At 41.4% G+C, this 119955-nt stretch overlaps 1 protein-coding gene across 1 annotated transcript; it reads left to right on the top strand.

Annotated features, from left to right (window-relative positions):
• The first annotated feature begins 24930 nt into the window (after window positions 1-24930).
• setdb2 (SET domain bifurcated histone lysine methyltransferase 2) lies at window positions 24931-109725 on the top strand. Its single transcript, XM_063051112.1, is given in 23 exon segments — window positions 24931-24952; window positions 24955-25096; window positions 29740-29848; window positions 37294-37398; window positions 45418-45551; window positions 50659-50699; window positions 51592-51701; window positions 51972-52105; window positions 53473-53630; window positions 59672-59784; window positions 65842-65902; window positions 71331-71456; window positions 73333-73401; window positions 77545-77638; window positions 79348-79941; window positions 81301-81402; window positions 82091-82260; window positions 84899-85157; window positions 93765-93882; window positions 94601-94754; window positions 102414-102691; window positions 105347-105435; window positions 105702-109725. Coding segments are annotated over 23 exon segments (3300 nt in total). The 3' UTR covers window positions 105820-109725.
• Window positions 109726-119955: the final 10230 nt, after the last annotated feature.

The following is a 119955-nucleotide window of genomic DNA, read 5'->3' as shown; positions in this document are numbered from 1 at the left end:
CCAGACCTACCCTTCTCCATAATTATATTGAAACTAATAGCATTGTGATCACTGGACCTGAAGTGCTCCCCAACACAAACCTCCGTCACCTGACCTATCTCATTCCTTAACGGGAGATCCAAAACTGCCCCTTCTCTAGCTGCTACCTCTGTGTATTGCTGCAAAAAGCTATCCTGCACACATTTTACGAACTCCAAACCATCCAGCCCTTTTACAGTATGGGCTTCCCAGTCAATGTGTGGAAAATTAAAATCTCCCACAATCACAACCTTGTGCTTACTACAACTATCTGCTATCTCCTTATAAATTTGCTCCTCCAATTCTCACTCCCCATTTGGTGGTCTAAGTTACTACACTTTTCCCATTCCTCAATTCCACCCAAGTAGCCTCTCTAGATGAGCCCTCTATTCTATCCTGCCAGAGCACCGCAGTAATATTTTCTCTGACAAGCAATGCAACACCTCCCCCTCTTGTCCCTCCAATTCTATCACAGCTGAAACAATTAAATCCAGGAATATTTAGTTGCTAATCACACCCTCCTGTAACCATGTTTTGCTAATAGCTACCACATCATACTTCCGGGTATCAATCCATGCTTTAAGCTCATCCACCTTTCTTATAATGTTCCTAGCATTAAAATAAATGCATTTAAGAAATTTTCCACCTCTTACTCTCTGTTTATCACTAACGGTGTAAACAACTTTACTATTTTATTTTTCTTCCTTCTCCCCTACATCTGTTCCTACATTCTGGTTCCCCTCCCCCCTTGTATTTAGTTTAAATCCACGGGAGCCTCTCTAGCAAACCTACCTGCAAGAATATTTGTCCCCCTCCAGTTCAGATGTAAACCATCCCACCAGAACAGGTCCCACCTTCCCTGGAAAACTGCCCAATTATCTATAAATCTGAAGCCCTCCCTCCTGCACCATGTCTTCAGCCACATGTTGATCTGCACTATCTTACTATTTCTAAACCCGCCTGCACTTGGCACTGGTAGCAATCCTGAGATTGTTATCCTGGAGGTCCTGTCCTTTAACTTGGTGCCTAACTCCCTAACCTCACCTTTCAGGACTTCCTCACTCTTCCTACCCACGTCATTGGTCCCTACATGGACCACGACCTCCAACTGCTCACCCTCCCTCTTGAGAATACTGAGAACTCGATCTGAGATATAGTGGACCTTGGCACCAGGGAGGCAACAGACCATCCAGGATTCTCGATCTCTTCCACAGAACCTCTTATCTGTCCCCCTAACTATCGAATCCCCTATCACTACTGCTCTCCTCTTTTCCCTCCTTCCCTTCTGAGTTGAGGGTCCCATCTCGGTGCCAGAGATGCAACCACTGCAACTTGTCCCTGGTAGGTCGTCCCCATCAACAGCATCCAAAACGATGCACTTATTATTGGTGGGAATGGCCACAGGGATGCTCTGCTCATCTGTCTATTCCCCTTCCCTCTCCTGACAGTCACCCAGCTACCTGTCTCCTGACTCTTAGGGGTGACTATCTCCCTGTAACTCCTGTTTATTTCTGTCTCTGCCTCCCGAATGATCGGAAGTTCATCCAGCTCCAGCTCCAGTTCCCTAACTCGGTTTGTCAGAAGCTGCAGCTGGATGCACCTTTTACAGGTGTAGTCATCAGGGACGATTGTGCTCGCCCTGACTTCCCACATCCTGCAAACAGAGCACTCAACTGCCCTAACTGCTGCACCCATTACCTACTCTTAAGGTAATTAGATTTATTAAAGGAACTTACCCGACCTTACCTCAAGTGGAGTGAAGCTCTTCCTCAGCCTTTGCTCGCCGAAGCCTCAGGAGCCAAAGCCTTCCTACTCTGTCTCCCTCTTCTCTGTCGCCCGCTACAACGTCGCCCGCTCCGTTAAACTGCTCTCTTTTAAAAACTCCCACTGCCTCACGGTCCGACTTACATGCGCTTGCGCAGTCGTGCCCCGTTCAACTGCCGAGGAAAATTGCCGACTTACGTTTAGATATTTTCCATAATAAGGTGGAAAGTGAATTCAAGTAATACAGTTGAGATATATTTATAGATCAATATGTTGAGAAAGCAATGGAGAAAAGACAATTTTGAATCTTATTTTATGAGATGGGAAAGGGACGATTAATAATGTAGTCATAAATGGTCCATTTTACGGAGTGACCTTATTATAATGTATTTCAATCCAAAATTGTGGTCTTAAGGCTAAAGAAGGGGAACACAGGAATGCATGGGATGAGAGTTAGCTGTGGTTCATTGGGAGAGTGCATTAAAAGGGTGATAATGGACAAGTAATGGTTAACATTTAAAGCAATATTACACAAGTTGTAAAACTGTGCTCCTTTAAGAGACAAAAAATAAAAAGGAAGGATGATTCATTTGTGATGACTAGAGAAATTAACCACAGTATTACATTGAAGGAAGAGGCTTATAGCTGCTAAAAATATCTGTGGGCCTGAGGATTGGGAGCAATTTTGAACTTGCAAGAGGAAGGCCCAGAATGTTTAAAGAAAGAATATGAGTGTAAATTGGAAAAAAGTGAAAAAAAATCAGATAACTTAGTATTAGTACATAAAAGCAAAAGAGTGGAAGAGGTAATGCAGAGTCCTGAAAGACAGAATAGTCAAGTCATTCAACAACATACATGCATACCGTCAAACGAGACAACGTTTCTCCAAACCAGGGTGTAAAGTAGTACTCATAACACATATAACACATAATAACTTATGAAAATAAGGATGAAATCTACTGCTGCGTTCACCAGCAACTTTGATGTGTGTTGATGAAATCTACAGATGGATTACACATACTGTAAATAAACTAAAGTGCATATTTAAATATTATAAGGTTCAGAACAGATTAATTAGTCCTTTGAGTATGATGCATCAGGGAGTTCAGAAGCCTAATGGCCTGAGGGAAGAAACTGTTTCCCATCCTTTCTGTTCCTGTTGTTATGTATTGGAGTCTATAGTCTGAAAGTCAAAGGGGATGCTGGATGGATATGTGGGATTCTTAATAATACTAAGGACCCAGCATTTGCAGCGCTCCTGATAAGTGTCCCCAATGGATGGTATGATCGTCTCAGATGTTCTCTTGGTCCTTTGTAGGGACTTCTGGTCTGATGCTTGACTACTCCCAGACCAGATGGAGGTGCAACTTGTCAGGGCACTCTCAATAGTGCTCCTATAAAATACAGTTAAGATGGGGAAGGGGGAGAAGAGAAACCTCACTTTCCTCAACCTACTTAGGATGTGGAGACGCTGCTGTGCCTTCTTGTTCATGGAGGTGATATTAAGGGACCAGGTGAGGTCATCCATAATGTGAACTCCCAGGAACCCGGTGCACTTAACTCTCTCTGTGGGGGAGATATGTATTCGTAGAGGGGGATGGTTCATCTGTACCTTCCTGAAGTCTACAATAAGTCCACAACTTAATAAGAAAATGGCAGAGAATGGAGGAAGACCTACAAATCCTTCTGCAAATATTGAAGTTTCCAAGGAGAATAAGGAACTGAAGCAACTAAATATTAGTCAAAACATTGAACTAAAGAAGTTGGTGAGCTTGAAAGATGTTGCAGATCTTTTATCAGTCTGTTGTAGTGAGTGCAGTCTTCTTTGCTGCTTTATGTTGGGGGAACAGCATCGGTGCTGGTGATGCAAAAAGTCTAAATAAACTCATCAAAAAGGCTAGATCTGTCCTTGGCTACAAGCCGGATTCTTTTGACTTAGTGGTGGAGAGGAGGCCACTAAACATACTGTTATCCATTATGGACAATCTGGCACATCCTCTCCATGATCTGCTGAATAAGCAGAACACCCTTTCAAACAGATTCATTCAGCTCCACTGTTACAGGATCATGACAGAAAATCTTTCCTACCAAATGCAATAAGCATATACAACAGTTCATCTCTGTGTGACAGGAGAACACACATCATAGTACAATAGTCTCTGTTTTATTATTCCGGTAAATTTTTATTGTGTATATTATTATTCTGTGCTTTATCATTAGTTAAGTTTGCACACTGTTGAATGTGTTTTCAAATGTTGCTGCTGTAACAAAAGAATTTCCAACTTGGGATCAATAAAGTATTTATTATTGTTGTTATTATTGTTATTGTTGTTATAAATCCTGAGGAGCCAGTGTTTTGAAGGGTGGTGGCTTTTGAGACAGTGGGTGCTGTGGTTATTATTTTCCAGCCTTCTGAATGTTCTGGAACTGTTCCCATGGATTGGAGGCTGGAGAGTGGTACCCCATAATTAAAGAAATGAGGGAGACAGAAAATAGGGAACCACTGACCTGTTAACCTGGTGTCAGTGGTAAGAAAGATGCTTGAGTCCAAAATGAAGGTTAAAACAATATCATACCTCGACAAGGATAACAGGACTGAGCAGAATAAATATGGATTTAAAGGGAAAATCATGCTTGTCTAATCTGATGGAGTTCTTTAAGGCTGTGACAAAGAGAATAGATAAAGAGGAATCAATGCGTGAAACAAACAACAAGAAGAACTCAGCAGTTCAGGTGGCATCTGTGGAAGCAAAGGTATAGTAGATGTTTCAGGTTGAATCCCTGCATCAAGATTGCTTGTGGATGAAATGTATTTGGATTTCTAGAAGGTTTGTGATAAGGTGCCACGCAGGATGTTAAAGCACATAAAGTTGGAAGTTGTTTATAGAATGGACTGAGAATTAATTTTGAGCAGAAAACAAAGGGAATAAGCAAATTCTTCCCAGATTGGCAGGCTGTGACAAGCAGGGTACCGCAGCACTAGTACTTAAGCTTCAGCTATTCACAATTATATCAATGATTTATCTAGAGGGAAAAATTGAACTTTTTTTGTTGATTATACTTAACTAGGTGATGTGGTGAGTGCAGGGGAGGATGTAAAGAGATCTGGAGGGGACATAAACAAGTTGAGTGAGTGGGTACTAACATGGAGATGGTGGAAAAATGAGGTAATCTTTTTGGGGTCCATAACAGAAAAGCAGTTTGTTTAATGGTGAGAAAATGGTAGGATTGATGTTCAAACAGATCTAGATATTTTTAAGTGCAAAGGGAAATTTGATAGTGCAGGAGCAGTTAGAGGGCAAAAGGTATATTAACCTTTTTATGAGAAGGTTTGATGATGAAGTAAGGACATCTTATTGCAATTTTATGGGCTTATGTAAGACCACATCTACACTATTGTCGTTTAGTCCTTGTATTGCTAACTAAGGAAGGATATATTTTTATAGAAGGAATGCAATGTGAAATTAGTAGACCGATTCCAGGGAGGTCAGGTTTGTTGGATCCTCGACTTCTATCGATGCCATTGATAAATTTGCTGATGATACAACCATTGTTGGCAGAGTATCAGCTGGAGGTGAAGGGGGCGTACAGGAGCAAGATATATCAGCTAGTTGAGTGGCGTTGCAGCAACAACCTCAATGTCAATAAGATGAAAGTGCTGATTGTGGACTTCAGGAAGGGTAAAGCAAGGGAACATGAACCAATCCTCACAGAGGGATCAGAAGTGGAGAGAGTGAGCAGTTTCAAGTTCCTGGGTGTCAAGGTCTCTGAGGATTTAACTTGATCCCAACATATCAGCTATAAAGAAGGCAAGACAGCGACTAGGACTTTGAAGATACTTCAAAGTTGCTGGTGAATGCAACAGGCCAGGCAGCATCTCTAGGAAGAAGTACAGTCGACATTTCGGGCTGAGCTCCTTCGTCAGGACTAACTGAAGGAAGAGCTAGTAAGAGATTTGAAAGTGGGGGGGGGGAGATCCAAAATGATAGGAGAAGATAGGAGGGGGAGGGATGGAGCCAAGAGCTGGACAGGTGATTGGCAAAAGGGATATGAGAGGATCATGGGACAGGAGGCCCAGGGAGAAAGAAAAGGACTTTGAAGACATTCAGTTTGTCAACTAAAACACTTGAAAACCTCTATAGATGAACAATGGAGTGCATTATGATAGGCTGCATCACTGTCTGGTTGGGGGGTGGTGTCTGCTGCATAGGATTAAAAGAAGCTACAGAAAGTTGTAAAGTTAGGAGAGCAGAGAAGGTTATTGGGGTCTCCCTACCTTCTGTCCAAGACCTCTTTCAGAGTCAATGCCTCCAGAAGACACGGTACATCATTAAAGACCCCTCACACCCTCTCCATGAACTGTTTGTTCTTCTGCCATCAGGCAAACGTTACAGGAGCATCAAAACTAAAACCACAAGGCTACTTAAACAGCTTCCTCCCACAGGCCATTGGGCTGCTAAATAGCTGCTCCACCTGACTCTGCTTTGGACACTTTTAACTTGCACTGGACACTTATAACTTGATTTTAACTGACATGTGGCTGTTGTGTTTTTACTATCTATTGTCATGTTTATTATTTAGTGTTGCGTTTGTTATGTTATGATTGCACTGCTCCTGGGAAATACTGTCTCATTCTGCCCTGCAGAACTGATGTACGGTTAGAATGACAATAAAGTTTTTTGAATCTTTGAAGTTAGTCAGCTCCATCTTGTATACTAGCCTACAAGAAGCGGTGCCTCAGAAAGATGATGTCCATCACCCAAGGCACGCCCTTTTCTCATTGTTACCATCAGGAAAGAGGTACAGAGGTCCAAAGGCACACGCTCAACAATTCAGGTACAGCTTCTTCCCTTCCGCCATCCGATTCCTAAATGGAGTCTAAACTCATGAACACTACCTCACTTTTTCGAAGTATAAATTACTTCTGTTTTTGCACTATTTTTAATCTATTTAATGTACATGTATAAACTTACTATAATTGATTTACTTATTAATTTTTCTGTTCTTATTATCATGTACTGCATTGTCCTGCTGCTGCTAAGTTAACAAATTTCACGACACATGCCTGTGATAAGAAACCAGATTCTGACTCTGATTCTGACATGAGGAGAGATTGAGCAGATCAGTTTAGAAGAAAAAGAGATCACATTGAAACTCATGAAATTCTTACCGAGCTTGTTAGACTAGATGCAAGGAAGGTGTTTCCCCCAACTGAAGATTCTAGGAACAAGGGGCACATTGTGAGAATAATGTATCGGCCATTTCAGATTGAGATGAGGAGAAATTTCTTCACTGAGGGGATGGCAAACCTTTGGAATTCTATACCAGAACAGCTGATGACGCTTGGGCAATATGTTCTTTCAAAGAGGTGATTGATAGATTTAAGAGAATCCAGGGATAAAGAGATAATGCTGGAAATGGTACTGAGGTTAATCAGTCATGATCTCGGCAAATGGCAAAGCTGGCCTAAAGGGTCAGGTGGCTCACCCCCGATTCTAATTCTTATGCTCTTGTAAATGAGTGACTACTACCTATTATGGGTGGTGATAAAACTAATGGAATACTGTAGGTTGGGAAGGAATGTTGCCCAGCCTACCTTCTTTCCTTAATGTTGTATTATTGGTCTTTACTCGTAATTCTGCAGCAGGAATAACCTGTTTGTTAATACACACCTCTGAATGATGTGGTAAATTGGAATGTTACAAGGATCACCTTAACTGGCTGAATGACTTTCTCTTGCCCTTCAGCTTTTTGCTTGTGCTCTTTAGTGCCACTGTTGTAACTATATCCTCAATGCAAATTAAAGGCACGCATTCAAATGACTCAAAATATGCAGAACAGTGCAACGGTAATTAAACTCTTCCACTGAAAGTACTAAGAGAAGTTGCAAAAAAAGGTCAGTGCTGATGAAGGTGGCAGAATTTGTCGGTTATAATCGATACCTGTACCCAGCTGGAAGCCTGAGAAGAGTTTATTCAAACAATGCACTAGTTTAAAAGACTTGTTTGCACATGTCATGTAAGTTATTGCCCTTAAAATATTACTCTGTCAGCTCTTGACAATGACTTAATCCTTTAAAAAAAATCAGCAGTTACGATTATTTTTCTATAGGAAACGGCCAGAGGTCGAGGCAGTTAGACTATTTATACAATAGCTGCCCGAAGCTTTCTGACAAAGAAGGTATGTGAATCTGAAATCAAGGTACATTAATTTGAATGGGAGATGTTGGAATTCCTTTTCTGCATTTCAGCCTGATTTTCTGTTCTTTGACCTGCTATGGAAAGGACGAAGATTAAAAGACAGCCAAATTATACCTTTGTCGGCTCCTGGGTCAGTCAAAGTGGCAACCTTTCTGTTGACTGTAAGTGCAGTCCATGAAGGAGTGAAATGGGCAGGTCACTCTGTTGTACACTTTGCCCACCGAGTCATACCTAGTACATTTAAGGCCTTTTTCTGGAAGTACTGTAAAACCTGTAAATCTGAAATTAAAAGACAGAAGTGCTATAGATACTCAGCAGCTCAGAGTGCAACTGTGAAGAGCAACAGGTCAGAATTAGAACAACATAGAAAACAGGCACGCATCATGTGCCTGATGGAAGAATGGAGAGAACAATTTTGCTTGGGTAGGTTACAGTACATAAGACCATAAGACATAGGAGCAGAATTAGCCATTCAGCTCATTGAGTTCACCCTGCCACTTCATCACAGCTGATTTATTATCCCTCTCAACCCCATTCTCCCGCCTTCTCTCTGTAACCTTTGACACCCTCACTAATGAAGAATCTTTCAACCTCCGCATTAAATACACCCAATGACTTGGTCACCACACCCATCTGTGGCAATGAATTTCACAGATTCACCACCCTCTGGCTAAAGAAATTCCTTCTCATCTCTCTTCTAAAAGGTCATCCTTCCATTCTGAGGCTGTACCCTCTGGTCCTAGATTCTCTCACTATAAGAAACATCCTCTCCACATCCACTCTATCTAGGCCTTTCAATATTTGATAGGTTTCAGTGAGATTCCCCTTCATTCTTCTAAACTCCAGTGAGCCCAAGACTGCTCACAATACTTCGAGTGCAGTCTGACCAATGCTTTATAAAATCTCGGCATTACATCCTTGCTTTTATATTCTAATCCTCTTGAACTGGATGCTAACATTGCATTTGTCTTCCTTACCCTGCAAGTTTGCCTCCAGGGAATCCTGCATGAGGACTCCCAAGTCCCTTTGCATGTCTGATTTCTGAATTTTCTCCCTGCTTATAAAATATTCTATGCTTTTATTTTTTCTACCATAGTGCATGACCGTACACTTCCCTGTACTATATTTCATCTTCCATTTCTTACTAGCCCATTCTCCCAATCTAGGTCTTTCTGCAGACTCCCTGCTTCCTCAACACTACCTGCCCCTCTACCTATCTTCATATCATCCTCAAACTTGACCACAAAGCCATCAATTTGTCATCCAAGTCATTGACCTGTAACGTGAAAAGAAACAGTCCCAACGCCAACCCCAGCAGAACACCATTAGTCACAGGCAGCCAACCAGAAAAGACCCTTTTATTCTTACTCTTTGGCTCCTGCCAGTCAGCCAATCTTCTATCCATTCTAGTATCTTTCCTGTAATACCATGGGATGTTATTGTTAAGGAGCCTCATGTGCAGCACCTGGCCAAAGGCCTTCTGAAAATCCAAGCATACAACATCCTCCCTCTCTCCTTTGCCTATCCTGCCTGTTATTTCCTCAAAGAATTCCAACAGATTTGTCAGGCAAGATTTCCCCTTAAGGATACCGTACTGTCTTTGGCCTACTTTATCATGTGCCTCCAAGTACCCCGAAGCCTTCCACAGGAGCAGAATGCAGGGTCTCCCTGATGACTACACCTGCGGGAAGTGCACCCAACTTCAGCTCCTGACTGACAAGGTCAAGGAACTGGATGCACTTAGTACCATCTGGGAGGCTGCAAACTTCATAGATAAGACTTTTACTGAGGTGGTCACACTCAAGGTGCAGAGGGAATTACCTATCAGGACATAACAACAGCAGCCAGGCCAGTGGCACTGTGGCCAGCTCTGAGACTCAGCAGGGAAAGGTGAAGTTAGGCAAAAGTGATAGAAGGCTCAATAGTTAGGGGGACAGACACCAGATTCTGTGGCCATGAAAGAGAAGCCAGGATGGTGTTATGCCTCCCAGGTGCCAGGGTCCAGGAAGTCTGAGAGTGGCTACAGGAGATTCCCAAGAGGGAGGGTGAGTAGCCAGATGTCAGATGATATGGGTAGAAAGGGGGAAGAGGTCCCGTGTAGTGAGTATAGGGAGTTAGGGAAGAGGCTGAAGGGTAGTAATCTCTGATTACTCCCAGCACCACATGCTAGTCAAGGCAGGAATAAGATAATCGTACTGATGTATGACTGACTGAGGAAGATGTGCAGGAGGCATGGTTTCAGATTTCTGACTCACTTGGATCTTTTCTAAGGGAGGTATGAGCTGTACAAAAAGGTTAGGTTACACTTGAATGCGAAGGGGACCGATATTCTTTCAGGCAGTTTTGCTAGAGCTGTTGGGGAGGGTTTAAATAAGTTGGTGGGGGATGGGAACTGGAGTGTTGGGGCTGAGGACGGGGCAGTTGGTATACAAGCTGATGCAATGTGTATTGAAACTGAGAGGATGGGCAAGCAAAATTGCAGTCCGTGTAACATGGGGACAAAATAGAAAAAATTAGATTAGATTAGATTATGAAGACACGCAGTCCTCTTTTATTGTCATTTAGTAATGCATGCATTAAGAAATGATACATTATTTCCTCCGGTGTGATATCACAAAGCACAGGACAGACCAAGACCGAAAAAACTAACAAAACCACATAATTATAACATATAATTACAGCAGTGCAACAATACCATAACTTGATGAAGAAGTCCATGAGCACAGTAAAAGTTCAAAGTCTCTCAAATGTCCCACATCTCACGCAGACGGGAGAAGGAAGAAAAACGCTCCCTGCCATACCCAACCACGGTCTGACTCTGAGTTATCCAAAAACTTCAAGCTCTGATCAGCTCTTCAACACCGAGTACTGAGCACCATCTCTAGCCGAGCGATTTGACCTCCATCTCGGTCACCAACAGCAGGTGAAGCCAGGGATTTTGAGGCCTACCCTCCGGAAGATTCCCGATCACGCAGTAACGACAGCAGCGAACGAGCGTTTCAGAAATTTCTCCAGATGTTCCTCAGTGCTTTCACGTCCATCTCCATCAAATCAGAGTTGTCCACGGCCCCTATTTAACGGATACAATGTCATTTTTCACGGGGGGGGGCTGCGCACGCACGGCGTGCTGCTTTCTCTCCTCCTGCTAATGAATACGGGATTGAAGGTGTGATACTTGAATGCACACAGTATACTGAATAAGGTAGATGATCTTGTAGAGGGAATACGGATTAGCAGGCATAATGTGGGCATCACAGAGTCATGGCTGAAAGAAGTTCATAGTTGGGAGCTTAACATCCAAGGATACACCTTGTATCAAAAGGACAGACAGGTAGGTAGGGGGGGTGGTGCGGCTTTCTTGGTAAAAATTGAAGTCAAAACCTAAAAAGAGGTGACATAGGATTGACAGACATAGAATCCTTGTGGGTAGAGTTAAAAAGCTGCAAAGGTACAAAAATTTTGATGGGAGTTATATACAGGGCCCTGAACGATAGCCAGGATGTGAGCAACAAATTACAACAGGAGATAGAAAAGTCATGGCTAAAGAGCAATATTGCAATAGTCACGGGGGATTTCAATGTGCAGGTAGATTGGGAAAATCAGGTTAGTGTTGGAACCTAAGAGAGGGAATCTGTAGTATAGACACATGATGGTTTTTTTGGAGCAGCTTGTAGTTCAGCCCAGTAGGTTTAAGATGGCACTACTGATGTCAAGCAACAGCTTACTGGTGGTTCCCTAAGCAAAAAATACAACTAACTACTTTATTAATAACACTTTTTCTGTAAAAAAATTATGGTAAACAATGAAAAAGCGAGCACAAGCGAGGCTGACTTAAGATTCGAGGCCTGTGAGTGCAATGCCAAGTCAGAGCAAGGTCAAGGTATATTTGGGGAGAAGTGGTCAGAGGGAGGTCGAGACTTGGTTGAGATGGAGTTGGGGCGTGCAAAGCAGAGAGGGTCAGAGTTGAGGAATTTTGGAGCTCGTCCACCTAAACTGAGAGTGAGGTCTGATCGATCTGAGCACGGGGTGGCTGTTTTGGTAAGGTTGGGGGGCAAGCCAAAACGTGGAAGTGGGATCCATGCGCAGAGCATATCAATGTGACAGAGCCTGGGTCTCAGAGCGAGGAATGACCTGATGTCTGGATGATTTAAATGTCAGGCCAGATGGGTTGAAAAAGTACGATGTTGGGACCAGAGGCAAAGGACGAGCCAGTTCCGCAATGTTTCTCCACTCTTCGCTGCACTAAAGCTGAAGCTGTGGGCCTGCTCTAAAATGCTCTGGGCTTCATGTGTATGGACTCACTTCCATTCTGAATGCAGTTGCTTGCTTTCATTGTTGGACGATTTGTGTTTTTATTCTCTCTCTCTACACATTGGGTGTTTGTTGGTCTTTTTTTTAATGGATTCTTTTGGGTTTCCTGTCTTGTGGCCGCCTGTAAGAAGACGAATCTCAAGGTTGTATAATGTATACATACATTGATAATAAATGTACCTTGCACTTTGAAGGCAATTCTGGATTGGGTGCTGTGTAATGAATCAGCTTTGATTCAGGAGATTAAGGTAAAGGAACCTTTAGGACTCAGCGATCATAATATGATAGCATTTACCCTGCAGTCTGAGAGGAAGAAGTTAAAGTCAGATGTATCAGTATTACAGTGGAGTAAAGGGAATTACAGAGGCATGAGAGATAAGCTGGCCGAAGTTGACTAGAAGGAGCCACTAGCTGGTATGATGCCAGAGCAGCAATGGCTGGAGTTTCTGGGGGCAATTCAGAAGGCACAGGATAGATATATCCCAAAGATGAAGAAGTGTTCTAAAGGGAGGATGATGTAACTGTGGCTGACAAAGGAAGTCAAAGACAGTATGCAAGCAACAGACAGAGCGTATAATATAGCAAAAATTAGTGGTAAGTTAGAGGATTCGGAAGCTTTTAAAAACCACAGAAGGCAACTAAACAAAACATAAGGGGAGTGTGCTGCCTTGTCAGTTATTTTATTTGTCATTTAGTACCCTTTGCTGGTAATTTTGTATAGCAGTCATTAGGTCATGTGATCTGTGTCTCTAGTTGATGACATCATCAGTAGGCATCGAGACAGTTCTCCATGTAGATTTGAGGGAGAGCTTGTGCCTTTTCATTCGACATCATCCTGACGTTCAGGTCTTTGAAAGCATCATCGGTCTGTAAAAGTAATCTTTGGGTTTATTATTTATTGACGTATATTCATATTTCCACAAATCAGAGATATTTGAATGGTTTGTGTGCAGATAAAATACAGATGGAATATTCATGCAGGCCACATGTTCTGGCTAACCTGTAGTGAGAAAATGTGCATAAGATACATTGTATGTAGTAACATCTTGCTTACCAGTAGCCTATCTTTATGATATATTTGGAACTTATTTGTATACAGTATCTTGTGTATTATTTTGTATCATTTGTGGTATACTTAATGCTCACCTTGTACTTAACCATAACGGGAATTTGGACAGCTTTTGATTGTATGTCTTTCTTTCTGTCAGTTTTACCCTACCGCCAGTTGCTACATTAAAGTAAGCAACTTGGAACGTCTTTGTCAGTGTGGTAAGTGGGGATGGAGTTTATCTGCCTGTCAATTCATGCAAGGCCTGTGAAGAGGACAGGACGGAGAAAAAAGATGAAATATGAAGGTAACTGAGCCAACAATATCAAAGAGGGTGCCAAAACTTTTATTCAGATATATAAATAGTGAAAGAGAGGCAAAAGTGGATATTGGACTGCTAGAAAATGACACTAGAGATATCAGTAATGGGAAAGAAAGAAATGGTGAATGAACTTAATAAATATTTTGCATCAGTCTTCACTATTTGGAAGACACTAGAAGTATGCCAGAAGCCCAAGAGTGTTGGGGGCAGAGGTGAGTATCATTACTATTACCAAGGAGAAGGTTCTTGGGAAGCTGAAAGATCTGAAGGTAGTGTAGATGAGTCACCTGAACCAAATGGATTACATCCCAGCATTCTGAAAGAGGTAACTGAAGGTTGATTGTGAATTCTATTACATTATGATCACTGCCTTCTAATGGTTCCTTAACCTTAAGCTCCCTAATCATTATACAACACCCACTCCAGAAATGCCTTTCCCCTAATGGGCTCAACCATAACTGCTCTAAAAAGTCATCTTATAGAACATAGAACATAGAACATAGAATAGTACAGCACAGTACAGGCCCCTCGGCCCACAATGTTGTGCCGACCCTCAACCCTTGCCTCCCATATAAGCCCCCACCTTAGATTCCTCCATATACCTGTCTAGTAGTCTCTTAAACTTCACTAGTGTATCTGCCTCCACCACTGACTCAGGCAGTGCATTCCACGCACCAACCACTCTCTGAGTAAAAAACTTTCCTCTAATATCTCCCTTGAACTTTGCACCCCTTACCTTAAAGCCATGTCCTCTTGTATTGAGCAGTGGTGCCCTGGGGAAGAGGCGCTGGCTATCCACACTATCTATTCCTCTTATTATCTTGTACACCTCTATCATGTCTCCTCTCATCCTCCCTCTCTCCAAAGAGTAAAGCCCTAGCTCCCTTAATCTCTGATCATAATCCATACTCTCTAAACCAGACAGCATCCTGGTAAATCTCCTCTGTACCCTTTCCAATGCTTCCACATCCTTCCTATAGTGAGGTGACCAGAACTCCAAGTGTGGCCTAACCAGAGTTTTATAGAGCTGCACCATTACATCGTGACTCTTAAACTCTATCCCTCGATTTATGAAAGCTAACACCCCATAAGCTTTCTTAACTACCCTATCCACCTGTGAGGCAACTTTCAGGGATCTGTGGACATGTACCCCGAGATCCCTCTGCTCCTCCACAAACATTCTACAAATTCCATCTCTTGCAATCCAGCACCAACCTGATTTTCCTAATCTACCTGTACATTGAAATCCCCATAACTATTGTAAGATTGTCCTTTTTGCATGCCTTTCCTATCTCCCATTGTAATTTGTACAATGGTATGAACCTAGATTTTTCCCATCTTCTGATAACACACACCTCCAGAGTTCTCTACCCATGCACTCTCACATATCCACTTGTTTCTTCTGCTATTGTTCACTCATTCCCCCTCCCCCAGCTGTTTCCATCTGCTTCTTGTCTTCTCTCCACCCCCCCCCACCCCATATTGCTGTATATTGGTAATCTTTCAGACCCTAGAGAAACAAACAAAACATGAAATTTACTATTTGTGAGATAGAGTTACTGGAACTCTGAAAAAGATTAGAACATTTGTAAAACCTAAATGGGCCAGGCAGTAATTGTGGACAGAGAAGAACTGGGATATATTAGAACCAGCTGGGATTGAGAAGCAAAATGTCTGAAATATGAAACAGGAAGGAGGTAGAGCAGCTGGTGGGATGATGTGAGCACAGCAGCTTCAGACTCAGTGTGGACAGGACTAAAATGACGATTGTGAACTTTAGGAAGGTGCAGGCTAACCACTCCTCACTGCACATAAATGGCTCTGCCACAGAGGGAGTTAGGAACACCAAGTTTCTGGGAGTGCACATAACACACAATCTCACCTGGTCCCTCAACACCACCTCTTTAGTGAGGAAAGCACTGCAGCATCTTCACTTCCGAAGGAGATTAAGGTGAGTGAGGTTCCCATCCCTCCCCTTCCCATTCTAACAAATTTTCACAGGAGCACTATTGAGACTGTCCTGACCAGCTGCATCCCTGTTTGGTACAGGAATTAGAAAGTAGAACATACAAAATCTGCAGCACATTACAGACCCTTATGCCCACAATGTTGTGCCGACCACATAACCTGCTCTAGAAACTGCCTAGAGTTTCCCTTCAGCATAGCCCTCTATTTTTCTAAGTTCCATGTACCTATGTAACAGCCTCCTAAAAGACCCTATTGTGCCCCACAAGACTGTGCACTCAGCCCCCTGCTGTACTCACTGTACACCCATAATTGTGTAGCCAAGTTTCCATCAAACTCAATATATAAGTTTGCTGATGACAGAACAAGTGTAGGCCGTATCTCGGGTAATGATGAGTTTGAGTACAGAGAGGAAATTAAGAACCTGGCGGCATGGTGCAAAGACAATAACTTATCCCTCAACGTCAGCAAGACGAAGGAATTGGTTGTTGACTTCAGAAGGAGTAGCGGACCACACAACCCAATTTACATCGGTGGTGAGCAAGTGGAACAGGTCAAAAGCTTTAAGTTCCTCGGGGTCAATATCACAAATGACCTGACTTGGTCCAACCAAGCAGAGTTCAATGCCAAGAAGGCCCACCAGCACCTTTACTTCCTGAGAAAACTGAAGAAATTTGGCCTGTCCCCCAAAACCCTCACTAATTTTTATAGATGCACCATAGAAAGCATTCTTCTAGGGTGCATCACAACCTGGTATGGAAGTTGTCCTGTCTGAGACCGAAAGAAGCTGCAGAAGATTGTGAACACAGCGCAGCACATCACACAAACCAATCTTCCGTCCTTGGACTCACATTACACCGCATACTGTCAGAGCAGTGCTGCCAGGATAATCAAGGACACGACCCACCCAGCCAACACACTTTTCGTCCCTCTTCCCTCCAGGAGAAGGCCCAGGAGCTTGAAGGCTCATACGGCCAGATTTGGGAACAGCTTCTTTCCAACTGTGATAAGACTGCTGAACGGATCCTGACCCAGATCTGAGCCGTACCCTCCAAATATCCGGACCTGCCTCTCGGTTTTTTTGCACTACCTTACTTCCCATTTTTCTATTTTCCATTTATGATTTATAATTTAAATGTTTAATATTTACTAATTTTAACTATTTTAAATATCTTTAATATTTAATATTTGTAATCCAGGGAGTGTGAAGCGCAGAATCAAATATCGCTGTGATGATTGTACATTCTGGTACCAATTGTTTGGCGGCAATAAAGTATGAAGTATTGTATTCACCTCTGCCACCATCGCTGGCAGTGCATTCCATGCACCCACCACTCTCTGTGTGAAAAATTTACCTCTGACATCCCCTTGTACCTAGTTCCAAGCACCTTAAAACTATGCCCCCTCATGTTAGCCGTTTCAGCCCTGGGAAAGAGCCTCTGGCTATCCACACGATCAATGCCCCTCATCATCTTATACAACTCAATCAGGTCTCCTGTCATCCTCCATCACTCCAAGGAGATAAGGCCAAGATCACTCAACCTATTCTCATAAGGTATGCTCTCCAATCCAGGCTTGACTTGGGGACTTTGAGATTTTTTTTACTGTGCCCATGGTTTGTTCTTCATCAAATTATGGTATTGCTTTGCACTGCTGTAACTATATGTTATAATTATGTGGTTCTGTCAGTGCTAGTCTTTAGTTTGTCCTGTTTTCTGTGATATCACTCCGGAGAAACATTGTATCATTTCTTAATGCACGTATGCATTTCTAAATGACAATAAAAGAGGACTGAGTGTTCTCATAATCTAATCTAAATTGCAAGGCATCTGACCACAATACCTTCCAAAGAATTGCGAGGACTTCTGAGAGGGTCATCAGAGTCTCTTTTCAACCTTATCCAAGATATTTACCAGGAGCGCTGCTTTCATAATTGACGGCCATCCAACAATCTCTTTGATCCTCTACCATCAGGCGTAGCATTTGGACAAGGACTGTTAGGATTGGAAACAGCTTCTTCCCCAGGCCGTAAACTACTAAACTCCCTGTCACCACCCAGGTCTCACCATATATGAAGCCCCAGTAGTGTTATACTGTTTACTTTTTAAACTTGCAATGTAAATGCACCTTATTATTTGTTAATTTATTTGTGGTAATATTACTTCATGTGTTGTGTGGGAGTCATATGTACTGTGTTGTACACCTTGATCTGGAGGAATTTTGTTTTGCTTGGCGGTATATATACGTACGGTTGAAATGATAATAAACTTGAACTTGAAAATATACTGAGAGTATTTAGCAGGCCAGGCAGCAGCCAGGGAGACAGAAATAAAGCTCGTACAACAGGTGACCAATCCTCTAACCCGGGGACCTTATCCACCCAAAACATAACCCTGTCCCCTCCTATAAATGCTGCTTAACTTGTTCAACACCCCCAACATTCCATTCTGTTGCACCACAGATTATCAGTTCAGACACAAACTGGAAAGACTGGTTGTCTGAAAACTGTTGAATTCGTTATGAAGCCCCGAGGATTTTGGAGTGTTCAAGTGAAGATAAGTTGTCCCTCAAATAGACAGTGAGGTTAGTTTAGGTTAAAGTCAAAGAGGTCGAAATGAAGATGGTAAATAAAGTGAATGTACAGGTAGATTGGGCTTTTTCACTGCTCTTGGTCTGTGGTACTCTGTTGCATACTAACTGAATAGCATCTCTTGTATTCATAACTCATTGGAAGGAACTTGACTGAAATTATGCAGTAAGTGGTATCCAAAGACAGCAAAACACAAATTCAGCTGGAAATTTTTAAAATCAAGTGACCCTAAAACTAAAGTCCAAAATATCTTATTTAATTTCTGAATACTTTTTCTCACTAGGGACAATGAGTAAATCATACTCTGATTCAGGGGTTCCCAACCTGGGGTCTCCCGGTTAAAGGTAGGGGTCCAAGGCATAAAAAATGTTGGGAACCCCTGAATCTGCTCTGATTGTATAACTTGGATGATGATCATACCGAAGTCAGCCCTGAGACATCAAACAACAGCAAGAAGCATTTGTACCTAATAAACCAGGAGAGGTATACTGCTGAACTTTGGTCTGTCTGGCATATTCCCCTATTGTTGTTCTTTGCCACAGACCCAGGCTCTCCTGTGAGTGAGCAAAGCTCCCCTAGCAAAGAGCCAAGTTCAGCAACATTAGTGAGCTTTTGAATAGCTAACATGCCCACCACCATCTCCTGGGATAGGTATTTGTCCATCCTTGTCAATCCCGATGTTATAAGGTGGGTGTTGATGGTGGATCCAAATGCAAAACACAGACACCGAAGTACTAGGAACAGGACTAGGGTTATAGAGATAGCAAGGAGAGTCAGGAAGAAATTACGCTGGACATGGATACAGGCCCTGGATGAGACAAGGACACCTGGCCTGGGCTAGGACCAAGACTAGGAAAGCTGGACCAGGACAAGGAACTTGGAACCTGGGCTAGGAACACAGAACTCAGGAACCAGAGCCTGGGTAAGGACCCGGAACCTGGGTCTTGACTCAGAAATGGAACCCAGGCCTAGGCTAGGACTTGGGACTAGGATCTTGGCAAGGACAGGACGTGGCTACAGGATAGGACCAGGTACTCCAGCACAGGACGAGGTACCCCAGCACAGGATGAGGAATCTCCAGCACGGGGCTGGGTGAGGAACTCCTGGGCTAGATGAGGACACGAAGCTCAGATTTGGACAGGGCTGGAACACAGCACCTGGGCTTGGTCTTGGAACACAGGAGCACAGAGCCTTAGACATGGACTGCACACTCAGAGCCTTGGACATGGACTGGATGAAGTACTCCAGGGCAGGACGAGGCTCTTGGCCTAGGTTTGGCTCGGCTCCTGGACTCGGCTTGGTTAGGCTCTTGGGTACAGGGCCGGGACCCCTCCTTGGAGCATAGGGCCGGGATGACTGCTGAGGACACTTGCCGAGGGACTCCTGGACTGGTCAAGGGACTCCTGGACTGCATGAGAACACAAAGCCTTGACTTGGACAGGACTGGAACACAGCACAGGAACACAGAACAGAGACCGGGACCCCTCCTTGGGAACAGGACCTAGGGCCAGGACTCTTCTTTGACACAGACACTAAACACAGGGACACAAAGCAATAGTTCCAAACTCAACAATAGAGAGTTCCTTATCTTGGCCTGGCAAGGCTCCAGTCTCACTCCAGCAGTTGAACTTGACAGGGATGCAGTCACAGCTTCAGAAGGAGGGAAAGGGAACAGTCCAGCAGGGAATCCTTGGTTTGAGAGGTATTTATGTGCCAGCCCAAAATGAGAATCAGGTGCCTCAATTAAGGCACCCAACGGAAGAAGGGAAAACAGGAAAACTTGGAATAAGGAATCGATGGACCGGACCGTGAACTGGAATGCGGACTTTACAGACTGGACCATGACACCTGAAGCCTTAATAAATAACTTCACTCTTCACTTTGCTCCATTTCAGCCAGGCATTTTAGTGTTACAGTCTACCAAGAACTTTCTGCACCATTTCCAAAGTTTCCTGTTCAATCTTTGTGGCAATGAGGATGCTGTATTGGCTATGTAGGCATATGGATCCCTTGGGATCTTTTAGTCCAATATAGAGTACAAAACTTTCAGGACCAACTATATAATATGTACTAATTGCCCAGTATTCCTGTTTCTCCAAGTCCAGGTTTAGCTGTGCACAGGCATGGAACAAATCCAACTCACCAAAGATTGAGCAACACACATAAAATACCCGAGGAACTCAGGAGGACTGTAGCATTTCAGCCTGAAACATCAACTGTACTCCTTTCCTAGATGCTGCCTGGCCTGCTGTGTGTGTGTTGCTAGGATTTCCAGCATCTGCAGATTTTCTCTTGTTTGTCACCAAAGATTGAGATGTTAGTTGCCATGTGAAGGAATCTTGAAGTAGGAATCTTGTCCTTGCCAAGATCCTAGTCCCAAGTCCTAGCCTAGGCCCGGGTTCCATTTCTGAGTCAAGACCCAGGTTCCGGGTCCTTACCCAGGCTCTGGTTCCTGAGTTCCGTGTTCCTAGCCCAGGTTCCAAGTTCCTTGTCCTGGTCCCGCTTTCTTTGTCCAGCTTCAGCAGCTTCTCCTGCACCTAAGGATATACAGAAACTGTTTTGGCTGGCAATTAACGGATTGATGAGAATGTAACTATTAAACAAGCAACACAACTCTGAATAGGAACCATTCCAAAAGTTCTGAAGACTCATTGTTACCATGCCAATACCATAATCTCTTGCCAGCCATGCACAGAATATCTAGCCAGTTCTTCCCCATTAGTACTGCCCATCCATACTGGAATTATCCCCAATCATATGGAGCTTCTTCTGTGTGCCACTTCATCCAGAGTATGCAAGGCTAAACTAGAGTATCAGGCAGCGTTACAGCTTTCCATTAAAATCACACCGATTTTTTCATACGTGTTGTGACCTGTCAACAAGCAAATCTGCACCTGTATCAATCATCATCCTCAGCAAATGACCATTTATGATATCGGCAATCTTACAATTACTTTTAGCCTATTGTTCAAGACTGATTTGTGTCGGTTCCTCAATCATACTTGCCTTTGCTCCAGAGTCATTGCATTCTTTCCTGCTTTTCAGACCCTTATAGCCTGAAATTATGTTCCAGAGGATACTTTCTGTGACTACCTGAAATGGCGTTCTGCGCAAAGGCGAAAACGCTTCCCTTGCCTCTCTTTCACGTGGCTAATGCCATCCTCTGGATTCCTACTTCTGATGAAACTGGCTCACCTTTTTGAGCCTCGTTTTCATGCTAGGACTTCGTAAGGTATTGGTCAGATCACATTTGGAATATTGTGAGTACCTTGTGCCCCATATCTAAGAAAGGATGTGCTGGCATTGGAGAGGATGCAAAAAGAATAATCCTGGCAATGAAAGTGTTAATGTATGAGGAGCATTTGATGGCTTTGGGCTTGTACACACTGGAGTTTAGAAAAATGAGAGGGGATGTCATTGAACGCATCCTTAGCCTGACTGCAGACTTACTGACTAATACTTTTCTCTTGCAAACCCCATGAAAATCCTGCAGCTCCTGCTGGCTGGAGTACGTTGGATAGTCATTCAGCACAGAAGCAGGCACTTCAGCCCACATTGTCCATGCTGACCATCAAGTGCCCATCTATACTAGTCCCATTTGCCTGCATTTCTTCCGAAGCCCACGATGCTTTGGCGATTGAAGTCCAGGTGTTTCCGAAAGGTCTACGAGGCACTATCTTTGTGTGCTTGGGACTTTCAGCATTAATTATCTTGCATCAGTGTTTCTCTTGTTGCTTTTGTTTAGGGCAGGGGATCCTAACCTTTTTTTATGTCATGGACCAATACCATTAAGCAAGGAGTCTATTGACCACAGGTTGGGAACCCCTGGTTTAGGGCCAGGTTGATGGAATTAACAGAGTAGTGATCAGTCCACTGGGGGAGAGGAGAGTGGAGGAAAAAGGGAGAGAGGTGAGAGGGGAGGGAAGGTGGAGGGGAAGGGGAGAAGGTGGGAGGATAGAGGAGGGAGAAGGAGAGGGGAAAGCAGAAGGTGAAAGGGGTAGGGGAGAGAGTGAAGAGAGAGGAGGAAGAAGGATGGAGAGAGGGGAAAGGGTTAGGGAAGGAGGAGGAGAAAGGGCAGGGGAGGGTGGGGTAAGAGGAAGGGTATAGGAGATGGGCAGGAGAGGAAAGAGTATGGGGAAGAATGGGAGCGGGTGTCTGAGAAGGTATTAGGAGATTAGCAGAGAGGGAAATGGAAAGAGGGAGGAGAGAGTGAGTGGAGGGCGGAGAGAAGAGAAGAAGAAAATCGAAAGGGACGTGAATGGGAAGAAGGGAATGAAGAGGAAAAAGAGGGAACAAGAGGTGAAATAAAACAATACGGGGATTGGAGAACGTGTCATGTTTAGTAAAAGAATGGAAGCAACAGAATCTGCTTTAAGAACAACGTGTTGAACAAGTCCCCAAACAGTCCTTCCAGGTGAGGCATCACTTCACCTGTGAGTCGACTGGGGTGATATACTGCGTCCGGTGCTCCCGATGTGGCCTTTTATATATTGGTGAGACCCGACGCAGACTGGGAGACCGCTTTGCTGAACATCTACGCTCTGTCCGCCAGAGAAAGCAGGATCTCCCAGTGGCCACACATTTTAATTCCACATCCCATTCCCATTCTGACATGTCTATCCACGGCCTCCTCTACTGTAAAGATGAAGCCACACTCAGGTTGGAGGAACAACACCTTATATTCCGTCTGGGTAGCCTCCAACCTGATGGCATGAACATTGACTTCTCTAACTTCCGCTAGGCCCCACCTCCCCCTCGTATCCCATCTGTTACTCATTTTTATGCACACATTCTTTCTCTCACTCTCCTTTTTCTCCCTCTGTCCCTCTGAATATACCTCTTGCCCATCCTCTGGGTCACCCCCCCGTCTTTCTTCCCGGACCTCCTGTCCCATGATCCTCTTGTATCCCCTTTTGCCTATCACCTGTCCAGCTCTCGGCTCTATCCCTCCCCCTCCTGTCTTCTCCTATCATTTTGCATCTCCCCCTCCCCCTCCAGCTTTCAAATCCCTTACTCACTCTTCCTTCAGTTAGTCCTGACGAAGGGTCTCGGCCTGAAACGTCGACTGCGCCTCTTCCTATAGATTCTGCTCAGCCTGCTGCGTTCACCAGCAACTTTGATGTGTGTTGTTGAACAAGTAGTTGACGTTTCTGGAAGAGTAGGAATTCATAGGAGAGGCAAAGGACGAGGCAAGGGGGAATCAAGGAAAGGGGCAGGCAAAATGGGAAGGAAGTGAGGAAGAGATGGTAGCGAAGTGAGGATAGAAATGTCAGCTTGCTTGTTTGTTTCTGGAAGCTGATCAATGTTCTACAGTCTATTTAAAGACACTTATGCATGTATTTTCCATAAATTCAGATATTTTCCTGTGGCGTCGCCATGAGATTTGGTACCCTTGGTTTCTTTGCCTGGAATAAGGAACAAACAACACACATAAAAGTTGCTGGTGAATGCAGCAGGCCAGGTAGCATCTCTAGGAAGAGGTACAGTCGACATTTCGGGCTAAGACCCTTCATCAGGACTAACTGAAAGAAGAGCTAATAAGAGATTTGAAAGTGGGAGGGGGAGAGGGAGATCCAAAATGATAGGAGAAGACAGGAGGGGGAGGGATGGAGCCAAGAGCTGGACAGGTGATTGGTAAAAGGGATATGAGAGGATCATGGGACGGGAGGCCTAGGGAGAAAGAAAGGGATAGGGGTGAAGCCCAGAGGATGGGCAAGGAGTATAGTGAGAGGGACAGATGGACGAAAAGGAGAGAAAAAGAATATATACAATGAATAAATAAATAACAGATGGGGTACGAGGGGGAGGAGGGGCATTAATGGAAGTTAGAGAAGTCGATGTTCATGCCATCAGTTTGGGGGCTACCCAGATGGAATATAAGGTGTTGTTCCTCCAACCTGAGTGTGGCTTCTTCTTGACAGTAGCGGAGGCCGTGGATACACGTATCAGAATGGGAATGGGATGTGGAATTAAGATGTGTGGCCACTGGGAGATCCTACTTTCTCTGGTGGACAGAGCGTAGGTGTTCAGCAAAACGGTCTCCCAGTCTGCGCTGGGTCTCACCAATATATAGAAGGTCACATCAGGAGCACCGGACGCAGTATATCACCCCAGCCAACTCACAGTTAAAGTGTCACCTCCCCTGGAAGGACTGTCTGGGGCCCTGAATGGTAGCGAGGGAAGAAGTATAAGGGCATGTGTAGCACTTGTTCCGCTTACAAGGATAAGTGCCGGGAGGGAGATCGGTCAGGAGGGATGGGAGGGGATGAATGGACAAGGGAGTCACGTAGGGAGCGATCCCTGCGGAAAGTGGGGGGGGGGTGGGAGAAGATGTGCTTCGTGGTGGGATCCCATTGGAGGTGGCGAAGTTACGGAGAATAATATGTTGGACCCGGAGGCTGGTGGGGTAGTAGGTGAGGACCAGGGGAACCCTATTCCTAGTGGGGTGGCGGGAGGATGGAGTGAGAGCAGATGTGCGTGAAATGGGGGAGATGCGTTTGAGAGAAGAGTTGATGGTGGAGGAAGGGAAGCCCCTTTCTTTAAAAAAGGACATCTCCCTCATCCTGGAATGAAAAGCCTCATTCCAAGAGCAGATGAGGCGGAAACGGAGGAATTGCGAAAAGGGGAAGGGGCCCAGCAACTTTTGAGTGTGTTGCTTGAAATTCCAGCAACTTCAGATTTCCTCGTGATAAGGAACGAACATCCGGGATTGATGGAGCCACCTGCTGGAAACAAGGTGCAAACGCTCTGGGGCGGAACGACTTTTTAAGGAAACGTGGGCCGGCCGGGCAGCTGTGCAGTGTCGGACAGAACCACCGTGGAAGGATAGGACCTGCTGCTCAACTCGGCTGCGAAACGATGCAAGGAGCCGGCGGAAGGTAAGGTAACCGCGCACAGCGCCTTTTATTCCCCCCGTCACCCTAATAAACCATCGCAAGGAGCCGCCTATGTTGGGCATTCCCTGATAAAATGCTTGGAGGGCCTCAGCTTTGCAATCTTCTGGGGAAATGAGGTTCTTCATGTTCTTCATGTTGTCATTTAATATCTCAATGAACTTATTTTTCTCTGGTAACATTTATATTAAAACGTGTATTTAATATTTCAGTCATTATTTGAGTAATCGTATATATATATATATATATATATATATATATATATTGCTTTTTTAAGCATTCGTAATCGTTTATAGTTCATAATGGGTTTTATGTATGTACAGTATACCCGAATTGTGTACGTCATCACGCTACCACATGATCCGCGCCTCATTTAAAGTGAAAGACGAAAGTTAGACAACAGGAATTCTGCAGATGCTGGAAGTTCAAGCAACACACATCAAAGTTGCTGGTGAATGCAGCAGGCCAGGCAGCATCTCTAGGAAGAGGTACAGTCGACATTTCAGGCCGAGACCCTTCGTCAGGACCCTCGGCTTTTTGTTTTTCTTTGAATTAGCTTAATGTTTTGAAATGACAACCCATAACAAAAACGTGAGCTTTTAGCTCCTGATTCGCGTTCACTTGCAGACAAAGTTCTAACTCGTGTGTGTTGCTTGGATTTCAAACATCTGTAGATTTTTTTTTCGTTTTCTAACTCATGATCTTATTTGTTGTTCCTGGTTTTAGATATAGAACTTTAAGACTATTGAACAGTTGTCTTAATGTAGTAACGATAATGTGTGAATAACTATTAACAGCAAACTTTGGGGACATTTTGCTTGGAATGTATTAACACAACGTTGGATCATTTGGAAAATAAAATACTTTTCAAAAAAAGTAATTTTCATGACTTAAGTGTTGTATTTTGTTGTATAGAGCAGATTACCCTTGCAAAGCTCTACACTACTATCCTGTTAATGCTGTGTGGACTAGCAATAGCTTAATCCTCTCCCAAATAGCCCTTTTTTCACAAATTAAGCTTAATTTAAGCAAGCAATCATGAATGGAGCAGCTTTTTTATATACGTTCATTTCTGTACAACTGATTTCCTGGATCCAGATATAGTCCTAACCTAGGATATAGCATCTGCAGCACAGCAGACCATAAAAGATTTACTATATTGAAACCATTTGTTCTGAGCGTAATCTTTTTCAAGTTTCAGGCCTGCTTAGGAGAGAATAGTTTTCCATTTGCTGAAAGTATAAAAGTTATTACTGATGCAAAGAGGATGAAGCCAATTCATCTGTGTTCCATGGAGACAGGAGACTGCAGATGCTGGAAAGCTGGAGCAACACACAAAATGCTGGATGATCAATATTTCTGCTCAAGACCCTTCAGGGTTGAATCTCTCTTAAAATATAAAAAGTTAAACAGAAGCAAGATTTAAAAAAAAGTGAATTATTATTCCTGAAATTGCTTAAAATGATCAGAAAATGGAGGATGGTGATTGAGACTGTTGCTAGAAATTCTAATAAGTACATGTTGATAACATAATTTGATATGGTTTTAGTTGTGGAAGCTGTCTGTACAGCTTCAAAGGTACATTTAGTGTCAGAGAAATGTATACAATATACATCCTGAAATGCTTTTTCTTCGCAACCATCTACGAAAACAGAGGAGTGCCCTAAAAAATGAACGACTGTTAACTGTTAGAACCCCAAAGTCCTTCCCCCTCCCGCGCGTAAGCGGCAGCAAGCAACAATCTCCCCACCCCCCCAATGGCAAAAAAAAAGCACCGGTAACCCGCCGCCAAGCACTCAAGCATGAGCAAAGCAACAGCAAGGTTGAGACTTGCAGTTACTCCAAAGACTTCACATTTCACCGGTATTCAACATACCACAAGTTCTCTCTCCCTAATAAGCGAGGGGGAGACACAGCAAACATCTCACTGTTTAGAAACATAGAAAACCTACAGCACAATACAGGCCCTTCGGCCCACAAAGCTGTGCTGAACATGTCCCTACCTTAGAGCTACCTAAGCTTTACCCATAGCCCTCTATTTTTCTAAGCTCCATGTGGCCATCCAGGAGTCTCTTAAATGACCCTATTGTTTCCATCTCCAACACCGCCACTGGCAGCCCATTCCACGCACTCACCACTCTGCGTGTAAAAAAAAAAACACAACAACTTAACCCCTGACATCTCTGTACCTACTTCCAAGCACCTTAAAACTATGCCCTCTAATGCTAACCATTTCAGCCCTGGGGAAAAGCCTCTGACAATCCACATGATCAATGCCTCGCATTATCTTATACACCTCTATCAGGTCACCTCTCATCCTCCTTTGCTCCAAGGAGAAAAAGCCAAGTTCACTCAACCTATTCTCATAAGGCATGTTCCCCAATCCAGGCAACATCCTTGTAAATCTCCTCTGCATCCTTTCCATGCTTTCCACGTGCTTCCTGTAGTGAGGCGACCAGAATTGAGCACAGTACTCCACGTGGGGTCTGACCGGGGTCCTATATAGCTGCAACATTATCTCTCGGCTCTTAATCTCCATCCCACGATTGATGAAAGCCAATGCACTGTATGTTTTCTTAACCATAGAGTCAACATGTGAAGCAGCTTTGAGTGTCCTATGGACTCGCACCCCAAGATCCCTCTGATCCTCCACACTGCCATTAATACTATATTCTGCCATCATATTTGACCTACCAAAATGAACCACCTCACACTTATCTGGGTTGAACTCCATCTGCCACTTCTCAGCCCAGTTTTGCATCCTATCAATGTCCCGCTGTAACCTCTGACAGCCCTCCAGACTATCCACAACACCCCCAACCTTTGTTGTGTCATCAGCAAATTTACTAATGCATCCCTGCACTTCCTTATCCAGGTCATTTATAAAAATCACGAAGAGTAGCTGTCCCAGAACAGATCCCTGAGGCACATCACTGGTCACCAGCCTCCATGCAGAATATGCCCCATCTCTAACCACATTTGCCGTCTGTGGGCAAGCCAGTTCTGGATCCGCAAAGCAATGTCCCCTTGGATCCCATGCCTCCTTACTTTCTCAATAAGCCTTGCATGGGGTACCTTATCAAATGCCTTGCTAAAATCCATATACACTACATCTACTGCACTACCTTCATCAATGTGTTCAGTCACATCCTCAAAATATTCAATCAGGCTCGTAAGGCATGACCTGCCTTTGACAAAGCCATGCTGACTATTCCTAATCATATTATGCCTCTCCAGATGTTCATAAATCCTGCCTCTTAACAACTAATGAAGTAAGACTCACTGGCCTATAATTTCCTGGGCTATCCCTACTCCCTTTCTTGAATGAGGGAACAACATCCACAACCCTCCAATCCTCCGGAACTTCTCCTGTGCTCATTGATGATGCAAAGATCATTGCCAGCGGCTCAGCAATCTCCTTCCTTGCTTCCCACAGTAGCCTGGGGTACATCCTGTCCAGTCCCGGTGACTTATCCAACTTGATGCTTTCCAAAAGCTCCAGCATATCCTCTTCCTTAATAACTACATGCTCAAGCTTTTCAGTCCACTGCAAGTTGTCCTTACAATTGCCAAGATCCTTTTCCATAGTGAATACTGAAGCAAAGTATTCATTATGTACCTCCGCTATTTCCTCCAGTTCCATACACACTTTTCCACTGTCACACTTGATTGGTCCTATTCTCTCATGTCTTATCCTCTTGCTCTTCACATACTTGTAGAATGCCTTGGGGTTTTCCTTAATCCTGTCTGCCAATGACTTCTCATGGCCCCTTCTGGCTCTCCTAATTTCATTCTTAAACTCCTTCCTGCTAGCCTTATAATCTTCTAGATTCCTATCATTACCTAGTTTTTTGAACCTTTCGTAAGCTCTTCTTCTTGACTAGATTTACAACAGCCTTTGTACACCACGGATCTTGTACCCTACCATCCTTTCCACATCTCATTGGAACGTACCTATTCAGAACCCCACACAAATATCCCCTGAACATTTGGCACATTTCTTCCATATGTTTCCCTGAGAATATCTGTTTCCAATTTATGCTTCCAAGTTCCTGCCTGATAGCTTCATATTTCCCCTTACTCCAATTAAACATTTCCCTAACTTGTCTGTTCCTATCCCTCTCCAATGCTATGGTAAAGGAGATAGAATTGTGATCATTGTCTCCAAAATGCTCTCCTACTGAGAGATCTGACACCTGACCAGGTTCATTTCCCAATACCAGATCAAGTACAGCCTCTCCTCTTGTAGGCTTATCTAAATATTGTGTCAAGAAACCTTCCTGAACATATCTAACAAACTCTACCCCATCTAAACCCCTCACTCCAGGAAGATGCCAATCAATATTTGGGAAATTTAACCGTAATCAGCATGTAACTCCAGGTCAGGGTCTTCAAAAGAACCCTGAAAGGGAAAAATAGAGATATTAACGATGGAAATGGAGCTGTTTCCGAAGATGCAAGCAAAGGAGACACCGTTCAGCACCATCATCGCTTCATTCCGCCAGCTTCCTGCAAATTGGGCCATTACTGTCACTTCTGCAGTGATATTTTCATTTAATTTGTGGTTGAATGATGTTTCATGGAGAAATTTCAATAAATAATTACATAACTATGTAATTTTTCTTCAGTAAGATGCCATCAAAATGTGGATTTTGCAAGCGGCCAAAAGAGGAAGTATGCAATGGAGAAATGCTCCTTTCCCAGGATGGTCAATTGGTACTGCACCGCAGATGTCTGGTATGTGTTTTCTTTAATGGCTTAGGCTTACAAAATAAGGAAGCAATGTATTTAGTGTTAATGCTTTTACTTTACTTTACTTTGGTTTCACTGAATATATGAAACAAGTGTTGGCATTCCGACTTTGGAAACAGTGATCCAAGAGTCCACGTGGGATTGTTATGGCAAGTAGAGATTAAAGTCCAAACTCTAAAGTTCAAGTTGGTATTGAGTGGTGAAGCTCCAAAGAGTAAGACCATCCCTTCTTGTTTGGGTAGTCCATAAAATGTCTTGCCATATCTGAATTGCGCTGAGAGAAAATTTTATCACAGCATCTTTATTTAAAAGTCAGCCTCACAATATATCCCATAATAAGAGGAAAAATTAGAAGTTTAAAATATATTTAAAGCTATTTGCTCTAATCTTCCTCTCTGATTTGTTTTCTCTTATGCCACAGAAGCCAAAACTAAATATGGCATTGATGTCGTCTCGCCATAGCTGGATAAACTGTACTTTTGACTTGCAAGTAATTAAACAGACAGTTTTTAGCAATGCATTCACCTAAAAAGCTGTAGACTGGTAATGGGAAACCAAGTTAACCTAAGTAGGCTTTAATTATTTGGCACTGATGGTGTCAACAGAGTGGTTGTCTTGTATGGTATAAGTTTCTGTTTCTATGGGTTTCTAAAAACAATTCCAGCAACTGCACCGGAGAAAGTCCGTGGGCAGCTCTGAAATCTATTTTGGTGCATTGTTTAACTTCCAATTTCCTTTTTCATCTTGTAATAAACTTCCAGCCGTATATCTGATCTTCAACATGATAACCATGTTTCACTGTCATAAAGTTACTTGTCTCTGATACTATCAAAGCATAAGTGCTGCTATAGGCTTCATCTTACGTTTGTTACCTCTATGTTTGACTGTGTCACTACCTTCTTAGATTATCTCCAATTTTCCATTCTATGTGAACATGATTTCAAATGAAACTCTTACCTTTCTCCTTGACTTGCACCCACCCTGCCTGTGGTTCCAGACTAAATTGGTTCTAAGTCAGGCAATGCAGAGATTTTAAAATTGTCATATTTGTTTTTGAGTTCTTCTGAGGGTATTTCCCTCCTTTCTTTCAGCACCTTCAGCCCCTTAACCCTCTGAACACTGCCTTCTTCCATTTCTGGCCTTGTGCATTCTTGATCACTATGTCTCTGGATCCATGGTTTAAAGAAACACACACAAAATGCTGGAGGAACTCAGCAGGCCAGACAGCATCTATGGGCAAGAGTTGACATTACCTGCCGAAGGGTCTCGGCCCAAAATGGCAATTGTACTCTTTCAGAGCTTTTTTAGAGCAGCTTGTTGTTGAACCACTAGGGGATCAGCTGTGCTGGATTGGGTGTTGTGCAATGATCCGGAGGTGATACGAGAGCTTAAGGTTAAGGAACTCTTAGGGAACAGTGATCACAATATGATCGAGTTCACTTTGAAATTTGAGAAGGAGAAACTAAATCCAATTGTGTCGATATTTCAGTGGAATAAAGGAAATTACAATGGCATGAGAGGGGAACTGGCCAAGGTTGACTGGAAAGGGACACTAGCAGGAAGGACAGCAGAGCAGCAATGGCTGGAGTTTCTACGAAAAATGAGGGAAGTGCAAGACATATATTCCAAATAAGAAATATTCAAAGGGAAGAAGGACACTACTGTGGCTGACAAGTGAAGTCAGAGCCAAAGTAAAAGCAAAAGAGAGGGCATACAAGGAAGCCAGAGCTAGTGGGAAGATAGAGGATTGGGAAGCTTTTGAAAACTTGCAGAAGGAAACTAAGAAGGTCATTTGGAAGGACAAGATGAATTATGAGAGGAAGCTGGTGACTAATATCAAAAAGGATACTAAAAACTTTAAGTATATAAAGGGTAAAAGAGTGTCGAGGGTAGATATAGGACCAATTGCAAATGACACTGGAGATATTGTAATGAGAGACGCAGAGATGGCAGAGGAACTGAATGCGTATTTTGCATCAGTCTTCACAGTGGAAGACATCTGCAGTATACCAGACATTCAAGAGTGTCAGGGAAGTGAAGTATGTGCTGTGAAAATTACAACTGAGAAGGTGCTCAGGAAGCTTAATGGTCTGAGGGTGGATAAATCTCCTGGACCTGATGGAATGTACCCTTGGGTTCTGAAGAAGGTAGTTGGAGAGATTGCAGAGGCATTGACAATGATCTTTCAAAAGTCGATAGATTCTGGCATTGTACTGGATGACTGGAAAATTGCAAATGTTACTCCGCTACTTAAGGGTGGGAGGCAGCAGAAAGGAAACTATAGACCTTTTAGCCTGCCATCAGTGGTTGGGAAGTTGTTGGAGTTGAAAGTTAGGAATGATATTGCGTAGTACCTGGAGGCACATGACGAAATAGGGCAAAGTCAGCATGGTTTCCCGAAAGGAAAATCCTGCCTGACACAGCTACTGCAATTTTTTGAGGAAATTACAAGCAGGGTGGACAAAGGAGATGTAGTAGATATGGTGTACTTGGATTTTCAGAAGGCCTTTGACAAGGTGCCACACATGAGGCTCCTTAGCAAGATAAGAGCCCATGGAATTACAGGGAAGTTACAAGCACGTGTGGAGCATTGGTTGTTCGGTAGAAAACAGAGAGTGGGAATAAAGGGATCCTATTCTGGCTGGCTACCGGTTACCAGTGGAGTTCCACAGGGGTTGGTGTTGGGATTAATGGATTTGTGGCTAAATTTGTCGATGATACAAAGATAGGTGGAGGAGCCCGTAGTGTTGAGGAAACAGAGAGCCTGCAGAAAGACTTGGATAGTTTAGGGGAATGGGCAAAGAAGTAGCAAATGAAATACAACGTTGGAAAGTGTATGGTCATGCACTTTGGTGGAAGAAATAAATGGGCAGATTATTCTTTAGGTGGGGAGAGAATTCAAAATGCAGAGATGCAAAGGGACTTGGGAGTCCATGTGCAGGATTCCCTAAAGGTTAACCTTCATGTTGGGTCGGTGGTGAAGAAGGCGAATGCAATGTTGGCATTCTTTTCTCGAGGTATAGAATATAAGAGCAGGGATGTGATGTTGAGGCTCTATAAGGTACTCGTGAGACCACACTTGGGAGTATTGTGTGCAGTTTTGGGCTTTTTATTTTAGAAAGGATATACTGACATTGGAGAGGGTTCAGAGAAGATTCAGAAGGATGATTCCAGGAACGTCTGGCAGCTCTTGGGCTGTATTCCCTAGAGTTCAGGAGAATGATGGGGGAATCTCACAGTAACATTCCAAATGTTAAAAGGCCTGAACAGATTAGATATGGCAAAGTTATTTCCCATGCTAGGACAAGAGGGCATGACTTCACTATTGAAGTCATGACATGGGTAGGAAAAGGGAAGAGGTGCTGAAAGGAGAATATAGAGAGTTAGGAAGGGAGTTGAGAAGAAGGACCGCAAAAGTAGTAATCTTGGGATTACTGCCTGTGCCACGCGACAGTGAGAGTAGGAATGGAATAAGGTAGAGGATAAATGCATGACTGAGGGATTGGAGCAGGGAGCAGGGATTCAAGTTTCTGGATCATTGAGACCTCTTTAGGGGCAGGTGTGACCCTAAAGGTGACAAAAGGTGTGACCCTTAAGTGACAAAAAGGACGGGTTGCACTTGAATCCTAGGGGGACCAATATCCTGGTGGGGAGATTTGCAAAGGCTACTGGGAGACTTTAAACTAGAATGGTTGCGGGGTGGGAATCAAATTGAAGAGACTAGGAGAGAGGAGGTTAGTTCACAAATAGAGAAAGCTAGTAGACAGTGTGTAAGGGAGGATAGGCAGGTGACAGAAGGGGAGTGCTCAGACTGAAGATGTAGGGGAGAAGGAAGAAAAATATGATAAAGTTGTTTGCACCATCAGGAATAAACGGAGAGTAAGAGGTGGAGAGTTTCTTAAATGCATCTATTTTAATGCTAGGAGCATTGTAAGAAAGGTGGATGAGCTTAGAGCACAGATTGATACCTGGAAATATGTTGTAGCTATTGGTGAAACATAGTTGCAGGAGGGGCGTGATTGGCAACTAAATATTCTTGGATTTCGTTGCTTCAGGTGTGATAGAATCGGAGGGGCAAGAGGGGGAGGTGTTGCATTGCTTGTCAGAGAAAATATTACAGCAACACACATCAAAGTATTACAGCGGTGCTTTGGCAGGATAGATTAGAGGGCTCGTCTAGGGAGGCTATTTGGGCGGAATTGAGGAATGGGAAGGGTGCAGTAATGCTTATAGGGGTGTATTATAGACCACCTAATGGGGAGTGAGAATTGGAGGAGCAAACTTGTAAAGAGATAGCGGATATTTGTAGTAAGCACAAGGTTGTGATTGTGGGAGATTTTAATTTTCCACACATAGACTGGGAAGCCCATACCGTAAAAGGGCTGGATGGTTTGGAGTTTGTAAAATGTGTGCAGGATAGTTTTTTGCAGCAATGCATAGAGGTACCAACTAGAGAAGGGGCAGTGTTGGATCTCCTGTTAGGGAATGAGATGGGGCAGGTGACAGAGGTATGTGTTGGGGAGTACTTCGGGTCCAGTGATCTCAATGCCATTAGTTTCAATATAATTATGGAGAAGGATAGGACTGGACCCAGGGTTGAGATTTTTGATTGGAGAAAAGCTAACTTTGAGCAGATGCGAAAGGATTTAGAAGGAGTGGATTGGGACAATTTGTTTTATGGGAAGGATGTAATAGAGAAATGGAGGTCATTTAAAGGTGAAATTTTGAGGGTACAGAATCTTTATGTTCCTGTTAGGTTGAAAGGAAAGGTTAAAAGTTAGAGAGAGCCATAGTTTTCAAGGGATATTGGAAACTTGGTTCAGAAAAAGAGAGAGATCTGCAATGAATATAGGCAGCTTGGAGTAAATGAGGTGCTCGAAGAATATAAAGAATGTAAAAAGAATCGTAAGGAAGAAATTAGAAAAGCTAAAAGAAGATATGAGGTTGTTTTGGCAAGTAAGGTGAAAATAAATCCAAAGGGTTTCTACTGTTATATTAATAGCAAAAGGATAGTGAGGGATAAAATTGGTCCCTTAGAATCAGAGTGGACAGCTATGTGCAGAACCAAAAGAGATGGGGAAGATTTTAAACAATTTCTTCGGTATTCACTAAGAAGGATATTGAATTGTGTAAGGTAAAGGAAACAAGTAGGGTAGTTATGGAAACTATGATGATTAAAGAAGAGGAAGTACTGGCGCTTTTAAGGAATATGAAAATGGATAAGACTCCGAGTCCTGACAGGATATTCCCTTGGACCTTGAGGGAAGTTAGTGTAGAAATAGCAGGGGCTCTGACAGAAGTATTTCAAATGTCATTAGAAACAGGGATGGTACGGGAGGATTGGCGTATTGCTCATGTGGTTCCATTGTTTAAAAGGTGTTCTAAGAGTAAACCCAGCAATTATCAGCATGTAAGTTTGACGTCAGTGGTGGGTAAATTAATGGAAAGTATTCTTAGAGATGGTATATATAATTATCTGGATAGACAGGGTCTGATTAGGAACAGTCAACATGGATTTGTACGTGGAAGGTAATGTTTGACATCTTGAATTTTTTTGAAGTGGTTACTCGGAAAATTGACGAGGGTAAAGCGGTGGATGTTGTCTATATGGACTTCAGTAAGGCCTTTGACAAGGTTCCACATGGAAGGTTAGTTAGGAAGGTTCAATCATTAGGTATTAATATTGAACTAGTAAAATGGATTCAACAGTGGCTGGATGGGAGATGCGAGAGAGTAGTGGTGGATAACTGTTTGTCAGGTTGACTAGTGGTGTGCCTCAGGGATCTGTACTGGGTTCAATGTTGTTTGTCATATATATTAATGATCTGGATGATGGGGTGGTAAAGTGGATTAGTAAGTATGCAGATGATACTAAGATAGGTGGAGTTGTGGATAATGAAATAGGTTATCAAAGCTTGCTGAGAGATTTAGGCCAGTTAGAAGATTGGGCTGAAAGATGGCAGATGGAGTTTAATACTGATAAGTGTGAGGTGCAACATTTTGGTAGGGCGAATCAAAATAGGACATACATGGTAAATGGTAGGGCATTGAGGAATGCAATAGGAATAATGGTGCATAGTTCCCTGAAGGTGGAATCTCATGTGGATAGGGTGGTGAAGAAAACTTTTGGTATGCTGGCCCTTATAAACCAGAGCATTGAGTCTAGGAGTTGGGATATAATGTTGAAATTGTATAAGGCATTGGTGAGGCCAAATTTGGAGTATTGTGTACAGTTCTGGTCACTGAATTGTAGGAAAGATGTCAACAAAATAGAGAGAGTACAGAGGAGGATAACTAGAATGTTACCTGGGTTCCAGCACCTAAGTTACAGAGAAAGGTTGAACAAGTTGGGTCTTTATTCTTTGGAGCGTAGAAGGTTGAGGGGGGGCTTGATAGAGGTATTTAAAATTATGAGGGGGATAGATAGAGTTGACGTGGATAGGCTTTTTCCATTGAGAGTAGGGGAGATTCAAACAAGAGGACATGAGTTGAAAGTTAAGGGGCAAAAGTTTAGGGGTAACACGAAGGGGAACTTCTTTACTCAGAGAGTGGTAGCTGTGTGGAATGAGCTTCCTGTAGAAGTGGTAGAGGCAGGTTTGATTTTGTCATTTAAAAAAAAATTGGATAGGTATATGGACAGAAAAAGAATGGAGGGTTATGGGCTGAGTGCAGGTAAATGGGACTAGGTAAGAGTAAGCGTTCAGCATGGACTAGAAGGGCCGAGATGGCCTGTTTCTGTGCTGTAATTGTTATATGGTTATATGAAGGACATCAATTTAGAACAGGGATGCGGAGAAATTACTTTAGTCAGAGGGTGGTAAATCTGTAGAATTTGTTGCCATGACCAAGTCATTGGGTATATTTAAGGCATAGATAGATAGGTTCTTGATTAGCCAAGGCATCAAAGGTTATAGGGAGAAGGCAGGAGAGTGGGGATGACTGGAAGAATTGGATCAGTCCATGATTGAATGATGAAGCAGACTCAATGAGCTGAATGGCCTACTTCTGCTCCTATATCTTATGGTCTTATGGAAATGCCCAGATTTCCAGCATCTGCAAATTTTCTCTTGTTTGCCATGGCTTAAAGAATTCACTTGGAATGCCCTTCTTTGCTATCATTCTGATGCTCTTGAAAATTTATCATGTTTCCTAAAATCTCTAATAATTATTCTGCTAAATTTTGGTTGATAATGCTTCTGTGAAGTGCCTTGAAGTCCCTTTTTAAAGATGACACGTAACCAAGTTTTATGTTGTTGTTGTTGTTGTTGTTGACTTTCTTGTTTTATTAATTAGTTCTTTCCAATGTGGCAATGGACTATTTTTCACTACCTGTCGAATTGAGTAATCTCAGTTTTTTTTTCTCGTTTGATAAAGCATGGACATTAAGGTAGTTGTGTGGTGTGTTGATTTTTTAAAAACTTTTCCCCCAGCTGTTTTCTGCTGTACCCTTGGCATCCAAAATATCCAAGAATAAAAATCTCTCCAGCAAAACAGTGCAAGCTATTAAAAAGGAACTGCGGAAGGCTACAAAAGTGGTAATTATATTCAAAAATCTATCGTTTTGTAATTTATTTTGTGTGTGGAGAATACCACCTTGGTGTGTAATAGGAAATTAATCAGGGGTAACACAAAGTTAAGTATGGGAGCATTATGAATTGAAGGCCATGGTGCATGTAGTACACTTGTACATTTAGTTTTTAAATTGTGCGTAGGAGGAGAAAATACGATCTGTCTTATAACAGTGAAGGGTATGAAAAAGTAAACAAGAAGGAACGGCTTTTTCTTGGCAAGTGAATTACGAACAAAGGTCGAATTAATATTGGTTGGTAAAGCAACTAGAGGAAAACATTTACATTTTGTTATGCAGTAATTTACAGCCTGAGTTGTGTTGTCTGAAACTTTACAGAAGCAGTTTAGGTAATTTTCAAACAATAGCTGTCTCTTGAAAATAGAACTTTTGCAAATGGGAACAATCCATGAACCTGATAAACAACTTTATAGATGTTAGATAACTGGCAATAAGGACCATTAAAGCTAAGAAGGGAGATAATTTTGTTTAGAAGTAAGTAGCATGTAAGTAATGTTTTTAGCTCAGACCTAGATTCATTGTGAGACGTATCCTTTGAGTTGAATGATAATGGATGGCCAATAAAAATATTTTGTTAGAATCTTGAGCCTCAAGCTTTCTTTGCAGCAAAGTTCAGTTTTACCTGTGGATGTGCAGGTACCACTACAGCCTCAAAGTGTGATCTCCAAGGTAGCTTAATCATCTTTCAGAGAAGGCAATCAGAGTTACAATCATCTTTCAGAGAAGGCAATCAGAGTTACAATCATCTTTCAGAGAAGGCTCCAGCTTATGTTCAAGTAGTAAGTTGGCTTGAAATAAAATCATTGCAATTTGAAAGGAATCTGGCAATGAATGGCGAAGGGCATTATCTGGGAAATCTGTTTCTTGCTACTCACTAAGATGACCAATTGGGTGATCCTTTTGTAGACACGAAAGTTAATGGCAAAATATCCTACTATTTTTGACCAAGGAGATCTCTTTCAATTTAGGAAACCTGGAATTGTTATGTTCATCTTTCTGAATCAAGAGTCACGTTAAGATTTTAACTCATTGTTAGAATGCAAAATCTTTCAATTGTAATATATCGAAATTAAGACTATGTGTACCAAAACTGGGTGTAAACTAGGTAAACTACCAATAGTGTTCTCCAGGTAAGCCTTCTGCTGGAATTAAGGTGTTGAACTTGGAAGGTGTCCCTCATCTTTTATTTCAACTCATACTTATTTACGCCCATTACACCGCTGGCGTTTAGGGCAGCAGTGCAGGTCCTGTATCTCTGTCTGTAAAGAAAGATTCTTCATTGCTTTTTCTAGAACAATTGTACTTTGACAAGTTAGGGTTGTTAGCACTGAGCTGAACCCCCGACCTCAAGGACCGGTGGACCATTCTTAGTCTGTCCTCTACCCTTTGACCCATTTGGTATGGGTGACCCTACCAAGAGCTAAAGCACTGACTCCTGCCAACATAGCTCTCTGAATCATTGAGTGACACAAGCCTCCAAATCCTACAACAAGGTTGTGGTCCTCTTGGGAGTTTAACTTGTAGTTGTGTGGTTTTTTGACCTATGTTGTTTCTGAACCATTCTCCTGGCAGCAGGTAGAGTGTATACAAGGGATCTTTGTCATTAATGAAGTGCTTAGTTAGGCTGGATCAGGATTCACTGACTAAGCTGAGTGACTGCATGCAGGGTTTAGATTTGATGCAGTAAGTGAATATTGGTGTTAATGTAATCAGCCATACCTGTAGTAATGACTGAGGGATATTTCAACAATTTTGCATCCAAACTGCAAAACACCTCAGACCCTTACATTATGTTTTTCATACCCTGGTTTCATTATTTTGGGATAGTCAGTGGTATATTATGATCTTACTATGAACTTATTGAGTCTCCTGTAGGTGAATAGATTGCTAGTTCTGTGGTAAGTGGAATTGGCTCATGTTAATTTCTATTGTATTTGTGTGATGTATTTATAAAGATTTATTGATAATAGTGTAAGTTATAAGTATAGACTCAAAAATTCCTTGATTAAGTTCTGAGTTTGTGATGTGAAAGTGAGGAAAGAAACAGCTTTTCCTTTGCCTTCACTGGGACAGTTATTATTGCTATTAAGCAAACAAACAAGCAGCTGCAGCAATTCAGCGGGTCAGACAGCATCTTTGAAGGCAAAGAGATAGTCAACGTCTTGCCCATCTCAGATTGCTTCTGAATTAATGGTTCTAAATTGTTCTTTTTGATGAATGCTGCTTGAAAAATTGAATAGTTGCTTCATTCTCCTGAGCCTGATGTCCTGTAGTCAAGTATCCGATTGACACCTAAAAGGCATTTTTGGCAGTTTTTTTCTGTTGAATGGAAGAAAGTGCTGGGTGGGAGGGGGGAAATATTTGAATTTGAAAATTGATTTTAAATGGATCTTAAACCTGTTCCCATATTTGGCAGACTGAGTTTGGGAAAGGAAGATCAGAGACTGAAAGCTTCTAGGTTTAATAAATCTAATAAACATTTGACCTGAGCAATAATAGTGATATCATTGTTTAGCTGTGTATACTAGAGTATGACTTGAGGCCTAAAGCATAGTTTCAGGCCAACATGCAATCTGCATGAGGCATATCTACCTCATATATAAGCACTAGCCAAGTTGATTATAAGAAGATCCACTTTAATTTCAGAATGCTGTCTAGGGATGGGCAGTGTAGCTATATGGACCATTGGTTTTAATCAAACCAGTTTCGTATTGTCCTCTGGTGTTAGAAAGCTTTCTCATGGGTAGTTGGAGCTTAGAGACCTAGTTGTACTGTTTCTGATATTTTGTATAATTTGGTTCAAACCTGTCACTGAAAATAAAGCTGCAGTTATACAAAATAAAGATATTCAATTATCAATCAAGACCTATCACTGAACTAACCATGCATTTAGAAGCCATGGTAATGCATGCGAGATCTAACTTTTTTTTTAGATCAGAAAATATTTTATCATATTTATTGGTTAGTTTTGTGAAAATAGAGAAAATAAATTTAGTTTATAAAGCATTGTCCATATGCAGGATCTCCCAGTGGCCCACCTACGCTCTGTCCGCCAGAGAAAGCAGGATCTCCCAGTGGCCACACATTTTAATTCCACATCCCATTCCCATTCTGACATGTCTATCCACGGCCTCCCCTACTGTCAAGATGAAGCCACACTCAGGTTGGAGGAACAACACCTTATATTCCGTCTGGGTAGCCTCCAACCTGATGGCATGAACATCGACTTCTCTAACTTCCGCTAATGCCCCACCTCCCCCTCGTACCCCATCTGTTACTTACTTTTATACACACATTCTTTCTCTCACTCTCCTTTTTTTCCCTCTGTCCCTCTGAATATACCTCTTGCCCATCCTCTGGGTCCCCCCCCCCCGCTTGTCTTTCTTCCCGGACCTCCTGTCCCATGATCCTCTCGTATCCCCTTTTGCCTATCACCTGTCCAGCTCTTGGCTCCATCCCTCCCCCTCCTGTCTTCTCCTATCATTTTGGATCTCCCCCTCCCCCTCCACCTCCAACTTTCAAATCCCTTACTCACTCTTCCTTCAGTTAGTCCTGACGAAGGGTCTTGGCCTGAAACGTCGACTGCATCTCTTCCTAGAGATGCTGCCTGGCCTGCTGCGTTCACCAGCAACTTTTATGTGTGTTGATTGAATTTCTAGCATCTGCAAAATTCCTCTTGTTTGCGTTTTTAAATTCACTACTGCGAAGCCTCTTCCGGTGATGCCTACACCGAAGAAGTTTAGATCCTCTCTTCGACGGGAGTTCAGTGAAACCATCTCTCACTGCTCCCCATCTGTAATTTCTTCGGCTCTTCAACTTTTCGACCACACTTTGACTCAGACTCGCTATCACAGCCATATATCCTGTCTTGGAACGTGCCTCCATCGCCAACTTACTCCAGTTGGCTTTAGGATTCATTTCCAAGCCTCTCAATTTGGACCTTCTGAGGATCCCAGGTACTCACATTTTATTGACTCTGCCTCTCGCCGCTTCTCCCGTCAAGCTCTGAAGGTGACTCTCTCCGCCGTGAGGAGGTACTTGGTGTCCCTATCCCAGACCCTTCCACACCTTCGGGACACTTTCTTCGCCGTCTGTAATGGTCCTACCCGTTATTTCATCCTCCATCGGATTCATGCCTGCAATCGCCGTTTTTTTGACTTTGTCATGTTAGGCAAAGATCGCAAGATCCTACATCTATGGACTCCAGAGCCTGCTGGCCATGAAACTAGCAGGCATGAACTTCAGATTGCTGCTTCTGCCATTGATCTCGCCGGCTCCAACACCTCAGGGTATATTCAAAACCCGGACTCCAGCAACGACCATGGACACATTCAAAGTGATTGCGCAACCACCAACTGCGACTCCAGCCTTGAACTCCAGGCCGGGTCTTTATGTGCTGCTATTGTGACTCCCGTCTCCCCTTCCCCCACCAATTCTCTGCAATCCCATCTCCTTCAGATCCCATCGTCAGCTCCTGGGTCTTCAGAGGCTCCATCTTCCTCTCACCCCAACCCTCCCCTCTCCATTGACGCCCCCAGCCTCCCCCCTCTGATCCCAACTCTCATCCGTGCCAGGTCTTTACCATCCCCTCCGGCCTTCAACTGTCAGAAGCAGAGCGCTCTGTCCTCAGTAAGGGCCTCACCTTTGTCCCCCTTCGCCCACACCTCAGCGAGTTCCGTGTTCGCCATGATGCGGAACTTTTCTTCCGCCGTCTCCGTCTCTGAGCCTACTTCTTCGGCAAGGACTCTTCCACCCCCACCGATGACCCATTCTCCCGTCTTCAACCCTCCTCTTCTTCATGGACACCCCGCTCTGGTCTTCTGCCTGCTCTGGATCTCTTTATCGCTAACTGCCGATGGGACATCAACTGTCTCGACTTCACCGCACCTTGTCCCCATTCCAACCTCACTCCTTCGGAACGCTCTGCTCTCCACTCCCTCTGCACTAATCCTAACCTTATTATTAAACCCGCAGATAAGGGGGGTGCTGTTGTAGTCTGGCGTACTGACCTCTACCTTGCCGAGGCACAGCGACAACTCGCGGATACCTCCTCTTATTTACCCCTCGATCGTGACCCCACTAAGGAGCAGCAGGCCATTGTTTCCCACACCATCACCGACTTTATCCGCTCAGGGGATCTCCCATCCACTGCTACCAACCTTATAGTTCCCACACCTCACACTTCCTGTTTCTACCTCCTACCCAAGATCCACAAACCTGCCTGTCCTGGCCGACCTATTGTCTCAGCTTGCTCCTGCCCCATCGAACTCGTTTCTGCATACCTTGACACAGTTTTATCCCCCCTTGTTCAATCCCTTCCTACCTATGTTCGTGACACTTCTCACGCTCTTAAACTTTTCAATGATTTTAAGTTCCCTGGCCCCCACTGCTGTATTTTCACCATGGATGTCCAGTCCCTATATACTTCCATCCCCCATCAGGAAGGTCTCAAAGCTCTACGCTTCTTTTTGGATTCCAGACCTAATCAGTTCCCCTCTACCACCACTCTGCTCCGTCTAACGGAATTAGTCCTTACTCTTAATAATTTCTCCTTTGGCTCCTCCCACTTCCTCCAAACTAAAGGTGTAGCTATGGGCACCCGTATGGGTCCTAGCTATGCCTGCCTTTTTGTTGGCTTTGTGGAACAATCTATGTTCTGTGCTTATTCTGGTATCTGTCCCCCACTTTTCCTTCGCTACATCGACGACTGCATTGGCGCTGCTTCCTGCACGCATGCAGAACTCGTTGACTTTATTAACTTTGCCTCCAACTTTCACCCTGCCCTCAAGTTTACCTGGTCCATTTCCGACACCTCCCTCCCCTTTCTAGATCTTACTATCTCTGTCTCTGGAGACAGCTTATCCACTGATGTCTACTATAAGCCTACTGACTCTCACAGCTATCTGGACTATTCCTCTTCTCACCCTGTCTCTTGCAAAAACGCCATCCCCTTCTCGCAATTCCTCCGTCTCCGCCGCATCTGCTCTCTGGATGAGGCTTTTCATTCTAGGACGAGGGAGATGTCTTCCTTTTTTAAAGAAAGGGGCTTCCCTTCCTCCACTATCAACTCTGCTCTTAAACGCATCTCCCCCATTTCACGTACATCTGCTCTCACTCCATCCTCCCACCACCCCACTAGGAATAGGGTTCCCCTGGTCCTCACCTACCACCCCACCAGCCTCCGGGTCCAACATATTATTCTCCGTAACTTCCGCCACCTCCAACGGGATCCCACCACTAAGCACATCTTTCCCTCCCCCCCCTCTCTCTGCATTCCGCAGGGATTGCTCCCTGCGCAACTCCCTTGTCCATTCGTCCCCCCCATCCCTCCCCACTGATCTCCCTCCTGGCACTTATCCGTGTAAGCGGAATAAGTGCTACACATGCCCTTACACTTCCTCCCTTACCACCATTCAGGGCCCCAAACAGTCCTTCCAGGAGAGGCAACACTTCACCTGTGAGTCGGCTGGGGTGATATACTGCGTCCGGTGCTCCCGATGTGGCCTTTTATATATTGGCGAGACCCGACGCAGGCTGGGAGACCGCTTTGCTGAACACCTACGCTCTGTCTGCCAGAGAAAGCAGGATCTCCCAGTGGCCACACATCTTAATTCCACATCCCATTCCCATTCTGACATGTCTATCCACAGCCTCCTCTGCTGTAAAGATGAAGCCACACTCAGGTTGGAGGAACAACACCTTATATTCCGTCTGGGTAGCCTCCAACCTGATGGCATGAACATCGACTTCTCTAACTTCCGCTAATGCCCTACCTCCCCCTCGTACCCCATCTGTTACTTATTTTTATACACACATTCTTTCTGTCACTCTCCTTTTTCTCCCTCTGTCCCTCTGAATATACCCCTTGCCCATCCTCTGGGTCCCCCCCCCCTTGTCTTTCTTCCCGGACCTTCTGTCCCATGATCCTCTCGTATCCCCTTTTGCCTATCACCTGTCCAGCTCTTGGCTCCATCCCTCCCCCTCCTGTCTTCTCTTATCATTTTGGATCTCCCGCTCCCCCTCCAACTTTCAAATTCCTTACTCACTCTTCCTTCAGTTAGTCCTGACGAAGGGTCTCGGCCTGAAACGTCGACTGCACCTCTTCCTAGAGATGCTGCCTGGCTTGCTGCGTTCACCAGCAACTTTTATGTGTGTTGCTTAAATATTTTTGTACTGTTTTTGCTATTGTATTGTAGGGAAATGCAGCAGCCAGCATATAGCAAAATTCCATTAAGAGCAATGAAGGCATAATTTATCTTTAGGGATCTCGATGAAGAATTGGTCAAGGAGTGGGAAGAATTTCTTTACTCTTTGAGTTGTACCATGGAATATTTTAAATCCACCTGAAGAAACAGGACATGGTTTGGGTTTAATGATTTATCTGTAAGACTGCACTTCTGGCAGTGCACCACTCCCTTGGTACTGAACTGAAGGTGAAGATGAGAGTGGATGTGATGTGCTGTACCTCTGTGATCTGTTCTGGAGGCTCAGTATTTAACCATGAGCATTACTAATTTGGAGAATTGCAAATTTATTAATGCTGATTTTAAGAAGGTAATGGGGAAAAGCTCATGGTGGACAAGCTTTGGAATATCTGCAGGAGGAGAACTTGTTAGTCCAAAAGGCAGGAATTTGTTCAATGCTTTGATTTGTGGCACAGTTTTTCATACTAAGATCAAAGAATTGGTATTTATGAAGATTGCTTGCTATTTAATGAATTATTTTTTGGGGGGAACATGGTTTAATTTAGTAGAAATATTGAATAATAAAAATTAATGAAAATATCTTCGTGGAACGATGAGTAATTGCAATAATTTTAAATAAGTATTTGAGTCTTCATATTTTTGTTTGGCTATTTCCATTAATTGACAATGGCAAATGCCTGTATTTTTATCTTAATTTTCATCTGTTTAGCTCTGGTTAAAGAGAACAGTTTTTTTACATTCCTGTCTACATTTATGTTTAGAAATGCAGTCACTGTCATCAGTCTGGAGCTGCTGTTAAATGTGCTGCAACATACTGTAGGAAGGTCTATCACTATCCCTGTGTGAGGAGTGATAATGGTGCAGTCAGGGAAAATGAATTCCGGGGAGTTTACAGGTAAAGTGTCCTTGTGCATATAATCTCACAATATCAGTGACACAAATTCTATCAAGTCTCTTTTTTGAACCTTTTATTGAATGGAAGTGTAAGAAAGGTTCCCCAAATACACAAGTAGAAAATTATTATTTATTGTCAGGTCACTGTTATGAAAGGTGTTTATATTGTTCAAATTAGGTTTTCCCTGGGACTGTGTGGGTTTCTGCAAGTGCTCTGGTTTCCTCACGCATTCCAAAAAGACGTGGTTAGTAAATTGTGGACATGTGGTATTGGTGCCAGAGGCATGACAACACTTGCAAGTTGTCCCTGACCTATCCTGTGACTGTTGTAGTCACTGATGCAAACAATGCATTTCATTGTATGTTTGGGTGTACAATTGACAAATAAAGCTAATCTTTATCTTTTATAAATTGATTTTATCTTTAATGTCTTTGTCAGCTTGTGATGAAAATGAGTAAATGATCCTTTCAAGGCAGTGTATAGAAAGAATAATCCAGCAACTCTAATAAGAATATTCAAATGAATGAGATGAGAGCAGTGGACATCAAGGCCTCAGGAGCTCGTTTCACTGTTTTATGAGATCAGATATTATCTCATCCACATTTCTTAGAAAAAATACAGGGCTATGGGTAACCCTAGGTAATTTCTAAAGTAAGTACATGTTCGGCACAGCATTGTGGGCTGAAGGGTCTGTATTGTGCTGTAGGTTTTCTATGTTTCTGCCTGTTTCCCCACTTCCCTTGAAGCTTTTATTATTGATGTCCATCAGTATCTACCTGGAATGTCGTCATTGATTGAATAGCCTTGGCGTTTAGAGAATTCAAAGTTAAAAGTAAGTTTATTATCAAAGAACATGTATATCCCTGAATGCAATCCTGAGATTCGTTTTCTTGCTGGCACACTGAATAACTCCATAATAGAATGATAACCATAATAGAACCAATAAAAGACTGCACTAACTTGGGCGTTCAACCAAAAGTCGACAAACTGATCAAATGCAAAAAGAAAGAAATAATGTTAATAAATAAATAAACAATATCAAGAAGATGAGGTAAAGAGTCTTTGAAAGTGAGTCCTTAAGCATGTTTCAATGAGGTTAAAGTTATCACTTTTGGCTCAAGATGGTTGAGGGGTAACAACTATCGAGGTCTTTCACCATTCATTATGTTTCAATGAAGTCACCCCTCATTCTTCTGAATTTAAGTGAGTCGAGGCCCAGAGCCAGCAAATGCTCCACATATGATAAGTCTTTCAATCCCAGAATCATTTTTGTGAACCTCCTTTGAACCCCCTCTGATGTTAGCACATCATTTCTTAGATAAATGGGCCAAAACTGCTCAAAATACTCCAAGTATGCTCTCATCAATGCTTTATAAAACCTCAGCTTTACTCTTTTATATTCCAATCCGGTGGTCCCCAACCACCGGTCCGCAAAGCTTGTGCTACCTGGCCGCGAGGAAACGATATGATTTGGCAATATGAAATGATATGAGTCAGCTACACCTTTCCTCATTCCCTGTCACGCATTATTGAACTTGAACCCCCCCCCACCCCCCCCCCCCCGGTCAGCCAGTCGGCAAGAATATTGGTAATATTAAACCGGTCCACGATGCAAAAAAGGTTGGGGACCCCTGTTCTAATCCTCTCAAAACGAATGCTAACATTGCATTTGCCTTCCTCGCCACTGCCTCAACCTGCAAATGAACCTTTATGGAATCCTGCCTGAGGACACCCAAGTCCCTTTGCACCTCAGATTTTTGATTTACTCTCCATTTAGAAAATAGTCAACACTTTTAGTTCTTCTACCAAAGTGCATGACCACATACTTCCTGACACTTTATTCTATCTGCCATTTCTTTGCCCATTCTATTCTAAGTCCTTCTGTAGCCTCTCTACTTCCTCATAACTACTTGCCCTTCCACCTATCTTTGTATTATCTCCAAAATTGGCTACAATGCTGTCATCAAAGTCACTGACATATAATGTAAAAAGAAGCTTCTTAAAGCAATTCATTACTATGGATGTAATTATTACTGGATGATCGTCATTGAGGCAGGTCACCCTGTTCTTCTTGGGCACCGGTGTAATTGAAGACTGCCTGAAGCAGGTGGTGCCTCAGATTGCCAAAGCAAGAGGTTAAAGATCTCAGAAAACACTTCAGCCACTTGATTAGTGCAGCTGTTTAATACTTGGCCAGGTACCCTATCTGGATCAGATGCTTTTCATGGGTCGTTTTCCTGAAGGCTGCTCTCACGTTGGCCTCAGAGACTGAAATCACAGGATCATCAGAGACTGCGGGAGTTTGTGATGGTTTCTCTATGCTTAAACGGTCAAAGTGAGCTTATCTGGAAGCAGAGTGCTGTTGTTGCTTATGTTGCTTTATTTTAGTGTATAAGAGGTGATAGTATTCAAACCCTGCAACAACCGTTGAGCATCCTTCATTGATTCAAATACAGTCCGGAATTGTCAGTATGCCTGTGAGATGGCTTCAAATGGTTCAATTTAATATACAGCCTGAAATTCTTACACTTCACAGAGACATCCACAAACAAGAAACCTCTAAGAATGAATGATTTTAACATCAGAACCCCAAAGCCCCCCTCCCACACACAAGCAGAAGCTTTGACCCTCCCCCTCCTGCCACTTGCACCAGCAGAAGCACCCCTTCCCCCCATGCAAGCAATAGCAAGAGCTCCTCCCAAACAGACTCTGATTTAGAGTCCATCAAAAACTCAGACAGGCCCTTTCTCACTAGCCAGATATATGTATCTAAAGTGTAGGGGCCTCCTTCCAACAGCAGCGCACAATGCCTGCTGTCCCGATGCTTCAGTCTCCCGTGATGCTTTAGTCGGTGGAGTCGGCAAGGAACTGGGTTGTCTACGGGGGCCACTCCCCAAAGATGCGAGTCTTCCAGGCTGTTCCTGGAGATACTGAAACGCCAGGCTGCACAGCCAATGTGAAAACCCACTGCTTGCGAAGAACTGTGGTTTGAGTTGTAGCTGTAGATCACGAACTGACAGAATCCCAGCCACCTTGAAAAGAAATTAAATACGTAAGAAAGGAAGAATAAGCTGTTTTGTGGACAAGCTGGAAGAAGTTGCCTGGGTCTATAAAAACCTCTGGTGCCATTTTTCTTGGGATTGTACCCGGACCTCTTAGACCATAAGTTACAGGAGCAGAATTAGGCCATTTAGCCCATTGAATCTGCTCCACAGGCTCTTGTCACTTTTTGTCACCAGACTTGAATATCTCTGAGCTGTCCCTCAGTAAACTGAGGATCCCATGGCTCATCCAGGGCTTCTGTTTTGTGATTTTTGTGGAGCCACACTAGTCTACAACTGTTTTAACAATGTCCAAGATTTCACAACACTGTCGCTGAAACTACTCTTAATTCATCTCTTGTTTAGAGCCCATTCTCTCCTAGTTCTAGTCTCTCCATTTGGAGACAATTTCTCAGCATTTACTGCCTACTGTCTTGTTAAAAAGGGCCTTCCCCTTAGAGTCATTGAAAGAGACCCTATGGAAATAGATCCTTCAGCTCACTGAGCCCATGATTACTATTAAGCACCTTTTTGTTTTTTGTAAACTAATTCTACTTAAGTCTATTTTACTTCACACTCACACCAGCTCTTCAGATTCTGCCATTTATCTTCACAGTGGGTCAGTTTACTGTGGTCAACTAACCTACGAGCTCACACATTTTTGTGATGTGGGAAGATAGAGCACTCAGAATAAACCCCATGGTCATGGAGAACATGCAAACACCACACAGACAGCTCCAGAAGTTACTTTTGAACCAGATTGCTTGAGATATGAAGCAGCAATTCTACTAAGATGCTGAAGTATATGGCCATTGCATTCAACATCTGCACATAAAGTAATTCCCTCATCTGGGAAAAATATATTTTCTTCAAAGATACGGAGAACAAAACCACTACACCATTATGTTACTGCAAAATTCATCATTGTAAAGCTAACATTGTTAATTTCTGAGCAAAACTAATTTGAAGTAATCACATCATCAGGGAGAGGGAAACCTTCAACTAACTCAGACCACAGTGGCTCCAGTGAGACTATTCTCATTATCTGATGAGGTGTATCATTGTAATCCATGATTGAATCCTACCTTGGTGCTGTTGCTGCAAGTTATAAAGGAATTTTGGCTGGATGGAGTGAAATATTTATTTGTTCAGTGCAGCAGCAGTTAGATAAATTCTGTACTCCCAATTCTTATTTTCCCTGTGGATGTGGTTGATTACAATCTTGCTGGGCCCTGCTTTTTTACTATGCAGTACCTTGTGGTCAAGGCTGACTTGCTTTCATTTCAGCACTGTGGATTTGAAGGTGGCTAATGAGAAATTCTGCCACAAATTTGGCTATGGGCTTGAAGGGTTAGGTAGGTGATACACTCCTGCCATTAACACAGGCATGTGTCTTCCCAGTGAAGGAACTTAAGAATTCTTGATGCAATCCTAAATGCTTCTGGTTTGAAGCAGGGATTTCCATTAATTAGTAAAAATGTTAAGCATTTTCAAGAAGGTGTTGGGTTCTGCTGACATGTATATCCATTTTGACACTGGAGAAAATATTAATGAGATAAGGGAAGCACCCACTAGTGCCTTTACATTGGTGATCCTGTGATAAGTTTGCATGTCATTAAATATGACCCCTTGCCTGTTCAGTCTGTTCATTTAGACCTTCAAGCCATAATAAGCAGAGACTAAATGTCCTGATCCTAACATTTGCAATACTTAGTGCAAATGAAATGCACAATCTGCATAAGCCAGGTATACAAGCAATTGGGCAACGGCTTGCTTTCCATGTCGTACTGCCCAGGCTTGTGTATCTAGGCAGCTAGGGCGCAGCATCCATGGTCAATACTGACTGACAGAGACCTCATTCACACACCTCACTTACAAGCAATCATTTCAAATTTTTAATAAAAACCATGATTTTGAAAATAAATTTTATCCTTTATTCTCAAATGTTGGAGATTTTGGTGCAGCATTTGGAAATATTGTGTATATGTTCCTAATATATTTGCAATGTACAATAACTTATCACCATGATGGTTGTGTTTTAAAATTTATTTTAATTTCATTTGTAGGGTTTGGTGTCATAATCATAAAACTGAACAGAAATTTGAAGGTAATGTATCTTCTGCCTTGCCCTTTTACAGAAGGAAATTTATCTTAGCTGAAGTTTATCATAATATAGTTTCCATCATTTGACAAGCATCGGTATTTTCAAAATCTTAATAAAAGGCAGAAATTTAAGTCTGAGACAGATAGCAAGATAGTGAGGAAAGTTGCTCAGTTCAATTTTCCTCCTAGTTCCTAATCTGCATCTGCATATTGTACAGAGAAGTTAAGAGTAAAGACAAATAATATTTATTTCGTGCATGAACTTGTTAGTTCAAGAGAAAAGAGCTACAAATAATTATAAGCATGACGCAACATTTCCAATAATCTGGTCAGTCTTTTCCTGGATTGAAATGTATGTGGCAAGCCCTCAATGCCATAATAATTTGTACAATGATGCAGTAATTTTTATGACCACATTGGTGTGACAGAATCTTTGCTTAATATTTTTATTTTGAAACTATTTTGAGATAAATTAAAAGCTCCTAGGTTTCCTGTCTTGATCCATTGCAAATGTCAAAGCATTTATAGGTTTTGATTTGGTTTCCTACATACATTTTCTGTTATTTTGCACAGCCAGCATTTGCATTTCTCTTTTACTTTTTTGCAGATGCATTCTCAGGCTTTGGGAATGTAGACAGTTTAAGATTGACTTAGTTACTTTGAACCTTCACTCATTGTACTTGAATACAGTATTCTGATGTACAATATAATGTTTTCAGTTGTTTACTTGCATACAAATTCACTGCTTTATTTGGATCTTACTTTATATAGACTTCTGTATGAGGATTAATATTTCACTAAACATAGTCTTAAACATTGAGATGTGTTGGTGTTACAGATAGTTATCATGTGAGATTTCTTGCCATCTCTTTAAAAATGTGACATGTTTGGTTCAGGCAGCTCCTCTGAAAGTGCTGAAGATGCTCCAGCTGCTGTTTGCCCGAAAGAAGAAGAGCTGGAACATCAAGAAGGGCAGAATGCCTTTGGGCAAAAGGTAGACCCCCAGGTTAGAAATAGGAAATTTCTCATTTAGGAAGTTAAATCTTCACATGTGTAGCAGAATATTGACCTCTTTGCCTATGTACTTGCATACTATTAAGAATGATGTCATATCTAACTTTCCATTAATTTGCATGTGAGCTTTTATCTTAAAATGATTTTCACCTTGGCTTTAGTATCTGGCAAGTGCATTTGACTGAATGTCATTTTCATCTTCCTCCAGATCTTTAGTCAAAACTGATGCTCACTTCAAATATAGAACATTTATTTTTCACAGGGACATTCTCCTTGCAGCCAGACCGAAATGCTTATGAACCATCAAGCTAAGGACGGTTCCAAGACTTGCTACTTGCAATGTGCAGCTTCTACCAGCGCAATGCTTATTAAATGTGTTGATAAAGGAGTTGACAGGTATGAAAGTGACATATTCATACGATTTGACTTGCACAGATAATTGAGCACATATAATAAAGGTTGACATTTAAATAGCGTATTGCCATATTATCAGGGATGTTATATTTTGGCTGCGATATTGGACCATTTAAGTACATGCGTGAGACTCCGTGATCTTACTTTGAAGAAGAGTTGGGGAGAGTGACATTATCTATCCTTCACCTGATATCACAAATACAAACTGGCGCTTAGAGTGGTCCAGATGTAGGCTCATTCCCATGCTTTTGTGATTCTTTTAGACACATTTCATAGCCTTCTCCCTGTAACCTTTGGTCCTTACTAATCAAGAACCTTATCAACATCCGCTTTTAAATATACCAAACGACTTGGCCTCCACAGCCACCTTTGGCAATGAATTCCACAGATTCACTACCCTGTGGCTAAAGAAATTCTTCCTCATCTTTGGTCTAAAAGGATGTCCTTCTATTCCGAGTCTTTGTCCCTGGTCCTAGATTCTCCCACTATTTGAAACATCCTCCGCGTTCACTCTCTAAGTAGGTCTTTCAAATGATAAACTCTTGGTTTACCAACTGGCAAATTAACCCTTAAATTTTAACTGGCAATACTTCTACAATGCACCACTGCTTGCACTAGTGTTAAGCTCTTGGCATTCCATCACAGGTTTTCTATAAGGAATATCCTACATATTTTTCTCTTAAATGCATACAAATTCCCTGGCTCAAGATCTTGTAGATCTTTCTTTCAGTGGAAATATTGTGATCCAAATACTCAGTTCTTTCCTTGAAATAATCTTTTATCAGTTATCTTGGTTATATGTATGCACTTCATCTGACTTTTCTTTCAAAATGTACCCCTCTGAAATGTGCTGTGATTCCATAAAACATTGGAGTAGAATTAGGCCAGTTGTCCAATCAAGTCTGCTCATGGCTGATTTATTCCATCTCAATCCTTCTCCTGTCTTCTCCCCATAATCTTTGATGCAGTTTCTAATTAAGTACCAAAAAAACCTCTGGTTTAAATATACCCAATGACTTTGCCATGCTTGCGATGAATTCCACAGATTCACCACTTTCTGATTAAATAAATTCCTCCTCATCTCTGTTCTAAAGGGATGTCCTTCAATTTTGAGACTGTGCCTCTGGTCTGAGAGTCTTCCATTCGGAATTATCTTTGCTACCATTTTGTGCCATCCCCTTTGAAAACTCCTTGCTGATTTGCCCCATATTTTGTGGTGCTGCATACCAGAGAGACTGCTTCTGAAAGAGAATGGGATGCAATTGTTTTTTTTTGTATGGCCTTATTTCTGTTTTGATGTCTAAATATGTTTATGTATTTATTGCCTTGTAAAAATGCCTTTTTTACAGCTTATATTGTAAAAGCCACAGCAGTTATGAAGATGAAAGTGATGAGAAAGCTGTTGGATTAACTTCTGGTAGCTGCTGCCACGACAATGGAGATGAAGAAAATTGCAGTTACTCAAAAGATGACCTCAAACAGAAAATGACAAGCAAAACAAAAGATGGTAAAAAAACATGTTGAATTAAATCAATAAATTGCTATTTTTGTTGGAATTGCTAGCAACTAAACAACTTACTAAAGCACTTTAAATAGATCTGATAGTTAATTGCTAAAGGGGTGTAAATGAGATTTTGAAGCCTAATAAAATTTGATTTCTGTTGGTTTTTTAAAAGTAAGTTTGAAGTGGTTATGGTAGTGTAGACATAACCATTTCCTGCCATTCTTTATAATGGTGTTATATTTTTGGTACCATTTTGTGTACATGGTTTTGATCGACAAGTGAAGTGAACGGTAAAGGTCTTTGTACTATTTTTTTTCTGGACTGGCTGTATAGTCTGAGGTGGCACTTGGTCTAGGACAAGGAATACATACCATCAGCTGATGATTTGATATTTTCTAATGGTTTACTGGAAAAGGGAAAAATAGGGAGGTCAGTTTTAAATTGAGGATTGATGGAGTTTTGACTGGCTTTGATTTTTTTTGTCATTCCCTGCTTTTTATTCGGAATTAAGCAGGATTTTGAAAAATCATATTTGTTATACAATACAAGTTTTAAAAAGTAAACTGTATAACACTACAGGCGCTTCATACGTGATGAGACCTGGGCGGTGGCAGGGAGTTCAGTAGTCTTATGGCCTAAGGGAAGGAGTTGTTTCCCATCCTAACAGTTCTTATCCTAATGCTATGGTACCTCCTGACCGATAGTAGGGGGTCAAAGAAATTGATGGATGGGTGGGATCACTGACAATGCTAGGGGACCTGTATACTCAGTGCTCCTGATACACATCTCTAATGAGTGGAAAAGAGACCCTGATGATCCTTGCAATCCTTTGTGGGGACTTGCAATTATGTGCCTTACAATTTCCGAACCGGACTGTGATGCAACTGTTCAGGACACTCTTAATGGAGCTTCTGTAAAATGGTTAAAATACTGGGGGGGAGGCAGCTTCACTCACATCCATTACTTCAGGAAATAGGGATGCTGCAGTGCTGTTTTGACCAAAGAAGTGGTGTTGAGGGACCAGGTGAGATCGTTCATTATGTGCGCTCCTGGAAACTTGGTGCTCCTATCTCCTCATAGTGCAGTGAGGAGTGGTCAGCCTGCACCTTTCTAAATTCGGCAGTCACCTCTTTGGTCTTGTCCACATTGAGACTCTAGTTCTTGTGCTTGCACCATTCTACCTGCCACTCTACCTCCTGCTCTGTAAGCCGTATCATCGTCATTGCTGATGAGGCCAACCACTGTTGTGTCATCAGTAAACTCGGTGATTCGGTTGAAACTGGATCTAGCAATGCAGTCATACATCAGCAGCATGAATGACAGTGGGCTGAGCACGCAGCCCTGGAGCTAGAGATGTTTCTGCTGATATGGACTGACGGTGGGCTTTCTATCCTGAAGTCCGGCATTCCGTTACGGAGAGAGGTGTTGAGACCCAACGAGGACAGTTAACCCCACCAGCTTCTGAGGGACGATCATATTAAATGCTGAGCTGAAACCCATAAACAGCATCTTGGCATATGAGACACCATTTTCCAGGTGGGACAGGACAGAATGGAATGCAGGGGCCATGTCATCATCAGTGGACCGATTTGAGTGATAAGCAAACTGGAAAGGGTCCAGTGAAGCAGGAAGATGGGATTTAATGTGATCCCTACCAAGCCGCTTGAAGCACTTTATTATTGTTGAGGTCAGTGCCACTGGACGTCAGTTCTTGAGGCAGGTACTGTAGCCCTTTTGGGCACCAGGCTGGTGGTGGCTTCCGGAAGCTTGAGGGCACAGTGGACGATCCAGGAGAGACGGTGAAGGTATCTGTTAGAACCTTGGATAACTGGGCTGCACAGTCCCTCGGCACATGGCCAGATATATTATCAAGCCTCACAGCTTTACGTGCTTGACCCTGGCTAGGGTTTTCCTCATGTCATCTGCGGCCAGATCCTCATCTTAGGTTCTCTGACCACTTATCCTGCTTCTTTGGGGTGGGCCTTCCTTGCCAGCACATCGTTCTGGGCATCAAACTGAGCATTAAAAAACTTCCTGCCTATCAGGAAGAGAAGTGCGGAGTGAACGTGTCCACTTCTCTGTGTAGTCAGTCACAGATCTCACATATTCATCGATGTTCATGTGACGTTCCTTAATCATGTTTCATTCTGCGTTTTCAAAACAGTCCTGTTATGCAGAGCAAATCATAAACACAAAATCTGCAGGTGCTGGAAATCCAAAGCAACACATACAAAATGCTGGAAATGAATATACAATCTCTGGGCCAGGGTCCTCCTTCAGGACTGAAGTGGAAGAGGGAAGATGTCCGAATACAAAGGTGGGAGGGGAGGGGATGAAGGTCTCTTGTCTGGTCTTTATCTCCTTTGAACTGGTTTGACGTGTTTAATCAGTGGTTCGGTGGGTGGTATGCAGGAATCAGAATAATGGATAAGTGGTCAGAGAATCTAAGATGAGGATGTGGAGCAGGTTTGCATGCACCAGTGATGATGTGTAAACCAGGTCTAATGCATTCTCATCTCTGGTAGTAAAGTCAACATGATGATAGATTTTAGGAGGACTGATTTTAAGTTAGCATGGTTGAAGTTGCCAGCCACAATAAAGAAACAGGTACAGTTTGGCACCAGCATTGACCTCAACGTAGGACTGCCTTAAGGACTCCAGCTCCAGATTCTTTCCTTTGGGTTTACTCCGGATGTCTTCCCCATGAGTGGGAATAGCCGCAAGGCAGCAGAGGTTTGAGATCAGAGTTTTCCTTCTCCTAGATGAGCTGCCAACCATAGCTGATGAGCCCCATCTGCCCAAAGCGACTGGTTTTAAGATGTCAGTAACCAACCTTTGTCACTTCTATTAGTAGAAACAGTTCTGCCGGGCTTAGTAGCTAATCTACATGTGAAGGCAAGGAACTGAACTTGAGCTGTCAAAGTCTATTTGAGGCGAATGTTATTGGGAGTATTTAATAGATAGAGGGAGCTTATCCCCATTATCTCCCCTTAGCTATGACAGCCTTAAGGAACTATTGACTGCTTTATTTGTTATATAGGTTGTATTCTGTCAAGGTGACTACTGTTATGGGTTCAATATTTTCATAATTTTCAAACAATGCTGTTGTAATTTGATCTTCTGCAATCCTTGGACATTGGAGTATGATTAGAACTTTTACCTCTGGACTGAAGCTGGGCCGTTTGCATTATTTGTAACTGAAACATTGTGTATGCAATTACATCATGACTATTTTTCCATGTAAATTTGACCCTTCGGGTGCCAATTGTAAAATGACATTATTTTAATTGTCTAGTTCTCTTTTTAAAAAAAAACTACTGGGGATGACTTCATTAGAGCAGACAGTTTTAAGCAAAAAGGTAAATTGTTCCTTTAGGCTTGAAGTAGGAGTATATTTTTTTAGGCTGTGGCATCTAATTTTAGAGGTTTTTATTTATCAATACTCATTCATATTTTCAGTAGAGTAAATTATCTTTTCAATTCTTGGGAATATAATCTTAATTCATATTTCTTTTTGTATTTTCTCATTTGCAAACCAGAATCATTTCTGTAAGTCTTCACTATACTCCTTTCAACATCAATATATCTTTTGTTGGGTGTTGTGTTGAGAACTATTCATAGTACAACTTGCATCTGGAGGGTGAAAGTACAAAATGTTTTGGAATTCCATTTCAGAGCCCATTTGAGTTCTTTCAGCATATTGTTTATTGCTCTAGTTTTCCAATAGATTTTTTTTTGATTATTGCCTCTGTTTTATTTTCACAAAAAAACATTTTAATATGTGGGTATCACCAGTGACACCAGCATTTATTCCCCATCCTTATTTTCTACACAAAGTTGGTAACTTGAGCCAGTTCAGTCCCTGTGACACACTGTCATCACATGTTCAGGTTGGGAGGACCAGAATTTTCATCATGTATTGGCATAACAGCATGTTTTCAAGTCAAGATGGTGTGCAACTGAAAGAAGAATGTGGAAGTGGTGATGTTTTGGTGGGTGGCCTTTTTCCTGGCCTGAGTTTGACAGGCACTGTTAGTGATGTTCCCTGGTAATGCTCCCCAACTTTTTCTCTGCTGCATTAATGACTGCATTGGTGCTGCTTTGTGCAACAAAGCTTGTCAATTTCATCAACTTTGCCTCCAATTTCCACCCTGCCCTTAAGTTCACTTGGTCCATTTCCGCCACCTCCCACCCCTTCCTTGATCTCTGTCTTCATCTCTGGAGACAGACTGCCAACCGACATCTTTTATAAACTTGGCTAATCCCACAGCTATCTTGAACTACGTCTTTTCCCACCTTGCCGCTTATAAAACTGCCTTTCCCTTTTCTCAGTTCCTTTTTCTCTGCTGCATGAAACTTTCCCAGGATGAAACTTCCTTTTGTAGGATATCAGAGAGGTCCTTCTCCTTCAAAGAACAGGGGTCCTCTTCCTCCACCATTGATGCTGCCTTTACCTGTATCTCCTTCGTTTCCTGGACATCTGTGCTCACCCCATCTTCCTGTGCCTTAATAGTAATAAGGTTGCTCTTGTTTTTACCTATCACCCCATGAGTATCCACATCCAATACCTCATTCTCCGCAACTTCTGCCATCACCAAAGGACTCCTGCTACCAAACACATCTTTACCTCTCCTTCCGCCACCACACTCTACGCTTTCTGCAGGGATCACTCCCTCCATGGTTCCCTTGTCCATTTGACCCACCCCGCTAAATTCTCTCCCAGCACTTATTCCTACAAGTGGCCAGAGTGCTACACCTGCCTATTCGCCACCTCTTCCACTTCCATTCAGGGCCCCAAACAGTCCTTCCAGGTGAGGCGGCACTTCTACGAATCTGGGGTCATCTATTGTATTCAGTGCTCTCAATGCAGCCTCCTCTACACTGGTGAGACTGATAAGTTCAGGGACCACTTCGTCAAGAAACTCTGCTCCAACTGCCAAAAGTGGAACTTAATGATTGGCCCACCATTTTATTTCTGATACCCATTCCTGTTCCAACATGTTGGTCGATGGCCTCCTCTTGTGCCATAATGAGGACACTCTCAGGGTAGAGGAGCAACACCTTATATTCTCTCTGGATAGCCTCCAACCTGATGGCATAAATATCGGTTCTTCCTTTGGGTAAATCCCCTCTGCCCTCCCCTCTTCTTCTATTCCCCTCTCTGGCCTTTTACCTCTTTTCACCTGCCTATCACTTCCCCCGGGTCTCCTCCCTCCCTTTGTCCAATCAGATTTCTTCCTCTCCAGCCCTTTACCTTTCCCACGCACCTGGCTTCATCTGTCATCTTCTAGCTATCCTTCTTCCACCTCTTTTTTTTATTCTGGCACCTTCCCCTTTCCTCTTCAGTCCTAAAAAAGGGCCTCGGCCCAAAATGTTGACTGTTTGTTCATTTCCATGGATGCTGCCTCACCCAAGTTACTCCAGCATTTTGTGTATGTTGCTTTGGATTTTTAGCATATGCAGAATTTCTTGTATTTATGATACTATTAAATACCATGGAGGTCTCTGCACTTGTTTTATTTATGTTAGTTATTTGTTTCAGGCATGAATTTTGTTCGCTGTTTTTGCCTACGTCATTCTGAAAGTGGGTGTGGAGTACGTTGTTATCTGAGGAGTTTCTTGCACAACTGAATACAGTGCCGTTATCAGTGAGCACATCCACGTCTGATCACGTCTTCTAACATTTAAGTTGTGACCATTTATAAAGTATACTCTTTTTGCATTTAACATTACCTGTAATGGTACATTTAAAAACAACATTTTAGAGTGTGAGTGTCAATGCAAAGGTAAGAATTATTGCTTATCTGTAATTCCTCTTGAAAAGATGAAGGTGAATTTTTTCTTCAATAATTGTAGCCATAACTATGATGTCTCTCCTGTATTAGTGTTGATGGGGAACTCCCATATTTAGAGCTGGCATTTGCAATTTTGTGCATTCACTACTTATTAATATGTTTGTAATTTAATATGAAATTACATTTCTCAATCGTTCATGAGTTCATTTCAGATTTCCATCGCTTAGTTTTCCATTTCCAAATTCTCAGGTTCTGACAACAGGAATTCCAATGAAAAGGCAAGTATCTTTGAAAAAGATCATCTGGAGCTCAGAGATGTGAACACTGAGAAAATTAAAGGGAGTAGAGCAGAGCTCTTGCAGGTAATGTGCAAAAGTCCGACTTGTTTCATCATGCTGTGGTAAAATGTCAATGTGTCTAGTGTAACTGACAAAAGTACAAAGAAAAGATTTTCAATATTTTTACTGAAATTGTATTTTGTAAATATACACAAATTTAGAATTTGATGGCTGTAACACACTCAACAAAAGTTGGGACAGAGTTAAAATAAGATTGAAAAGTGCACAGAATTTTCAAATAACACCTGTTTGGAAGACTCCACATTAAGCAGGCTAATTGGTAGCAGGTGAGGTATCATGACTGGGTATAAAAGTAGCGTTCATCAAAGGCTCAGTCTTTGCAAGCAAGGATGGGTCGTGGCTCACCCCTTTGTGCCAAAATTCGTGAGAGAATTGTTAGTCAGTTCAAAAGGAACATTTCTCAACGCAAGATTGCAGAGAATTTAGGTCTTTCAATATCTACAGTACATAATATTGTGGAAAGGTTCAGAGACTTCAGAGACATCTCAGTGCGTAAAGGGTAAGGTGGGAAACTACTGTTCAATGCGCGTGATCTTCGAGCCCTCAGGCAGCTCTGCCTAAGAAACCGTCATGCTACTGTGACAATTATAGCCACCTGGGCTTGGGAGTACTTCAGAAAACCATTGTCACTCAACACAGTCCGTCGCTGCATCCAGAAATACAACTTGAAACTGTATTACGCAAGGAGGAAGCCATACATCAACTCTATGCAGAAACGCTGGCGAGTTCTCTGGGCCTGAGCTCATCTCAGATGGACCGAAAGACTGTGGAACCTTGTGCTGTGGTCAGATGAGTCCACGTTTCAGCTAGTTTTCGGAAAAAACAGGTGTCGAGTTCTCCGTGCCAAAGATGAAAACGACCATCCAGATTGTTATCAGCGAAAGGTGTAAAAGCCAGCATCTGTGATGGTATGGGGGTGCATCAGTGCCCACGGCATGGGTGAGTTGCATGTACGTGAAGGTACCATTGACTCTGAGGCGTATATTAGGATTTTAGAGAGACATAATGTTGCCATCAAGGTGATGTCTCTTCCCGGGACGTCCATGCTTATTTCGGCAGGACAATGCCAGACCACATTCTGCACGGGCTACAACAGCATGGCTTTGTAGACACAGAGTGCGTATGCTTGACTGGCCTGCTGCCAGTCCAGATCTATCTCCTATTGAAAATGTATGGCGCATCATGAAGAGAAGAATCAGACAATGGAGACCACGGACTGTTGAGTAGCTGAAGTCTTATATCAAGCAAGAATGGACAAAATGTCCAATTCCAAATCTACTACAATTAGTATCCTCAGTTCCAAAACGATGAAAAAGTGTTATTAAAAGGAAAGGTGATGTAACACAATGGTAAACATGCCTCTGTCCCAACTTTTGTTGAGTGTGTTGCAGCCATCAAATTCTAATTGTGTATGTTTTAGAAAATACAATTAAGTTGGTCAGTAAAACTATTGAAAATCTTTTCTTTGTACTTTTGTCAGTTAAATAAAGGTTCACGTGAATTAATATATCACAGATTTTTGTTTTTATTGCATTTTGGAAAATATCCCAACTTTACTGGAAATGGAGTTTGTATATCAAAAAATTGGATGAGAAAATACAAAGCATGTTTAGTACATTTGTAGATGACACTAAGGAAGCTAGTGTTGTAGACAGTGAAGATGATTATTAAGAATTACAGCAGGACATGATCAGAAGGGGTAAGTTGGCCAAGGAATAGGAAATGATGTTTTATCTGCATAGTATGAGGTATTACATGTTGGGAAGACAAATCAGGGTAGGGCTTTCACATTATCGCAGTAAACAGGGTGGTGAAAAAAGGATTTGGAGCCATGGGGCTCCTGGACTGACTGCAGCGCTGAACTGGCTCTGTGGCTGAGGTCTTCAGTAATCAGACTCATGGACTGTCTGCAGCATTGACTGGCTCCGTGACTGTGACCTTCAGCAACTGGGCTCCTGGATGGGCTGCAATCCTCAACTGGCTCTGTGGCTGTGGACTAGCTTTCAGGGACACTGCAGCTCAAGTTTGTGTGTTGTTTACTTTTCTATTGTCTGCACTACTTGTTCTTTTTTCCACACAGTGGGTGTTTGGCAGTCTTGGTGTTTTTATTCGTGGATTCTATTGTGTTTCTTTGTTTTGCGGCTGTCTGCAAGTAGACAAATCTCAGGTTGTATATGATTTACATACTTTGATAATAAATGTACTTTAAACCTTGAACTCTCTCCTTCAGTCAGCATTTGGGTATGTAAGTTGGGATGGCATATTACAGTTATGCAGGATGATTGTGAGGCTGCATTTGGAATATGGTGTTCAGTTTTGGTCATCCTGTTGTAGGAAAGATGCCATTAAGCTGGAAAGAATGGCGAGAAGATTTATGAGGATGTTGCTGGGACTTGAACTGAGTCATAAAGATTGATCAGGTTAGGACTTTATGCATTGGAGCATAGGAGAATGAATGGTGATCTTACAGAGGTGTATAAAATCATGAAGGGCATCGATAAAGTAAATGCACACAAGTCTTTTTCCCGGGGTTGAAAATCAGGGAGAGGGCATAGGTTTAAGGTCAGAAAGGAGAGGTTTAATATGAACCTGAAGGGCAACTTTTTCACCCAAAGCTGGGCTGAAATGAATTGCCAGAGGAGGTGGTTGAGGCAAGCCCAGTAACAGCATTTAAAATGCATTTGGACAGGTACATGGATAGGGAATATTTGGAGGATATAAGCTAAATATGGGCAACCGGGCCTGGCTCAGACGGGCTTCTTGGTTGGGCTTAAGGGCCTTTTTCCCTGCTGTATGAAGCTATGCAAAAGATCTCTGTTCATATCTCCATGCTCTCATTTTCCCTTTGCCCTCGGAACGTGTGTGTGATTTGCCAAATTGTGTTTGCAGCAGTGTGAGGTTCGATACTACAGGCAGTCCGTGGGTTACGAATGAGTTCCGTTCCTGAGTCCGCCTTTAAGTCGGACTTGTACGTAAGTCGGAACAGGTACATCTGGAATTATTTAGCATCAGTTAGTCAAACGTTTGTCTTAGTATATAGTATATATTTTACCTTTCTATGCATATAAAACACTTAAGAAAGCTATGTATTTCAATAATTAATCAGTGCGTTGTTTAGTAATAATTGTAGCTTTCATCGGGGCAGGGCCTTTCACATGCTCCATTATTCTCAATTTATCCTTCATCCTTTATCCTTTAAAATTGTTCCGCTCATTGACCGAATGTAGCTTAGCGCTTTTGCAATGACTGATGGCGTTTCACCTCTTTCCAATCACTTTATTATTTCCACTTTATTTTCAATCGTGATCGTTTTCTGTCAACAGAATAAAAACACTGTGGATTCAGCAGCAGCCATGGGCGGCGGGTCCTGACCTGAGCTCCCCCGGGTCCTAAAGTCCACCCGCACTGAGACAGGTTAAATGGGACAAATGGGGGCAGTGCTGACTGGAAAAGTGGGGGGAGGGGTCAGGGTGAATCTTGCTAAGAAAAATTTAAGCCAAATACAAAGTTACACACTCAACATAGTGTTAACGGCAACGACTTAAAATGGCCAATGGCGTTCTCCTTCCTCCGTTTGTAAGTCGGACGTTCGTAACTCAGGGATTGCCTGTATTGAAATAGAATTGCTGCCATTTCTGAGGTAAAAGGTGAGATTGGGCCTTTGACCAGTTACTTCAATATAATCAAGAAGTGTGAAGTGCAGACTTGAATACTGCATGTTACTCTTCAGTATTCTCAAGTCTTGAAAGCCACTGCTTGTCTGGCCAAGAATACTGTCTCTATCGATATTTCTTATCAATAACTTTTCATCGGTGTAGTAATGATGAGCTCTGTTTTACCCTTCACAGATGCTCCCTGATCTGGGTATTTCCAGCATCTTGGTAATTTGAATTTGCATGCTTAATTTTCATTCATAAACCTCTTTTGTTTGTGGAGTGAGTGAACAAGAATGGCAAGTTAGGCAGCTTATTGAGAACTAATGGTATGGACACGTGGAGGAGTGCCTGTTTCAATGTGGCAGATGTTCCGTGTCAAGGCAGAAAGGCGTATACTTTTCACACTATCAGTGCTTTGTGTTTGGAGCTGATTTGTAGGTCACCACATGTTTAAGGCTCTTTCAGATTGACAAGCCAATAATCCTCCCTGTACAACTTTACGTATACTGTTATTGAGGACATGCAAGGTGTCATGACAGCAACCTTTCCCTCAAAATGTCAGCAGAACAAAGGAATGTGTCATTGACTTCAGGAAGTGGGATGATGCACACGTTTGTGTTGTGCTGAGGTTGACATGGTTGAGAGATTCAAGTTCCTAGGAGCAAACATTAACAATAACTTGTCCTAGTCCAACTATGTACAGGCCACCTGCCAAGAAAGCACACCCTGTTCCTCTACATCCTCTGGGAGCTAAAGAAATTTGGTATGTCCCCATTTACCTCACTAATTTTAATTGATGCACTATAGAAAGCATTCTCTCTGGATACTTCACAGCTTGTGAGGACAATTGCTGTACCTGTGACCAGAAGGAACTGCTCAGTGCATCACAGAAACCAGCTTCCCTTCTATGGACTCGGTCTACACTTCTTGCTGCTTTGATAAAACGGTCAATGTAATCGAAGACCTTTCCCAACCTGATCTCTGTTCTTCCCCATCACCCCTTCAATAGATAAGAAGATACAAAAGTCTGAAAGCAATTACCAGCTGGCTCAATGACAGCTTCTTTCTTACTGTTAAAAGGCTCTTGAACAGACTTCTTAACAATAATATGGACTCTTGGCCAGTCTACCTTGCCATGGGCTTGCACCTTCGCCACACTATTCTTTGTTACCCTACGTTCCGCATTCTGTTATTACTTTTCCTTTGTTCTACCATAACGTACTGTTGTGATGAAATAATCTATATGGATGACATAGAAAGCTAATTTCTTTACAGTACCTCTGTACACATGACAATAACTCAATGCCAGTCCTCAATACTCAAGCCTTTTGGACATCTTTACCCCATTTTGCATCTTGGCATAAATGTAATTGGTGGCACAAGTTAAAATGAAAAGAAACAGTTGGGAAGTTGAAAGAAGTTCATAAAGAAGACAATTAAGATGTGGATAAAACAGAAAATGCCAGGAGTACTCAGCAAATCAGGCAGGATCTGGAAACAAAGGGACAACATAGACATGAACTGTTGCTACCTTATCTCCTCTGCAACTGCCATATTACCCAGTTCTGCTAGTTATGGTTTATGTTTCACAGAGAACAGTTTCACATTACTTCCCCTGATTCAATTGCAGTTTAAGGATCAATTTCCCTCTGCAAGCTCAAGTTTAGAAATGTTTTTTGACTTTGACTATTGAAAAGTTTTTTTTTCTGTCCTAACAGTAAATTAGTGTGCAGATTTAGAGTTCAGTCTGACTGGAGTAAAACTTCCTTATTTTAGTTCTAATACTGCTCAGATTATATGCCAGTGTAACATGAAGCCACAAATATTTCAGATTCATTGGCTCCCAGTGTACTTGATAAATTCACTTTGTCTCCATTCAGATGATTACAGAAAGTAGATGTGCCACATTCCCATGTTCCTAAATATAAATTTTAATTGCTGGAGCAAACTTGTACCCATGAGTCCAGATAGCTCTCTTAGACAAGGCTGTTATTCTTGGATCTAATCCAGCTGAAATAAATTCCTCCTAACTGTAGCTGCATCCATATAGCCAGTAGTCATGTGTATATTGTAATTTGAGTTTCATACAAGCCTTGGAGCTTTGAAAGATTATGTAAAAACCATCAGAGATTAACATTTCTTGTGACTAGTTTCTCAACAGATTTTTAATTTCGTTGTACTGAAATGTAGAGGGTATTATTTTAAGATGTAATAATCATCAATAATTAAACCATGTGGTTATGTGAGATTTTGTTTTGAAATCAAAGAATATTAGTTCTGACTTGCAACTGAAATATGCGGCTTTGTTTCAGAAGATTGCATTTGGTTTAATATTCATGGTTCATCTGGTCTTTGATTTTATTGTTTCCTTAAGTTTATAACTTGTCTATATTTTTTCTTCCAGTCAAAAGAAAATTCTACCGAGACCGAGGAAAATGCTTTTCATGTGGACTGTCATAACCTAGGTAGTACTTTCATTGCTTATACTTGCTTTTAAGAAAAAAAATCTTAAAACATCTTTATACAAAGCAGCTCAGTTATCTCTTCTGTCCCCATATGTTGGGTGTGGGAACAACGGGTTTCAGTTCATGAGACACTGGATACTAGGTGTTGATAAGATGGGTTTTTATTGAGTCAAGCTGAAAACAATATTCTAGTGAATTAATTAGGACTGCCAATATGGTTTAAGGGAATAGGGTTCAGTTTAGGGAAAACATAGAAAGGTTAAAGAGAACAGACAAGGTGATAGTGTAGATGAGTAGTGGTTAGTGATATTTAGAGGATGTCAAGAAGAGACAGTGTGAAAATTATAGTATATCTCTAAGTGGATTTCAAGTAAAGAGAAATAGTAAAAGGATGAGGGTTAAAGGCTCTTTTTCCAAACACATGCAGCGTGCATAGTTGAACTGATGGCTTAAATAGAAATACCTGACAATAACATGTATCGATTATTGGAATTGGTTTATTATTGTCACATAATATAGTGGAAAGCTTGTCTTGAATACTGCTTCAAAGGTACATTTAATGTCAGAGAAATGTATACAGTGTACATCCTGAAATTCTTTTTCTTCACAACCATCCACAAAAACAGAGGAGTGTCCCAAAGAATGAATGACAATTAATTGTTAGAGCCCCAAAGCCCCCCACAACTCCCCCCTCCCACACATAAGCAGCAGCAAAGCAATGATCCCCCTCCCCCACCAGCAAAAAAAAGCATTGGCACTCCCCCTCACCAAACACTCAAGCGTGCAGCAAAGCATCAACAAAGACGCTGACCTGCAGTACCCCAAAGACTACACGTTCACCCGGTAATTCGACATACCACAGGCTCTCTCTCCTTACTTAATAAGGGAAAAAGAGGTGTCTCCGTTTCAGAGTGAGAGGGGAGACATAACAAACAACTCGCTGATTTACTATGTTTAAAAAGCCTTGCATCGCTTTTCCAAGCTCTGTGCCCAAAGAAAGGTCTCTGGGCACACAGACAGCTGCCAGCTTGCTGCTTTCGATCTTCCATCTCCCACAACATACCGATTTCCTGCACAGGCACCGACCTTGAGTCTGCCTGCCTCTAGAGCCATGAAATCCCAGAACCCTGAAGGCATGCTAGTCTTCTAGGCTGTGTCCTTGGGTATATCGAATAGTGAGACCCCAAGAGCGGATCCCATTCCCGCAAAGAACCAAAGTCAGCGTGCAACTCCAGGTCAGGGTCTTCAAAAGAACCCTGAAAGGGAAAACTTGAGATATTACAGATAGAAATAGAGCTGTTTCTGAAGGTGCAAACAAAGGAGTTGTCATTAGGTGCCATCGTCTCTTAAGCTCCACCCCCTGTTCACACAGATCAAACTATTACACTGCATTGAGGTAGAACAGCAATAAAATGCTAAATAAATTGTATAAGCTACAGAGAAGGTGCAGAGCAGATAAAGGGGGTAGAGTGTTCAGGCAGGAGAATAGCTCTTCAGGTTCATGTCTCAGTTGCTTCACCACTACCCCTACTTCCATCATAAGGTTAGAAATGGGAATATTGCAGTGTTCAATGCCATTTGCAACTCCATAGCAAGTGAACCATCCCACATATAGGCATGGGCTCATAAGGTGGTGTATATTCACCACCTTCGTGAAGTGTTGCACCTTGGTAGGTTAGTAGCAAGACCTTTAACAGTGTTGATGAGCAGAGGGATCTTGGGGTCCAGGCTAACAGCTCCCAGAAAGTGGCTACGCAGGTTGATAGGGTGGTAAAAAAGGTATGTGGCATGCTTGCCTTTATTAGCCCAGGCATTGAGTTCAAATGTCAGGAAGTTGTGTTGCAGTTTTATAAAACTAGTGAGGCCGCATCTGGAGTATTGCATATAGTTCTGGACACCCCATTATAGGAAGGATATTGAGGCTTTGGAGAGGTTGAAGGGAGATCTGATAGAGATTTATAAGATTATGAGAGGCACAGATAGAGTTGACAGACAGTATCTTTTTCCCAGAGTTGAAATGATGGTACCAGAAGGCATGCATTTAAGGTGGGGGGGAGGGGGGGACTCTAAAGGAGATGTGAGGGACAAGTTTTTTACACAGAGAGTGGTAGGTGGCTGGAATGTACTGCCTGACGTTTAGAAAGGCACACAAATGTGAGGAAAATGGAGGGATATGGACATTGTGTGGGCATAAGGGATTAGTTTAGTTGGCCATTTGATTTCTAATTTATTTTGTTCGGCACAACTTTGGGCCAAATGGCCCATTACTGTGAGGTACTGTTGTATATACTGTCATTCATGCAGCAGATGTAGCAGACAGTTACAATCTCTCACGAAATAATTTAATCATTGGCTCTTGGTATTCATACCATGACCACTTGAATGTTAAGGGCAGGTGACATTCACTGTGTCACCCTACCAACATCCTAGGGGATTGGGTCACCTTGACTGGAAATTCAACTTGACCAGGCACAGAAATACTGTACTACCAGAGCTAGGTAACCTATAGTATCTCATTTGAAACCCCCAGAGCCTTGTCACCTACTACAAGAAACAAATCAGGAATGTAATGGAATACATTCACTTGCATGAATGCAACTTCTACTGCTTTCAAGAAGCATGGCACTATCCAGGACAAAGCAATCCTTGTGATTGGCACCCCATTCACTAACCTAAACACTCATTCTCTCTGCCACCAACTCACGGTATACAGCAGCTATTCACCTAGACGGTTCAAATAGCACCTCTGAAATCCACAAACTCCATCACCAAGAAGCACCAGTGTATTTGAACATTGCCATCTGCATGTTCCCTCTAAATCACACAGTATTAATATCTTAGAATATACCCCAGTCTTTCATTGTCACTGGGTCTAAATCCTGGAAGAGCAATGTCAAACATCTTTACCAGAAGTTCTGCAGGGCTTCAAGGCAGGAATTCACCACCTCTTCGTCAGAGGCTGTTAGTGACAGGCAGTAAACGATGGCTTGCCGGTAATTCCCAGATTCCCCACTTCCAAAAAAAATCTCAGAATATCTAATTTTTCAAAGAAATAGGCAATTAAAACAAAATGTTATTGATGCTAGTGTATAGATGGGATAAAGACAATAGAGTAAAGATTCCCAGCTCAGAAAATAAAGTAGAATCTGTTTCGATGGAAGAGCACAATGGAGCATAAAACTTTAATATGTGTTACCTATTGGCCCTCAACCTGTCATAGCATTGTAGTATAAATCAAGAAATAAAAGGTGCACGTAAGAAGAGTACCAGGGGAACCTGATTTTCATGTGGTTTGGACATTAGTAGTGTGGAGGATAAACTTTTGGCATACATACAAAATGATTTTCTAGACTATAATATTAAACCGACAAAGGAACTGGCAATTTCAAATTTAATATTGTGCAATGAGAAAGGGTTAACTAGCAGTCTCATAACTAAGGTCTATAGGAAAGTGTTATAATAGGTTAGAATTTTATTTTATACAAAGTGTGTTTATAAATTTAAATGAACCAAATCAAAGTTATGTGATGTATGTTGGCTCTGGTAGATTGGGAATCTACAGTGTGGTGACCACAACTGCACACACTGTGACTTCCCAACATTTTTACTCAACATTCTGACCAATAGATGGATATTGATACCATATTAAAGAGATTTACATGAAGGGTGCAGGGACCAAGGAATTTCAATTTTAAAACGTGACTGGACTAGCTGCATTGTTCTTCCTAGACAACAGCTGAGACAGGGTCTGCATGTCTTATAGCATAAATAGCAGCAATGCTTCATCCTTTGATGAGCTCAGTGCCTTTATGCATGCTTTGAAAGGGAGAATAACACTAAACCTATATGAATCCCGGCATACGGTGACTCTGTAATTTCGGTGTTGGAAGCTGATGTCAGAACATCCTTCAACAGGGCGATCTCTCACCGTGTACCTGACTGGGTACTGAAAACCTGTGCTGGAGTGTTCAAGGACATCTTCACCTTCTCACCTCTGCAGGTGAGGTTCCCAGCTGCTTCAAATGCGTAGCAATCATACGAGCGCCCAAGAAAAGCAGGGTGAGCTGCCTCAACAACATTGACCAGCAGCACTTGCATCTGTGTTCTTATGAAGTGAATTGAGAGATTGGTTATGTCTAGAGTTGATTCCTGCCTGAGCAAGGACATAACTTGCTGCAATTCACCCACCACAGCAGCAGGTCTACAGTAGACTTAATCTCACTCTACAGTAGACAATCTCACTGACTTGCCACTCTGTTTTGGAGAACCTAGACAATAGCAAAACCTATGTCAGGCTGCTGTTATAGATTTTAGCTTTGTGTTTAACGTAATCATCTCCATAGTCTTAATCACCAAGCTGGGCCTTTGTACCTCCCTATGCAACTGGATCCTCACCTTCTTCATCTGGAGACCACACCTCATCGCTGACAGTCAACATAGATGCATCTCAGGGATGTGTGATTCTGCACTCTACATTTATCATTGTGTGGCTTAAACACCATCTATAAATTGGTGACACTACTGTTGGTAAAATCTGAGGTGATGACAAGGATGTGTAAAGGAGTGAGGAAATCAGCTGGTTGAGTGGCATCACAACAACCTCGCTGTCGCTGTCAGCCAGACCAAAGAGTTTATTGTGGATTTTAGGGAGGTGAAGTCAGGAGAACATGTATCAGTCCTCATCTGAGGGTCAGTGGTGAAAAAGGTGAGCAGCTTCAAGTTCCTGGGTGTCACCATCTCAAAAGATCTATCCTTTGCCTAATACATTGATGCAATCACTGGAATGTATGGCGATATTTGCATCCTGCCCCCATGCATATCCTTGGGTGTGTTGGTTGTTAAGCAAACTACGCATTTCACTGTACCACTGTTTCGATGTACCTATGATAATGAAATCTGTGTCTGAATCTCTACCACATTAGCATGTGCCTCTTTGCCTTCACTATCCTGCAGATCCTACTGACATAAAGTAATCATTTAATATCTCAGCCACTTGCTCTGATATCAAGCAGAAATTCCCACAGGAGGAGGTAGTACAAGACCCTGAAGAGCCATACTCATCAATTCAGAAGTGGCTTCTTCTCCTCCTTTCTCAGATTTCTGAACAGTCCACGAATGATATCTCACTATTCCCTATTCTTGTGAACATTATTTTGTAATTTATAGTTATTTTGTGTCTTTGCGCTGCCTTGCTAACACACAACAGCAACTTTCACATCATACAAGACAGGTAATAAATTCTCTATCATAGGAGCTATGCAGGCTCAGGTGCTGAGTGTAAAGCTAGAAATTAAAGATTGGGTCTTAAAGAAGTTGAGGGATTTGGTCTTCACATGAGATGCTGAGGTGAAAGGTCATCATGAAACTTATTGAATGGCGGAACATGTTCAAAGGGCCAAATGACCTACTGCTGTGTTCTTATCCTTAGAAAAAGCAAAATTGTTTTGGAACAAAGTGCAAGCTTCTGGGAGTGTGGAGCTTGTCTTTGAGCAGCTCAGTAATGTGTTAAACTGCCTGAAAAACAAAATCGTCAGTGGATCAGCGAACAATCAAGGTAAGACATTTTCAGGCTTTGAGTTATTTCTCCTAAATGATGTCTTCAGTAGTAATCTTTTCAACTCTACATTTTTAAGTGATTAGCCCTGTTTAGCTGGTGGTGGTGTACTGTATGACAATAACTTCAAACTTTAAAGCACTAGTCAGTTGCAATCTTTTTTAAAACAAAGAATTTGCATTTATCCACAGACTCTTATGTGCTGTCCAACAGTATTTTGCATATTTCAGGAGCCCTCTCTGTGACTCCAAATAATTTAGCAAACCAATGAAGTTGCATTCAGATGAGCATAGTTTTGATGCCCCCTAAACATTGACCTGGGTTGTACAGAGTGTCGATGGCAACCTGTCTTCACAGCATTGATGTTGTGCACTTATCTTGTCTGCATTTGGAAAATTGATCTTATTGAACAGCTACCCTGCAGCTGAGTGAAATCGTGCATCTAATTAAACTATTTATAAATTTCTCAAAGTTTTCTATTTGTTTTTACAAAATGGAACTTTCCCCCCTCTGGAAACCATTGGAGGATCAGAGATGGAGAGGGTCAGTAACTTTAAATTTCTAGGTGTCACTATCTCAGAGTAGCTGTCCTGGGCCCATCACATAAATATTGCGAAGAAAGTATGACAGTACCTCTACTTCCTTTGGAGTCTGCGGAGGTTCGACATGTTGTCGAAAACCTTGGCAAACTTCTATAGATGTGTGGTGGAAAGTGTGCGTTACAGTCTGGTACGGGTGCACCAATGAGCAGAAAATCCTACAATTGGTAGTGGATTTGGCCCAGTACATCACAGTAAAACTCTCCCAACCTTTGAGCACATCTACATGAAACGTTGCCATAGAAAAGCAGCATCAGTCATCCAAGATCCTCACCACCCAGGCCAGACTCTTTTCTCACTACTGCTATCAGGTCAAAGGTACGGGGGCCTCAGGACTCTCATCACCAGATACAAGAACAGTTACTACCCCTCAACCATCAGGCTCTTGAACGAAAGGGGATAGCTACACTCATTTAAGGACTCTGGTTGTTTCATGCTTGTTATTTATTGCTATTTATTTATATCCGCATTTGCAGTTTGTTTACAGTTAACAGTTCCTGATGTTTACAGTTTAGTTACGGTACTATAGATTTGCTAGGTATGCCTGCAGAAACGGAATCTCAGGATTGTATGTGGTGACATGTATGTACTCTGATAATAAGTTTTACTTTGACTTTGGATTTCCAGTTCTTAAAATCTCATTGCTGTATTTTTTCCCTCTTCCATCCTTGCTCTTTATTTTTTAAATCCACAAGGCAAGACAAATATAAGATCAGTTGTACATGGCTAGTGTCTCATAAGAATAGTAGAGTTTGAGACTTAAGGGAAAAGTAATGGGCAATTCCTGGTGTTTGTGCTCAGGAAGTAATATAATGGGGTTTAACTTTTCCTAATAACTAACCAGTAGGTGAAATTATTCATGGATCAGACTGTGAAGGCTCTCACATTAAAATGTGACTGTGGCATCTACAACAGTGGGACTTTGAAGGAATATTTCCTTCCTTGAGAGACACTGAAGCTTGTAGTTAGATTTGACAATTTATTTAATGTCCTGTAATGTAAAAGCTAGAAATCAATGATCAGAGTTTAATTGATTTTAATGTTTTGTCTTTTTTATGTTCTTGTGAAACTTAAATTTATGCAGCTAAGTAGATTTTTAAAAATCATTTGTTTTTGACACAAATCCATTGATTTATCTATGGGCCTAGCAACTGAAATTGGTTAATTTAAATTAAATATATATATAGAAGTTGCATGAATATCAGTTAAGGCAAATAATATTGAACAGATTATTCTGGCTAGCTATCCACAATGTAGTTTAATTTCTCTTTCTGCAGAATATTTGAAGGCTTTAAATTTGCTCAATGAAGCTGGAATCTACAATTGTTCTTCACCTGACGTACCAGGTAGAACCCAAGCATTAAAAGATATTTATTTCCTTGAATTTGAATAATGGCTGCAATATTATCACTGTATGGCAAGAATTGTAGACATTGTGATTATCAGTGCACTTTGCTTTTGGATTCTTAATCCTTTAATGTTTGTCATCTTCTACTAATTAACCTCATATTAAATAACTCCCATAATAGTAGATATCTTTTTTTTTTAAAAAGTCTACATTTTCCATACAGAGTGTGGGGATAGATAGAATAAACTGTCAGAAAAATAGGTAGAGGCAAGTATAATTGCAACGTTTAAAAGACTTTTGGGCAGGAAAGCTTTAATGTTCTAGTCCTCTTAAAGTGAATGCTAACACTGCATTTGCCGCCTTTATTATCGAGTCAACCTGCAAATTAACCTTTAGGGTATCCTGCATGAGGATTCCCATGTCCCTTTACACTTCCAATTTCTGAATTCACTCCCCACTCAGAAAATAGACTAGCCTTTATTCCTTCTACCAAAAACATGACATTACACTTCCCCACACTGTATTCCATGTGTAGCTACCTTGCCCCTTCTCCTCATCTAACTAGGTCCTTTTGCAGACCCCCTGCTTCCACAACACTACTTGCCCCTCCACCTATTTTTATATCATCCACAAAGCTGGCCCCAAAGCCATCAAGTCCATCTTTCAGATCATTAACATAATAACATGAAATGTCAAGGACCCAACATTGACCCCCGCAGAACACTACTAGTTACCGGCAGCCAACTAGAAAAGGCTGTTTATTCCCATTCTTTGCCTTTTGCCAGTCAGTCCATCTTCTGTCCATGCTAGTATCTTGTAGTAACATGGGCTCTTGTTTAGTAGCGCCGTGTGCAGCATCTTGTCAAAAATCTTCTGAAAAGTCAAGCAAAAAACATCCACCGACCTGCCTTTCTCTATCCTGCCTGTTATTTCATCAAAGAATTTCAACAGATTTGTCGGGCAAGATTTCCCCTTAAGAAAACCCTACTGACTTTGGTCTATTTTATCGTGTGTGTCCAAGTACCCTGAAGCCTCATTCTTAATAAAAGACTCCAACATCTTCCCAACCACTGAAGTTAGGTTCGCTGGCCTATAACTTCCTGCTTCTTGCTTCCATCTCTGCTTAAAGAGTGGAGTGACGTTTGGGATTTCCACTCCTCTGAAACCATTTCAGAATCTTGAAAGATCACTACTGATGCCTCCACAATCTCTTCAACTACCTCTTTCAGAACCTAGACATAGGAGCAGAATTAGGCCATTTGGCCCAACAAGTCTGCTCCGCTATTCAATCATGGCTGATCCCAGATCCCATTCAACCACTACCTTCTCACCATATCCCTTGATGCCCTGACCAATCAGGAATCTGTAGACCTCCCCAGTGAATATACCCACGGACTTGGCCTCCACCGCAGTCTGTGGCAGGGAATTCCACTGATTCACCATTCTTTGGCTAAAAAAGCTCCTCCTTACTTCTGTTCTAAAAAGTTGCCCCTCAATTTTAAGGCTGTGCCCTCTAGTTCTGGATACACCCACCAGAAGAAACATCCTCTCCACATCCACTCGATCTAGTCCTTTCAACATTCAGTAGATTTCAATGCGATCTCCATGCATTCTTCTAAATTCCAGTGAGTACAGGCCCAAAGCCGCCAAATGCTCCTCATTGTTAACCCCTTCATTCCCAGAATCATCTTCTTGAACCTCCTCTGGATTCTTTCCAATGACAATACATCCTTTCTGAGATAAGTATTGTTGACAATACTCCAAGTGCGGCCTGACTAGTGTCTTATAAAGCCTCAGCATTATCTCCTTGTTTTTAATATTCTATTCCCTTGAAATAAATGCCAACATTGCACTTGTGGCCTTTACCACAGACTCAACCTGTGAATTAATCTTAACTATTCTCTCGCCCATTGTAATTTGTACCCCACATCCTGACTACTGTTCAGAGGCCTGTATAAAGATCACAGAAATCTACAGCACGTTACAGGCCTTTCAGTCCACAATGTTGTGCCGACCATGTAACCTACTCTAGAAATTGCCCAGAATTATCCTACCGCATAAGCCCTCTATTTTTCTAAGCTCCGTGTACTTGTCTAAGAGTCCATTAAAAGACCCTATTGTATTCGCCTCCACCACCATTGCTGGCAGTGCATTCCATGCACCCACCACTCTCTATGTGGAAAAACTTACCCCAATATCCCCACTGTATTTACTTCCAAGCACCTTAAAACTATGCCCCCTCGTGTTGGTCATTTCAGCCCTGGGGGAAAAAGCCTCTGGCTATCCACATGATCAATATCTCTCATCATCTTATCCACCTCTATCAGGTCACCTTTTCATCCTCCATCGCTCCAAGAGTAAGGGCCAAGTTCATTCAACCTTTTTTCAGAAGACACGCTCTCCAATCCAGGCAACATCCTTGTAAATTTCCTCTGCACTCTTCCTCTAGTATCCATATCCTTCCTGTAGTGAGGTGACCAGAAGTGAACACAGTACTCCAAGTGGGGTCTGACCAAGGTCTTGAATAGTTATGATATTACCTCACGATACCTGATTGTTTTCTGTTCCCCTTCATCCCAAAATAATAATTCCCATCAGCTTCTTTTTACCCTTGCAGTTTCTTAACTCTACCCTTAAGGGTTCTACATCTTCTGATCCTATGTCACTTTCTAAGGATTTGATTTCATTTTTACCAACAAAGCCACCCCTCCTCCTCTGCCCACCTGCTTGTCCTTTTGATATGATATGTATCCTTGAATATTAAACTCATAACTGTGATCTTCTTTCAGCCACGACTTGTAGCCACAGTGTCATACCTGCCAGTCTCTTAATGCAATACAAGATCCTCTACATTATTTCATATATAACACATTCGGTCCTGAGCTCACCACCCTTCATTTCAATTCTTACTCCATGTTGCCTGAAGTAAAATTCTCATCCCTTTCTAAACTTATTGTTTTTATTTTTATTCTGGAGACTTCAGTAACCTCTCATGCATTCTCCTCCTTTATTCATACTTTTCCAAGCTGTTAAACCCCTCCCCCCACTGTTTATCTTAAAGTTCTAGTTATGTGATTTGCCAGTATTGTGGTCCCAGCATGATTCAGCTGGAGCCTGTCCCATCGGATCAACTCCCTCCTTCCCCAGTACCGTACTGGTGCCAGTGTCCCACAAATTCAAACCCACTTCTCCAAGACCAACCTTTGAGCCACACATCTCTAATCTTATTAACTTTGTTCCAATTTGCACATGGATCAGCAACAATCCAGAGATTATTTTCTTTTTGCCTCTGTATTTTAATTTTGTCCCTCATTGCTCAAATTCCCTCGGCAGAACCTCTTTTCATGTTGTTCCTACATTGTTGGTACACGCATGTGCCATGACGACTGGATCTTCCCCACCACCCCCCCACTCCAAATTCCTATGCAGGTCAGACTGGATGTCCCGAACCCGGGCACTAAGCAGACAACCCAGCCTTGGGGACTCTTGATCTTTGCAACAAAGAATTGTATCTAATCCTCTGACTATACTATCCCAAATTATAACTACATTTCTCTTCACTCCCCTCCCCTTGAATGGCTTCCTGAACCACAGTGCCATGGTGCGGTTGCTCATCCTTCCTACAGTCCCTGTAAGATGAAGCCTATGCAGTCACAGGGAGTACGTGGAAGCTCCACCCAGATGGCAACCAGGATCAGGATTGAACCTCTGTCTCTGAAGCTGTGAGGCAGCAGCTCTACTAGCTGAGACAATGTGCTACCCTTAAGTATTATATAGAACACTGCAAGTAACTCCTACTTACTCGTCTGGATTTTTTTTTACATCTAACTGAGGGAAAATGTGATACTCAATTTAATATCATTCAAAAGGCAGTACCTTCAATAGTGCTGCATTCCTTCAATACAGTGCTGGTGTCACCTGGATTTCACATCCTTCTCATTTAGAAGTGTTGTCACTTTCCTAAGGTAACGAATCTCATTGTGTAAATACATGTTCTTTCTTTCCATCCTCCCCATTGCCCACCAAGTTAGCTTAATCAATGTTATTTTAATAGGTTATTGGTTGTGAGGTCTAAAAAAAAGTTTAAATAATTCTTTAACTACGCATTTTATTTTTTTTTAACTTGCATTTCAAATTATAGAAAGTGAAGGAAAGCAAGTTAACTGTGAAGAGCATTCAGAAAATGTGACAGTTTCTGAGAAAATGGAAACAGTATCAGACAGTGCCCTGTTTTTGTAAGTATTCAGTATTTATTGTGAAAAGACGAAGCCTCACCTTTTTGAGCGTGACGAGTTGGATAAATAAATTCTTATGTTATATTTGGCCATCTGAAAGTGCTGGTATCTGGTAAGATAGATCTGGGACTACCCTGAAAGATTCATGTTGCTTGAGCAGGGATGCAGTACTTTTAGGATCACAAAAGATTTGTCCCATTTTGTTTTCTTTGTGATGTTGGTTAGAGGATAAATATTGACCAGAGTAATCTCTACAATGCAAGTTGAACCGTAAATTTCTGAGCCTGGATTAAACCTGCTACAAGTGAGTCATGATTGACTTCCCTTTGTTATTTTTGTTGCACTTTCCCATTATGTTAAAGTTTTCACCAGGATGACTAAAATTGTTAGTGTTACCAGTTTGTTTTTACATGTAATCTAAAATTCTGTTTTATTGTGAAGTCGTTGAAATCAAAATATTTTAACTTCAAATGCTACAACTGAAAGAATAGGAAGGTAAAATAACAGCCACCTTAAAAATAAGTTGGAGATTCATACCATGCACGGCATGGTAACATAATATGATGTATGGATTAGAACTGAATGTAGGCACACTAATTTCAAGAGCACAGACATTGACGAAGATAGCATTATTCACTATTTAAATCTATATTCAAACAGAAGGTAAACCTTCAGGTGGAAACAGAACTGTGATGCATTCAGGCCATTGAGTCTGTGAGGGAATCTTAGTTATTTCATTCTCCTTATTTTCCCATCAGTGTTGATTTTCCTCTTGAAATCCCTAATTAATTCTGTTTACAACAACCTTGTAGGCAGAAGATTCCAAATCATAACTACCTTCAACATTACAACAAAAAAAAAATTTCCCCATATTCCTGCTGGATCTTTTTAATTGTGTCCCCAATCCTTGATTATTGATAATTTGAACAATTTCCTTTTATTTACTCTCTGAATTAGTCATGACCTTGCACACCTCTTGTTAAATTTCATTTCTTCTTTGCTCTGAAGATAATGAGGCACAATGTTGTGTGTTGGAGCACAAGAATAATAAAGGTTGCCCAGAATTTGAAACCTTGTTGGAGTATTATGTCAAAAGATGTCTTGGTGATAGTGAATTTACTCTGCACTGGATTGTTTTGTTGAATAAAACTGAAGTTTAGGAAGGAACAAAGTGTTGATTTCACTTAACAATTGTGACCTGTTGTAATCTGTTCATACTGGTGTTTGATATCCTTTACTAGAACCTGATACATGTTTAAATGGTTCTTTTTAACCACCCATGATTATCTACTTTTTCAAGCAAAGTACAGTGCTAACTATATAATAGGCATCTGTTAGTCCCCTGAGACCATGGATTTGCACCTTGGAAGGTTTCCAGGGCGCAGGCCTGGGCAAGGTTGTATGGAAGACCGGCAGTTGCCTATGCTGCAAGTCTCCCCTCTTCATGCCACCGATGTTGTCCAAGGGAAGGGCACTAGGGCCAATACAGCTTGGCATCGGTGTCGTCGCAGAGCAGTGTGTGGTTAAGTGCTCAAGGACACAACACGCTACCTCTGCTGAGGCTCGAACTAGCGACCTTCAAATCACTAGACCAAAGCCTTAACCACTTGGCCACGCGCCAACAACAGGTTCTAATATTGACAGAGTAAAATATGATTGTGTTTAAGTTTGATAGAGTAATTAAGTAAGTTTAAATTTTGTATTTTTAGGCGAACATCAGTAATTAAAAGCCTGGTACCGTCAGCTATCTGTCCACCTGAAAATGACTTCCATCAGACAAGTCTTGCTGATCCGATAATATTTCATCAACACAAGTGCAGTAGAATGTGTATTGCGGGAGTAATGCCTCCAACTTCTGATAATTTTAAAGGGGAAAATCCACTGAAAATTCCCATACTTTGCCAGTTTCAAAGAAGACATGCAAAATTGCACTGGAATACTGAGATCTTGGAGCCTCCACATGTCTCCTATAAAGCTCCTTGTGGGAGAAGTTTGCGTAATTTCAAAGAGGTGCGCAATTACATTCTTGAAACCCAGTGTGACTTTCTTTTATTGGATTTTTTCTCTTTCAATACGTATGTTCAGCTTTCAAGAACGTTTCCTTCCAAGAGTCCAATGGTTTACAAAGCTGACATAAGCCATGGAATAGAAGCTGTTCCAATTCCTCTGTACAATGCAATTGACTTAACTACACCAGAGCATTTTAAATACAGAAAAGTACGGTTGCCTTATGGATATCTCATTAGCAATTCAGCAGAGATGTTACAACAGAAATGCAACTGCACAGATGGTTGTAGTGACAAGTTAGTATCATTTTTAACTTATTTTGGTTATCTCCTTGGGGATAAAAATGGAAGAGTTTCTATGCATGGAATTATGAGTTTCAGATCTTTTACCTAAAAAATGGTGACTAGAATTAACCATTGGATATCAAAGTATCAATTTATTTATGTAAAACCAAAATATTGTGGATACTGGAAGTACTCAGCTGGTTGGGCATCATCTGAGGAGAGTGAAATGGAGCTAACTTTTCAGGCCAATGGCCTTGCATCACTTCAGTTGCATCATTGTTTCTACAGCTTTTAATGAATATTTGCAAAAACGTGTTTCTCATTTAGCCGGAAGATTAGAAACATTTATTTCAGTGTTCATATATTGTGTATGTATCCTTAAATTCCTTTAAAAAGGAAAAAAAAAGTGATCCACCATTCTAGTATGTGTTCCTCCAGGGTTAAATATTGGCCAGAGCTTAAGAACTTCCTGCTGTTCTTCCTATGTTACCATGTGTTTTTTAAAATATCCACATAAACACTTAGAATGTCTCTGTTTACTGCACTACCCTAGCTCTGCTGTCTGTTGTCAGGTGATGGGTCTTGAGCCCTTGGTACTTCCAGAGCTCTGAACAATTTGCTGGAGCAACTCAATGGGTAAACTGTATCGGTGGGAAGAAAGGAATTGGTAATGTTTCAAGTCAAGATCCTGCACCAGTCCTGATGCGTGGCTTTAACTTGAAACATCCACGGTTCCTTCCTCCCCCTTCCCACAGGCACTGCTCAACCCACTGAATTCCTCCAGCAGATTGCTTGTTGCTCCTCATTGCAACACCTGCAGTCTGTTGTACACTTCTCAAACTTGTTCACTGTTATAGGTGTTAAATAATACAAAAAGCCATCTGTGGTCTCATATATATATCACCATACATTGAAACTTGTCTTTCCAAGAATATTATTACATACCATCTGAAATACTGTATATTAATTCAGCACAGACCAACTCAAGACATTTTTTTTTTGGGGAATATAACTGCTTCCAATGTTATAACCTCTTCCTTTCACTTGGGATCCTTCTGCATTTTTCAGTTCCATGGTTCCAATTGTAGCTTCTTGGGCTGGGCTTATAAAAATCGTTTCTGTAAGCCTATTTTTTTTCCCCTCTCACCACCCACCCCGTCCTATATAATTAAAGACAGATAGGAGTGTGCAACAGAAATTCATGTTAAACATGATACATATTACTTGGTAATTTTGTAGTTCATTGAGTATATTGTATGAATTTACCTCATCCAGTCTCATTCTGTAGAAATGAAAAGCTGAAAGGTATCAACAACCATAAGTAACATAAATGTTTGGTGTTAATGTATTAAGACATGATGTCTTTGTAAGATCTAGGTGTGCATGTCAAAAGCTGACAGCCAAAGTCAACAAAAGATTTGGCAAAACTTCTGGATACGAATACAAACGACTTCTGCAAAGTGTACCTTCTGGGTGAGTTCAAGTTAAGCTCTTTAAAGGAATAAGCTCTGACTACCTCTTGAATCCAGGACAGGTCTATCATGTATTGTTTTGGGAAATAAGCTTGTTGTTAAGCAACATACATCAAAGTTGCTGGTGAACGCAGCAGGCCAAGCAGCATCTATAGGAAGAGGCGCAGTCGACGTTTCAGGCCGAGACCCTTCGTCAGGACTAACTGAAGGAAGAGTGAGTAAGGGATTTGAAAGCTGGAGGGGGAGATGCAAAATGATAGGAGAAGACAGGAGGGGGAGGGATAGAGCCGAGAGCTGGACAGGTGATAGGCAAAAGGGGATACGAGAGGATCATGGGACAGGAGGTCCGGGAAGAAAGACAAAGGGGGGAGGTGACCCAGAGGATGGGCAAAAGGTATATTCAGAGGGACAGAGGGAGAAAAAGGAGAGTGAGAGAAAGAATGTGTGCATAAAAATGAGTAACAGATGGGGTACGAGGGGGAGGTGGGGCCTTAGCGGAAATTAGAGAAGTCAATGTTCATGCCATCAGGTTGGAGGCTACCCAGACGGAATATAAGGTGTTGTTCCTCCAACCTGAGTGTGGCTTCATCTTTACAGTAGAGGAGGCCGTGGATAAGCTTGTTGTTAGATGTATTTGATTAAATGTTAATTCTTTCTCCCTAAAAAGTGATTTTTTTTTTAAAATTCAGGCTTTATGAATGTAACAAATGGTGCAAATGCAACAAGAGGTTGTGTGAAAACAGAGTTGTACAGCAGGGCCTCACAATTCGATTGCAGCTATTCAAAACACACAAAAGAGGCTGGGGAGTCCGCTGTATGGATGATGTTGATAAAGGAACATTTGTGTGCAGTTACGCAGGTATGATGATATGATCATGTTGTTACGAATTGTAACCTATTGGAAGTAAACCAGCAGCAAGAGCTTTCACACTGAGTCAGGTTTTAATGTTAAAACCTCTATCTTTATTAGTATCTACTTAGAATATTGTAACTTAACCAAGATAAACAAAAGTTAACAGTGTTATGTGTATATATGTGTGCAAATATAGCTCCCAAACTAAGTTAAGCTTGGGGAAACAAAGCATAGAGTCTTGAGATGGTAAAATAGGAAAGTTCAGTTCATCCACGGAATGAATGATAGGAGAGAGATATTTGTAATCCAGGGTGAAACGTAGAGAAGAGGTAATTACGAAGTATTCCACAGACTCCACAGTGGTAAAACGAGATAACAGTTGCCGTAGATCTTGTCCGTCGTCCTTACAAATCCACATCCGAGTTATCACCAAAAGTGATCTGTCACAAGGATATCATCTTCAAGGGATTTCCACATGACATACCCAGGCAAGGGTCAACACATAAGTGGTCTCCACAGGATATCCCAAACAAAATCCACTCCTTTGGATTATACGAAGTGACAGTCCCACATTCGTTGTGCACTGTGTGCCGATATTTAACCCAATCTTTTGGGCTTGAAAGAGTTTCTAACCATCGCAGTCACCAGCTGAAGTTTCAGCAGCCAGTCAATCATTCATTCATTCAATCAATCATTCAACCTCCCCCTCCCCCTCCCCCGTGACTGTCTGTGTCCTTTTTTTTAAAAGTTAAACAAACTGCAAGTTGGTCAGTGAACAACATCATTGTCCTGCCTCAGTTAGGTGCTCTTAAAGTGACAGTCCACAGTAACTGAAAACTGAGTTCGTAGCAATGTTCAATCCATGAGCTGCTGCTCCTCGAATCAAGCTATTACTTTACATAATACTTGCAAAGTGACTATTTTGATATGTAGTTTGTTCATAAGTTTCATATCTCCAGGAATAATGTGTTTATTATTGTGATGACCTAATATTATTCTGAAAGATATATTACTGATATGCAAAGGTAACATTTGATCTGTAATTATAATTTTTGGTAAAATTATTTAAATACATTTAATATTTTAATGTTTCTTGATGAATTTAAAGGACTTTTAAGCCTTTCAAAACTGAGAGTGTAACAAAATATTCAGTAACCAATGCTATGTGGCCAATGTAATGATGAAGTGAATGCAGTCACCATGGTTCCATCCCATAAAGCATTGAGATAAATGACTAGATAATTTGTTTTAATGAAGTCAGTTAATGCAAAAATATCAGATAGGGCATTGGAAAAATTCCGATATGCAATACCAATAAGCTCATTCAAAATAAAGATTAGCTTTGTTTTTCACATGTACATCTAAACATTGAAGATGCATTGAAATGCGTGAACAACCAATGCACTTCAAGGATGTGCTGGGGCAGCCTGCAAGTGTCACCATGTTTCCAGCACCAACATAATGTGCCCAGAGTTTACTAATCCCATCCGGTACATCTTTGGAATGTGGGAGGAAACTGGAGGAAATTCATGCAATCACGTGGAGAACATACAAACTCCTTGCAGATGGCAGTGGAACTGAACTCAGATCTCTCACTGATGCTGTAATCACTTTGCGATAGTTGTTAAGCCACCATGCCACCTTAAAATAATAGTGTTGTAAGATTTTTTTTGTCCACCAGAGAAGTTCTAAAGCATCAATTTAGTATCTCAGATGAATGGTTGCACTTGAAGCAGTGTGAACTCTCCTTCAATATTCCACCAACACTTTGGCCTGCATGATTTTTCAATAAAGTTAATGTCAGGTCTATAAAAACACATGATAATGGAATAAACCTAACAGCAAAACAATGAGGAAATCAGAATAATACTGGCAGATTTGTCCTGATCTTCCAAGGACTATACAAAACTCTCAACCTTGCTGTGGTTTTTGTCAATCAGATATATGAAAGATGTAAATTTATTAATGATTGCCCACTAGAGGCCACTAAACACAAAATGTTAGGTCTAGTTTGAATTTTAATGACCAAGTGCCTCCATCACTGATAATTTTAAAGTTTGGAGCCTCATCTCCTTCATATTTTAATTACTATTCTTTTGAATATTTTTTATTTTTCTCTTGTTTCTATCTCATATAAACAATGACTATTTTTTGGACTTGTCTTTCTATTTTATACATGTTTTCTTGAAGTAATATAAAATTTTTGAAGTCAATTTCCCCACCTTTTTGGAGGGAATTCTCCTCCTGTTGTAAACACCTGGCCACTATTACTTATACCTGCAATAAAATCGTTGAGATTATGTGAATCCTCCTAAGGAATGGAGCAAGTCACTTTCTCCAGATTCTGCAAGTCATCAAGTTTACAGTATGTTACACTGTACTGAATTTTGGTTAAACTCAGGTACATTTCCTTTTGATTTTGACCATTTAATGCCTTTCTCACAATGATTCATGGTCACTTATGATCTGTATACCAAACAAGTTCTCACAAGTGACAAGAATCTTAATGAATGTCAGCAATATCCAAATTGCAATATGTGATTTTTTTAAAAATTGACACTTTAATGTTGCATAAATTGTACCTGTTAACTGAATTTTGCTAAAATATGTGGAAATACCATCTTCAGTTTTCTTTTATTTTTAGGTAGAATACTAAGAATTGCCAATAATATGGAGAGCCAAAATAATGATAAAGCCATTAATTTTAATGCTACTGATTTGTGTAGCAGCAAAACAAAAAATACTTTCATCACAAGGGAAACAAAAGAATCCAATTTAGAACATGAACATAAGTTATTAGAAGAAATGGAAGAAACAAAAGCAAGTTTGAAGAAGGAAGAAACGACCTCATTTGTTAAAACATCACCTTTAATAACCCAAAAAGGATGTACAGAATTCTTTGGGTAAGCTTAAAAACACAGATCAAAAAAGCTGTTTGAAACTCAGTTAGAATTTCAACCATTAGATTGATATATATTTGTTAAGCAAGGTCATTGAAGGGTATAGAGCCAAGGCGGTCAATTAAGTTGCAATTTTTCAATTTAATTGTAGAGGAAGAGCTAAAATCTGCATAACATACTTTCTTCCAGCAGAGTCTGATATGTGAGCGTATAAGTACAAATCTTGGGTACCTTTATACTCTATTTCATTTCTTTATTTCCATCCTCCCCCCTTACCTGCACCCAATCTTCCTCTCCACCTCCGCTTCTTGATCTGCTCAAACCATGTCCAAGTTCTACATGTAGCTTCTCGCCTTGAGAACATACCACCTAGGCATTGTTAACAAGTGGCATTTGTTCATCATTTGGGTGGGTTGGGGTGTACAATAAGTTATGATGACAGCAGTGGATCAGTGGGCATGCTATAGCGCTCCCAATTTGATGCCTGGACACTTGCACCACTGGGATGTAGTTATTGCAGTTTGCTGTCAACAGCACTGTCATCAGAAAAGCTGTCTTAAAGGTCTCAACAAGCTTACAAAGATAGCTCTACTCAGACAGTGGCTCACAGCTAAACTGATGACTCCCCAGCAAAAAGGGGCCGAGCATTTTCCACAGTGTTCTGGACTCTCCTGAATCCTGTGTAGATGGTACCTTTGAAGTGGCTCTTGGGCTTTTCTGTCAGAAAACTCTAGTAGATCTAGTTTAATGAGAATGACCTGCAGATTCATGTACAAATGCAAGCCATTCTTAGATTGGCAACTGCAATATAACTGAATGGAAAAGGAATGGTTTTATGGGCGAGGTGCGGCAGAAATCCCTGGCCCAACGATCAGCTGGGGAGCGTAAGGAGGTGTAGGAGGTTAAGCGATTTGCGGAAGACCATGACTTGTGAACTCTCCTGTTACCTCAATCCACAGTTCAAAGACCCTTGAATTCACTCTTCTGAGTCCAGAACAGAAGTAAACTTATCAATGCATCAATCACTGCTGTTAGAAGAGCACTTCAAATGACAACCGTGGCTCTGTCCTTGACTTGAGCACTCTCGCTGTCATTTCACAGCAAATTATCTCGTCCAATCTTGTTGTCAGATCTGACAAGCAAGAAGATGAAAAGGCTACATGCCAGGTGGAAAACCTGGCAGGTGGGCCTCAATGATCTATTCATTGAGGCACATGATAGAAAAGGTACTGCATTTCCTCAAAAAAAGAACCTTTGCGCCCCGTTTTTCAATACCATCTTCAGACAGCACTTATCAATGGGGTCCATAGAGCCACAGACCACTTCCAAACCTCATGAGCCATCACTCTGTAAAGGCATGATGAAACTTGCCACAGCTTCTAGTGACTTTTGGCCATCTGAGAAATTTTAGTGTTTGAATGTCGCACAAGATTCTCAGCTTATTGGGTCGGAGTAACTTTTGCTTTCCTGTATGTATTTGAGATAGAAACTTCAAAGCATTCAAAGATGTTGCCTACATGACCTTTTCTTAGTCCACTAAATGTACCTTTATAACCATATAACAATTACAGCACGGAAACAGGCCATCTCGGCCCTTTTAGTCCGTGCCGAACTCTTACTCTCACCTAGTCCCACCGACCTGCACTCAGCCCATAACCCTCCATTCCTTTCCTGTCCATATATCTATCCAATTTAACTTTAAACGACAACATCGAATCTGCCTCAACCACTTCTGCTGGAAGCTCGTTCCACACAGCTACCACTCTCTGAGTAAAGAAGTTCCCCCCCTCATGTTACCCTTAAACTTTTGCGCTTTAACTCTTGTTACGTACCCCGTAACTGGGTTGCCAAACCAGCAGAAATGGATCGCTCAGTTGGAGTCTGGATTAGTAGAACTAAGAAAGTTTTATTAAAGAAACAAGCAACACAGTACTCTAATCAAAAGGATAATAAATGCAACAGTTCAGCAATGATAAACACACATGTACACAGAATTAGGATAACAGGATCAATCAAGCTCTATCGTCGTCTAGGGGTAAATGACCAGTTTCAAAGTGACGCAAAGTTCAGTTCAATTGAGTTCAGTTAAGTTCACAGTAATCACTGCCGTGGGAGATGGACAGTGGGGGGAAGGAGAGAGAGAGCAAAAACGAATGAATATTCAAACGGCTTCCACACAGACCTTTGATATTCTTCGCAGTCAGCTTTCGGGCGAGCCCCTTGTGATGTCTTCTGAGGTCACCGACCGTGACCTCTCCGTTTCCAGATATGATCGTTTCTCTGCGGTGAACCTGGCACCCAGGCAAGGGCGGACACACACCAGGTTCCCGCCGATCGTACCTTTACCCTGTGCGTCTATGGCTTGGTCCCACGACCAGCCCTCCAAAACCTCCCACCGACTTATGGAAGGCGCACCGCTTCCAGGGTCTCGTTACCTCGTGGTATCGTGTGTGTCTTGCCTTAGCAAACCTGTCTCTTTTTTCTTTCTTTCTTTTTAAATCTTTTTATTGAATAAGTATACAAAAGGGTAAGCCATATAGGCACTAATACGCTGTTAGAATATAATAAAATTACAGGAAATATTAATACAGAAAAAAAAGTGATACAAACAATGTAATTTAAACATAACATACTAAGGTAACATAATAGTATACTAATTTTTATATATATATAACAATAGAGAAAAGGAAAAAAAAACCCCAAAAAAAACCCACCGTGCAACTAAACTAAAAGCAAAGCAAAGCAATGGGCTAACTTGGAACCAAATAGAGTTAAAGAACTTAAAATCACGTCCTCAAACCCGACCTCCATTAAAAACAGTAAAAAAAACAAGAAGGGTATATAAATATGGAGCAAAAAAGAGAAGGAAAAAAATTACATTAAATGAAAATATTGAATAAAAGGTCTCCAGGTCTGTTCAAATTTAAGTGAGGAATCATAAAGATTGCTTCTAATTTTCTCCAAATTCAAGCATAGTATCGTCTGAGAAAACCAAAAAAAGGTGGTTGGAGCGTTAAGCTCTTTCCAATGTTGTAAGATACATCTTTTCGCCATTAAAGTATGAAAAGCAATCATTCTACGGGCTGAAGGAGAAAGATTACTGGAAATTTTAGGTAGTCTAAAGATAGCAGTAATAGGGTGAGGAGAGATATCTATATTCAATACCTTTGAGGTAATATTAAAAATGTCTCTCCAAAAAGTTTCCAAAGTAGGACAAGACCAAAACATATGAGTTAAAGAGGCTATCTGCCCCAGACATCTATCACAAAAAGGATTAGTATGAGAATAAAAGCGAGCTAATTTATCTTTGGACATATGTGCTCTATGAACAACTTTAAATTGAATTAGGGAATGTTTAGCACAGATAGAGGAAGTATTGACTAATTGTAAAATCTGCCCCCAGTCATCCACAGAAATGATAGACCCCAATTCCTGTTCCCAATCTACCCTAATCTTATCAAATGGAGCTTTCCTAAGTTTCATAATAATATTATAAATCATAGCCGAAGCACCTTTCTGACATGGATTAAGGCTAATTATTGTATCTAAAATATATGTAGGAGGAAGCATTGGAAAAGAAAAAAGTATAGTACTTAGGAAATTTCTAACTTGTAGATATCTAAAAAAAATGTATTCTTGATAAATTTATATTTATTAGATAATTGTTCAAAAGACATAAGAGAACCATCTAAAAATAAATCCAAAAACCGTGAAATACCCTTAGTCTTCCAAATTTGAAAAGCACGATCCGTAAAAGAGGGAGGAAAAAATGTTACCTAAAATAGGAATTGCTAGCCCAAATTGGTTAAGATCGAAAAATTTTCTAAATTGGAACCAAATACGTAAGGTATATTTAACTATCGGGTTAGATACCTGTTTAAGGCATTTCAAATCAAAAGGAAGAGAGGAACCTAAAATAGAGCCAAGTGTATAACCTTGAACAGATTGTAATTCCAATGCTACCCATTTAGGAATGGATAGTATATCCTGGTCAAGTAACCAAAATTTCATATGTCGAATATTGATTGCCCAATAATAGAATCTAAAGTTAGGTAATGCTAAACCTCCATCTCTCTTAGCTTTCTGTAAATGTATTTTACCCAGTCTCGGGTTTTTATTTTGCCAAATAAATGAAGAAATTTTTGAGTCAACTTTATCAAAAAAAGGATTTTGGAACAAAAATCGGTAATGCCTGAAATATATATAGAAATTTTGGCAGAAAAAACATCTTAACTGCATTAATATGACCAATCAAAGTTAAATATAAAGGAAACCATTTAGATGAAAGTTGAATAATATGGTCAATTAAGGGTAAAAAGTTAATCTTAAATAAATCTTTGTGTTTACAAGTAATTTTAATCCCGAGATATGAAAAATAATTATTAATCAATTTAAACGGAAAGTTATGATATAAGGGAAGTTGTTTATTAATCGGGAAAAGTTTACTCTTACTAAGGTTTAATTTATAACCTGAAAAGAGACTAAATTGTGCTAATAACTCTAAAACAGCAGGGATGGATTTTTGAGGATTAGAAATATATAAAAGTAAGTCGTCAGCATAGAGTGATAATTTATGGGACTTTAAGCCCCGAGTTAATCCCAGTAATATTTGGAGATTATCGAATGGCAATTGCAAGAGGTTCTAATGCAATATCAAATAATAAAGGACTAAGAGGACAACCTTGTCAAGTACCTCGAAAAAGAGGGAAAAAAGGTGAGCTTAGAGAGTTAGTACGGACCGAGGCCGCGGGAGAATGATATAACAGTTTGATCCAGGATATAAATTTCGAGCTAAAATTAAACATTTCAAGCACCTTAAATAAGTAAGGCCATTCTACTCTATCAAAAGCTTTCTCAGCATCTAAAGAGATAACACACTCAGGAACATTTTGTGAGGGTGTATAAACAATATTTAACAGTGTGCGAATGTTATAAAAAGAATAACGACCTTTAATAAAACCCGTTTGGTCTTCCGAAATAATAAAAGGAAGTACTTTTTCTAATCTGTTCGCTAATAACTTAGAAAAAAATTTTAGAGTTAACATCTAATAAAGATATTGGTCTATAAAATGCACATTGAGCAGGATCTTTATCCTTTTCTAATATTAAAGAGATTGACGCTCTATTGAAAGATTCGGGAAGTTTACCAAGATTTAATGAAGCCTCGAAAACCCTACAGAACCAAGGGATTAATGAAGGTGCAAAACATTTATAAAATTCTACGGTAAACCCATCAGGGCCAGGAGCTTTCCCCAAGTTCATAGAGGAAATAACATTCTTAATCTCATCAGTAGTAATGGGAGTATCTAGCATAGAAGACATATCCTGTGAAATCTCAGGGAAGTCTAGGTTATCTAAAATGCCTCTTTCTCATCTAGGTAGGGTCTCATACCCTCAGGGACACAACCTTTAAACTGCTCAATCAGGATCAGCTGTAGCAGTCTGTCATAATCCCCATCTACCCCCTTCGAGGTGCACCAACGCTCACAATATGTCTGCATCTCACAGGCAAACTCTAAATACGTGCGGTCCCACTGCTTCCTCGCATTCCGGAACCTCTGCCGGTATGCCTCCGGGACCAACTCATAAATCCTGAGGATGGCCTCTTTCACCACCTCATACCTCTGGGCATCTTCCACGGACAAAGCTGAGTAAGCTTGTTGGGCTTTCCCTTTCAGTACACTCTGAAGCAAAACAGCCCACTTATCCCTCGACCAGTCCTGACTTGTAGCAACTTTTTCGAAATGGAGAAAGTACCGATCCACGTCAGTATCGTCAAATGGGGGAACCAGCCTAACCTCTTGGGTCGCCCGGAACCCTCCACCTTGGTTCGGCACGGGCCCCTGCTCTGCCCTTATCTTTAACTTCTCCAGCTCAAATTCCCTTTCCCTCTGCCTCTCTCTCTCTTCTCGCTCCCATTGCCTCTCTTTCTCTTCTCTCTCCAACTGTTTGTCCCTCTCTTTCTCTTCTCGCTCCAACTGTCTTTCTAACTGCTTCTCTTCGTGTTCTAACTGCCGTACCCGGAACTCGTGCTCGAGTCTCAGTTTTTCAAGCTGCACCTGTACCGCGTCTCCAGCAGGTTTTTCAATAGACACCACCTCCAGCTCCGCTTGGAGAAACACACCTTTAGATACATAGTGCTCTACGATAGCTCTGTGTATCTCCTCTCTCCTCATTGTCGACTTCCCCTTAACAAGATTCAACCATTTGGCCACAGCTGCCAATTCCGCTTTCCTGGCATCCTCTAATGCCTCCAAGGTCGGCGCCTTTATAAATTCCTCAATCTCCATTTCTGCTGTTTGTCTTTTCTTTCTTTCGGGAATTTTAACCCAATCAATTTACTCCGTCCCAAATTTAGCGTTCAAAATCGTGGACAAGAACCCCACTTATGTTACGTACCCCGTAACTGGGTTGCCAAACCAGCAGAAATGGATCACTCAGTTGGAATCTGGATTACTAGAACTAAGAAAGTTTTATTAAAGAAACAAGCAACACAGTACTCTAATCAAAAGGATAATAAATGCAACAGTTCAGCAATGATAAACACACATGTACACAGAATTAGGATAACAGGATCAATCAAGCTCTATCGTTGTCTAGGGGTAAATGACCAGTTTCAAAGTGACGCAAAGTTCAGTTCAATTGAGTTCAGTTCAGTTCACAGTAATCACTGCTGTGGGAGATGGACAGTGGGGGGAAGGAGAGAGAGAGCAAAAACGAATGAATATTCAAACGGCTTCCACACAGACCTTTGATATGCTTCGCAGTCAGCTTTCGGGCGAGCCCTTTGTGATGTCTTCTGAGGTCACCGACCGTGACCCCTCCGTTTCCAGATACGATCGTTTCTCTGCGGTGAACCTGGCACCCAGGCAAGGGCGGACACACACCAGGTTCCCGCCGATCGTACCTTTCCACCCTGTGCGTCTATGGCTTGGTCCCATGACCAGCCCTCCAAAACCTCCCACCGACTTATGGGAGGCGCACCGCTTCCAGGGTCTCATTATCTCGTGGTGTCGTGTGTGTCTTGCCTTAGTGAACCTGTCCCTTTTTATCTCCCTGCTGGGGTATCGCCTGTCCATCACTTCAAACAGTTCAGGGTTCAAAGGGGGAGCCGATCTTGACAGCTCTCCTTCCGTTAAACTCTCCCGTCCCTTCATTAACATCTCCAAATGCTGCTCCATTGTTTTCCTTATCTCTCTTTCTCCTGAAGACAGGTGGCAGACCAACTGCTGATCCCACTGATGCCAGCACAGGACAGCTAACATCTTAATCTATGTGTACTCTCGTCACACTCTCAACTCATGTCCTCTTGTTAGAATCTCCTCCACTCTCAATAGAAAAAGCCTATCCACGTCAACTCTATCTATCTCCCTCATAATTTTAAATACCTCTATCAAGTGTCCTCTCAACCTTCTACGCTCCAAAGAATAAAGACCTAACTTGTTCAGCCTTTCTCTGTAACTTAGGAGATGAAACCCAGGCAACATTTTAGTAAATCTCCTCTGTACTCGCTCAATTTTACTGACATCTTTCCTATAATTCGGTGACCAGAACTGTACACAATACTTCAAATTTGGCCTTACCAAAGCCTTATACAATTTCAACATTACATCCCAATGCTCTGATTTATAAAGGCCAGCATACCAAAAGCTTTCTTCACCACCCTATCCACATGAGATTCCACCTTCAGGGAACTATGCACCATTATTCCTAGATCCCTCGTTTCTACTGTATTCTTCTATGCCCTACCATGTATGTCCTATTTTGATTAGTCCTACCAAAATGTAGCATCTCACATTTATCAGCATTAAGCTCCATCTGCCATCTTTCAGCCCACTCTTCTAAGTGGTCTAAATCTCTCTGCAAGCTTTGAAAACCTACTTCATTATCCACAACTCCACCTATCTTAGTATCTTAGTACCTTGTTTCCCTGCCCAAAATTGAGACCCTAATACAAGTGCACTCATGTAGACAGGCCACATCATTTACATGACCAACACCAAATATGACATTACTCTGAGCTCTGTCACAGCAAGACGTAACCAAGTGGACACAGGTAATGTTCTCAAAACACTGTCTTGCCTGCTGGATAATACTGACTGCTCACTCTGGTAAATATTGTAGAATATTGCATTTCATTTTCCATATTCTATAAACTTTAGTAATATTAAGCACATGAAAGCATACTTAACTCATGACCAACCAGCATATGTGACTAACTGCATTCCCCAAATATGAAGGATAGTAATTGTTTTACTGTAGTAGAATATTTCTTCTGGAAGAGGTGCCATTTGGGATCTTAACACAAGCAAAGATGAGGTGCAGAATGGAAGAGATAGTGAAGGGAAGAGCAGAATGATAATAGAGAATGTTTCCTATGTAGTTCATGGTATCTGTGAGAAGGATTGTGGGTTACAGGAGTACAAGGAATGTTAAGTGTATGGGAGGCCATATTTACATACATTCTCGAACAACATTTATTTGAGTTTTAAAAAGTACGTAACCCTGTTCCAAAGGTGTTTTTTTGGAGTTTTAATGTTAGTGAGTAAAGTCAAGTTGACTTAAATTCTCTCTGTTAATGTAACTGCTACTTACAATCTCTTGTAACAGAAGGGAAAAACCTGGATTTAAAAAGTTTGATTTGCATGACCATGGATCATTGTCAGTTGAGCGGCCCAAAACAAAGACAGCCCTTCTGCAGGCTCAGCGAAGAAAACTTCGGGAACAGGTGAAATGAAAGCATCCAAATGCTTTTGACTCATTTCCAGCTAATTGCTTGGATGGTATTGATTGTGAAATTTTATTTAAAAAGCTAGGCCACTGAGCAATGTATTTTTGCAGAAGAATAATTTTATAGTGAAGTTTAATCTTATTTGAATTTTATAGTGTCTGCTCCCACAAAATATCTAAATGCAGCAGAACTGTGTTTCCTTTAATTAGTTAAAGGTTATACATTTACAAAACTACTTTAAGCATTAATGTATTATTCTTCCACCTGAGTGTTCAGTATTCTTTGTAAATTGGTAAATTGATTTATTATTGTCACATTTACTGGGGTACAGTATAAAACTTTATTTTGCATGCCACCCAATCAACATTTCATTACAACAGTGCTTGAGGTAGTATGAGGGAAAACAACACAGAATGCAGAATAAAGTACTGGTTACAGCAAAAGTGCAGGGCACGCAGACAGACAGTAAGGTGCAAGGCCATAACAAGTAGATCGTGAGATCAAGAATCCATTTTATTGTACTAGGGGACCATCAAATAGAAAATGGGATAGAGGCTGTCCTTGCGCATGGTGGTACATGCTTTCAGGCTTTTGTATCTTCGTCTTGAATGGACAGGGGAGAAGAGAAAAAATGGCAGTTTGGTGAATATCAGCAAGTTGGAGACAATTGAAATCTGTTCTGGCTAGAAAAATGGACTTCTTTTTTGTGCTTCAGGGTCACATTTTGGAAATGCACAGTAGTAGTTCTGCGGAGGATGAAAGTGAATCATTAGCAGAGCGACCCAAAAGACACTCCAGATCGTTTCAACATTCTTCACCAAAGAAACACAAGACTTTGTCAGATAATCAACCAATCAACAGTTGTAAAGGTATTTCAAGAAAGAGAAACCATTATTTTAAAGTCTAAAGCCTTGATTTTATTGCATTGTCAGTATTTTTGAACTATTAACAGTTGCTAACACATGTATGGTTTATCATTGCCACCTGTAACAGGGAAACTATTAAATACTTCACTATGTGCATCTGTTACATGGCACATGAAATGTATTAAGCTTGCAAAGAATATTTTGCAATTAGATAAGTACTAATACTTTAAATTCAGAATACCTGCAGATATAATGTAAAATTACTTCCTCACACAGTTTCAGAGATAACACTTGTTTTAAGTCTGATTTCTTTAATACTGAAATTCTGGATAGAATTGCATTGACTGAGTAGAGATTGTCTAATATTTCAATAGTTCTATTTAATATCAGAGAATGTATACAATATACAACCTGAAGTTCTTGGTCTTCACAGACATCCATGAGAACAGAAGGGTACCCCAAAGAATGGGTGACAGTAAAAACACTAGAACCCTGAAGTCCCCCAGTCCCTCCTCTAATCACATACAGCAGCAAGCATCAACCCTTCTTCCCCCCACCCACTGTAGCAAAAAGCATCAGCGCCCACCAACCACCAAGCAAGCAATAGCAAAGCCCTTAAGAGAGACCATGATTTGCAGCACATCAAAATCTAATCATTCACCCGAAAATTTGACATGCCATAGGCTCTTTCTCTCCTTAATAAAGAGAGGTGTCACACAGTGAGAGGAGAGACTAACAAAACAGAGAAAAATCTTGCTGATTGTGATGTTGAAGTCTGTTGTGTCACTTTTTTTCCTGACTTCTCTGACTTGAGAATCACAACAAACTCTTTCTCCACCATTGTGTGAGAGAGAGAGAGGGGGAGAGAGTGATTCGCCAAGTACAGAGACTGCCAACAGCTAATGTGCTGTTCACAATTTTCCGTTTTCTCCCGCGACACTTCAGTTGGTGACACCGGCATAAAATCAGCTTGTTAACAGGGCCGCAGAGCCTCAGCTCTCCAAAGGCATGCTTGTCTTCTATGCCATGCCCCTGGGATATCGAAACATGACAGATCAGAAAGCACCGGGAGCCAGAGCCATAGCTGTAAAGAAGTGCAGTTTGAGTGCAGCTGCAGGTCAAGGGCACTTAAAGAACCCTGTCCACCTTGAAAAGGAAAAAAAAGAGACATTAAAGGTAGAAATTAAACTGTTTCTGTAGATGAGCTCAAAGCAGCTGCTTTCCAGCGCCATCGTAGCTCCCTCCCTTCTGTTAATCGAGCTAACAGTTTTACTTTAAATTGAGGTGAGTTGGGTAAGTTGCTTTTGGCTCTACTGACTACTCCATATAGCAGACAAATCCCGTTAATGCCAATTTGTTCAATATAAATTGAGTGGGCCATACATTACGCTGTTGATGTTAACAAGAAATAGAGGGACATGAGATATAGGAGTAGGTTGATTAGTCCTATGGGCCTGCTTTGCAGTTCAATATAATCATGGGTGTCAGTCTTTAGTTCCTTCTGTGTAAAGAAGTAATTTTCCTTCAAAATATTTAGTGACTTCCCTCATATGGGCTTTTTGCGGTAGAGAATCTCACTGGTTCAGAAGGTGAAGGAGGTTGAACATGTGCCAGTCTACATTGGTGGAATTTGTGGTGAAGAGTGGCAACAGCTTTAAATTCCTGGTTGTTGTCAAATCAGATGACCTGCACTGCATCTTAGTTCACTGCATCTTGTCGTTGATGTATGAACAAATTTTGCCATTATCCTGATTGGTTGCATCATGGTATGGCAATTTGAGTCTGCAGGAACACAAGACACTGCAGATAGTATTGGGCAGAGTCCACTACATCAGAGGTGTATGCCTCTCCACCAGTGATGGTATCTACAAGAGGTGATGCCTTCAGAAGGCAACATCTATCATCAAAGATTCCCACCATCCAGGCTATGCCGTCTTTTCATAACTCCTTCGGGCAGGAGGTACAGGAGCCCCACACCACCTGGTTCAAGAACAGCTACTTGTGTATAATTTATTATTAGGTTATGTTTTTCTTATGCTGCTAATTTCTCCTCTTATGGTTAACCCACCACCTCTAGAACCACTGTTGTGAATCTTTGCTACATTCCTTTTAAAGCAAATGGAGTAGATTCCGGTTAATTGGGCCATCAGTTAATCGAGGCAGCTGTTTATTTAGGGAACAAAAACAAATCGCGAAAATAGCCGGGATTCCCTTCATTTGTTTGGGATACCATGATGCTTAGGCGACTGCTGGCAAACATTTTCTAACTAGCAACAGTTGGGTGCACATCGTGTGGCCATTAGACACTATATTGTGCTTAGAACAGTTTTTAAAAAGCGTCACTTGCTGTTTTTGTTCAAAAAGCAGTGATTTTTATCACTGATAGTTGGTGAATAATAAACAGTAAGAGGAAGGGTCTCAGCCCGAAACGTCGACTGTGCTTCTTCCTATTGATGGTGTCTGGCCTGCTGTGTTCCACCAGCATTTTGTGTGTGTTGCCTGAGACAATTTAGAACCGTTTTGCTTACTCTTGTTCAGGCTTGGAGATGCCAGAAACCGCCAGGAGTGAAAATGAAACAATTTCATTACTTAAACAAGTTAGGAACTATGAAGAATTTGAAGGTATTAACAATCAATTTGAATTAAGATTTGGAGGATGCAATCGTCAATAGCATTGTTTGAAGCCAGTCCACTATCTGCTCTCGGTGTCTGCGCTGATTTTGTTCATTTACAGTCAATCAAAAGAACACGTCAGTGGACACTGAATGAATTCCTCAGTTGATAACTATTAGGAACTAATACACAATTTTATGGTACTTAGAGTAGTTTTGGTAGCGTTCTAATTTGTTCTGTACTTCACTTAAGTACATAATTTGTTACTATTAAACGGTAGTTTGTTATTTTTATACCCCTGTAATAATTTCCATGAAACTTCAGCTAATTGGGGCAGCTAATTAATTGGTCCTGATGTGTCTCAATTAACTGTAATCCGCTGTATATGTTTTTTACACAAGGAGACCAAATCTGTACGCACAGGTCCATTCTCATTAAGGCACCATGTAATTGTAATAAAATAGGGATTGAATTCTGTAATGAAGATGTGTTAGAGGTGAGGACCATTGAGGATCTGAAAGGATTTGAAAATGAATTGCCAGAGCAAGAACCTGTCTACTCGAGTAATTTGAGATTTTGGGTATTAGGATTTTTGGTTGACCTCAAGTTTATGGACCTTGGAAGATGGGAAACTGTTGGAGAACATTGAAGTGGAAAGTACCTTGTTAATGAAGATATGGCTGTGGGATTTAGTAGTGAAAAAACAAATGGATAGTGTTTTGGAAGTGGAAGTTGGTATCCCTTGACACTCAGCTGAGAGTCACAAGGGAATATGATTTGAGATTGACTAAGCTCAGGGAAGTGATGAAGTGAGGGACTATGGAACTGGTAGAAACTGAAGGCAATAAATCAAATTTTTCATGTATCCTGTCCATACTTCACATTCATGGTAAACAATTAATTTATTTCTGAGTGCATATGTTAAACAAATTTTTTTTTTAATTTGATCATTTTTATTCTAATCTAGATGACAGCACCTCCAGCTACTGGGGTCCAAATTAATTTACAGGTCTCCCCCGCTATCCAAAGGTACAGCGTTCCTATGAAATAGTTCGTAAGCCAGAATGGCGTAAAGTGAGCAAGCAATTACCATTTATTAATATGGGAAAAATATTTGAGCGTTCCCAGACCCAAAAAATAACCTATAAAATCATGCCAAATAACACATAAAACCTCAAATAACAGTAACATATAGTAAAAGCAGGAATTATATGATAATTGCACAGCCTATATAAAGTAGAAATACTTTTCTGCAGCACTGTCCAGCGCAGCGAAAATCTCGCGGAAGCACTCTCAGCAAAAACACGGCGCAAGTGCTCTCAGCAGGAACACTCTCTCCAGTAACCCTTAAGCTATGAAGCTGCCAAATCATACCAAATAACACATAAAACCTCAAATAACAGTAACATATAGTAAAAGCAGGAATTATATGATAATTGCACAGCCTATATAAAGTAGAAATACTTTTCTGCAGCACTGTCCAGCGCAGCGAAAATCTCGCGGAAGCACTCTCAGCAAAAACACGGCGCAAGTGCTCTCAGCAGGAACACTCTCTCCAGTAACCCTTAAGCTATGAAGCTGCCAAATCATACCAAATAACACATAAAAATACACAGCCTATATAAAGTAGAAATAATGTATGTACAGTGTAGTTTCACTTACCGGAATTGGGAAGACTCCAATAAATTGCAATTTCATCACAGTTAAACACTTGCTTATACGAATAACCACCTGACACAATCGCCTCTGATCTGGGCTGACATTTACGTGCCGGGCAGCACCTAATTAATTAGCTGGTTTAATTTTGGCTTTTTTCTTAAAGATGTGCTGTGTGTGTTCCGACTACCGCCGCACTGCTGCGTTCTTCGCGACAATGTATCGGTCCGCGGCCCGGAGGTTGGGGACCACTGCTTGAACTATGAAGCTGCCCTCGCCTCAGAAACCGATCAAACCACCCAAGACCACCTTTAAATTCCACTTTCGCAACACTTTCATCACCATCATCCAGTGCTTTCTGTTTCAGCTTATTAAAAAGACTGACTGATTTCTCCTTAAGTATAAGAAAACTTAACGGAACACCACGCTTTGTACACCCATCAATCCACTCAAGCCATAGACTTTCCATTTTATCCATCATTGGATGCCGACTAAGAGAGACCACTTTGCTACGAACAGAACCAACAGTAACATCGGCAGCTTTCAAGATTCTTTCTCTCTGCGTATAAATAGTGTGAATGGAGGATGCAGGGAAGTTCAACGCGCAGACAATGTCCTTACTTCATTCACCACGATCGAAATGCTTAATTATGTCTAGTTTTATGCTAAGTATAACACCCTTACAAGCTCTTAGGCTTTTCCAATACCTTAGAACTCATCTTGCTAACAGATACACAAAATAAATCGAGATAAAGCACGTGTTTAAGCAATGCTGGCTAGAATGCAGTTCCTGGGGAGGAGCTTGGCTGTTCAGGTGCGCGCTGCCTTTTTCATAACAATGAAAACACCTTCTATTAGCGAAAACAGGTAACTAATGTAGGTCTTTCATAACAGCGAGGCATCGTAAAGCGAACGTTCAGAAAACGGGGGCCACCTGTATATGCTTCTTTTGAACTACTTTTTTAATGAAAGTCTGTGACCCCATTCAAATAAATGGGCTGCAGTAGATAAGTCAGATTAAATCAGCACAGAAACTGGTTTTTGTCAACCATAGAATACTTCTTGTTAATCCCAGTTGCCTGCATTCGGCCCATAACCCTCCAAACCCCCTCCCTCCATGTACCTCTTAAATGCTGCACTTGTACCTTTCTCAACCACCTCCTCCAACAGCCCATTTCAAGTACTCACTATCCACTGTAAAGAAATTACCTCTCGTATCTCTTTTAAATTTCTCCTCTCTTGTATTTGTGCCCTCTAATTTTGGACTTCCCAACCTTGGGGGAGAGTTCACCTAATCTGTAACACTCATGTCTACATAAACTTCTATGAGGTCACCCTTCATTCTCCAACAGCATGGCCAACCTTTTCCTATAACTCAGGCTGTCTAATCCTCATAGAATCCTCATAAATCTCCAATGCACTCTCTCAGATTGGCAATATCTTTCTTATAACAGGATGACCAGAACTGTACACAATACTCCAAGTGTGGCCTCACCAATGAGTTATATAATTGCAATATAACCATCCTCTTAAACTTGACAAGATCAGTTGTATATGTGAATTTCTTAAGATCTGCTGTAACGGCAGTGCGCCTGATTGGAGAAAGGTTAGTTTGGTTTGAAGCCCATTCATTACAAGCACTACCCTCAGTTTGCAAGGTACAGCAAGAAGAAATAATATTTATCAATTCCAATATACAAAAACAGAAAATGCTGGAAATTCAAAGCAAGTCCGGTAGCATCCATAGAGGGAGATTAATAATATTTTAGATTAATGATCTTTTATCACAGTGGTATTACTGAACCGCTATTCCACTATTAATTACCAGTTCCATACTGATTTGTATACTGGTGTTTCCCTGCCTCTAACTGGTCTGATGTAATTTCAGTCACTTTTACATATAGTTATGATGCCACTGCAAACATTTCTGCACCTGCCTTCAATTCCATACATCCCCTAGTTTTCATCTACTCTGGTTACTCAATTCCAAATATTTTTGCAGGTTCTTTACTTGCTGTCTCTGTTTTAGTCTCTCAGGACACAGGAAGCGTATTCTCAAGGCTAAAGGTGCATGTACCAGCTCAAAAGATTATTTACTATCTACTCTATATGCTTTCAGTTTCAAGTCAGTGATAATAAAACTACATTCTGATTTTGTGTGACATAAACCATACAGTTTTGGTTTTAAAAACTGAAGCAAACAGCCTCTTCTATTACTGTTATCTGTAATAGTAATCAGAGGACCAATATGAAGCACTTTGCATGCCAAGCTTGCTGGAACCAAGCCATTCAGTTGTTACATGGTTTCTTCCCCTCACGCCCATTCTTCAACTTGTTTTTGATATGCAAGGCAGGTGATGTCATAGTGTTTATATTAGTGGACTCATTATTTGCAAGTTAAAATTCTGACATATCCTTGGTGAATTTTAATATAGTTCATTTTAAAATTAAAATTTGACTTTGCAGGGCTAACATCCATAATGGTGTCCTTGAAACTAGTTGACATTTTTTTTGCAACCATTTCACTATTGCCTTCCTAAAGAAAGAAATCTTTCACTATTACCTCTGTCTGCGCGCCCATAATAATGTGGTTAATTCTCAGCTACCCTAAAAAAAATTGCAAATAATGAACAGGGTGGATCACTCTGTGTTAATTTAAAATTCTGATATGACAGAGGAGCTCTGAGTCCAATAACCCCTATAAAATCCTTCTCATAAACATCTGGATGATATATTAGAATTTCTTTGTTATTCTATGGGCAAAAGCCATACTCTCAAAATCAGATCTTTATCATCTAACATCCAGACTTGCATCGAAACTTGTCTATTAGCAGCAACATATGAATGCTCCCACTATTCTGGTGACAGTGGTGCACACGGGGAAGGAAGTAGTCTTGGGAATCATTGATACAGACTCAAATTCCATTTCAGTCAACAATCGTGGTCAACCTTCTATCACGTGTTTCAGTCGATGAATAGTGTGGCTCATTGAGCACATTATGAGAGGAGCATTAAGGGTAGAAAAGACGTGAAAGGTGGAGACTTCCATATCATCCTAACACTGGACTGGCAGGCTAGACTTGGATCTTCTACTTTGGGAACCAACACAGGGAGAAAAAACCTCCAACCTCATTTTCATCAGATAATTATGGTTTATATCACTATCACCTTGCAGTAATTGTGATGACGAAGTTCTGTCTTGCACTGAGACAACCTCATTTGAAGTACAGTGGAACGCTTTTGATTTTGGTTAACTACCGAGAAGGTATTGAAGTTGACCAAGGCACAGCCATGATTGCAACTAAATGTGCCCTAATCAGTAGTTCGTTTGACTTAAAAATAGCATTACGAATGTGCCTTATTTAATAACTCTAGAAATCTGTAACTTTTTAGGAGTCTCAGAAAAAAGGAACAGCGTTGGTTGTGGAAGAAACCGTTCTACCCTTATGAGTCAAAATATTTCTGAGCGTGCATTGTTAACTCAACAGGAAATAGATAAACAAGAAAATAATACAAACAATGAAAACGCAAATACACAAAGAAAATTGATTCCAGATAACAATCACAATGAACAGATGTCAAAATTACACCGGTTTTCTAAAGGTGATGATCAAGGAGATTGTTATTTCCTGGATGCCACAGAAGAAGGAAACATTGGGCGTTTTCTTAATGTAAGTAACGAATAATTACAGAAAGTAAAATCTGTAAAATGTGCCAGAAGTAGACATGCTATTTTATGTATTTCCCATTGTTACAGAAGTGGGTGATGTTTATTATGACTAAAGAAATAAAGGGAATGAGCTATGAATGAAACCATCTTGTTTAATTGTTCAAAATAAAGAAAAACACAGCAGAAGCTGGAAATCTAACGCACAAAACAAAATGCTGGTAACACTCTGAAGTCAGACAGGTTCGGTGAAAAGAGAAGCAGATAAGGTGTCCAGCTCAGCGGTCCCCAATCACCGGGCCGCAAAGCATGTGCTACCGGGCCGAGAGGAAATGATATGATTTGGCGATAGGAGTCAGCTGCACCTTTCCTCATTCCCTGTCACGCCCACTGTTGAGCTTGAACGCACGCGAGGTCATTACACACGCGTCATCCATGTCAGCGCGGGAAGGAGATCAACTCCTTGAGCTTGCAAATGACGACGGGCTGAAAAGTATATTTGACATAACACTTCTGCCGGCATTCTGGATCAAAGTCAGGGCGAAATATCATGAGATAGCCACAAAAGCACTGAAAACGTTGTTTCCATTTCCAATATTTTTCTGCGAAGCAGTGTTTTCTGCAATGAATGCAATGAAAACTAAATTGCGGAATAGACTGGACATAAGGAACCCCCTTCGAGTATCGCTGTCTCCTATCACCCCTCAATGGGACCGTCTTGTTGCAGGAAAACAATCCCAGGGCTCCCACTAATTCAGCGATATTGGTGTGTTGATAATATGTGCTGTGTGTTTAATATCCAAACGTTACTTAAAATGTTATGATGCTATTTACTTATATAACCATATAACAATTACAGCACGGAAACAGGCCATCTCTGCCCTTCTAGTCTGTGCCGAACGCTACTCTCACCTAATCCCACCGACCTGCACTCAGCCCATAACCCTCCATTCCTTTCCTGTCCATATACCTATCCAATTTTTCTTTAAATGATAATATCGAACCTGCCTCTACCATTTCTACTGAAAGTTCATTCGACACTTACTTCAAGCTCCCCTGATAATTGACTTATCACTATATTCATGCAAGGAAAGTATGCGCTGTGTGTTTAATATTAAATTCGTTAGATAAACCCTTTTGGAAACAAAATTGAGTGTATTAGCCACTTATCATCTATATTCCGGTCGTGATTAACATCACCCCCTCCCCCCCACCGAACAGAATCACCAAAAACGATTTGCAGGGAAAAAAACGGCAGGTACACGCATGCGCACTGGTTCCCGCACAAGGCTTCATGTAGTCTTTCTCGGAGTAAGCGCAACATATTTGACTGCTACTCTTGTCCGTTGGCAACCCTACCCCCCCCCCCCCCCGGTCGGCCGGTCCGCAAGAATATTGTCAATATTAAACCAGTCTGCAGTGCAAAACAGGTTGAGGACCCCTGGTCTAGCTGAAGATGAGGGAAAATTAGCTTCAGATTCTCAGATTCTGGAGAAGGTTGGGAGGAGGTGGGCAGGACAAAGGAACTGTCTATAATGGACTGAGGCCAGTGTTGCTATCAATGGGGCAGTTAGACGATGATAGTAGTGTGATGCGTTGTGCTGTTTATTTGCTGCTTCCAAATTCTGCACATGTGATACTATAATTTCATGTTTCCAAGTTCTTTCTGAGCATCTGTACTCAATAGAAATTGAAGATCAACATCCTCTGGTTATTGCAACTTCAGCAAAATATTGAGCTTTCCTGATCTATCTCACTTTCCTAAAACCTTTCAGTCTTGTTGCTATTGCCCTTAAAACTGGCTTTACTGCTTAATTGTATTCTCAATAAGTTGATTTTTTTTTTAATTTGATTCACAGTAAATGTATATTTGGCAGTGGAGTATTTTGAGACAACTCTTGATACAACTGGCTCTGAGTTGTAGATCTAGGAAAAGCTGTTTATGGCTGCTTCAGTCTCTCATCATTCATATTGTTCATGAACTTATCCCATTCCATTTCATCAAGTATGCCATTTTAGTTATAAAATGATGGAATCAAGATTGGCTATTCTGCTGTACATAATCTTATGCCCAGCAAACTTTTGTAGCTCAATGATTTAATTTGTGCAGATAACTTGATCTACTTCCTTTATCACATCACACAAGGATGATCTGAAAGCCCAACACTGCTTCTGAGGGCTCAACCAGTCTCCCTCCACTACTACTCTCTTGTACTTCGCTGAACTCATTCTCATATTTAAGTTTCTTCAAATCAATGGTGTAGCTTTGGGATCCTACATTGGTCCAAGCTATGTCTGAAACTCTTTGAGGGTAGAACTGTCCATGTTTCAGTCCCACTGGGAACTGTCCTTCTCTTTTTCATTCACTGTAGTGGTCTTGGTTCCTGCTCACATACTGAACTTGTTTTTGTTACTTTTGAAGCCAGTTTCCACCCTGCTGTCACTTCCATAAAATCTGTAATGTTTCCATAAAGTTGGAACTTGTTCTTGATTTCTCTAGTAATTCTTACAACATTTTGTTTAAAAGCTTGCCTGGATTTGAAAGGATTGAAGTATTTGCACTGATAGTAGTTCCTATGTTCCATGAAATCTTATTTTCCTATTTAGCTTGTCCTGGTTTGTGTATTCTGATCTTGTATTCATTGTGTACTTGTTACAGCATAGCTGCGATCCAAATCTCACGGTGCAAAGTGTTTTTGTAGATACTCACGACAAGAATTTCCCTTGGGTGGCATTTTTTACTAATAGGTAAGTGGATTGTAATAGACAAACATATATAATGTTTATTTGTTAAATGTATCAATGACAGATTTTAATAAGAACTTCAGAAAACAGCTGGCATATGGGTTCATTTATTACTCTGGACTTAAAAAGGATAATATAAAATGATTGAACTTTAATCAATATTTAACTTTGATCCTTGCATGAAACATCTGTTGATTGCAATTGTTTGAATGCTTTCTGAACCTGTTACGTAATTGAGGGATGTCATTGTTTGTGCCTGTTTTTGTTAGGTATATTAAAGCAGGATCAGAGTTGACATGGGACTACAAGTACTTGGTAGGAAGCACACCTGAAGAAGAAATTCCATGTTTTTGTGGATCTATCAAATGCAGAAATACCATAGTGTGATGCCATCATCCAGCTCATCTTTATGGAGTTGGGAAATGAAGATGTAATTCTCTTAAGTTTTTGAGCAAAAGGTACCTACATTCACTGGAACCAAAATAATCTCATACATCAGAATTCTGCAGACCTCACCATTTTCTTAAATTTTAGTTGGACAATTAATTGTACTTCTGTATTGTCCTGCACCGGGGCTTTTATTTTTGAATTTGAATGTTGAAGTTAAGTGAATTTATGGATCTTGTGATTATGATGAGGACTTTTATGACTTTAAAGCCTGTGCACAGAAAGATGGATTTTCTGTGTGAGACTGAAGAACTATGAGGTAATTGTGCTCAACAATAAACAACAGTAGGCTTCAGTTTTGATTTCTGTTTTGAGATGTTACCCGATTTAAATTGTTGTAGGTTGTTTTGTCATTCCTGAGTGTTATTCATTTGATGATAAAAGAAACTGCTTGGAGATGGGGGAGGGATGGGTCCTGGGGTAAGAAGTATCTAATGCTTACACCACAGTCTAATAACCCAGTGCCAATCACTGATTTACAAAAAAAAACAACCAACCCTTTTGGTGAAGTGTATGCATGTTTATTATTTATGGGTCTGTACTAGTAATTTGGAAGAGGATGAGAGAAGATGAACAAATAAAGTTGTTATTAAAATTATTAATGTTAAATCAAATGTAAATGAAAATCAAAAAAGCTACCGATGCTGATAATCTGAAATTAAAAAGAGAAAATGTTGGTAACTCTCAACAGGTCAGGTAACTTCAGTGGAAAGGATAATGCACTAAAGAGTTTCTCTCTGTTTCTCTTTCCCAATTTAAATGGAAGTCAGAAAAGATGGAGTGCCTTCAGCACATTCAACTTAAGTCCATTGTATAATCTGTTTATAAGGCCGTAATGCACCATTGACGGAGGTTGCGGGTTTTTCAGGCAAACGTGGGATCAACCATCCACCATGAATCCGCTTATACAGTTGTTTTGCTGGTTTGTGGCTCTTGTCCCATTTATGAGTGCAGGAAAGCTGTGAAAGCAAGTTTGACTTTGCTGTAGGACCATAAGGTATAGGAGCAGAATTAGGCCATTTGACCCATCAAATCTGCTCCACCTTTTCATTGTGGCTTTCAGCCCCAATGTCCTGCCTTCTCTCCACATTGCTTCATACTCTGTCTAATCAAGAATCTATCAACCTCTGTCTTAAATATAACCAATGACTTGGCCTCCACAGATACCCGTGGCAATGAATTACAGAGATTCACCGCTCTTTGGCTAAAGAAATTCCTCCTCATCCCATTATAAATGGACATCCCTCTCTTCTGAGGCTGTGTCCTCTGGTCTTCCCCCACCATAGGAACCATCCATTCCACATCCACTCTATGGAGGTTTTTCAACTTTCAGTAGCTTTCAATGAGATCCCTCTCATTCTTCTGAATTCCAGTGCGTAAAGGCCAGAGCAATCAAATGTTCCTCATCTGCTAAGCCTTTCAATCCCAAAATCAATTTTGTGAACCTCCTTTGAACCCTCTCCAATGTCAGCACATCCTTTCTTAATTAAGGGTAACAAAACTCCTCACTCTACTCCAAGTAAGGCCTCACCAGTGCCTTATAAAGCCTCAACTTTACATCCTTGCTTTTATATTCTAGTCCTGTTGAAATGAATGCTGATGTTATACTTGCCTCCCTCACCTCTGACCCAGCCTGCAAATTAATCTTTAGGGAATCCTGCACAGGGACCCCCAAGTTCCTTCAGATTTTTGAATTTTCTCTCCATTTTGAAAATAGTCTACACTTTTATTTCTTCTACCGAAGTGCATGACCACATACTTCGTGACACTGTATTCCAACTGCCAGTTCTTTGCCCATTCTCCTAATCTAATACTCATTCTACTTCCTCAACACTACCTGTCCTTCCAACTATCTTTGTATCATCCACAAACCTAGCCACAAATTCATCAATTCCATCATCCAAATCATTGACAGATAATGTAAAATGAAGCGGTCCCAACAGAGACCCCCGTGGAACACTAGCAGCCAACCAGAAAAGGGTCCCTTTAATTCCCACTCTTTACCTCCTGCCAACCAGCCACTGTTTTATCCATGCTAGTATCTTTCCTGTAATATCATGGGTTCTTAACTTGCTAAGCAGCCTCATGTGTGGCACCTTGTCACAGGCCTTCTGAAAATCTGGTTCTCCTTTGTCTACCCTGCTGGTTATTTCTTCAAGGAATTCCAACAGATTTATCAGGCAAAGTTTTCCCTTAAGGAAAGACTACAGCCTATTTTATCATATGCCTCCAAGTACTCCAAACCTCATCCTTAACAATCGACTCTAACATCTTCCCAACTACAACAAGGGTATGACTAACTGGCTTATAATTTCCTTATTTTTTGCCTCCCTCCATTCTTGAAGCGTGGAGTGACATCTGTGGTTTTCAAGTACTCCGGAAACATTCTGGAATCCATTGATTCTTGAAAGATCATTGCTAATGCCTCCACAATCTCTTCAGCCGCTTCTTTCAGAATCCTGGGGTGGAGTCTATCCGGCCCAGGTGACTTATCTATAGTACCTTCAGACCTTTCAGTTTCTAAAGCACCTCCTCCCTTGTAATGGCAACTTCACACACTTCTGCCCCCCGACGTGCTTGAATTTCCAGCATATTACTGGTGTCTTCCACAGTGAAGACTGGCGCAAGATACTTAGTAAGTCCGCCATTTTCTTGTCCCCCATTACTACCTCTCCAGCATCATTTTCCAGCGATCCAATATCTACTCTCACCTCTCTTTTACACTTCATGTATCTGAAGAAACTTTTCTATCCTTTTTAATATTATTGGCTAGCTTACCTTCATATTCCATCTTTTCCTCCTTTATGACTTTTGTATTTGCCTTCTGTTTCTTTTTAATAGCTTCCCAATCCTCTAACCCCAGTAATTTTTGCTCTATAATATGTCCTGCCTTCGGTTTTATGTTGGCTTTGACTTCTCTTGGCAGCCTATGGTCATGTCATATTGCTTTTAGAATACTACTTCCTTGGGATGTATCTATCTTGCGCCTTCTAAAGTTCTCCCAGGAACTCCAGCCATTGCTACTCTGCCATCATCCATGCCAGTGTTCCTTTCTAGTTAATTTTGGCCTGATCCTCTTTCATGCCTCTGTAGTTCCCTTTATTCCACTGTAAACTGATACATTTGACTTTAGCTTCTCCTTCTCAAATAGCAGGGTGAATCCAATCATTGTGATCACTGGTCCCGAAGAGTTCCTGTATCTTAAGCCCTCTATTTAATTCCCATTCATTGCACAACACCCAATCCAGATTAACTGATTCCCTAGTGCTGTATCACTTTGGTTTTGAGCTACCAGTTTCAAACCCAAAGAAAATATGAATAAAAAATCCAGTTTTGAAATAGCAGATATTCCTAAAGATGATTGTGTTTGTGAGAGTCTTGATGCCTCATTTTTGATTGTAATTGATTAATGCAAAGCATATCAATTTAAAATATGTATAGATGTAAATTTACAAGTAAAGGCAAATTTCAGTCATGTATTTTGATTAACTGAATGAACTGGAAAGTTGTTTTATTAAATCAGATAACTGTATTTTGTTATGCATAATGTGGTGTTGACTCTTAAATGTTAAAAGATTGTTTACTGAATTTTATTTTACATTTGATTATTGCAATTGCTTTTTCTTATTTCCAGGATTAAATTAAGTGCTTGTTTGTAAAATGAATATAATTTTTCAAAAATTAATGTTGCAGTGCGGATGTACAAAATTTATAGATTTAAACTTCATATAGTGTTACACTTTACTAAACCTTTCTTAAAATTACAAAGCTTGGTATTTTATAAACAAAGTACTTCTATAAAGGTAAATAGCCTTGAGGTGTTCTAAATATGTGAATTGCATAAATTATTTTCCTAACTTGTTAATTGTAACTTCTGAGTTATTTTTCTGGGTGCAAAGCATGGTCACAACAATGTTCCAGAAGCTCTGACATGACATATTGTTACAAATTTTACTATTTTCTATTATCTGCCTCTTCTACTAAATTATTCAGTAAACTGGAGAGAAATAGAGTATGAGCAAAACGTTTTGCAGCCATTGGACTAACTTCTGTCAACACACATCAAAGTTGCTGGTGAACGCAGCAGGCCAGGCAGCATCTCTAGGAAGAGGTGCAGTCGACGTTTCAGGCCGAGACCCTCCCCCTCCAACTTTCAAATCTCTTACTCACTCTTCCTTCAGTTAGTCCTGACGAAGAGTCTCGGCCTGAAACGTCGACTGCACCTCTTCCTAGAGATGCTGCCTGGCCTGCTGCGTTCACCAGCAACTTTGATGTGTGTTGCTTGAATTTCCAGCATCTGCAGAATTCCTGTTGTTTGGACTAACTTCTGTCTCCATTTTATATCCCTTCCTGCACCAATTCCATAAATTATTATTTTTATACATTTTTATTTGCCAATTTTCATCTTAATTTTGACTGTTCTTTGTTTCAGATATTTGAGACTGTAAACAAATTCAGTTGAATTGTTTAACCTTGTGCAATCAAAGATCCATCTGCACAAATTGCAGACATTTTCAGCTATGAATTGTATCCCTTTCTACTCTTTCTTTTTCTGGAGCAAAAAAGTTTTCTTTCAAACAGACTGATAGACATTTTAACTCCACTGAAATCATTTTGTGGCAGTACAATGTAGTTCATGATAACACTGCATGTTGAGATACACCTTCTGTAAGTCTTTGTTGTATTTGCCTTGACTGTGATAAGTTCTCTGGCTATGATTGATTTAGGATTGTAAAGCTTATTTGAAGGGTTAAAGGTAAGTCAGATATGTGTTCGCAGTGACTACATTACTGGAGTTGCTAAAGAGAGTTACTGCCTTAATGGTAGGGATGTTGGTTTTGGCAAAAATGTGCATTTTCTCAGTGCAGAGGATTCAATGGAAGCATCATTTCAGAGTCCCTTTCTAAGGTCTACAACTTTTTTGAATGAATCATTCAATTTTCACATGTGTTGCTCCATGGACGGTCCCAAGCCTAGTTGCACAAGGATCTGTTAAGTGTTTACAGGACTTTTTTTTAAAATTTCAGATCTCCGGCATTGTCTGATTAATGGTGTTTATGTATGTAACATACTGTTGCTCAGTGCATAAATCTGCATTTCACCTGACAACATAAGCTTGGCACAGTTGTCCACATTCACTTCATGATGACTGTGCTGCAGCAATGTGACTGTGGATACTGGACTTCAGTTCCTCATCATGACATCTGCTCACTAACTGCATCTTCTGGACTTGCATTATGAAGTTGTCAGACGACCCAAGGGTCAGTGGCAGTGTTCAAAGTAAATTTGTTATCAAAGTATGTATATGTCACCATATACTACCTTGAGATTTATTCTCTTGCAGGCATTTCAAGATAGCGCCTGTCAACATCTTCTGGATAGATCACGAAACCATATATTTCACTTTTTATGTCTTTTACATTTGTTGTTAATCTTCAATGTAACTCTGGAACTGTTGGAACCTGTGATTTGCAGTTTGAAGTTCATTTGGTTGTTCCAGCACTCTGCAGTCTCCAAGAGGATTCCGAGAGGTAGAGGCAACATACGTGAACCTCGTGACAAGAAGGCTGCGAGCTTCTGTTATTCACAAATTAAAGTGACCAGTGAGATTGAAATATTGAGGAATGCGGTAGTTGAGTGCTGGCCCCCTGCCTTTTCATCACTGGGGGATTGCTCTCCTATGGAGAGGGCAGACTACCTTTTGATCACTGGTGGGATTGCTCTGTTGCCAGAGAGGGAAAGACCTGCAAATGTACCTGGAGAATGTTACCCAGGTTTACTTACGTTTTGGATATGGAATTTTTTCCGGACGTGTAGTTTTTTTATATTCTGTGTTTTTCACCCAATCTTTCTCAGTTTTCTTTGTGTGCAGCGGAGGGGGATTTGGAGTTCATGGTGCCTGTTTCATTTTTTTGAGCAGGGAGGATGATTGTACTGCCATTCTTTTCTTTCTTGGTTTTATGGCTATCTGGAAAAGAAGAATTTCAGAGTTGTGTACTTCGGTATATACTTTGTTATATGTTTTCATACCAAGCTGTGATGCAACCTGTCAGGATACTCTTCGCTGTGCATTCGAGAAAATTATGGTGCTGTCTTGCATTCTTTGTGATCGCACTTATTACGTGTTGGTCCCAGGACAGACCCTCTGATAAGGTAACCCCAAGGAATTTAAAGTTAGTTACTTTCCACCTCCAATCTCCTAACAAAAATTGGCTCATTGACCTCTAGCTTCTTTCTCCTATGGTCAATAATCAGTTCTTTCTCCTATGGTCAATAATCAGTTCTTTCTGACATTGAGTGAAATGTTTTTGTTGTGACGCCTTTCAACCCGATCTTCATTCTCCCTCCTATATGCCAATTCATCACCACCTTTGATTCAGCCAACAGCAGTGGTATCTTCAGCAAACTTAGGTATGGCAGTGGAGCTGTACATGGCCTCACAGTGAGAGGTATAAAACAAGTAAAGCTGGGGGACAAGCACACAGCTTTTTGGTGCACATGTGCTTTTAGAGATTGTGGAGGAGATGTTGCCAATCTGTGTTGGAGATTAATGATAGTTTAGTGATTAGTTTTGGTGATGATGGTATTGAATACTGAGCTGTAGTCAATGAAGAGCATCCTAAAGATTGTATCTGAGGTAGGCGAATTGGAATGGATCCAAGTCGCTCCTCAGGCAGGGGTTGATATGCTTCATGACAGATTACAATGGAAGATACACAAGGCATGTAAAACAAACAATATTACGATAGCCATAGGGATTTCAATACACAGGTAATTTGAGAAAATCGACTTGGTGCTGGATCCCAAGAGGGAATTTGTAGAATGCCTACAAGATGGCTTTTTAGAGCAGCTTGTGGTTGAGCCCACTAGAGGAAAGGCTATTCTGAATTGGGTGTCATATAATAAACTAGATTTGACAGGGCTTAAGGTAAAGGACCCTTAGGAGGCAGTGATCAAAATATGATAGAGTTCACCCTGCAGTTTGAGAGGGAGAAGCTAAAGTCAGAAGTATCAGTATTACAGTGGAGTAAAGGGAATTACAGAGGCATGAGAGAGGAACTGGTCAAAGTTGATTGGAAGGGGACAATAGAGAAATGACAGCAGAGCAGCAAAAGCTGGAGCTTCTGGGAGAAAGTCGGAAAGTGAGGATAGGTACATCCCAAAGGAAAAAAAGTATTATAAAGGGATAATGACACAACCGTGGCTGACAAGGGAAGTCAAAGTCAACATAAAAGCAAAAGAGAGCAAATATAATAGAGTAAAAATTAAAGAGAAGTTAGATGATTAGGAAACTTAGAAACCAACAGAAGGCAATTAAAAAAGTAATAAAGAGGGAAAAAATAAAGGTAAGCTGGCCAATAATATAGGATAGCAGAAGTTTTTCAGGAGTAAGGTGAGAGTGCATATCAGAATGCTGGAAAGGTAGTAATGGGGTGAAAGAAATTGAATAAGTAATTTGCATCAGTCTTCACAATGGAAGATGTTAGCAGTATGTCAGAAATTCAAGGTTGTCGGGACAGAAGTGAGTGTAGTGGCTATTACTAAGGAGAAGATGACTTGGAATTTGGAAGTTCTGAATGTAGATAACTCACCTAGACCAGATGGACTACATCCCAGGTTTCTGAAAGATATAGCTGAAGAAATTGTGGAAGTATTAGTAATGATCTCTTAGGAATCACTAGGTTCTGGAATGGTTCCTGAGGATTGGAAAATTGCAAATGTCAGTCCACTCTTTAAGAAGGGGGGGGCAGCAGAAGAAAGGAAATTATAGGCCAGTTAGGCTGACTTAAGTGGCTGGGAAGATGTTGGAGTCCATTATACTTAGGCTGAGGTTTCTAAGTACTTTGAGGTACGTAATAAAATAGGCCAAGGTTAGCATGGTTTCCTTAAGGGGAAATCTTGCTTGACAAATCTTTTGGAATTTTTTGAGGAAATAACAAGCAGGACAGACAAAGGAGAGGGGGAGGATGTTGTTTACTTGGATTTTCAGAAGACCTTTGACAAGGTACCACACATGAGACTGATAAACAAGATAAGATAAGAGCTGATGGTAATGCAGGAAACATGCTAGCATGGATAGAGCATTGGCTGATTGGCAGGAGGCAAAGAGCGGAGCTAATGGATGTCTTTTCTGGCTGGCTGCTGGATTCCAACCAGACATTTTTTTCATGTTCTATGTCAATGATTTTGATGATGGAATTGATGGCTTTGTGGACAATATGAAGATTGGTGGAGGGGCAGGTAGTGTTGAAGTTTGCAGAAGGACTTGGACAGATGGGGAGAATGGGCCAATAAGAAATGGTAAAACCTGGCACCCTGAACTTTTTGATCTGGCCCATGCTTAAATCAGGCAAATAGGTCATTCCTTGTTCTTGGACTTGGGGGGCCTGCTGCTTTGATAAGCTCTTGGGGCTTGGGGCCTGGTGCTTAAATCAGTCGAACCTTGGCTTCTTCCTCACTCTCACGTGTAAGCCCTTCTGTCTCACTTCAGCTCTGCCATTTCAAATCACATCCAAGTCACTCCTACAACCAAGCATTGGCTTGTTCCCCAATCTCGGGCTCGGGTGCTGCTACCTTGATTTGGCCTGTACACACCTCACTGCAACTGCCTGCACCCTTGACACTTCAGTTCACACCACAAAGATATCAGATTACACAGGCAGTTCAAAAGCTCAACTCTGAAAGGGAAGTTACAGGCTATGGATTGCAGTGATCATTTTTGAGAAAAAGTGTGAATAAGTAATTAATATTTATTTTTGCTGCCAGCAAGTCATTGCTGTGGTTCACCAGCACCATCTTAAACCTATGCAACACACCCAATATGCTGGAGGAACTTAACAGGCCAGGCAGCATCTATGGAGAAGAGTAATCAGTCGACGTTTTGGGCCAAGACCCTTCATTAACCTTTTTTTTAAGCCTTAGGCCTTAAAACTTGGAGTCATTTTGAAATGACTAGAATATAAAAGCAAGGATGTGATGCTGAGGCTTTGAGCCACTAGTCAGACCACTCGTGGGAGTATTGTGAGCAGTTTTGGGCCCCTTTAAGAAACAAATATGCAGCGATTGGAGAAGGTCCAGGGGAGATTTGTGAGAATGAAAAGGTTTAATGTATGAGGGGCGTTTTATGGCTCTGGGCCTGAACTCACTGGTGTTAGAAGAATGAGGGGGATCTCGTTGAAACCTATTGAATATTGAAAGGCCTAGATCAAGTGGATGTTGAGAGGATTTTCCTATAGTGGAGAAGTCTAAGACCAGAGAGGACAAAGCCTTAGAATAGAGGACAAGTCATTGAGTATGTTTAAAGTGGAGGTTGATAGATTCTTGATTAGTCAGGGGTGTCAAATGTTACAAGGAGGAGTCAGGAGAATGGGGTTGCTAGGGATAATAAATCAGCCACAATGGAATGGTGCAGATGTGAGGGGCTGAATGGCTTAATTCTGTACCTATGTCTCATGACCAACATCTCAAAGTACTTCATCACAGTGGATGTATGTTCTACTGGGCAATGGTCATTGAGGCAGATTGCCAAGTTGTTCTTCAGCGCTGGTATGACTTGAAGTAGGTGGATACCTCAGACTGCTGAGACTAGAGGTAGATGATATCAGTAATCTCTACAGCCAGTTGATTAGCATAGGTCTTCAGTGCCCAGCACGCTAAGTCTCAATAATAATCAAACAATGGCTATGTGATTGTTATTTTGTCTGTGGGAGAGTAAATGTGTGGATCTCAAAGTGAAAGATTGGGATGTTACTTTAATGGGAGTTGTAGCTTTTCCTTTTCCCAACTCGTGCCCTGTATTATATTCAATAATGATGTGCAATGTTCTGTGCCTACCTTGATGTGAGTCTGCAATGTGAAGAGGAAAATAGCAGTATAGTTGCCAGTAATCACATAGAATGACGGTGAAAGGACACCAGCTTCTTGAATGTAGATGGCTTATCTGTTTGATCAATGATGTTAACTGAACAAAAATTTAATTATTATACTTTGGGAGAAAGCTGGAGTAGCACAACAGGGCCAACTAAAGGCAACAAAACAATTAGTTAAGGATGTGAAAACTAATTTTTGATTTTATCATAGATGAGGCAATGTTATATTTAAATCTTGGTAAGACTCCATATAACACAAGTTATAGGGAATGAGATTTTGTACACAAAGAATGTGGACCTCTGTATCTCCAACAACAACTGGATCCTTGAACACCACGATCTGTAATATCTCCACCTTGCTGACCATCAACACTGGTGCACCTCAGGTGTGGGCTTAGCCCACTGCTGTAGTCTCTCCACACCCATGACTATGGCTAGGCATAACTCAAATGGTTGCTGATGATACAACCATTGTTGCAGAACCTCAGATGGTGACAAGAGGGTATACGGGAGTAAGATATACCAGCTATCTAGGTGCTGTCACAGCAGCAGTCTTGCACCCAACGCTAGTAAGACCAAAGAGCTGATTGTGAACTTCAGAAAGGGTAGGATGAGGGAACACAAACCAGTTCTCACAGAGGGATCAGAAGTGGAGAGAGTGAGAAATTTCAAGTTCCCTGACGACCTAACCTGGACCCAATATATTGAAGCAGCTACATTTCATTAGGAGTTAGGAGAGATTTGGCTTGTCACCTAAAACACTAGAAAGCTTCTGAAGCTGTGGCATAGAGAGCATTTTGACTGGCTGCATCACCGTCTGGTATGATGGTGGGGGCTACTGCACAGGATCGAAAGAATCTGCATAAAGTTGTAAAATTAGTCAGCTCTATCATGGGTACTAGCCTCTGTAGTATCCAAAACAGCATCAAGGAGCAGTGCCTCAGAAAGGCTATATCCATCATTAAGGACACTCATCAGCAAGGACAAGCATTCTTATTGTTACCATCAGGAAGGAGATACAGAAGCCTGACGGCACATGCTCAGCGATTCAGGAACAGTTTCTTCCTGTGACGGAGTCCTAAATTACCCTGATGAACTGTGCTTTGGAAAAGAGAGAGAGAGACGAAGACCAACTTTTGAACTGTCACTTTAAGATTTCTGCTGAGTTGGAGAGAGGGCACCGAGCAGCTCGTAAGTCACTGTGGTGACCGAGGGCAGCATTATTTGATGGACAATCGAGGTTATGATTTCTCTGGAGGTTGTTTATACTTTCTCCAAGGACATTTGCCTGCTTGTACATTTCTTACACGGACAAAGGAAGGAGGAGTTATTTGAATGACAGTTGGTACCCAGTACGGTGAGATAAATAGGAAGTCAGATGATAGACCTCAGGCACATGTCTTTTGGCCACTGAATGAGCTTTGTTGTGCCCACAGGAAAAGTGGGTTTTTGGAGGATTGATCAGTGGCTCTTGCAGTGAGGAAAAGGGAGTGACCAGTGGGGATTTGTCCATGTTTCCACCCTTGTCTGGGTTGATAGCTCCACCACAGGAAAACGATCCCCTTTGTTGTCACAGTCAATGACTTTTAAAGGATTTTGGAGGACAACGGGAAGATCGACGGCATCAGCTCACCTGAAGACTCTAATCTCTAATCTCTAATCATGAACTGAATTTTACTCATTGTCGTAAGACTATTTACCCCCAGACTTGAAGCTTGGTTTTCATATATATATTTCCACACTTACTGATATACTTACTTATATATAATCATTGCTAGCCTGTCTGATTTATCTACATTTATATTACTGTATTGCGTAGTTACTAATAAATATTATTAGTTAATAGCAATACTGGACTCCAAAGTGTTTTCTGTCTCTGCTGGTTTTTTAATCCGTCACGGGGTATGTGACACTTCCCCTCTTCCATCTGATTTCTAAATGAAATCTAGATTGCACAATGAAGTGTAAAGGCATTTCAGAGAGGGTTTTTTTTTTCACTTTTATTGGGCCTTTGACTAGACCACCAGAATTGAGTATTAACACTGTGGTATTCAAAGAATCAGGTCGACTGTTATTCTGCTGAGCACTGATTTGTTATAATGTCCCCACTCCCTCACTGTCTGGCTGCAGAAGCTCAAAGGGTAGCAACCACTGCTGTTCTTGTTACCATAGAGGAGTCTCCAGGCATGAGAGAGCTGTGCAGCTAAACAGAGGGAGGGGGGGGGAAAGAACAGCTTCCATCACATGATACGAAGTGATGAGAGAGATCATTTGGATTGGATTGATCAGCAGATGAAGGAGCTGTACAATTTCCCAGCAATGACAAACAAGCTATCACATTGTCTAGAATGAAGTGCTGTATCTCAGTGCTGAGCAGCTGCTGGTCTCTCCCCACCCTACCCAATACCAGCCCTTACAAGCAGCCACTGCACTCCCCACCCTACCCAATACCAGCCCTTACAAGCAGCCACTGCACTCCCCACCCTACCCAATACCAGCCCTTACAAGCAGCCACTGCACTCCCCACTCTACCCAATACCAGCCCTTACAAGCAGCCACTGCACACTAGACTTATTACTGTGTGATGACAGGCAGAAGTCGAGGTTTCTGGCACAACAGTGCTGTCAGTAGCACATCTCTGTTTAAAGCTATACCGACCCCTTTTCAGTATAAAATCCATTGTATTTTTGTTCCTGGGAACTTGGCCTGAATGAGTAAGGCACTGGTCTATGAATGCCTTGCTCGTCTTCTCTACTGCCAGAGTGAGGACTAATGCAAGTTCAAGGAACACTTCATATTCCACTTGAGTGGTCTACAGCCCAATGGCATGAACATTAAGTTTTCCAAGTTTAGGTACCAACCCCCACTCCCTTTGGTGAGTTATTCCCTGCTCCCCTTTGATTCTGTTCTCATCCCAGTTTTGCCCCCTTTTTGCCCCACTTCCCCCTCTTGGTCCAACTCATCTGCAGGTTACCTCCCCTCCCATACCATCTGGTTCTGATCCCATCTACTTTTCACCTCCTTTTATTCAACACTGGTAGCCATCTGTGTTCTTGTTTGTATCCCTCCAGAAGCTGTCTTCAGCCTTTACACTCCCCTCTGCCCACCTTGCCTCATCTATCAGGCTCCAATGTTATTTACCCAGCACTATCTCCCAAGTCTTTCACCGCTCCTCAGTCCACCAGTCACCTCAGATGCCTGTTTCACCATTCTCCTTCTCCTCTTGATATTGGCTATCTCCCCTCTCCTGGTGCAGGATTTGACCAGAACTGTTGAAAGTTCCTTTCCTCCAACAGGTTACTTGTCACTTTAGCATCCAACATCTGCTGTCTCTAGTGTCACCAGTGTATATGTGATGATCGTCAAGCGGAACAGGAAAATGTGAAGGAGGAAGGGAAGATTTGGGAGGAACCAGAGTGAATGGTTAAGCATGATGCCATTGCAAGCGATCCTCTGTCAAAAACAGGCAGATAGAAATGTGATCAGCCATTTGCAATCCCACATCTATGAGTGATGCTGGAAATGTATTTGGTCTTCAACTTCCAAGGTTGTTGACAGAGAAGGACTCTTTCCTTCTCCACAGGTGCTGCCTGGCCTGCTGTGACTTTTCAACAATGTTTTCAGATTTCCTTCATTTGAATTCACAGGCTGTTTAAAGGGGGATTCAAACAAGGAGTTCTGGGGAATATGGACACGGATTTGGGAACTAATCGGATTGAAGAGGGAGTGTGTGTTTTTTTGTATCAGGACGAACAATAATGACGATGAGGTTGGTGAGGGAAGAGAATTAGTTTTAAGTAGATTTTACACGGATTGAAATTACCACTGTATCTTTGCCTGAATCTACAGCCTGGGTCTGATCTTTATCGCACCGAGCTCGATGCTCTAACGTCATGATATCTGCGGTACACGCATTCAGTAAGTAAGAAGCAGCACACAAAATGCTGGAGGAACTCAACAGGTCAGGCAGCATCTATGGATATGAATAAATAGTTGACGTTTCGGGCCGAGACCTTTCATCAGGACTGGAAAGGAAGGGAGAAGATGCTGAATAAAAAGGTGGTGGGAGGGGAAGGAGGACCGGCGGAAAGGTGATAGGTAAAGCAAGGTGGTTGGGAAAATGAAGGGCTGGAGAAGAAGGAATCTGATAGGAGAGGAGAGTGAACCGTGGAGAAAGGGAAGGACGAGGGGAGCTGACAGAGTGGGG

The sequence above is a fragment of the Mobula hypostoma genome, chromosome 6 (genome assembly GCF_963921235.1).
Source record: "Mobula hypostoma chromosome 6, sMobHyp1.1, whole genome shotgun sequence".
Lineage (NCBI taxonomy): Eukaryota > Metazoa > Chordata > Chondrichthyes > Myliobatiformes > Myliobatidae > Mobula > Mobula hypostoma.
The sequence above is the reverse complement of the archived record's forward strand: the minus strand, read 5'-3'. Positions and strand labels throughout refer to the sequence as shown.